Raw genomic sequence first — 144,179 nt, 5'->3', positions numbered from 1 at the left:
CTGAAAATTTGTGACGGAACTAAATACTTTTTGAATCACGAAAAATGATATTTCAGGCATTGCTGTGTTATGAAGCGTAGCTGTGATATATTGATCCGAGTTGGATAATTCTGCTGTAAGATCCGCATTGTGTCTTTCTATGGTTTGGCCGCGTGACAACGAAATTTGGCCGCAGCTCCGCTTCGAGTCTTAAAATTTCTTTTTACCCCGAAAAAGAGTTAAAGTTCCCTGCGAGGCGAAATTAGAAATGAAATAAGAGTATTGATCCTTAATAAACTTCTCGGATGTTATTATATCTATAGTTATTAAAAAATAAAAAATAACAATTGTATCATATTTTGTTAAGTAAAAAAATAGAACTTGTATATAAGAAATAAAATGGATTGTGCAATTATAGCTTTTTCTGATAATGCAAGCAATAACTGATATACCCAGTGTTATTCGGAATGAAAACATTTTTATGCTTAATATTTTTAAAGAAAAAAAAATAAAGTGTTTAATATAAAATATAATAACGAAATTAAAGCAAAATCAATAATTAATTAGATGTTTCCTTTAAATTGAATTTAAAAAATTCTTTTTCGCATCTTTCGGTGATTTTATGTAAAAACAATTTTTGCATAAAAAGTTATAGAAAACAAAATACTTTTATCGTCTGAAATATTTTTATAATTAAAATGAGAATTTCAATTCAACCAAACGATTTTTAAAAACCGCTGTCAGTTAATTTTTTCCATAAGTTGATAATATTTATTATAAAAGCACTTTAAATTTTGTTCACAAATACTGAAGTAAAAGAAAAGTTTTAAAGAGCGTTTTCAGACAATTAATTAAACAGTTAATTTTTCATTAATAAAAAACATAAAATAAACCGAATAATCAGATGGCCTTGATACAAAATGTTAATCGTTCTACTTTTAAACTTAATTATAGTGTTCTTCCAGAATTATTCAAATGTATTCTGGCAACAGTTTGTCTTATTCTTTAACAGTAAAAAAAAAAAAAAAAAAAAAAAAAAATACGTATTCTGTGTAGAACCGACATAAAAATTTAAAAAAAAAAAAAAAACCAGGAAAACAAATTAAGTGTAAATAAAATTTATGGCACTGAAAAGTCAGTTTTTGAAACTTTAATATGGTGTAAAAATATTTGTGAGACAGCATTTTCGGAATATATCACGTTAAATGCGAAATCTTGCTCAGATATTAATTAGCTAAAATTTTAGAATGACAAGAGATTTTAACGGCTATAATTTTTTAATCTAGTTGAACAAGTTTTAGAAAGTATTGAAAATAAATAAAAAATGCTGCCATAATAAATGAAAGAAAAAATATGGAAAATAAAGATTATATAATTCAAAATCTCACCACTAACTAGCAACGCAATACATATATAATTTTCTTCTTATTTACAGTGGCTCAAACAATTGAGAATACACCTTATTTTTACTTGATAAATTCGCCTTTCAATATGAATAAAACATTATCAAGAAATGTAAACTTTTTTATTTTTACACACAACAAATATTTTAATTTAAAGTAAGAATAAGGAACAAACAACGAAAGACTTCTAAATTGAAAAGCTTCAGAAGCATTTTAAATGAGCATATGCAGTTTTTTGCCTCAAAACATTGAGAATACGCCGATGAAATTTTTGTAATATTTCGCATACAAAGAAAGTGCCAGTATTTAGTTGCTTGTCCTTTGACTTTTATAATGGCCTCTAAACGCTGTGATACCGATTCGACCAACTTTTTGGTGGTGTCTGAAGATATTTTACCCCATTCTTCTTGCAACACTTATTTAAAAGTTTCATGAGTGGCTCACAGATTTTCAATGACGCTGATGTCGGGGGAATGTGGTGGTGCGTGTAAATGCTGTTTACAATGAAAAAGACACCATATTTGACGTTACACTACGTTTTGTGGGGTCGTTGTCCTGCTGGGAACAGAAATTTCCATTTAAACCCAAATTTTTAGCACTTTCCTTTAGATTGCTGCGAAGTAATCCAAGTAAACCATATAATTCATAATGCCATCTATAAGAACTAAATTTCCTACCCCAGATGAAGCTATAAAAACATCTATATGCCATCTATAAAAACTAAATTTCCTACCAAAGATGAAGCTATAAAACCCGAAATCATGACGGAACCACCACCGTGTTTAACTGTAGGAAGTATTTTTTTTTTTTTTGGATCCAAAGCAGTATTGGGCTTTCTCCATACGATGCAACGGCTGTCACTGCGAAAAATGTTGAATTTACTTTCAACACTAAACATAAATTTCTTCCAAAAATTACTGGTCTTCAATTGATGAGTTTTTGCAAACTCCAAACACTTTTAATTTTGCAAGCTGATCAACGGTTTCTCTCTAATAATTCAACTTTTATATCCAGCTTGACTAATTACATTTCAGAGTTTCAGCATTTCTGTCTATGATTTGAGAAATTTCTGCAGCAAGTTTGACTGCACTGACTTTAGGATCAATCTTGAATTCTTTCAAAATTTTCCTTTTCCAAAACTTTCCATCACTCAGAATACCTTTCCACCCTCTACCACATTTGTTTTCAATCAATCCATCATTTTAAAATTTTATAATGATTTTCTGGACACAAATGTGGCTTCTACCAACATTTCCAGCCATTTCAAGATAAGAATTTTATTTTTTAAATAATCTTAATATGAATTTTCTTACGTCAATACTGGTTTCTCTTCGAGGAGCCATTTTCCAACTAAAAGTTTGGTTTTAAGTTCAACTAACAAACTTAATCACACAAAAATGATCGTTGAAAAGGTTTAAGATAAGATTACGCAAAATTAAATCAAAGTAGCAGTCAAGTAAAAAATATTTACTGATAGTTAAAAATGTGCGAACACCATTTGTATTCTCAATTTTTTTGAGCCAAAAATATGCATTATTTAAAATGCTTCTGAAACTTTTCAATTTGAAGAAGTCTTTCATGGATTGTCTTTTATTTTTGTTTTAAATTAAAGCATTTGTTATGCATAAAAATAAAAACATATTTTCTCTTCTCTGTAATGTGTTATTTATATTGAAAGTCGGATTCAGCAAGTAAAAGTAAGGTGTACTCTCAATTGTTTGAGCCACTGTATATTCCGACAAGAAACGTGTTGGAATTTAATTGTTACAAATTACTTTTAAAATAAATTTTGAAAAGCTTATTAAAATTAAGAGAAAATTGGAGCCTAATGATGTTAGCATCATTAAAAAGATATTTTATTGTTCTTTAAAATGGCGTAAAGATAACTTTTGCCCGATAAATAATTCCGAAACTATTCCGAAAAATGCCGAAAACTATTTTGCTTTTCACTGTTTAATAAAATAAGAATTTAAGAACTTTGAAAGTTGAAATAGCAAAGGAATGTATCTCTGAATATCAAGAGAAAATTCAAAAAGGCTTCATGAGCAAATTTAAGATTCAGTGTTCAACAGAGTGTCGTATGACCAAAAAATATTCATATTTTATCTGTTTTATATTGTAGATGATACCACGTGACTCTAATCATGAATCAATTGATATTTTTAAACATTCAGAAGAGAAATATGGTTCTAATTGGAAAAATTCTCTAAATGCAATAAATATTTATATTTTGTTTTAGTCAACAGATGTACTGATGAAAAAAGTAATTTTTGCATAACTCATCAGCCCTTTTAGTTATATTTGGTAAAATATTAATGACATTTTAACATTTTAAACAAAAACAGATCCACTTTTTTGGATCAAATCGATCGAGTTATGGTGCTTTGAATATGGATTTTTTAAACTATTCAAGATTATTTATAATACATGCACCAAATTTGATTTGAATCCATACAGGAATGTGTGGAATTGTATGAAGTTGAAATATATAATCAAGCAAACAAACGGACATTCGCTTGTATGAGTCTTCAATGCTGAACGACTCCATTTACTGTATTCATAATTTTTTAACATGTTTGGTTTTAGCGCAAAAGTTTTTGTATTAGTTGAGGTTTAATCACTTACATTTAAAATTGAAGTTCCAATTTTAGAGGAGATAATCAGGGAAATGCGTCATACAATGAACAGAAAAGTGTAAGTCTTCTGAAATAGCCTGATTTATATGACTATCAAAAATATTTCACTGAGGCAGCCACTGAGGCAAATTAACAAAAATATTTAATTAAGAGTTTTGTTGTTGTTGTTGTTAATCTCCATGGTCTGACGTAGTCAGACCAAATCCAAAAATCCGTTGACAAGAAGAAAGTCAAAAACGAGGAAGGGAGAAGAATAAATTTCTCCCCAATGAAATCCTAGACAGTCCAGAATATGTTCAGCAGAGGCCTGATGCTGGCAGCATTTCGGGCAAAGAGGGTAAAACTTTTCACCCTGAGAAAAGAAAAGACATTTAAGGTGGCCACTGGCAAGGCGCGACAGGCAAGTGTTGGTTTTTCTATCACAAGGAAGATTTAAGGACTGACCCGGCTTATTGGCTCTATACCAATCATGAGTAGGGGGAACCATCCAATTCTTCTTATTTAGGAATTTCTCCTGAGAGAAGAGTTCTAAGTGTGTGAGCTCAGCAGAAGAGGAAGTCGCTAGGCTGCTTCCTTTCTTTGCAAGCCTGTCTGCTATTTCGTTACCAAGTAGATCCACATGAGATGGGATCCACTGGAAATGAATATCATGTTGAAGTGAAATCAGCTTCAACTTCTGAAGAATAGACAAACTTGCTTTATCTCCGACATAGGTCCAATTGTTAAGGTGTTCCATTGAGCTTCGGCTATCGGTAAGAATCCAAAGGTTCTTATAATTATTTTCGTGTAAAATTTTCTTAAGTCCCTCATCGATTGCTAAAAGTTCGCTTCTAAAAACGGAACAGAAGTCTGTATTTCGCTGACATAGAGAAAAACTAGACTGAGGAGTTACAATATAGATGCCACTACCTGCAGAATTGTCGATTTTGCTGCCGTCAGTATACAATTTAATGTCACATTTAGGGATTTTATTAATGACTTCCAAGGCCAATTTTTTAAGGTGTTCTGACGCATTTTCCTTTTTATTAATGGGAACAGGGAGGTTGAAATGAAAGTGAACCCTGGTAAGTTCTTCAGTAGGATTCATACAGGAGTGAAGAGAATGTGGCTCTACATTTTTAGGAATTATATTCTGAGACAAGACTTGACTAAAGGGACTATTTTTCTTGAGTCTCTGGAGGTTAGTCCAATTTCTTAGGTATTTTGAAGCGTTGTTTTGAATGCCATAACTGGAAAGTTTGTTGAAATATTTGATAAGGTTAGCATGCCTTCTAACATGGAGAGGTTTAAGGTCGGCTTCATAAAGGACAATATCTGAGGGGCAACTTCGTTTCAGACCAGTTATTATACGAGCTGCACTCAGCTGAACCTGTTCAAGTTTCTTCAAATTAAGAGTTTTAATGTCCATTAAGACGAACCAGCTGGTCGCCAAAAGTGACTAGTTACTTCAATAAAAATAATTAGAAGACAATGAAGAATGCACTAAGTAGATTTAATTTCTTTTCACTTTTTTTTTTTTTTTTTTTTTTTTTTGTACAAAAATGTTATAAGAAAGTACTTAGTTTCCCCGTTTCCAAAATTGGAGGAATTGAGTGTTAAAAGTTAGAGAACGATACACAATCAGACAAAAATTGAATCAAGAATAACAAAAATGTTTGTGGATCAGATATGTTTGCCAAAATATTTACAAAAGTTTTTATGTATAAAATTGCACCAGAGACCCATAATGTTAATTTTCCTGGGACACATTTCTCCTGATCTTATCCATAAGACAATCGATAAGCTCTGCAGTGACTTAACTCTCAGCTCAAATAGGGAATGTCCAATGTAAATTTCAAAATCGGGTATTTAGAAGTATAAAAGTAGAATGATTCAAAATTATTATAAAGTGACTATACGCAAACCCCCCAAAATAACCAGCATGAATGGTCTCCCTCAAATATTCTCGCATACTCTTTAATAAACGTGTTATTTGCTTAATCCCGAATAAAATTATTTATCTTGGATAAAGCTGCGAATGCTAAGCATGGCATTGGCGAACAATAGTTATAACGAAATATTATATGCTATTTGTATGCTTCTAGCATTTTAATTGATTCTATTGCTCGATCTTTGGCGATTTCTTACATTTTGGCGATAAATCTCTGGCTGGAATGACTCGAAAATCGATAATGTATTTTCGATTTTTCTTTTCAAACACTTTGAAACCAAAACATAGAAACTTTTATTATAGAAATACAATTGTAGTCGGAAGATCATAAATTAAATTTCATTTATTTAAGTTACTGCGTTTTTTTTTTTTTTTTTTTTTTTGAGTTATTGTATTTACATGCCTGAGAAAATATAAATGAACAGACGGTCAACCTTTGGACAGATTTGATTCAAAATTTTATAAGAATCCCCAGTTTAGATGTAAAACTTGTTATTATCGATATATTTTTTGTTTTGCAGTTATCGAGTTGATTTTTACTCGAACAACCGGACAGACAGGCCTCCTCTGAATGGATGGTGTTCAAAACATAATAGAAATCCATACAATCGAAGTAAAGGCTATATTCCAAATTTCATCCATCTAGCTTAAAGCATTTTGGACTTTTCGTGCTCCCAGACACATAAATATAATTTGGAAATTGTGTTTTTCGAATTTTGAGGGGGTCTGAAACGAGAATATCCGTTAAAATTTTGAGATCGAATTCTTTATCGATTATTGTACATCCTCTTTTCATGAATAAGAAAGTAAAAGTGAAAGTAAAATAAGTCCTTGATGCAATTCCAACGGTTAAAATTTTTAAATGGTTCAAACAAGATAAACTTATGGTTTTGTGATAAAGTAAACATAAGTAAATCTGAACAGAAAAAAACGGAGTATTATCAGTGGAACTATATTCGCGCAATATTATCTTGTGTGCGCAATGTTTCTCAACATTTATAAATATGTGCAAACACATAAAATAATTGAAAAAAAAACTATATTATATTAGATAACTTCTTCTACGCAAATCAATTGAGGGTTTCTGAGACATTCAACTACAGTAAAAATATTAATATTTTTATTTTTCAACATGAAATCAGCACTTAATAATGTTGAATAAAATTTAAGAAATTTTTTTCTCTTTACGTGTTGGAATTTTAGGAAAGTTAGCTCTCTGCCTTGGAAGAGAATTGAATACTTACAACTACTTAGAACTTGAGATTGATTTTGAGATTTTGACGAATTTTAGATCTCCCTCAGTTTGGAAAACATATTTTTGGAAACTGACCGTCTAATTGGCTCTGACAAAGATAACTCAAAAACCTTTTGAGCTAGACGGTTGAAATTTGGTATAAGGTCTTTACACCAAACTTGCAAATTTCTATTAAATTTTGAATAAAATTTGTTCAGAGGAAATTCATCTGTCCGAATATAAGTTAATATGACAAATGAAAAACAAAGAAAGCTAGATAGGTAAGATTCGATACGGTGTGTGTCTTCAAACCTGTCATAGTTTGAACCAAAACCCACAACGGGTTGACCACCTGTCAGTCTGTACTTTCAGAATCATGTAAAAGCGAAAATTCAAAAGCACAATGACTTAAATATATCAAATTTGGTACGTGATTTCATAACTTTGAATGTAGCTTTATGTTAAATTTTTGTTTCAATCGGTTGGGAAGAACATGTCTGAAACCCAAATTCGATTTTTGGATACTATTAACCATATGACAAGGATTAATCGCCAAATAATTCGCCAAGGATGACACGAAACATTGAGTAAAAATGTTTAATTAACGCCAAAAGTTAATATTTCGTAATTATTATACGCTATTGGCGTGTAAAGCATTCTCTGGGTTGATACGTGATGACAAGGATTAATCGCCAAATAATTCGCCAAGCGTGACACGAAACATTCAGTAAAATTGCTTAACTAAGGCCAAAAGTTAATATTTCGTAATTATTGTACGCTAATGGCGTGTAAAGCGTTCTCAGGGTTGATACGTTTATTAGAGAGTTTGAAAGGCAATTTTGAGGAAGCTATTCCGTCTGGTGCTTAAGTAAGTGATTCATTTAAGGAATTCATACATTTTAAATAGAAAGTTTAGATTTATTAAAATATGAACACTTGTATAAATTACAATAGTGTAAAAGAGGAAAATCATAGCTTGCAGAAATACTGAAATGAATAAAAATTTTGATACCGTCAAATATCTAAATACTTTACCCACCCATTTTACATTATTCTATAATCAAAGTATTCTTTCTTGTACGGAAAAATCTTGTCACAGCTCATTAAGATATATTTTTAACACGGGTAGATGTATATTTGCGTATTCATTCTTGGACAATAAAAGTTTTCTCAAAGGTTTTCATTCACATTCGTTTTAGACTTGGGCAAAGCAATTTATATTCACTTATTGGAACGTTTCTCCGTTTAAAACGGGTATGAATTGTTTTGTTTGAAATGTTATGCGTATTTGACATTATTTGGTACGCATAACATTCGGCAACAGAGAAAAACGTGTTTTCGCAAGTAGATATAGATTTGTCAACATCCCACATTCTTCTGCGAACAATTCCTCTAGGTATGCTTTAAATTCCACGTCTTTATTTTTAATTCATCGCATTTAAAGACATAAAAGAATGTCGTAGGATCATCCGACTTTGGAGATCAACGGGAATAATGATTGTGTTTAATCTATATATATTGAACGCTAACGTACGTCGCACTGAAATCGCTCTTATTACATACTAGCCGCCTTTGGCGACCAGCCGGTTCGCCAATCTTAATGTTCGTTTAAATTTTAATAATTAAATAGGTTGAACCGGCGTTTAACCCCCTTCTTCGCCAAGTTGCGATAACGCGCCAAAGCTGGCAATCTTTATTATGCACTATAATTGAACATCTGCTCCTTTGCTTTTGAACATTTCGCAAGGCCGTTGTTGGCGATTTTTAAAAATTGCTCCAAGCAGGGGGTTAAACTCCGGTCATACCATTAAATATTTTACGCAATTCCAACTTTAATAAATTCTTCAAAATATTTTAAAACTTCAAATTTTGATAGTCATATAATTCACTCATAATATTATAAAGGCCTTCAGTCATAACGTGATATGTATCTCTCTAATTTTCTGTTACCCCTCGTAGAAATTATGCTTTAAATTAAAGTGTAAAAGATTAATCTGCAATGAATATAATAATATTTTTTTACTGAAACAAAGCATTTTTTTTAATAATATGATTACTGATAATAGAGTCACTGAGCGTTTAAACTTTATGGGCACTAAAGAATATCTTTCTTAATTTATGTAATATCACAAGAATTTGTCAATAAAAATTTCTCAGATTCATCATGAACAGATCGATTCATTAACAATGTTTAATTTTAAATGCATCAAACACTAAGAAAATAAAATGAATCGTTTAAAATAATCGGTCGAAAACAGGTTTAAAAAAACTACTTAAAAAACGATGTACTTAAAACTATAAGCATATACAAAAAAAGTATATAACTAACATAAATACAATTTAATTACAAAAGCATGCAACTAACCTAAAAATAATTTAAATCATCCGTTGGTTGTCATGTCAACAGTCAGAAAACGTTATCATGTGAGATTATTATTATTATTTTTAAGTCATTGTTTATTTTAATTAATTTAAGTCATTAACCAGTTTAAACTGGTTTGAAACGATCACGAGATTTCTCTATCGGTCTCCATAGCCCCCCCCCCTCTCTCTTTATATATATATGATATGGAGTTCGATCGATTTTGAGATGAAATAACAGCTATGATGTCATAGTTCTACGTCGACCTTTTAAAAACGCTTCTGCTGTCAAAGAAGCATACGTAATAAAAGAGCAATACTGGTAAAAGCAGGTCAACCTTTTAAAAACGCATTTGCTTTCAAAGAAGCATATATAATAATAATGCAATACTGGTAAAAGCAGGTATATATATATATATATATATATATATATATATATATATATATATATATATATATATATATATATATATATATATATATATATATATATATATATATGCGATTAAAAGATGATGATTAAAACTGCTATTGATGCTTCATTCATTGCCTACGTGATTTCGAGCTTCAATATTCATTGCCTTTGTGATTTCGAGCTTCAAAACGTCCTAACCAAAATAACATCATGTCCTCACATGATAAAAAAAAACCCCTCTAATTTTGAAGTTTTTTACTTTTCAAAGATCGAAGTACCATTCGTAATGTTAATGCGAAAAACAAAGTGAAAACCAGCGGCAGTTGTTTCTCCCAAACTTTCTGGTATAAAATTGCGATATTAAAAATTCTCTCTCATTTCTCGAAACTCTCTCCAATGAAGGTCTCCGTATAAGATTTTCGATCTGGGGCAAAATGGCATATTTTAAATTCGCATACCGTTCATCATTTCATAACATCGATGCAGGATAGATACGAAAAATATATCGTGAATCTAGCATTTTTATAGAATTTATCAAGAGAATACGTATTTTCGAAATCTTCTTACTGACCGATTGACATCCTATTTTGACTCGAAACTTAAATGACAGTTGCAAGTTAATATACCGAATTTCATTGATTTAATTCATTGCGTTTACGAGTTATTGCATTTACATGGGTTGCGAATGCAGATACCTAAACTCTTGTATTTTGAAGTATAAATTTCCTTTGTACTCGAGAAGTCAGGCAAGCAGATTTCATCTAAATGGAGTTTGTTCAAAATTTCTCTCTACGAATTTACAAATTTGGTTTAAGTCAGTATACCAATTTCATCCGGGTGGCGCAAAGCATTTTTCAATTATCATGCTGATGATATGCATCATAATCATGAGAATTATCAGGTATATCATCAAAACTTACATTATTTGAACTATCATTTGTTGTTGTTTCTTAGGGCACTTGCCATGGACAAGCCCGCTGTTATGAAGACAGCAATTTAAGCCGGTGAGGGAGCGTCTCTTGTTTTTTAGTAGTGCCAACTAGGGCTAAGAGTACGACTTAGCTACTCACGCATCGCATTCGCTTGCACAATCCCTTACAGGGGGGCACATTCACACATCTCACAGATAGAACAGATGAAGAACAACCATGCCCGAACCGGGACTCGAATCCAGGACACCCGGATCACGGGGAAGACGCGCTACCCCTATGCCAGGACGCCGGCGAACTATCATTTGTATTATCATGTTGAATTATCATCATCTAGCATGTTTGAATATATCATCACAGAAAGACATTTTCTAAAAATGTTTTTTTGGGAAGTGGGGTGGGGGTGGGATGGAACTTCAGGGAGGTCTAAAATATAGAGATACGTCAACATCTCGAGTGCGAATTTTTTGACGTTTGAAATACTTTCTCTGTACTTCGAATACGAGAAAGTAAAAATTGGTTCCAATGTATGATCTAGATATTTTTCCACTCAAACATTTACATTAAAAGTTGTGAGATGTATTTTATCAAATCTGATCGTCTCTTTCAGTGCGACCGAAGAAACAAATGCTGGTTATTTTATCGATGCCAAAACAACTTATTATCTTAAGTGCTTAGAAAAAGCACGTGTATAGATAAAACTCTTGCTATTAGTTGAAATATTGTTCAAAAATATTTAACACTATAATTCTAACCGGCGGGAGTGGTCTCGACAAAACATTCTGGCATATTCTTTAATAAAGTTTATATCTCGGAGAACGCCTCACACGGTACTTGCGTTCAATAATGAAGAAATATTAATGTTTGGTGTGAATTTAAGCATTATTATTAAAATTATCTTATTATCCTTCGTGAGTTTTTTGGCGAGTCATCCTTGGCATGCGGTCAATGGTATCGAACTTTTGTTTTAGACTTTGGAAAAACTTTTGACTGAGAACTACATTTATAGTCTCAAAATCACACACCAAATTTGAAATATTTAAGTCTCAGCGTTTTTGAATTATCGCACTGACACCTTTCTAACAGCATAGACTGCTATTCTATCAATCTCTTGTTAAATTTGGCTCAAAATTTGAAAGATGTCTACACCATGGATGTTAAACCTGTGTAACCAATTTTACCTATCAAGTTATCTTCGTTTTGTAGTTATTTTGTTAACTTATATTCGAACAGCCAGATAGGCGGACTTCCTCTCAATGGACTTGTGGTGAAAGCTTATAAGCCAGTTAACATCTACGCCACCCGAGCAATTGTTTTTGTATCGTGGTCATGTTACTGAACTGCGAACCACAAGGTTCCAGGTTCTATCCTCGCTCAATCCCATTCGCCACAGAGTTCCCTCAAAATTTGATAGAAACCTACACAGTTGATGTTCAAAAAATCATATGCCAGATTTCATCCGTCAAGCTCAAAACGTTTTTGAATTGTCACAGCAGACATAATGCCAAAAATGTGGGTTTTGAACTCAGGGATTTTTTTAAATCTTCTGAGTTCAAAATCTAGAGTTCGAAATTTTGGAAATTGCAACACTTTTTTTATACTGCATATACGAGAAAGTAAATAGGACTTTTAATTATTGTTTAAAATATTTTTGTGTCACACTTAGTCCATGTATGAGGACAAAAGAACGACTGTTGATAAGGAAGGTAAGATTTAAAATGAGCGTCCAATTTCTCGCCAAATCATTCCAATTATCCAAAATCTTGCCAAATGTCCGCCATTTTGGGTGGTAACAAAATACGCCAAATAGTTTTTTAAACTGCAGTGAAATTATTAAAGATTACATATGGCGAAAAATCAGCTTTTCCTCTCGAAAGAAAATTAAACTTTGACGAAAGGGCATTCATTGGGTCATAAGGAAAACTGTATTTTAACATTTAAATGTATCGTATATCAATAGCTCATCTTTTGAAATCTAAAGAGAGAAAAAAAGTAGTCAGATTTGATTCCCCCCCCCTCCCGTTAGTTAAAATAGAATTATAATGATAGTAATAAAAGGAAGTTCACAATACATTGAGAAGAACAACAATTGTGAAAATATTCATGACTAATTAAAGACAATGTATCAATATGTTTTAGAAATAACCTTGAATATATGAACTGAGATGGAAAATATTTGAAGAAAATTTTATTTTAAACTAGAAGCCTTTGACGACCAGCTGGCTCGCCAAAGATATTGGTTATATTCAATTTCAGTAAATCGTTTAGACAAAACGTCATATCCATCAAATTGTCCATTAAAGCCATCATCAAATTGTCTGGCAATCATATCAAATGACTCCATCAAATTGTCAGACATTAAAGTTGTGTTAATTTAATAGTATCGCATTTGTTCTGTTTATTGTACACGTGAACTTTTCTAATGGAGACTAGTTTCATTACAGTGCTATTAATTCCGGTTCATCTCAAAATTTATTTAAAGATATCGTATCTTCACTGTTTTACTCGTTCTTTAAGCTACTAAGATATTAAACAGGATCCTTCATTAGCTTTCAACAACGGAAAAAGATGACACTATTTAGAACTTGATGGAACAATGAAAATGACTTCAGCTTCATTCACAAAAATGAAAATATTATTGTGAAATATACTTAAAATTATGTTTAAAATTTAATGAAATCTAGACTGAAGAATTTCACAAGTAACTGAATTGGCCTCATAGCACAGATAATTTTTTTTTCTTTCTTTAAAATGATGCAAAAAATAATCTTTGTGCGAGAATATTTTTGAAAGTTATAGATAAAAAAACCCATGAAAATCTAACTTATTTTTTAATTAATTAAAATTATAATTAATTTTTTTAAAGCACGCAGAGATGCATATTTCAACCTATCAAAGTATACCATGCGAAGTTTAGTAACAGTATGTGAAACGATCTACCTTTTTAGAACACCAACGCACGCACACACATTCATCTTTATTATTAGTATGGACGCCAGAATAATACGTTCTAGATAATGAAATCAAATCGCAAGGAAAACGGATCGCAGAATGAGCTAAGATTTTGCCAGGTAACGAACTGTCAGGTCAGCACTATGCTGGCTGACATTGATAGACAACAATTCCTGACCTTGACTCTAATGGATGGTAATACAAGAAACTATTTTCTTGTAACATGCTCCCTCGTGACACGGCACTTTTTTTTCGGTGTCTAACAACCAATTTATACCTAGTTATCTGTTTTTGTTTTTAGCAATGAAATTTCTTCATTGGTATATCAAAAAACAGATGCAATAATTCTAAGGCATTCAGCAGTTTTATTTTTTTTCTTTAATAGTTATGAAATTTCCAAAGACTTCGGTATCGGTTTATTGATTCATCTGAAAGCCATTCAAAGACTGATGATCTTGAAAATAAGCGAGTATAAAATGGGGTGAAATTTATCAGATACGAGGATATTAAATTTCCGCCGACAGACGGATTTCCGCAATTCTCGATTTCAGCTGTATCACTTAATATGGAAAATCCCTTTTTTTTCTGCTTATATTTCTAGAGAATTTTTGATTTTTTTCATCTTTTTTTCCCTTTTCTTGTCCTGCTTTCTACTTGTGCTACTAGCTAATTTTTATTTTTGAAATTTTACCTCCTATCGATTGGGATAAAGGTGACCAAAATAAATATTCGCTGGACAGATTCAGTAAAAATACCATGCAGAGCATTTGCGGTCTTATTCAAGATCCACAATTTTATGCACGGGAAAAGAGATAAGAACTTTATAGGTCACTAAGTGAGAATTTTTGGGAGATTACTACAGTTGGTTTAGTGTCAGTTGTATTGAAATACAGTACACTCCCGATTATCCGCGGAATTGGGTGGCGCAGCCGCCGCGGATAACAAAAATCGCGGATAATCCGAAAAAAACTAAAAACGGGTATAGCAAAAGAGAAAACAGTCATTCCAACTTTGAAAAATCGTTTTATGTACAATAAAACGTAAAATAAACAGCAGGAAATGTTTAACTAACGCTTAATATTTTAGTATATCACTCAAAACTAACCTAAAATGCATTTTGTTAATGAAAACAGAAAAGTGCTTTGTACTTACGAGAGGCGTCAAAGATACACAGAAAAATGAATACATATGTACTGTTTTAATACTGTAATGTATTATGTAATTACAAAAGCATAACTGTAAAACTACACCTTTTTGAAGAAATCAGTCATTTGTGTTTGCTTCTTGCTTTGGAAGCATTTTCTCTTTGCTTAGAAGGAAAAAAAAAAAAAAAAAAAAAAAACTTTGTGCGGCAGGCGCGGATAACCCGCCCGCGGATAATCGGGAGTCTACTGCATACGTAAGCTGATACTATCTGGTCTTAAATGCTTCTGATGCTCGCTCTCTAATTTGTCCTTAGATATTATCAATATATCATATCACATGCTATCACATTGTTTTTTAATTACTTACTGATTTATAATTAATTTAATAAAATATAAAGCATTATTGAAACTATTTCGATCTGATTTAATGTTAGTAAAGGATTTTAACTGTATTCGAAAGCCTCACACAGGTTTTATCCCAGGAAATTGGAGATTATGTAAGAAAGTTCAAAGAGACTATTTCTGCTGGTTTTTCATGTTTTCTTCCAATGGTTATTTGTAATTCTTAGATTTTTCCTTTTTCCCCTCCTTTTATACCTCTGCTCCCATTTCTTTCAATCTTATTAAAGTGTTTTTCGGTAATTTTCTTTAATGCTATTCATTACGTTACCTAGTATTGATTAAGCAACTTAATTACATTGATGATTCAATAATTTGTTTTCAACATGAAGTGTATAAATTCCCAGGTGGTGCACGGTTTGGCTGGGAGTACTATAACTAACAGTGAAATCATATTACGCGATTTTTTTTTTCATTTCTATATTTTATATATATTTACATTAAAATGTTTCTTTTTATAGTACATACAAATTACGAAATAATTCTTACCTTGTGAATAATAAAATATAAGATAAGTTTTTAAAGTTTATAAAAAAAGTTATCTATGAAATTAAGCATCTTTTCTTAAAAATATGGAGTTTCGTTACACATCATTTCGATAACGAGTGTTTGACACTGAATTCTGTTCAAATATATATTTATATAAAAATGGTTTTTTTAAAAAATAAAGTTGTATTCGTGTACAAAGCTGCAGAATTTTGTTCCAATCTATTTATTTTCCATTTCAATCTTGTGATCTACTTTTTTCTCGAACTTACCACCAGAAGGCACCAAGGATCCGGAATCAAAAATTAATTTAACTAATAGTTAACTGATCATTAGATTCTGAAAATATAAAAACAGTGTATTGTAATCCCGAATATCTTGAGAATATTAAAGCAATGTATTGCCACTCTTTAGAATATTAAGTAGCAAGTGAAAAAAACAGCTTCAGAATTCAACCTTAACAGTCATGATACAAATCACATGAAATAAAAAAGCTTAGTTATAATTTTTTAATACATGAGAATCCTATTCAGGATTTCTTAACAGGATGTTATGAAACAGTATATTTTTCACATCAATACAAATTCCAGTTGTAACTCATTAAAGGGTCCGAGACATTAAATTAGATTAAAAATTTCTATATTCTTTGTAGTAATGGTATGAACAGTGTGAATCCTAACCTATACCTTTTATTTTCAAAAACTTGGGGATTTATGAAGATATGGATATTAAATGTTTGAAGATTACAGTACTTCCTCTTTATAAGAGAAAATAAACTAAATTAGTTTTCATTCGAAAAGTTTCATCTTAATACAATTTATTCAAAATTACGGAAAGATAATTCGTATTTAAAATAAGTAATTTGTGAAAGGAATATGTACCAAAATTGGGACTCGTTTTCTGGCACCAAACATATGTTATTATACATATTCTCATTGCCCATATTAAAAGCGGGAGTAGTCATCTCGAAGTATATTGCCAACTCTCCAATAAAATTATCATTCTTGAGTGGACCTTGGGTAATGCTATGAACGCCACGAGTGCTCAGATTTGTATTTCAGCACATGAAAGTGTGTGCTTCGCGGTAAAGATAACTGGTACTTGTGTATTAACGGAAGGAAATTGGCGAACAATATTATGAAAGATCGCTCTTTGTCGTGAATGTAAAGCACGATCTTTGGGGATGAATCACTAGCTTATGATTAATAAATAAAATCGAATCGAGAAGTTGGATGTCTTTAGTCGGACCATAAAATTAGGAATTTGACATAAAACTTCAATTGTGGCCACAAGATAATATAGCAAATTCATTTTATTTATCTCCCTGCTTTTCAGAATTATCGCGTTTACAGGCATACGAAGGTACAGATAGACAACACTTAACTCCTTGATAGATATGATTCCAAATTTTTAGATGCTCAAACTGTGAAACTGTAGTGAATAGCTTATAAGCCAGTTAACAGCTACACTACCCGAGCAATTGCTTTTGTATCATGGTCATGTTACTGGACTGCGAACCACAAGGTCCCAGGTTCTATCCTCGCTCATCGTGCATCACAATCCTCACTTGCCTAAGTGGTTGCATTTTTGAATAACCTCGTTTGTCTATATACAAAAATGAAGGCGGACAATCCCCTGATGGAGTTGGTTCCTAGTTTAATATGGATCTATTTTAGATACTAAAACTACGTACCTAATTTCATCTTCTAACATAAGTATTGATGTGTTATATTTTGTGTAAATTGTATTCAGACAGCTAAACCGATAGACTTCCTCTGAAGGAATTTCATTCAAAATTTGATAGAGATCGGCAAATTTAATATAAAATTCATATACTATATTTCAAACATCTAATTCAAAGCGATTTTGAGTTATGTTGCTCACGTACTGACAGATAAACAGAATGGCGTATAGATATAATTCCAGAAGTGTGTTTTCGATCTTGGGAAGATTTCATCAAAATTCTGATTTCAAATTTTTTTGAGGCCGACAATATTTTCTTTTTGTACATACTTCTTACGCGATATAGTAAAAAATGAGTAAAGATACATAATTTCAACAGCAACAATAACAACAAAAACTGAAAAAATTCAATGTTGCCTATATTTCCAAAATAATTTTGTATAGACATTGGGATAAAACCAGCAGGAATGGCTCCCCTTTGACATTCTCGCATTTCTTTTCGGCTCGTACTTTTGTTTCAAAGCACAATAATAATAATAATAATAATTTAAACAAGAATATTGAATTTTTTTTTCATATCTTCGAAGGGATTCAAAATTTAATATAGATCTACAATGTTGGCGAAAATAAAATCATATACCAAATTTCATTTATTGCTGCATTTCTGATCGAGTTCACGTACTCAAATATATACAAAAAACAAGATGGTCAAACTTTCAATAGACTGGTTCCAAAATCTGATGCAGTTCTGTAACTCTAATGATAACTATATATTGCATCACTAGTTGCCTTTGGATGCCAGCACGTTTGTCGAGAATATTGGTTATTATTAATTAATGATAAATTGATTGATATCATTTTCATATTCATGATTCCGCCAAATAATCTAACACTAAAGTCGTGTTATTAAATTGTATTGCTTAAGTTCTGTTTATTGTAAACTTGCACCTTTCTAATGGAAACTGTCCCATACTATCATACCAGTATTAAAGATGTAATTATCCAGTTCATCTATCTTCCAAATTCCAAAAGTTACGAACGATTATTAAATTGATATAATTAAAACGATAATTTTTAAAATTTTGAAATGGTTTGAATAGCACAAAAAATTTATTTTTATGCAATAATATTTTCTGAAATTATTGCAAAGTAACACTGCCAAAATATAGCTTAATTTTCAGTAAATTACAATATTAATTTTTAAAAATTTCAAAAATTGCTCCGAAAGTATATATTTTTACCCTCTAATATATTTACTTTAGCTACATTAACGTCCCGTTTTAACTCTTTCTAGGGCCATGGCAAGTATGTTTCCCACCAAATTCATCAACCTTTGAATGAAGTTATGTAGGTTGGCATAAATTCTCACATTTTTTTCAAAAAGACAAAGTGCAAGAGACTTTTGTTTCTTATTTCACACAAAATGATCTGTCTTGATTTGTTAATTAGTTATTAATTAACCAAATTAATTAATTTAATTAAATTTATCTAATAAGCTAAATGAATCACTTTTCTTAAGTCAATCTCAATCCAAAAGGTATTTTAATATACCATGACTAGAAAAAAATGGCCTTTTAAAGGGTTAAAGCAACACTAGGGCTCTTTCGGGACAGACCTCGTAACCGCTATTGAACCACGGTTAGATGACGAGGACGGCATCTGAGCTGACACTCCCCTCTCCAATCTTCCACAGCACACCAGCGGTAGGACGTTTGGCTCCGACGGATTTAGCTTGCCTCAAAAAAGTTGGCCCGGCGGTTCTTCGGCAGTATCAGGTCTCGAACTTGAAACCCTCCGGTTCCGAAACCGTGACCTTACCACCAGGCCACTTCTGTCTCCATCTCTAAGATGTATATATGTGCCAAATTTAGTAGCTGTAGGTCAAACAATTCGCACGGTTGAGCGGCAACACACTCACACATTCATATTTATTATTAGTACAGATTTCATCCAAACAGAGTTTTTACTTGAGTTTCTGATATATTTACATAGACATGGACAGACGAACAAACAGATTTCCCACAATACAGAGTTTCCTCCAAATCTGACAGAATTCTGCAAATGTAAAGAAAAGATCACACACAAAATTCCACGCTTTATGTTTTTGAATTATCGCGTCCATATAAATAATTTTATCGCCTTTTTCGCGTCGAGAGAAATTTAAAAGGCAGATAATCACAAAAATCCCACTTTTTTTTTTTTTTTTTTGCTTACTTTGCTGTAAATTTTTTATTTAGTCTACTTCATATGCTTCATAATAAAAAGAATATCAATTATCTAACCCTACATTGCGAAGTTTTGCATAGTTATTTATCAGAATTTTTTGCAATTTTTCGATTAATTACGAACAATTTAATACTTAATAAAAAATGATACGTATTTTTTATTTTTGAAGAAAAATTGTTCAGTAGTAAAGATAATTTAATCAAAGAAATAAGATTTTAAAATAATTAAAAAGTTTTATTTTAATTAAAAGGTGTTTTTTTTAAAAAAATTTTTTATTTTAATATATTTTCTTTATCCTTTTTCTTATCAGTTTACAATTTTCTTTTTTCTTTTTTTTTTTTTTTTGAAAAATTTTCCTTGTAAGAGTAACGTGATTTTACGTTATAAAGAAATAACTCCTTAACTGCCATATGACTTTATATCATACCTTTGTAGTTCACGTAAGATCGGTTATTTGGTCTACAAAAGGTTAGAAGGCCAAAGTAATCGAACAACTTTGTGTGTATTTCGGAAACTCTTAAAAGGCTTTCAAATTCAACCAAATTTATTTCCTGTATTCTGAAGACTACACAAACAAATAAATAAAATATTTTGAAAAAGAAATAATAATAATCTGAAATTATCTGCATCAAAAAAATCAGTTCAGTCAGAGTTAGAATGAATTACATATAAAATGAAACAAGCATAACACAAGCATGGAAAATAAATAAATAAAAGCTGAATTTTATAAATAATGAACTGGATCAAACATAAACATCACGAAATAAAATATGTATGATTAAGTTAAGAACAAAATGAATAAATTTATACAAAAAGGCCTTGAGGTGATATGAGCATTATAGAACTATTATATAAAAAAATTTATCGATCACAATAATGATAAAATTCAATTCCGAAACCGCTGAAATCTGCGTTTTTTGGAAAATGTGCCATATCTGATGAAAGTATATAGTTTTCGGTTTAAGCTTGGAATATTAGAGTGTTTTTATTTATTTATATATTTATTTTTCAGCGCAGAAAGTAACAATATTTTAGGAAATATACAAAAATTTCCAGTTTCTAGAAAAACCAGAGGGAGTGGTATTCTAGAAACTTTATTTGCATGTAGGCTTAAGTTTTATTATATAAAATTTAGACAATCAATCCCTTGATAAAAGTCTACATTTTATATATTAAAAATTTAGTGCCAAATTTTATTTATTTAATTCTTTTCATTTTGCACTTTTCGTGTTCATTTGTTTTCAGATAAGGAATTCCTCGGAATGGATTTATTCCAAATTGGATCGAAATCTACTCATTTGGAAAGTTAAAGATCACGCATCAAATTTCATCAGTCTAGCTCAAAGCATTTTTGAGTTATCATGTTCACAGACAGACAGGCAGACATAATACCAAAAATGTGCTTTTCGGATTGAGTCATATCTGAAACGTGAGCATTTGCCAAAATTTGAAATTCGATTTTTTTTTTATTTTATTTTTTTGACGATTACAATGTCTTCTGGTATATAAAAACGTAAAAAAAAAAAAAAAAAAAAAATTGAATTAGAATTGAGCATTTAGTAGGAATCATAACAGCATAATAATGTTTAGGCTTGATTTGCTTGTACTTTTTCCGAAATTACCACGAAAAACAGTAAAATTTCCAATTTTTAGTTAAAAATTTAATTAAAATTATGAAATATTCTTTTATAGTGAGTACCTACTGTCCAAGAGTCAATTTTGTATAAGTCAATTTTGATAGCTATAGATTTACGATCATAAGCAAATAAAAAAAAATTATTATGTTAAAATAAATGCTAAGTTATAAATTTTATTATTGGTTGATGCTGTAGCAAACGCTCTCAACACGAAAAATTATGCGTTGTATAATTCCTTCATTTGGAATAGTCCAAATATGAATAATGTACTAAACGTGCATGCATTTTAAAATTTAAAATGTTATACATTTATTTAAACTCTTTTTTTTTCTTTGTGAGTCCTACTCTATATTTGTGACCTGGGTGTCAGAATCCAAACAGCAATGATGTAGAATCTAAAATCAAGTCATTCATGGATGTTATAAATCAGTACAAATATTACATGAAATGTTTCAACATCTCCAGTGTTTGGCAATCACTTTAAATGAAAAAATACGACTACACATTTCCATAACAAAAAGTCTCATAAAATTAAATAATAAATAAAACAAAACAGTAATTTAATTAAATGTATTTCACGACCTACTCAGAACTATGTACATAGAAATCAGACTTTTGTGTGCAGATTACTAATCTTAATTCTACGTATATCAGGCGAAAAATTGGAATTCTCATTTAACGCCAGATCGTCTGTCTATCCCACTCGCCCAATTTTCTATTCAAAAAGCGTTTGCAGTGTACCCGAACACTGCCGAAAACGGAACTTGTCTGTTACGTCACATTCCACCGAAAAACAGCCTTGAGGAACATCCCATTGCGAGAGTTCCGTGTTTCTTCACTGTGACCGCTTCCCTGAAAAATTCTACTAGTATTTCGCACAGAAATTGTTAATTCTTTTATTATGGTCATAACTCGGGTCTTTTCTGTATTTTTTAAGTATTAGTTCAAGTTATGAAAATTAATAGATTGATTAATTGTGATTCATAAGCTTTTAAGAATTTTTATATGGCTCCTCATTAATTAGCATTAATTTAAGAGAATCCTTCTTACTAAATACGCTACCGAACAAGCAATTTTTTAAAAAGTATTTTAAGTGTTGTTGTAACTTGTTTTCATACAAATACAAAAAAATAAAAAAATTAAAAAAAATAACTTACATAAAATTGTAACATTGCAGCAGTATAATATTATTATTGAAAAAAAAACCCCATTATTTTATCGTCTGCGTTTTTAGAATACTATTTGACATCATTTATAAACCAAGTTTAAAACTGAAACATTATTTTATCGTCTGTGATTTTAGAATACTATTTCGCATCATTTCTAAATCCAATTTCAAATTTGAAGCATTATTTTATCGTCTGCGTTTTTAGAATACTATTTCGCATCATTTCTAAACCAAACTCAAAAATTGATAACATGATATCACAATAATACAAAATATGAGATACTTTTAATGAATTTAAAACTTTGAAAGAAAAGTTCGAAAGAAAAAATTAAAAATTAATTATTTTTAAAATGTGAACTTATTAATTTTTGAATGAATAATTATATTCTGTGAAAGCCGACTCCAGCATTAAGCAAACAATAGCGAATGAATGGGAAAAGTTGAAGAATGCAATGAAGGCAAAAGTTGAAGAACAGTAGCATAATAAACTTCGAAAATATAAATTTTTAAATAATCCCAAGAAAGGAAAATAGATATCACATATTGAAAAATTCCTTTTCTTTTAATTTTAAAGTAATATAGAAGTGATTTTGGGGTAGAATATGCTTCGAAGTTATTGAAAAAGCTTTTTTTTTTTTTTTTTCAGTAGCAGCTACTAATTAATGAATAACTGAGCGTCAGATTTGTTTGCTGTAAGCTCAATGATTTGCCTTATACAGTGATAGATAATATACTAGCGTAGATAATATATCAGTAAAATAATAAAACAGACCAAAAAATTAACATATTAAGAAAAGCAATGGAAATATTCTTCTCTTGTCATTTGTATGCTTATAAAATACGGTTCATTTTATGTTTAGCCTCTTGTGAAAAGCTCCTTTTCTTAAAATGATTCGAGCAAAATTTGGTGCATATTTACAATTCAGAAATATATATCAAATTTCATTTTCCCTAACTTTCTGCATTTTCGAAATTTAACTTAAACAAGCACACGAATAGACAGACATACAGATAGTTAGGCAGTTGAAGGATTTATCTAAAATTTTAAGGATTGATTAGTTAATTTTTATGTAAAAAATCGAATCTTTTTATACAATATTTTGAATTACCAAACAGTTTTTTTTTATAAAAAGTTTATATTTAGTTTCTACGTTTATTATTTAGGAAGTTACATTATTTACTTTTTTTAAATCACACATATTTTAAGGCTATTTCACATCTTTTAAAAAAAAAGTTCATTTAAAAAAAGTTATTTTCTTAATTTCTAAATTCACTTAAAAAGTTATTTTCTCAAATTCTAAATTTTGGCAAATTTTTTATACGAAAAATCTGAGAAATTATAATCTAATGTATAAAATTTGGTATAATAACAATTCCTGAACTATAAAATATGCAATCTGTTCATTAAAAAATATTTTAAAGTTTTTTCTAATATTTCATAATTTGACAAAAACTGCAAATTTCACGACGGATTCAACTGGTAAAAAAAAAATATATATATATATTTATCAGTCGAAATATAATGTTAAAATATTGGATAGAAATACAATTTATATCTTAGCACTCGAATTAGTAAAAAAATTCTTATTTGCAAAATTTTGAACAAACTACACGATAAAATTTAAAAGAAGGTTTTTGCCTTTTAGCACCTAACAAATTTCATATATCTCTACATTTTCGAAACTGTTTTGGCTTTTAATTACTTTATTTTTGGTTCATAAATGTTTTACTCGTTTATTTTATTCAAAAATATACATATTTAAAAAAATTTCAAAACATCATTCCATTGCGTACTTTAAATACATCTACACTTTTAATGATGCAGTTGATGTGTTTAGTGATGCAGTTTAGCAAGTTACATTTTTGAATTATCGTTTTCACATCAGTCGGATGTGTAGAGAAAAAGATTTCCCACCAACGGGTTTTGTCCGATAGAAATCTACATTTTAGATGAAAAGGCCACAAGCTAAATTTCATTCATGCATTTATTCAAAATATTTAATTTGCCAGTCTCTTGATTATCATGATAATTTTTCAGTCATTTCCAGAATATTTAAAAAAAAAACTTTTAATAAATAACTAACACAAAAATAAGTTCATCAAATAATATCATTTGATGGAATCTTACGGAAAAAGTTGCAATTTCAAAAAATGCATTTAATATTATATATGTACTCGCAGTTTTTAAAAAATGGGGAAAATTTTAAAAATACAATTTAGTTTTAATACGTACTCAAAAGAACTTTGAATTCGAATATAACGGGACTGCTAAAAAAATAAATTTATACAAAGTTTGAAAAATTGGTCTAAAAATATGAATAAGCATTACAAGAGAAAACGATTTAAAAAAAAAGGGGGAGGGCATAAAAGGAAAAAAAGATTATTTTCACCATTTAACAGTTTTACATAAATAATTCATCTATATCTATATCTATATCTATACTTATAATAAAGCTCAATGTGTGTGTGTGTGTGTGTGTGTGTGTGTGTTGGCGCTCTACAGGCCAGACCATTTGACATACAGCTACCAAATTTGGTACATGTATACCTTGGAGGTTGGGAATGTGCACCTGGGGTTTCTTTTTGCGAATTTTTAATTAGAATTTTAATTATTAATTAAAAACTAACTTTCCCGCCAAAAAAATCTTCCATTTTCCCCACCGCCAACTTTTCCGCCAAAAAAAATCTTCCATTATCCCCAGCGCCAAACGAGAAAGGCTTCAGTTTTTTTTTCTCCTAACAGTAATGAGGCTAGGGTTAAAAATTTTCGGCGGATTATTTCAATCGGTTCTGTTTATTTTCTTAATGTTTGATGCATTTAAAATTAAACATTGTTAATGAATCAATCTTTCAGATTCATTCTGAAGTACTTTTGAATTAAAATAAAACAGAATAAAGGAAGTTAAAAATTTCTAATCCGCATAGCGTTACCCCAACTGGCGTAGAAAAAATCACGTATTTGCGTTACGCAACCGGCGAAGAAAATTCACGCATGCGCATTCTGTTCTGATTGTTGCCATGACAACGTTATCAATGGATGATTTAAATTATTTTTGGGTTAGTTGCATGCTTTTGTAAGTAAATTGTATTTATGTTAGTTATATATTTTTTGTATATGCTTATAGTTTTAAGTACATCGTTTTTTAAGTAGTTTTTTTAAAACCTGTTTTCAACCGTTTATTTTAAACGATTCGTTTTATTTTCTTAGTGTTTGATGCATTTAAATTTAAGCATTGTCAATAAATCGATCTGCTCATAATGAATCTAAGAAAATTTTGTTGACCAACTCTTGAGATATTACATAAATTAAAAAAGATATTCTTTAGTGCCCATAAAGTTTAAACGCTGAGTGACTCTATTTTCAGTAATCAGATTATAAAAAAATGCTTTGTTTCAGTAAAAAATATTATTATATTAATTGAAGATAAATTCTTTCCACTTTAATCTAAAGCATAAATTCTACGGGTGCTAACAGAAAATGAGAGAGATACATATTACGTTATGACTGAAGGCCTTTATAATATTATGAATGAATTATATGATAATCAAAATTTGAAGTTTTAAAATATTTTGATGAAGAAGCTATTAAAGTAGAAATTGCATAAAATATTTAATTATTAAAATTTTAACTAACATTAAGATTGGCGAACCGGCTGGTCGCCAAAGGCGGCTAGTAGTTAATAAATATTTAGCTGGTCAGTTACATATTTAAAGTGTTATATAATTTAATATTTTGTTTAATAATTTAATTTATACTTTAAATAATGTTCGTAAACAAAGCATTTTTGTAAATATTTTTATAATTTTAATAAAATGATAGCTTTACTAAATAATTTAATAATATTAATAAATAAACACTTTATAATATTTTGAACATAAGAGTCACACAAGGAAATTTTGAAATAAAATAGTATAATTTATATGTAAAGAGCAGAGTTTTTTAAAAAAATAAGTTTCTTTTTATTCTATAAATTGCATAACAATAAATTTGCCGCATGAATTAATAGCCTTAAAAATATTGATCGTTTAATTATTTAAATCAAACCAGTGAGTTCAGAAATAAAAGCAAAAATATTTCAGAAATAAAATCAATCTTTTTTTCATTTTTATTTTTGTTTTCGAACTAACCAAAATAAATTCGAATTAAATAGTGTATTTTTTAAATCATCTATTAACTGAATATTCAACAAATAAAGGAAAAATTCGAATTATCAAAGAATTTGTATAAGAAATGTTCTAATTATTCCAATTTAGGTATTTAGAATAACCGAATTTCATCATATATTATTTTGTTCTGCTAAGAACAAATCGATTTTGAAATAAATGCTCCAGACTGAAAAAAAAAATAGTATAAAGTAATAAATTATAAAGAAAAAAAGTCATAATGTAATTTTACATAAGTACATGAGACGGAGTAAAATAAATAATCCTGTATAAGCAACATGTTTAGCTATTTAGGTAAATCGCATATTTAAAGCTTTTGAATCCTGTTATGAGGATTGAGACATATATTTTGTTGTTCTTTTATAAACAGAAATACCGGCTTCCTTTAATAAAACCCATTGATGTTACCCAACGCAGCATCTCTAATCAGAGTAACAGATCAAAAACCTTTCTTGTTTTTGATGACACCGATTTTGCGAAACAGTTCTTGTTTCGGGACGACATTGCAATGATGACAGGACATTGTAACAAATATGCAGTCAAATCGTGCTCTTCCAACTAAACCTGTTTTAGTACGGACGATTAAATACAGCATTTATCGATGGGACAAATCTTACGATCGCCGAGGAAACGCTTCTTACAAATCGGAATGGAAAAAATAAAGAACGATCTTGTTAACTATGCTAAGCCTTTTTTCGTTATCTTCTTCTTTTTATTTTTTTGAAGTTAGATGCAGCTAAGCACGTAGCGCAGGATGAAGGATCACATGCACTAAGATCCAGGACAAGATATCCTTCTATCGTTGAAATTGAACTGTTTTGCATGTTTTTAATATGTTACATATCAACCCTTCTAACACCGTAACCCACAGGTTCTCACAAGAACACTTTGCAATCAATGTAAGTCAAGGTTCTGTAAAACACTTCGGTTCAAACAATTCTCCTCTACCTGAATTATAGGTAGAACATTTTTGTCATCCTAGATGCACATTGCTACGAAACAAAAGCACAAATGTAAAACCTACATCGGAGTTAATCTTTAAAATAATAATAATAAAAAAAAATAATGAAAGACTATTTTTTTCTTAATCTTAATTTTAGCGTTAGCAAGAGTGCACGATTGAAAGATTTGATGAATGAGCTTAAATTTTTTCAAAAGATTTACAATATTGTTTCAGAACATGCATCAAATTAAATTTAAAAAATAATTAAAATAAAGAAAAAGTTATAAGGAAATGAAAGTGATATTATTAAAAAGGTAATTTTTTTTAACTTTAAAATAATGCAAAAGTCGTATTTATGTGAAAATAATAAAAAAATATATGGATGTCAGTTTTATAGGCAATTCATAGTGATTACCTATTCAGCGCAAGTGTATTATAATTTCATGATAAAATTTTCAATATGACGCTTGTTTCCTTCGTCTACTTTTTTTTTTTTTTTTTTTTTTGACTGAATGGGTTCTTGGTGATCCTCTTCCAAGCATTTCTAATAATATTTAACGATCCATTAATTAGCGACACGAAGCTTTGAATTAAGTGGAATCACAAAAATGTTCATTTAAGCGGTATGAAACGTTCGTATGAGAATATGTTTACATTTGATTGTTACCATTTAACGATAAGTAATAAGAAAAATTTCTGTGCCACGAACGTTAGCGTTTTATATATAAAGAATTTTTTTTAAACCGTTTTGGCTGCTTTGTAACCTTAAAATAAGACAATTAATTGAAAAGCCTTCATTAATTGCTTTCTCCAGCTTTCACAGGTCTTGCCCTTAGGTGAAATTAGAGTTGATAATGATGGATAGAATGAAATTTTTTTTACCTAATATTCCTGGATAGAAAACACACCTTTCCTTTCCAGCTAACTAACAGAAGTTTTTAGGAATCAGTCTAACTGTTAATGAATAAGATCATTAAAAAATGCGACAAGCAAAAAGGATGGAATTTAGAATGCGGCGGTCACATGTGAATTGTAGACCTTTCATCACTTTTGTATTAAATCTGTCAGCAGAAAGTTTTCTTTTCTTTGCCAGACATCCATACTAATTGGAATGTAATAGCTGGAAAACGCAATATAAATGCTAGATAAATGAAATTTAACATATTTGCATCAAGTGTTTAATCACAGGAGTCAAAAGGTTGATCACCTATTGGTTTGTCTACATATGAAGGGATGAATCAAAACTCAAGAAACTATCTAACAAACAATTTCAAAATATAATTTTAAAATTAAATTTATGCATAGATGGTAATTTTTGTCTTTCTCAAAAAAGTAGACAGTCTGGTGTTTCTCACTTCACGTATATTTGAATATCCAAAATGTAACTAGTTAAATGAATAATGGAAACATAAACTATTAAAAATATTAGTTTAATGATTAAAATCAGTAATCTGTACGCCATGCCTACTAGAAGTTCACCGCCCCCCCCCACATAAAAAAAATTGTTTCAGCAATATTTCAAGGTTTGCTGCGTATTCTCCGTTGTTCTGATTTCTACAATGATTTCTTGCACTATGATTCCTAGATGGTTGAATTTGATTTATTTGCTTTTGATGCTTTAACTTAAATTAGCACAAAATAAAAATTTCTTGACCTTGAAAGGATCTTTTTATTCGATTTGAAAGCAATTATAAAACAAATTCAATATCCAAATGAAACTAACAATGAAAATTATCAATAAAAAATAAAATGATAAACACGAATTTCAAGATACATAAAGTCAATATTAAAAACAAATTATTTCGATTTATTAATAAATAATTTATGGTGTGATGCCCTCAGCACAATAATCATGAAGCAGACAATTTCATGGACTAATGACAGTTCAAATTTTATTTTCCTTTTATCTTTCACATTCATGAATTTCAATTCAGTTTACTCTGGAAAGGGCATTTCCTTATATTATTAAAAATCCTGAAGATAAATCCAACTGGCAAATGAAACAAATTAATAATGCTTCAAAAATGAAATTAGACAGATAAATACAAAAATTTAAACTGGATATCATGGTTGTGGTTATACAAATAATCAATACATAGATTCTCTAAGAATTATTTAAGGCATTTTTCAATACATATTAATAAAACTATCCACCTTTGGCGACCTGTTTGTTTGCCCAGATTATTATTTAAACTATTAATTAGTATGAAATATATTTAAAAGAACATTTGACTGTGCTATTTGATACGAATGAAAAACATGAGTTCAATTGAATTAGTTTGTTGCCAATAGAAAATTGTTTTTATAACGACATAAAAGCTTAAGTCCTATTAAGAGGTTAAAGAACGGCAAAAGCCCGTGATTTCATGTTTTGATGAATAAGTGTGAATTCCGTCAACATATTTTAGAACATTGTTACAGATAATGTATTAGATTGAATTTAAATTATTTGTAAGATTAAAAGAAAATTTGTATGGAAATGAAACTGTTATTATTAAGAAAGGTAAAGTTTATAGTCACAAGATAATACAAAGACAAATTTCGCATAATAATAGCTTTGGAATCCATTTCGATAAGCAAGACATAACAATTACTCATTAGGCAACTGTTAAGCCTAATTTTGCGCTCGATTAAACCTTCTATTTGAAACTTATTTCTTGATTTCTTTTATATCTTCTTTCTTCCGATTGAGTGGGTTTTTAAGAGACACGGCAAGTCCTACCAAAACATTTCTAATAATATTTTACAATTCCATTCATTAGCAAAGCAAAGTGGAGTTCAATGCAACTGTAAAAACTTTGAATGAAGTAGTTTGAAATTCTTAAGAGGTTTGTCTACATTTGACTGTTGCCATTCGACTAAAGGTAATAAGAGAGAATTTTGTGTTAGGTTTTATATATAGATTAAATATGTAATAGATTTTTGCGCTATGAAAAATTGATGATATTCTTTTTTTAGTTCTAAAGAATAAGAAAGAACGTTGTACCGTATGATTGAAATCTTTCCAGTCGTTTAGGAGGAAATGTGGTGCATATGTTACCGTTAAAGTATGAAATCGTTATTTTATAGAATACCTAGTTATTCCATGAAATAACTGTTAGTGTCCGTTAAAGTGTAAAACTCTCTTGTATTTCATGGTTTAACTAGTTATTTCATAGAATAACGATCTGCAGCCCGTTAATGTGTAAAATAATCTATATCATATATCTCGCACGACAAATACATTTACCTTCCACCCCTACTGCATTTATGTTTTTGTTTGTTTCAGAAATAAAAAATGTTTTTGTTTTAGAAATAATGTTCTTTGTAATTTCAAGTGTCATTTTAGTAATCCTTGTTGTAACAAATGATTTTATGGTACGTTTCCATAAATATCATTTATACGCTGCATAAATTAGATAAATGGCTTCTTTTTCATTTTAATTGTCCATCATTAGTTTAATTTCATTTTAGATAAATTGTTTATTTTACACTTTAACTGTCTCTCATTAGTTAATTTATAGAATACCTAGTTATTTCATAGAATAACTAGTTAAAGTGTCAAATTAATAACATATTACACACTTTAACGGGCACGATCAATTATTTCATGGAATAACTAAGTATTCTATGAAATAACTGCATTATATACTTTAACGGTAACATATACATACATATAAAACATGCTTTCACTGAACAGTCGTGGATTTTTTTTTAACCATTTTCATTCTTAACAGTGTAACGAAATAATCCAATTTTCATATAATTATAAAGATTCTTTGGCCAAGTCATGGTGGAGAGACAGTACAGAGTATCGAAAAGAAGGCAGAACGCAGGAAAGAAAAAAACGCACTAAATATCCTGAGTGTATATAGTTTTAAAAAAGAATCTGTTCAACGCAGTGTTTAGATTCTGTGAGAAAAATAATAGCCCACGCAGCTTAGAAGTTAAAAATACGAAGAAGTCGGAATTGAAATGATTAGAAAATTATTTTAAGAGCGGTAATTAATTAGAAAGTGTTACATACATACTCAACCATGTGACTCTTATTTATGATAAGATATAGATTGCGTTGATTCGCCAAAAATTATTTATTCGGTTTTTCTTTTTTATAGGGTTCTAAAGATGCTTGCAGTTTACCAAATTAAAAGAAATAAGATGTGTAGCCTTTATATCAAAATTTAGATAAATGTTAAACTTTGTACCAGCTTTACCACTACTTGGTACAACTTTGGATTCCAGAAATCAGCAGGTTGAGGCTCAAATGAATAGAGATTGTTTTCTATATATTACAATCAAACACAAAATAAGTCGCATTATGTGATTTTTCATGAAACTACGAAGGAAGCACTGCAACGGTTGGTTACAAATCAATCTTTACAGAATTCTCAAGACAGCACTTGGAGTTGGGTACTACATTTAGAAACTCTGGCAAAAACACATCTTCAACAGCAAATGTGTTTCTTAAATTATTTTTTATCATGCTACTAGAAGATGTATCCGTTTATTTGCCCTTTAAAACAACGTCTCAAATCTGATTATCCTAGATTAACTAACGAAAGTTGTAGTAGAAAATATCATGCATATTAGCAATATGTTTATGAAATTTAAAATATATATATATTATTTTTCCTAGTACACTCTAGATGTAAATATGTAATAACATTAGAAGTTTTGTTTCTTTACATTGAGATATTCTCTATCCTTGATGTTAAAGAATACTCATATCAAAATTAATATCTAAAATCGACTTGAAAACAATAGTGATCCACTAATAGCATGCAAGCAAAAATATATATATAAAAAATAAAAGATTGTAAACTTTAGCTCATTAACTTTTGCTATAATACAACATAAAAAATGTAAATAAAATGTGAATTTTACAATCCCATAGCTAACTTTTATTCGCCCACTGATAAATCTGCCAATTTAAACATAAAAAAGCATGTCTCAGTTACTAGACGTTAAAACAAAAATGGGATTTCACATCTGAAATGATGCAGACCAGAAACGGCGAGAATATGGGGGGGGGAGGGTATAATAATGAATTAAATAATTTCAATAAAACTATTATTTACTAAAAAAAAAAATCGAATCAACCTTCTATAAGGAAGTTCTTCAAGATAATTTTTCATTCTAAAATACAAATCTTTCAACGTCAAAAGAAGAACATTCTGATACGAAAACTATTGTTCAGAATTTGTCTTAATCAGACCGTACATTCGTAAAAAAGAAATAAAAAAGAAGATCATGTTTGACCTACGGTCATAAATTCCAACGCATTCTTTCTGTAAGAGGGTATGCAGAAAGCAAGCCTGTATTTCAAAGGTAGAGTTGACAGTAAAAGCGATGCTTTAAAAGAATATATACGTTGATCTGTTCAAACATTTCAGATGACAATTAAAATGAGCCCCCTCCTCTATTTTTTTTAATAAACTGAAGTTAACAGCTGAAAATTTTGTAAATTTTCAGCTGTTATTAATTCATAAATTAATTAGTCGCTGTTGGTAGATTCCTTACATTGTTATATGTTTTGAGAATTTTCTTTAGTGCTTTATTTGGCACCCTCTAAATTTAATTTTTTTCCCCTTATACAAAATACAAAAAGAGAAAGTACTATAATCGTTAAAAAAATAATTCGAACTTGAGATTTTAACTAATTTCCACATTTGAAACAGATTTTGGGAATTATAACTGTCTGTTCATTTATCTGTCTAGCTGTGAGAAAGATAACATAAAAACGCTTTAAGCTGGACCGATGAAATTTGGTATATAGTTTTTACATCAAGTCTGTTGATTTCTAGCAAATATTGTGAGAAATCCTTTCGGAGAAAGTCTGTCAGTCCGCTGTTCGAATTTAAGTTAACACGATAACTACAAAGTCAAGAGAGCTAAGTGGATAAAATTTGGCACTCAGACTTAACATCTAATCAGTAGATACTTATCAAATTTGGAATCAAATCATTCATGAGGTCGACTGTCTGTTGGGTTGTTTCAGAAACATGTAAATTCTATGACTTTTGTTGACAATGTTTGTCAAATTTTGATTTCAGCCAGTTGGCAATAACTCGTCTAAAAAACCAAATTCGATTTTTCTATACTAGGAATTAATCACCAAAAAAGTCGCCAATCATCACACAACAGATTCGGTAAAAACATTAAATTAAAACAAACCATGAATATTTCTAATTATTGTTCCATGCAAAGTCTTACTCAAAGTCCAAAAATTTATGAGGCGAGGGTATAATCCTTTGTCAGAGAGTATGCAAGAAAGTTTGATAAAACCGCATCCAGAATGTTTTCTGAATTTTTCACATGTTGACAATAACGACGTATATTCTGTTAATATCTAATGCTATTCGGTAAATATCATAATCTAAATCTGTTAATAGACATTTAGCAGACGATTCCTTTTCAGACATTTTATAACTGCTACTATTTTTATTTTGTTAAAATATTATTAAAAAGTAAAAGCAAACGATCTTTTCTTTGATAAACATATTTTATTAATATTATTTCGTTTGTTTCTTGTATAATAGCTGATGATCAATTGTAAACCTTCTGGAATCTGGCAATGCTTGTAAGATACGCTGTTATGTTGAAAGAATAAACAAGCCGATGGAATTCTAAATTGCTTGGAGTATTATTTTAGTTTTAAGAATTTAAGATGCTCTGCAAGCTATAGTTTGAAGCTTAAGAAAGCGGGTGGTTTTCTAGAAAGCATCAAAAATGCTATCAAACTTGAAACTAATAAAATGATAATTCGCCACATTTGGCAGTAGTAACATGATTAAGACCTAGTAGTTGGCGAAATTTTCGAGAACTTGGCGACGCGACTTTTTGTCGACGGTTTTTAAGTCTAATCGATAATTTCTGTGAATGCAGACATTTTTTTCTACCTCATTCACGCGAAAATAATAGATTTCTGTATTAAAATAACCCATATAGACATAAGAAATACAATAAATTGACGACTCGAAAGGAAATAAACATAATTTCTAATCTCTCCTCCAATCGAAAAAACTAGGCAGACGAGATCAGTCTTCTAGAACATGGAACTAAAATTTTCTTGAAAACAAATTGGAATTTCACCTAGCCTGAACTTTATTTCCGCAGGGGCCAAATTTTAAGAACATTTCCTTCCTGTAAAGAAGCTTAAAATGGACTATCTATTTCCTTCTTTGGAATTTCCTGGTAGTTTTATTACCTTGAAAGAAAATTCTGCAACTTTTTTACTATGCCCTTTCATCTGAAGTAATAGATTTTTTTCCCTTCTTTTCTTGGTAATTTTATCCTGCCAATAAATTAAACGCCGCCGATTTCTTCCAAACATTTAGGATGACTTTTTAGCGTAAATTTTCATGTTAGCCGCTTTAACCCTATGGGAAATGAAATCAAGTCTCACCGAAACATGTTTGCTTACTACTTAGTAAAAGACAACATTTTCCCTCTGTCAGATATAATAATTTTGAACTTTGTGACAAGACCGTGAAAGGCACGAATGCTCAGATTTTTCTTTTCAGAATCTCATTTATGAGCGTTTTGTGCTTCATAGTGAAAAAAAGTAAACGAATGTACATTTTGGGCACCTCTTTTGTGGTTGATTGAAACCAAAATTTAACACAGAATTACAATTTTAATAACAAAATCACAGACCGAATTTCAATTATCCAAATCCTTGCGTTTTTAAGTTATCAGGTTTGCATTATGCAAATAAACACAAACCGAAACGGGCAACCCTTTGATGGATTTGATTCAAAATTTGACACGGAATAACACTTTAGATGCTAAAACTGCTGCACTAATTTTTATCCATCCAGATCTTGGCGATTTCAATGATCGAGTTTCGTTGCCTCAGGACAGATAGACCTAAAAATTTTCTAAGAATGGATTTCTTTCAAAATTTAAAAGAAATTTACGAAATCGAAGTAAAGACCACATTCAAATTTCTTTTGTCTAGATCAAAGCGTTTTTTTTAATTATCTTGTTCACAGACTGATATAATTCCAAAAGTGTATTTCTCGGACTAAAGACATCGGAAATGTGGAAATTTGTCGAAATTTCATGTTTGAATTTTTGATAATTACAATATTATCTCTTTGCATACTTCCTTATATGAGAAAGTAAAAAGTAGAATTTGGTAATAGGAAATAAATGAAACAAATCGGTATACAATAGAACATTATCATCGCATTTATTTTTTATCACATTATTTGCAAGGAATATGTCGAGTATTTTAGGCTGCCAGTGATATGCAACACTCTTCATGCAACCAACAAATCAACTGGCAACATTCTGCGACAAAACAGGACACATACACACGCACATGCGCGACAATTCAAACCATCGCTTGAGTTGTTGTAAAAACTTGGCCTTTGGCATTGAAAAACGTGTTAGAATTAATACTTCAGACCTTGTACATTGAAGGTAAACAAATTAATCTTATTCATCGTATATCCAATAGAAAACATTAGAAATATTTTTGGAAAAGAAAGCATTTTGGGACAGGATAAAAAAAAAATATATAAAGAACGAAATCCAATCAGTTTGTTATTCTACAGATATGTCTTTAAAATAAAAACATAGTTATTTCAATATCCTTAAAACTAGAGGATATGTTCGTCTAGACGGGCAGCTATTCTGTTAATAATATCATATATTAACTAACGAAAGTTGTAGTAGAAAACCTCATGCCCATCGATAAAAAAAAATAAATATTAAAAAGTAATAAAATATATATATTATTTGTAGTATATTATAAATGTAAATATATACAGAAACATTGAAAATTTTGTTTCCTGACACTATGATTTTTTCTATTCATATTGCTCAGGAACACACAGATAAAAACTAATGACTAATATATGTTTTTAATCTTTCGTATAATTCAGTATTAAATAATACAAAATAAAATATGAATTTTCCGATGCTATGACTCTTATTCTTACTAAAATTTATTCAATTTATTCTCGCTCAATCGTATTGAAACAAATGAAGATCCATTTCGAGAAAACAAAATGCAATATTGAATACAAAATAAAACAAAACAAAAATAATTGCTAAAAGGAAAGATAGCAATAATTTTTAATTAATTCAGTAATTAATTAATTCAGTAATCAATTAATTTTAATAATCAGCATCAATATTATTTATTCATGCGCAAGTTCGTACATCAGAGTAGCAGTCACACACACACACACACACACACACACACACACACACACACACACACACACACACACACACACACACACACACACACACACACACACACACACACACACAGCGAGAGAGAGAGAGAGACTCTGAGTTGCTTTACGCCAATAATGAGTAATCCGATAATAAATTGAATCTGTGACTTGCGCATCCTATAATGACACAGATAAAAGAGGTGGGATGTTTTTAATCTCTGACCAGCATTATAGAAGGCGGTGGATAATAAAATATCCTGAACATTTGAAAAAATGAATTGAAAATGATTTCCTTTCTCCAAATATTTTATCTTATTATATCATACAGAATATTGCCTCCTATTTTAAACAAATTATCTATTAGTTATATCTCAAATATCGGAGAAAGGATGGGAGGGGCGTGTCTAGATTATATAATGGATTTTTAACTAAATTTTGAAAATTATCAATTATCAAAATATCACCCAAAATTTATATTTATTAAGAGATCTAGAATAGGGATCACCAAGATCCAACTTTGCTATGGATGAATTCATCAGCATTGTGAGATCAGATGAACGTGCACACTCTTACATTCACCTCTTTGAAAAAAAAGCGTTTCACATTAAACAAAGGAAACTCGAAACGTTTCTCAGCCGTTTGATTTAGATTTTAAACATTAATTGTTCGCCATAAAACGGATGCAAATGGGTTGGAAATTTTCGACGTTTAACTTCAGGAAATGGGGAAAAAAAGACTGCAGTAGTTCAAAAATCACGAAAGGGAAGGTGAAATCTCTTGCAAAAGGCGTATATAATTTTTTTTAAAAATTGAAGAAAAATCGTAGAATTGGAAGGGTAGCATCAAACCCAAACCAAAAATATTACAATAAAAACATATAAATGATGCTTAACAAAAGATCAATTAAAATTCCTTTGTGCCTAAAAAAATAGTGCAGTATTTCAGCTTAAAATTTTTTCAAAGTAGCAAGCTAATTAAGTTTTAAAGCAAATTTATATATATATATATATAAAGAAAAAGTGGCACTCACCAATAGAAAAGCAATAAAAGAAGGAGATTAAAACGAAAAATCTGCAGGGGAATTTCTCTATAGTAGCCAATACCATATGGCAACGATGTTTAAGAACTAAAAACAGCACTAGAACTACATGAAACATTAATCAAACTTACATTAAATGAATATTTTTTCAGGCATATCTAATCTTTTTTATCATCTTCAACAATCGGGAAAAGTAACTGCACCCTATTAGGTATCATGTGCGTCAATACCTATTATGCATTAGATGTAGGGCGTGTCATTAAGTTTATCATATGGCTCACAATCAAAATGTGTCGCGCCAATTTTGACTCGTGATAATCCAGAGTTTTCAAGGAGTACTGCATTAATCCAAGGTGTTTTAAGCATCTTGAGAATTACCCCACCCCCCTTCTTCAAAGAGTCTGTACGTACCCTGCGAACCTTTAATTCGGAACATCGCAGCATAATACCATTTAAAATTTGATTTGGCTGGCCTGATTGCATCACCCGTTGCATTTTGTGCACAACGATTTTTACATCACCCAATTTACAGAAAGAGGGCTAACCTAAAAGCATAAGCATCATCATAATATTAATAAAACTGAAAACTGTGCTTCCAAGTTTATATTCAAATAAAGCAGTTTTTTTAAATCATAACGCGAGTAAAAGATTTGATAAAATAATGAAATTAGTTTCGAATTCCGTTGTAACAATAAAACAGCTTGTTCGAAACCACAAATAAAATTATTTTGAAATATTTATTAAAATAAAAATGAAAATTAACATCATCACAAAAACAAAATTTAGTATCGCTGAAAAGTTATTTTATGAAATTTTAAATTCTTATAATACTGTTTTAGTACGAGAATATATTCCGATATTATTAAAGGAAAACATTAAAAATGTTTATTCATTTTGACTAAATAAAAATTTTACTAAAATTTTTCAAAATTCTTTCTTATTGAGTGCCTATTAATCAAGACGTAATTTCAATTAATTTAGTGGAGCTTGTATCAATGATTCACCTATAAAAGGTTACGTTCAGTACGTTATACATGACATTCCATTCAGTCAGTATGATTTTTGCCAAATTAGAATTATTTGCATGTTGAAAATCGCTACTATGAAAATGTCCTAAATGCATACCGAAATGAAGCATGCATTGCAAAAATGACCATGAATTCCAAAACATAAAACGACCTTCAAGCTTCAGTGTCGATAGCCGGATGAAATCATTTCAAACGTAGTCTGAAAAAAAAAAGTACCCGAACTGTGCTCGTTATTACGGCAATTTATAATTAAAAGTGCCTGTTATCATCATCATCGAAAGAATGTCGTCTAAAGTTTCTGTCATTTTTATTAATGCTGAAATCACCTTCATCTTCAAATTCCTAATAATACACTTTTTATTTTCTCGCATACGAATTATAGAGAAAGAAAAGTATTGCAACTATCAAAAATTCGAACTCGACATATAGTGATGAATCTTCACCTTTCAGACCCCCCCCCCCCCTGAATTCGAAAAACATTTTGTCATAATACCTGTCTGTTTGTGAACACGCTTACTCGAAATCGCTTTGGCATAGACCAATAAAATTTGGTATGTGGACTTCAGATCGTACCTCAAAAGACCAAATTTGTAGATTTCTGTCACATTTTGGACGAAATCTATTCACAGGAGCACTGTTCTGTCTGTTTACGTTTGATTTCCCTGAGTCGAAAAACGAGTTTTTGGCACTAAGTCTGTGAACATGATAATTTAAAAATGCTTTGAACTAGACGGATAAAATTAGATATGTGAACACACGACCAAATTTGTAGATTTGTGTCAAATTTTGAAAGCAACGCGTTCACACCAAGTCTGTCTGTCTCTTTAGCTCTCGATAACAAGAGAACTCGATAAATCTAAAACGCACAAAACTAAGTAGATTGAATTTGGTATACCAGTTTAGAATCTAAAATATAGATTATTCTCACATTTTGAACATCTGTCAAAAGGCTGACTAGTTGCCGTTCTGTACTTTCACCTGCATATAAACACAATAACCCATTAACGGAATATCAGTGAAATTCGGTATGTCATCTTGTAACTAACTATAAATGCAGTTCCGTGCCAAATGTTGGTTTTACTTAATCTGCAAAGAAGGCGTCCAAATACATATTCGCACGGTATATTTAGTAAAATGGTGGATTCAAGCCAAAGATCCGTATTTCGTAACTATTGTTCTCCAATGTCATAAAGAGATTTGCAGCCCAACTCAAGGTCCGTCATTTCATGTGGGGTGAGAGGAATAAAAACGTAATTAAAACCATAATTCAAGAGCATCAGAGAAAGTTTCGGGCAGACCCTTATCCGCTATTGAATAAAAGTTACAGAAATCTAAACTCTTCAGACTGAATTATCTCGGATTTAAACAAACGCATATCATTTCGAAAATATGCAGTTATTAAACCAGAGGGAGTAGTCTCCCCGAAACTTTCTCACATACTCTCTATTAAATTTGCACTGCCAGAAAACGCCTTACAGTATTGGCGTACAATAGATACGAAATAATTTTTGGTGTATATTTAACAATTTTACTAAATCCACCGTGTCCTCCTCGGCGAGTTTTTTGGTAATAAATCTCTGGCATGCATAGCAGCTGAAAATCGAATTTCTGCTTTAGACACATTTTTCTCAATCGATTGAATGACTTGACGCAAAACTGCACTTGTAGTCATAAAATCCCACACCAAATTTGATATATTTAAGTCATTGCGTTTTTGAATGATTGTGTTTACATGTTTCTGAACGCACAGATCGATAGAAAATCAATCCTTTGTTGGATTGGGCTCAAAATTTGGAAGGTATCCGCACTATAGATGTTGCATCTGTGTATCGAATCTTACCTATCTAGTTCTCTTCGTTTTTTATTTATATTTTTAGCTTCGTTTTTTAGTTATTCGAACAGACGGACTTCCTCTGAACAAATTTTACTCAAAATCTGATAGAAATCTGAAAATTTGGTAATCTATCTCAAATCGTTTTTGAGTTACTTTGTCACAGACAAACGATTTCCAAAAAATTTGTTTTTTTGAACTCAGAGAGATCTAAAACGTCAAGACTCGTCAAAATCTCGAGTTCGAATTTTTTGGTGATTACTATACTTTCGCTATATTATGCACACGAGAAAGTAAAAAAGGGAGCAAATTTAAAATATTTAATAAAACTCTTTTTTTTTTTTTTTTTTTTCATTTCGATAAACTTAGTAAAAGCGTCTGTGTGGTTTGTTTATCAAAAAATGCCGTATACGTTTTGGAAAGAAGCTTTTTGTGCAATAATATGTAAAGAGTGAATCCATTATTGCAACGTGCATTTCGTTTAAATTCAACAAACAGCTGCGTCATCGTAAACAGATTTTCAACTGCTACAAGAAATTCATAGAAAATAGTTACATGTGCAAAGGAGAAAGCGCTAGTCTTCTTGTATGCCAGATGAAAATAGTGAGCGTAACAGTTTTTTTTCGAAGGCAGCCAAAGGAAAACTATCAGCAAAAGAAGCAGACAGCTTGAAGTTCAACCAACGGTATGGCACGCACTTCACACCTACGCCTGTTACACTCCAAAATCGAATTGTTAAGCAATGAGTTCAATAAAAAGTCGCCTCTTCAAATAAGTTATAGATAGAGTAAAGAACTAGCAATATTGACGTGTGGCATGAAATGAACTTCTATTTCGAAGTTTGGAAGTCATATTAAATACATAAAATAAAACTTTGAATTTTCCTCTACCCAGATATCTATTTATAGAATGTTTCCATCTATTATAAAGGGTACATCAAAATTAACGCAAGATTTGAATTTGCCACCATTCGTGCAGTAAAGTGTTTGCAATCCTATTAGAAAAACCATTTGACAGATGACAATTTAGAATGAGTTAAAATGGAGCTTTACAAGACAGAAAAACATTGTTGAACAATATTTCAAAAATAATGAAAGTCTGGTGGCCACAGTTCGGAAAACTGAAAATTGGCCTCCTAGATCGTGTGATTTAATACCAATGGATTTCTTTTTTTGGGTTATTTGATGTCAAAGGCCTATGCCAACAAGCATGCGTGCATTGAAGGAAGAGATTCAACGCTTCATTAACGAAATTTAGCCACATTTATGCAAAATGGTCATGGAAAACTTCGATAAAAGAGTGAGTATGTACAGCAAAGCCATGGAGGCCGTATATGTGTTATTCCATATAGTTTATAATCCTATCCTGTGTACTTTACCATTCATTAAAAATAAAACAATAAAAAAACGTTTCATTTAGTTCAAATCTTTCGTTAACAAGTTGTTCTGTTGTGTAACGCTCCATTTTTACTAACCCTAAACTATTAGCTGTCATTTTTTTTCTTTTTTCAATTAGGTTGCCAACATTTTACTGCACGAATGGTGGCAAACTCAAATCTTGCGTTCATTTCGGGGCACCCACCCTTTAGTTCATTGGAAATAAATATTTGAAATCTGCTTCGTTTTGAATAACGTTGTGTGCATATTTCTAATAGGTATATAACATATTTTTACAGATATCACGTCGGCAAAAAAACAATTTTAGATTTAACTCAAACTTATTTTTCTCCAAAAGGACGTGACTTATACTAGGGGATAAAGAGAAAAGGTATGTGAAGTTTTCCCCAACAGAACTTCTTACTGAGGGATTCTTAAAAGGATTTTTTTGACAAGTGTCGATTCAGGAAAGGAAATCTTGGTATCTTTGGAAGGAATGCTGTTTACATTAGGGATTTTTCATACCTGTGCTTGCATCTGAGAATTACATAGTCATCAACTTTTTTGAGTGCGTCTTAGAAATAATAAACTAATTAAAAAAAGACTAGGAAATAAGAGTCAAATTTTAGAATAAGGTAATATGAGCTAATATAAAATATAAAATGGGATATTAATTAGGATTTAAATTAGATTAAGAGATATTACTGCACAGATACATAGAGTATACATAACTAAATAAAATGCTTTATAAAATCTGAACTATCAAAATTCGTGATCTTAATAGTCAATGAAGGCTAACTTTAACACGATATTTTTAGGCTAAAATACTTCAAAAATATTGCATAATATGAAAACTATTCGTTGACGAGTTGAGGAAGAAATTATGCATATTAGTCACTCTACAATCCGACCCTCCAAAAGGAGCAAATGCACAACATGAAATCGACCATTCGAAATAAGTACACATGCTTTCGTATTTTGTTAATTCACCCCATTACGGTCAGTAATTTCGAAGATATATAAAGACATTAAAAAAAATATTCACAATACCGCCCTTTTTATTATTTTATAGGTCATTCAACTCAGCACACTTATTAGTTGAGAAGAAATCACAAACATGAAACAGAATATAAAGCATGTTTTTGGATGTAATTTTAGATTATTTCAATAGGAAATTTTTATTTGAAAAGACTTCTTATAACGAGGAGAGAATAAACGAACAACTGATTCAGCAAACCAAATTGATTTAAATAGTATACCAGCCCAAATATTTTTTAAGCAAATATATAAGAAAAGATGAGAGTTCATTAGAATTGCAGGTTATGCAGAATTCTTGATTCATTAAATAAAACAAAATTAATTTTAAAAGAAAAATGATTCAACAAATTACGACTGAATGTATACTTAAAAGTATGAATGCATACAAATTACGAACGAATAATTTATACAAGGACAAATATTTCTACAGTTAAATTAAATAATAAAATTATAATTTTAAACCACAATCCACTTTCGATTTTGAGTTGTTTTGTAGTATCAATACATATAATCGTCTCTGTCATTATCGGATGCAAAAATCTCGACTTTTGTTTCAGTCTAACAAATGAGTTTTTTTAAAATTGATTGATTTATTAGTGTGCGAATTTAATTAAGCATGAATAAAAATTATAACGTATTTTATTACTATAACATATATCAATAAATTATAGTGTATTATTTAATTTTATATTTATGCTGATTCATAATATACTCATTTCATTTTTCAATGCGTCGCCATTTGTTTCAAACCGACTTTAGAGAGTAGTTTTGATTTGGGTGCTCCTCGAACACTATGAATAGAGATGTCATTGCAAGGAAACTAAACTTCTATTGTTACTATATATCTGCATAGCAACATATTTCTACAAATAATAATATATATTTTTCTTATTTCTTAAGTACTCCATCAATGTCTTTATCTTTTTATCAAGATATCTTTCCACAACAACTTCCGTTAATTAATCTGTGGCAATTACATCCGAGATATTGTTAACAGAACAATAGCCCGTCCAGACTAACATATCATCTAGTAGTAAAAAGAGTAGTTTATGTAATTACAGCTCCCTCCTTTTTCCAATTGTATAAAACAATTAGGATATAGATATACACTTTTGATGTTATAACTACACCATATAGATTATGTTTCTGAATTCTAGATTCTTACACTAACGAATATGGTTACTTTTTGAAGATTTCGACGCCACATTCGATACAGATATTTAATAATGGTAATAAAGAATGCGCCAAATTTCATTCACTTTACTCATTGGTCAAGTGCACGGAGATGAACGGACAGAGATAATTTTTCCAAATTTGCAAATGGAAGAACGACAGTCTAAATTGCATTCTTCTAGATCTCAGTGTTTTGTTTCTAGCATTCAGAAATACATATTTGAAAAGAAAAATAGCTATTCATATTTCTAAGCATTTATTAATTTTGAAGAATGCAACTTTGAGCTGCTGCTATAAACAATGTTCTGATGAAATTTTTTTTAATCGTGTTTTAACATGTCACTTCTATCAATACAAAAGGTTTTTTTTTTGTCCCCCTTTCTTTTTTTAACTTTACTAATTCTCTATGTTTATCTTGATTTTAGAATTATTTTGTAAATAATGACCAATAGGAAAGGATAGTTTACTCTTTCGAGATGGTGTATTGAGGGCGAATAACACAAGGAAATGATTTTTTTTTAACCTTTCACCATATCTGGTTTTATAAAAATGAAATAAAATAGTAATTAGTCTCCACGACGCTCCAGAGGACTAGACTGAATTGTTGTATTTCGATATAGGAAACAGTTAAGCTGTTTTACAGCTTTAGGATGCCCCAGCCCACGTTGGTTTTGTTTGTTTGTTTTCTGCTGCCTTTTCAAAGCTGTTCAATTTTGCGCTTTCATTTAAATATCGTTGAATAAGCCACGGAATCAAGAAATTAAACTCACGTATTGTTTTATACTTCCGAACCTTATTCTCATATTTCAGTTATTAGGATAATGTTTACCATTCGGTTACTGTTTGGAAGTTTCAGACTATTTTACAAGAAAAAAAATTGAAAAAAATCTGATTTTATACATCAAATATTTAGATTTTGTTAAGTTTTTTTTTAACTACTTGTTTGAAATTAATTTTAAATTTTAATCCTACATCCCTTATACGCAATACATCGAAGCTAATTCTCTCGGAAACTATTCTGCAATTATATGTTTTATTTGAATTTGTCACTTCAAAAATTCTTAAGCAAAGATTAATTTAAAACCGATAAAAATACTTAGTTTTAAAAGTTGGGGAGAAAGAAAAGGTCACCGAAACGTATTGCTTACAGAGTTTAATTCGGCTGTGCAATGACTGATGCGCAGGTCATCTATACAGCCGCCAACCTTAACGACATGCCACTGCTTATATAAACCTTTTTTGTTATTGTCGCCGATTCTCGGAACTTTTTAACATACCTACGTAGATATACTAAGTTAACCGATGTTGCAAAACGAACTTCAAAGATTATTAGTTGTTTTGCGCTAAGACTTCTTTTAGAAGAATAATTTTAGTTATGAAATCATAGATTCTTATCCTAGATCTAATTCCCAAAAGAAGTGGAGCGGGGGCGTAATGTTAGGCAGAAGCCCCATAGAAAATGGTTGTTGCTGATCAATACCACTTGATCAAGAGCAGGAATGTCAGCGCGGGTGAAGTAAAGAAGGCATAAACCTATGTGGGCAGCAAAAAACAACGTAGGTTTGTTTCGAAAATATAAACAAAAACAGCAAGGATAGCGATAAAGTAGTTGTTCTCTCTTTATCTACATTTATGTTAACATCTTTCCTGCTACCGTTTTTTCCTACTTTTCGATATTTTATTAGCAAACTATTCCAAAATGAATATCAGAGTTTCTGAATCTGGCAGATGACTAAGAAGAACCGTAAAAAGATTCTTAAGAAAAAACAATTGTTCGCATCGTAAAAACTTTTCATATGCCACGTTTCAAGTTTTCACAAATTTGGCTGGCAAATATTTTTAAAGTTCAAGGCTTTTCAATTCGCTGAATTTTGTACAAATCTGAACAGTGCTGGATTAAGATAAACTCCAATTGCATATAGTTAGGTACTATTCCATGACGAAAATATATGAATTAATCATTTAATTTCAATTTTTCAAACGCTTTCCCCCCCCCCCCAAAAAAACAGCTTTTAACTTAATCCTGAAATAATCAGATCTACATACTGTTGTATTTGCTAGCCCGATAAGATATCCGTTATAATTCGCAAATTTGACAACTTTGCACTTTTATAGGAAACAGATCGTATTCATTCAAGGAGGATTTTACACACTTGTGGGACAACTATCAGCAATCAGAGAGATCAATTAATACCCTGCTGGGAAAAAAAAAAAAAAAGGCTTGAATTTTACAAAACTAAATTGAATTACTCACTCACTTCAGTAATGATTGCCTTGGAATGCGAAGGAATGTCTTCAGACATGCAAATCTTTAATTGACTGATGGAAATGATGACTCTTATATGAAAAGTCACGATATTGTTTCGACTTTGAGATCTTTTTTCCACTGTTTTTTCGAATTGGGGTGGGGATGGATATTGGGCTATTAGTTTATGATTGCGACTGAAATGAATTTAAATGGACAAATGAAAAACCACAAATTATTTTTTGAAAATATTTATTCATTTTGAAGATTTTAGGCATGTTGCAAAGAGTTTCACAAAATACAATCCTATTGTTAATGTTCCAAGCCCAGTTAGCAAAAATCGAAGACACAAATGAGATTTACATAAAATGCTCTTAGAAAATCTGAAACAATCACAAATAAGCATGTTGTGCTTGAAACAAAGCAAAAGATGCATAGGTGCTTGTTAATGGTACAGAAGAAGTATCCTTTCGCAGAAAAACGAAATAAATGAACAAATTATTGATGTTTTTAAAAATTCACTAAAAAGTTTAATGATTGCCATGGTTCACGTACAAAACTGGATTGGAAGGCATGCAAAGAAAAATCATATTTTTTAAGGATTTGGTTTAATTAAATTATTTCTATATAAAAGATTACAAATAAACATTAACTATATCAACAATGGTAATAAAAATAATAACAGATTCCTTCATTAATTAATAAATGATGAAATTTTCAAAACATGACATGGTTTTCTTCTCATCTCTTAAAGAGAAAATAAGATAAGGAAAATTTACAGATGATATGTGTATTTCTTAAAAATTTTATGAAATATATGTAATAAATAGATCAAAATGCTTTTTAAAAAGAAGAGTTCTAATATGGGAGAGCTGCAGATTTAATGTTCATGGTGTGACTAGCTGCAGCAATTTAACACCTTATTCATGTTATATTTCAACCCTCCAGTCAACACAGATGTTACAGTTCTTCTTAATAAATGTCATTAATTCCTTAATAAATAACAGTAATTAGAAAATAAATATTAAGTTAAATAATCTGAGTAATATCAAGGAATTAATATCAGTTATTTTTCAATTACATCACAATTTATTTATTTATATAAGATATCTGAATTTCATTATTTACTAAAAGCGTAAAGCAAAGACATTGAGAAATAAAAATGTTATTGCTTGAATTTTAATTATGGCATTATCTATTTAATGCTACGATTCTATTAATAGGGCCCCAGACAAAAACCTTTCAAATCTGAGATATCATTCATTGTTAACTCTCAGTGCTGAAAGTTGGTTTTAACGGAAACGGTACCAAGCCTTGAAAATGGCTAGGGTTCCACAAATAGAGTAGTACATGATTAAATATTAACTGGAGGATGAAATTAATTTTACAACAAACTCAAGTACAATGGAATCTGCAATAGTATGGCTCATGAGGTATGAAATAATGGATGCTAAGTATGAATTCAATTCATTTGAAAGTATGCAATTGATGATCAGAGAATGCATTGCAAAAAATCCAACAAAAGGCAAGTTACAAATAGCGAGGGCTGAATTCCTTATTAAATTACAGATACTTTTAATGAGCTTGGAAGTTGGATTTATGCATATAAAAAATTCAGAATTAAGCAATGGCTCTTTTTTTTTTTTTAATAATCTGGTTATGAAGTTTAAGCACTAACATATTTATTTAACAAATATAATTTAACTTAAAAAATTATAAATAAGAAAAACCAAAAAAAAAAAAAAAAAAAAATCATTTGATTTAAAGATTAACACAAATATTTAGAATAAATCAAATCTTAATAAATATAAATAAACAAACAAGGTCAGAAAGCTAACACTTATCAAACTTCCATTCTATTTCTTTTCTTTGTACTCAAGGGATGATCTACAGGTGTTCACGGAGCACAGGATATTGCCCTTCTCCACAATAGATTGAGATAGGCTCACATATCTTTTACAGGAACAATAGAAACATTAATAACAAGAACAAAACAATGTGTTAGTAAAAGCAATCATCTGTGAATCTTGTTAAATAACAGTGTGAACACCTTCGAGTCCCACCATGCATCCAGTTCACATTAGCTTAAGAAGGAAGATCGCACATTTCTCATTCAAAATAACTTCACCAACAAAGTTCAACATCCACCCAAAGCAAAAAGCAGAAGTAATAAAATAAAGAGAAAAATGACTTAGTCAAACATCAACATAAAACAGATTTATCAAAGCACTTTTTTTTTTTCCATGGCAAAGGGCAAAATATGAGGTAACAAATCTGATAAACTTTCAAAAAGCTAAATAATCAATCTTTCATCTCACCACAAAAAAGTAGTGGATCAGTCAAAGTTACTTCGCCAAATATGCTTTGGACATCAATATTCCAGTTTCCTTTCCAATTGCAAAAATCCTTGAGCAGCTATAACACTGGTGCAAATAAATCTATATTTCAATACTTCCTAAATGATAAGCTTTCAGTGTCTGTTTTTATATATGTATATATTAATGTATGATCACAAGATAATTAGGCAATTTATTCACTCAAAATGTTGAAAAGATGGCTTGGGTTCTAAACACCACACAGCTCAGCACCATACGGCACTTGCAGGTTTACAGAAGAGAGAATAAAAACCATAGGACAAAGAAGTATGATGATGACAAAGTAATACTAGGAGAAATCCTTGTTAATGCAGACCCATGGTATTTTGATGAGCTCTTTCAGCTTCTTCAGCAGCAACCTGACGCTCAATGAGGTAATGAGCAGTGTCAACAGCCTTGGGATGTCCAGTGATGGTGACAATACGATTCCGGGTACCAGGAGTGTAGATTCCTTTCTTAGAGATCTGAATATTAGCTCCACTGCATCTCTGGATTTCCACAAGAGACTTGCCACATGGGCCCAGTATTGCTCCAACTATGTTTTCAGCAACTCCAATCTCAGTCTTTTTGGAAACTTCTAAACTACTTGGCCTGTCAGTTGATGAGCTTTTTCTAAAAGTAGGGGTGCCAGAACTCATACCAGTTCCTAGTCCGAAAGAATTATTATTAACAGGTAAGGCAGCTGCACTTGGTGAAGCAAGGGTAGGAGAGGTTCGCTGGAATGGCTCAAAGACAGCGGTTCCATCTTGGACAAAGAAGCGATCATTCGAACGAGATGAAGTAGGAGAGGTAAAGCCCTGTCCCAGACCCAATCCAGGCATTCCATTTCCATAATTTCCAACAGGATTAAACATGCTTGAACCTGCTGCCATGGAACCAGATGTGGCAACAGAATTGGAAACTGCTTCCATACCAGTGACAGCAGATGTGGATGTGTACATACCCATACTAGTCATGCCAGTTGGTGGCATGGAGCAACTAGCTATTGCAGAATTAGGCATTCTCATACCACTAACGACTGGTTCATTCACCCCATTTATATCAAGTCCTAAAATTCCATAACTAGCTAATGTGCTCATTGCTGCACTGATATCTGCTACTGCCTGTTCTGAGTAACCATTTCCTCGGAGCACGAGTTTAATTGATTCAATAGCTTGAGCAGCATCATTCGGATGGATGTTAGGAACATTTATTCCCATTTCAGAAAAAGGTGCAACTCCTGGCATATTATTAGTATCAGTTCGAGGACTTTGGAAACTATTAGTTACAGTAGGACTAAGGCTATTTAAGCTGCTATTAGAACTGTAACTAGTATTGCTATTTTTGACAGCACCATTAGGAACACTATCTGGATTGGCAAAAGGTGAGCCTGTAGGATTGAAATTTGGTACTGGACCAGTAACATCAGCATAACTAACATTTAAACAACTACCACTTTGAGGATCTTCCATAATCTTCATTAGAATCATATGACAAGCTTTTCTGTTACAATCCATCTCTCCAATCACAGTAATGCAACGTTCTGCTAAGGCATAATCCTTTGATTTCTGAGATATTTGTACATAGGCACCGCTTTCCTCTTTAATTTGTTTAATATAACTACCACCTTTACCCATAATCATTCCAGCTGTACTATTAGGCACAAGAATTTTAACTTGCTTCTCTCTCTCTGCCGGCTGCTTATGATCAAAATCTATAGCCATTTTTGCATTGGGATCCGGCCGTTCTTTGATTTTCTCCATAATGAAATCATGTATATGTTCAATACCTTCAATGCTTCCAGTAATCAAACAAACCCGTTCAGTTGTTCCTGGATAAAAATCTGTGGCTTTAGACATCTTGACTCTAGCACCTGCTTCTTTCTGCAATTGAGCAATAGTTTCACCTCCTTTTCCTATTATAGCCCCTGCAGCAACTGAAGGAATTAAAATTTTGAAATGATACGTTCCATTAGCACTGCCCTGGTGTGACCGTTTAGTGGAATCTTTATCCAATTCTGAATCCAATGGCCTCTTCCTAGAGTCATCGAATTCAGATTCTGAATTATCACCATCTAATGCAGTAACCATCTTCAGTACCTATAAAATTATATCCAATTATTTAACTTAGATCTAAAACTATTGACAGTTATGAACAAAGGCATTACATAATTGCAAGTTTTTTTCAAATGATTCATATAACTAAAAATTCAGTTTTATAAGCTCATGATACTTAATTTATAGAATGTTAACCTCCATTAGCACTAATCATTCATGCTAATGCAAAACAGATAAAAGTTGGCTATATAACAATTGCAATACAAAAAATTTTAAAACTCAACATAATACAAATTTGCAGAGGGAATATAGTAGTAAATAATCTATATTTATACAAAAATTTTATAAATTAGAATAAAATATATCCAAGATTTTATGGCAATTAACTTTTAATTCTGAGAGGAAAACTGTGAGAAATATAAATAGCAGGCATTTTTTTTATTGAGTCTTAGTTCTTGCAATCAAACAATCTTTCTATAATTTATAATATAAGGATGCAAAAAACCTTATGACCAACAGGATGATGTATGCAATGATCCAATTTAGAAAGTATTAAATTTAACAAAAGACCACATTTGATTTGTTCCAAAACATATTTTATTCAGTGCTATTACAACACTAGTTGAAATCCACAGTATACATTATAACCAAAACAAGCCTATTTTTAGTTCTTACCTCAAAAGTATACACAAAATTAAGATCATTACATTCGATTCCTAATAATAATTTTATCAAAATTGGAAAGTCTAGTAAATTAAAAGGAATAACAAAACTTATATCCAAATAAAGAATGATTTCTGTAGGTACATATAAAACTCCTTCCGAATTTCATTTAAAAGAAAAAAAAAAAAAAAAAAAAGGATTATTTCATTAAAAAAAGAGAGTAAGGACACAAATTTAGAATGATATAAGTACAAAATTAAATAAATTTCTAAAATAAAAAATTACTTTCATATATAATATTTAAAAGAGAGAGAGAGAACTCATTAGACAAACAGTTCCACAGATTAGAAGTGAAATTATTGATTTGCTGTTTTAGAAACAATAACATGAATGGAAGAAAATACAACATGAATATTTCAACTGTAATGCATTGAAAAAAAATCTCAGAATATTGCAAGAAGCTTGCTGAAGAACAAATTTATTCTCAGACACAGTAATTTTCAGCATCTGGTACAATAAAAAGGTGACGCATTAAAAATTTTTTAAAGACATTTGTTAGTTTTTCCCAAAAAGCCAATTTTCCTCCCACTCCTTTTAACTTTCTTAGTTTGAAAATATTTTCCTTCATAATGATTTTTGATTTTTCTAAACACTTGTTATGGGAAACACCTAAATTACAGAATTTTATAGCTCATATTTTTATTTAAATCTACAAAAAGTGAATTTTTTTATATGAAAAGGTGATAAATAATTTCTAATGTCTTTAATTCACTCATAGTGACTTACAATAGAAGCAAAGATTTAATGAATCCCAAATTCCTTGTTCCCTTTCAATAAGGAACAAAGCTTGAATAAGCGAGAAAGAATGAAAGTTAACATTAAAAAAAATCAGATCTAGTTAAGAATTTGGGGGGGGGGGAGAGAAAAAATGGAGATAAGTCAAAAATACTAATGATCATAATGTCACATTTAATGTCAAATAGCTCATAACAAATTTCCAAAATAACTAAAATTAGCTTGAAAGCATAAATAGCCCAAACTTTGATCAAGACATTCCAAAAATTATCCTCTCTATTCAATATCTATATAAATGAAATTACAGACAATTTAATTGGATTGAAACAAACCAATGAATATTTCCAAGCATTTACAAATATAAACGAGTGGAATAATTAAATATTATTAATTCACCTTTCTGATGTAATTTATTTTCATCTATATAACATTTCTCACGGACGCAATAGATATTAGGATGTTAGTAAATTAAGGTTAAATAATCATATTTCTGATAGAGACATTATTATAATCAAAATAAAGTTTCAGTTTAAATAATAAAAACATTTTTCATTGATTTTCTTTATCTGTAGCCAGAAATAAATTGATACAACTTCTAAATAAATATTTCTAATTAGTTAAATGAAGCAGCAGTTACTTACCGAAAGAGTTACACAAAAACATAGGTTAACAAGAATAATACATCCATACCACAGTTGCTAATTATTATTCAAGAGTGTTCAAAAGTTTAAGTAGCTTTTAATAGTTAATAAAAGCACAACTTTATAAAATTTTTTTCTTATTTCCCAATACACATAGAGAAATCTAATAAATTACAAAAATAATAATAATTCAGAAGAGGGGAAAAAACTTATTAAAAATAGTGTCTGCTATATATAATTACTATAATGTGAATATTATCACATATTTGATGTCTACAAATGTTTAATTTATTTTTAAGAAATTTCTTTTAAATAATATAAATACTTGATACTTGTAATATACAATTTTCCAAATTTCATTTTCATACTTTCCAAACATTAACAATCTAAACTACTCAAATATCTAGAAATTTAAAAATGAAAAATTATTAAATTATTTTAAACAAATGATATTAATTAAGGGTTTAAATTTTTAAAAATTATAATTTAAATTATTTCATAACCTTCATATAAAATTTAATTCAAGGTTCTATTTCAAAATAAAAAAAAAGAAGACATCAAAAATAAAATATTAAATTATTTAAACTTATTTTACATAACTGAGAAAAAAAAAAGAATAAATCATCATTACATTCAAAAACAGTAAAAAACTCTTGCCTTCAATTGTTATTGAGAATATCACAGCAAAGAGTTAAGCCTATTTTTTTATTCTTACTATTAAATAAGCCTACTTTTAAAATAAAATTTAATTCCCTGTTTTGAATGACAAATCTTTTGAAAAGTTATTAAAAACTTAAAAGTGCTGATAATTAATACTTAAAAAATTAAAACTTTATAATATAGCCTGCAAGCATAATGAATTTTAAATATGTAAAGTGAATTTTATAAGGATACAAAATATCAAAATGAATATTGTATTGGCTATTTTATAATTTATATTATCTATATATTATAAGATATAATAGTCTATATATATTATAGAATAGCCATGCAATATCTACAAGTCATTTTTCTTTTTTTTTTTTAAACATATCTTTAGAAGCAATGTTGTAATATTAAAATTGAAAAATTAATTAGAAATGAATTACACTAATAATTGCAAATGAATTGTAATAGGTTATTAAAAATTTCAATGAAACTGATTCTTTGAAAATAACTAATTATGAAAAGAATCAAGATTAATACAAACAATGAATAGAACAGGAATATTAAAAAGTTTATAGACTATTAAAACTAGAATAAATATTTCAAAATGTGATTAAACTCAGAACAAGAAAAAGTTTCTAATATTAAAAATGTATAACTTTTTACTTGTACAACTTAACTTTGAAAGTAATCTCATGATCATTAAAAGCCAATCAAGGCAAATTTTATGATTGCTGCTAAGTCCTAAATACAGTTCATTTGTTGAAGGCAATTTCTCTCCACCAAATGAAATAGAATTTATATAATTGAAAAAGTTTTATATTTTATTATGATTTAAGTTTAATTATTAGTAATCAAATGAATTTTCTTGAACTCTAGAAATTCCACACATGATATCTAAAGAGTTAATCTATTTTACAAAATCTTATCCAAAAAATGATTAATTATTTTTCAGATGCCAGCTAACAAAAACACATAGCCAAATAATTCAAGATATATAACATTTCTAATGTTTTGCTTTTAGCTAAATGATTAAGAAAGCAATGCAAATAAACAATATCTATAATTATATTTGATTTATAATTAAATCTTTAATTATTATTATACTATTAATATGCATAAACAATATTTAAGAGCGTTTGATAGGCCAAAGTATGATATAATAATTACATTTACTTTGAGTACATAACCAATTAATGTTCTCAAATTAAACTGATCAAATCTAAAAATTGTATTGAAAAAAAAATGCAGAACAGTAATGAGCTTATAATGCAAATATAAACAAGAATTCTTCTGAAGTTATAAATAAAAAACTTCTAAAATCTTAGGGGAAAAAAAAAAGCTTTAATGAATTGAAATTAAAATAATTTTCTTTTACTTCAAAATGTACCTTTTTATTTATTAAAATGTTGAACATTAATAAAGAATTCTTTTTCAAATTCTGTCATTCAAATCTATGAAAAAAAATCAGTTGTGTTACTAAGCTTAATAGTTACAGAAGTTTTAGACTTTCAACCTGAAATTATCTTAAATGATAAGAGGAAAAACCTATAACTCCAAAGATAAATTCCATAAATATCCAAGATCTGCAGATACAGCCTTTACTGAAATTTGATTTAATTTTGAAATGAATACAAGAGTTTACATACATTTTCATATTATATCAGTAATTTTTTTTTATTGAAACTATAGATATTTATGAAACAAAGCACTAACAAAAATTATTCAATTAAATGAAATAGAAATTTATAAGTAATGTTAAATAAAAGTGTATAATTTAAAAAACTATATTAAGCAAAAGATGAAATATACAGGCAACTATCTGAATATTCTTATGCTGAAATTTAAATAAAAATTTCTTTTGATACAGTATACTGCTGCATTGATAAGAATTGGACATAATCTTATCAGTTATCAGCTGTTTCCAAGAAACTTGTATTCATTAAAATTTGCAGAAATTTAAACAGAAAATAGCTATTATTTTAAGCTAAGTAAGGTATGCAAATATTTTTTCAATAACAACTTTTTTTTTTTTGCACATTTTAAATACAAAGATAAGTTAATTTTATAACCATAGTGTTGATATGAAAATATATCTAAAAACTGTAGGCACATACATTACTAGGATTTTTTTCTTCCCTCAAAATTTTTTGAGAATATATTAATTCTGATTTTAGATTTATCAGATGATTTTTTTATAAATATATTTTCAGTAAGTTCTGTTAATCTAAAGAATCAATTTAAATATGAATACAATATATTATATATATGCACACACATATACAGGTATATATATATATTTTTTTTTACCTAGCTTATTTTTTTATAGGCTAGATTTAATTCTATGAGTCATAGCTTTTTTTTAATAATGATCACAAATAAATTTCCACAGATTTTATATGACTACATTAGGTTTTTAAAAATACTATAAAGTATTCAAATGAAATTAGATGCTAGTACCTTTTATAATTTATTACATGCCAATAAAATAAATTTTACACTTGCATATATTTTACATAGTTCCAATCAAAGATTACTTTATAAAAGCTAAAAGAACTTTGCAATTTTTACATTTATAAATGCAATATTTCTTTCAACACTTTTTAAAGCAATAGCAATAAAAATCAAAAATTTTTTAAAGATTTACAAATATAGAATAGTTGAACGTCGACTGCGGATCGCTTTTAGGGTTCGATTTCTCGGACATTCTTCACAAAAGAAGTTGGTCACACATGCCAGTCAAAAATCATAGAAATCTAATTCTGATGTAAAACTGTAAATACGAAAATATGTTCAAGAATTTCATGAATTGGCGGAATTTAAAACGATTACAAACTAAGCTGCACAACGAAAAAATTTTTATGTAAATTAAATTAACTCAACATCAATCGCTGGAAAAAAGTTTATTTTCCTTTATATTTCGAATTTTCTGAAAATAAAAACTTCTTTATGAAATATGAGGACGAGGAAACTTCCTTGAAATACGAAATTTGAGATAACTTTGAAATATTTTTATCTATTGCGCAATGAACATATGCTAAGACACGGGTTACTGTACTTAAAAGTAAACACGTAAGCAGTCTTAAAATTAAAATAAACGAATAAAATTTTACCAATACAATTTTATCAAATAATAGATATTCAAATATTTAATAAAAAAATATATAAAAACATAAAAAGTCGTCAGATGATAAAATAAAAGTTATAAAATTTTCTACCAGTGCATAACTTCCTGCTTACCGAAAAAAGCTTGCTATTTTTATGGGATATAGCCAACTTTTATTTGGCGATAGTACATTTTTGGCGTATAATCAACTTTGGAAGAAATGAGTACATTTCTTGATATATTTTATTAAATTATTCTATCCTATATGCTCGTAAATAGAAATAAAATTAAATATTAAAATGAATTTTTATAATTTATTTGAATATTATACCTTCAGATCATTATCAGGTAAATAGCTGCAATCCTTCGTTATGTCGCCCCACTTATCGATGTCTGACATAATTGATAAATTTATTAAATATCGGTAGGCATTAGATTGGAATGTCGACTCACCACCCTACCACATGAGCCGACACATTTCCGCAAAACACTACCGTCAAAAATAAAATAAAAGAAAATGCATGCATTGTTCTCTTCACTTCAATTCTATCCTCTATCCCAAAAGCGCACCAGTTCTTCAGATTTTTCGGTTGGATCTATTAAACACCTTAAAAGGTAATATAAAATCGTTAAATCATTATATTAAAGATGCAATAGTAAACTATCTGGTATAAAGGTTGTATAATTCTGTGAAAGAAGAAGGGGAAATTTTGTATTTCTCTTGAAATGAAGTTTGTTCGGTGTAAAGATTGCAAATTCATATGAAATAAAAATACATTTTTATCACATGATTTGAAAAAAAAGTTCATTAAATTTATTTTTCAAGTTTTATAAACTAGATTAGTCTATTTTATGATCCTGGAAAAGTTTTATTTGAAAAATATTCCTTTTGGAGAAAGATATTTGACACTTCCGTCAGTTAGAATTGAAGTGAGATGAAGTTCATTCAAGCACATAAACAAAATAGCGAAAAGTCAAAGTGGTACTTAATTTTGTAAATTAATTGTATTGATGTAAAAATTTAAGAATAAAATAAATCCTTTAAGTATGAATGATATTGATAAATGGGTAGATATTGCGAAGGACTGCAAATACTTACCTGAAAACGATTTGAAGGTATTAAATATTCTGATAATTTTTTGAGGTGTTACCGTTAGATTTTACGATATCATTATACATTGTTTATTCATGAACCCATTCAAAAGTTATCTTGATTTTATTTCTTTGTTTTAAACTTAGAAATTTTGCGAAATAAATAGAGTTTTGTATGAATTCTCTTACTTTATTTTGGGGAAAAGCGTGACATAATCGCGAGGCTTTGGTTTTGTCAACAGGTGATTTTTGATTTTGTATATGATATTTTCCTTATTTATATTTTTGAAATCTAACGAATTTTGGATTTCCTGTATTTTTTGGTTTTGAACCATATCACTGAATATCAAATTTGTAAAACCATAAATAATTCACTGTGCTCGACTGAAACTCCCGCCAATTAAAAAATCTCTCGTTTAAAGAGGTTACAAAAAGAAGTTAAATATCATTAACAAAATAGAATGTGCTTATAGTAAAATCGCTATGGAAAATGTTTTAATTATTTCTTTTATCCGCATAAGTTTTCGTTTTGATCCCTGCACAAAATTTAGATTATGCAAGTTATGGATTTCAAAAAATACATTATTGTTGCTACTCCTCGAATTATTAGCAAATAAAATAATAATTGTTTGGAAATAGAATAATACTGATTGAAAAGCAGGCATAAATTTCAAAAGGAAAGTGAGATTCATCTTGTCTTAGTTTTCAAAGCAGATTACCTGTATATGTTTATATTTGTATTATAAAGAGTTTTGGATTGTAAAACTGTTGCATTCTTTGAAACATTCATCTTGTTCGTATCAAAAATAAAGACTTCAAATTTAAGAATTAAAACTGGAATAAGTTATCATATGTTTATTAAAGTTATTGATCCTTTTATTTTATTTTGAAAAAAAAAAAAAGATTAATTTTTGAATTATATTTTTTAAGATGTAGTACAGAACTATAAAAGCTTCAAAATCCTTTTTTCTAAGATTTAATTTTGCTTAAGAATTTAAATAGTATTTGAATTTGATTCAGTACTATATAATATTACCTCCTTACTAACATACTCCTAATACAAAATTTCCTTACTATATTGATTAATTTGGCAAAAAAATATATCGATGTTTATATTAGAATTCACATACTGTCGTAATAAATTCATTTTGTTTTGTTTATTGTACTTACATTGGTATTAAATTTCAATCAATTAATAATAGAATATAAGTTTACTGAAATTTTTGATGCTTCCATAATGGGATTTTTGAGAAGTAATATATATTAAATATATTTTAAAGTCTTTTTGTCTTTTGTTTATGTGAACAATGAAAGAAAAAATAGTTCTAACTAATCTTTATATGTGATATATATAATAATTTAATAGTTATATTGTGATGTTAATGATTATATATGCACAATATAACATTGCAGCATTTTCTACGAATTTTTATGATAATTAAGATGTAGAATATATTCTTATATATGTATCAGGTATATATTCTCAATTTACTAAATATTTATAACATTTTTTTTTACTTAAATTTATACTTGAATTTTCCCCCACCTTATTGTTTTGTACCAGTTTAATTATGCAAATTTTTATCATTTTGATAATGTTATTAACACTTGTATGGTATTATAATGTAAACTTTTTCATATATTTAATTAATACTCATGGTTTTGTTTCTATAATTTTTAAAAATAGTTTGATTTTCTTTGTATCACTTCTGCACAGTTGTCCCCCCCCCCCCCACAGACACTTAAAAAACATGCAATATTTGTGTTATGAATTATATCATTACCTGAATTATTGTATATTTTTATTTAAGATACTTGAAGACTTTTTAATTGGGTACAAAAATAATATATAGATAATTTAGTAAATCAGTATTAATTCAGTGAGCATTCTCTCCATGTTCTCTTTAAAGTGTCCTAGTTTTTTTTATCGGAAAAAAGTTTCCATTAGTCAAAAGTATATTGATATTTGAATCAAAAACTACCAATGAAAGTTTAAGAAATATTTTTTCTTCATTTAACATGCTTTGAATTTCTATTAGAAATTTCAATATATATCCTCAATTCTTGAGTAATTTTTTAGAGTGGAACATAATTAATTAAATGCGATAAAATTCCATGATTCAATGCTTTTTATTATTAAATCTGAATAGAAAATAATATTCAGTATGTAATGCATGCATTAATATTTCATTTTGTTTTTAACCATACCTTAGTGAGTACAATTTTCATACATTTTGATAATTATTAAGATAAGTAAAAGTTTACATACTTTAGAAAGGATGTGTAATTCTATCATTAATTGAAATTTGTGTCTTCCTATTTTACATAATTTTTAGCTATCAAACATGGGCATGTCATTGATTTCTGAATTGAATCAATGATTTTTTCCCATTATAATATATGTTTAGTGGGAAATGTTAAAATATTTTCTTTGTAAGTTATTTTTTTAAAATCCTATATAGTTTGAAAAATGCTATCAAATATTTATCTTGCATAATGTTTTTAAATATTATCAAAGCATATTTTTAAACATCATTGATATTTATTTGTATTTCAACAATGAATTAAATTTTTATCTTACTGAGATATTTAATTTCAAAACATTATTGTTTTATTTTATGTAAAGCTAGAGAGTGAGAGTGCCGAATTTTATGTTCTTCATAGAGCATTGTCAGATTGCAAACTGGCTGGACATTAGAAGATTCAGTTCATTCTCTTGGAATTTTTTCTTTCTAGCATCTTTTACTTTGTTCTGAGAAAATCATTATGCAACACATATATAGATGCTGCAACTCAATAAAGCAAATTTGAATAAATTTTTAATTTTCTTTCTGTTGAACAGCTAAAAGAATTTGTTTGTGATAATTTATTTTTTTAACTAAACACAACATTTGAAAAAATAAATGATATTATCCCATTTGTGAAATTCAATGTGTTATCAAGCATGAATTTTGATTTTGTTTTTGTAGCACCAACTTTCATATTCAAGATTTGTTAATGGAAATTATTGCTAATATTTGGTAGGTTTTTTCTTTGTAATTTTAATAATTCAATAGTACCCATAAAATTAATTTAAAAGTTAGTCTCTACCTTTTAAATATAAATTCCTATACCAAAGGTGGGCAGATTTTTCTAGTGTACAGTCTACTTTTAAATTTTTCAAAGTGTTGTGGTCTACCCAGTGGTGTAGGTGTGGTGTGCTAGAAAAAATGGTTTACAATATTTATTACAATTTAATAATAAATGTGGAATATGTATTTACCTGCATCACTACAAATATAACAATAATAGCAAGATACAAACTTAATAATAATAGTCACAAATTTAATAATATCAAATGATGTATTTAATATCAGACAATTCAAAATAGATTTAAACAATCATTTTCATCTATAGTTAGTAAAAGACTTAGTCTGCATACTGTCTCCAATCTTGAATATATCATTATATAATTACTAACTGCTAATCTTGTTGTGGATTCTAAGTGGTCATATGTGAGACATGAACGATATGTTGCTTTAATTATATTCATGGTTGAAAATGCAGATTCACTTGGTAGAGCCATAGAATAATGTTAAATGACATGAAGCTTTTTTAAAATTAAGATACTTTACTCTGTCCATTAGATTCCAAAAGTTATTCTTAGGTTCTGAAGTAGGGGCTTTTAAAATTATGTCATTTTGAAGGAGAAAAATTTCATTTTCTTCAACAGTAAATATAATTCGGAATATATTTAGGAAATATAATTTATATTTCCAGTTATTTTTTCTGCATCAGCATTGCTAAATAGGTAACACATGAATGTAACAATTGATTTATTTTAGTATAGGCGTCTTAGTAACCCTAAAATGTCCTATTTAGCCGCCAGTTGATCGCAATAGACTTAATGCCATCCCTGTCCTATATATATACCAAATGAAAGTTGTAAATCTGAGTAAAATGTATCATCATTTTGAGAACTTCAAATCTGCTCTTTATTTGATCTAAAAATTATTCTGATCTAATGACAACTTTCTTCCTTTTCACTCTGGATTTCGTTAGTAAAGGATAGTTTGATTTAGACCGATGAAAGGATCAAATTTTTGATCTGTTTGAAAAAAGCAATTATAAAAAGTTTATTATGATTAAATTTCACTCTTGACAATATCTTTTATAATTATATAAAGCAGAGGAACTTCCATTTTTGTGCAATATCATATGTATCTAATTAGAGATGAAAAAATTTTTTGTTTTATAATTTTGATAATCTTGAGTTTTTAACTTTTTTAGTGAATGTGCGACATAAATAATAATGAAAAATATATGTATCAATATAAGATCATTGTATTCTAAATAGAGGTATTTATAATCAAAGAATAAGATATTTTAAATTTATATTATCAGGTTATACTCATAAACGGAACTTTTTCATGATAATACAATTTAATAATATGAAATTTTTTTCAAATAATGAATAAAAATACATAGCAACAAATATTAAGATTTATTATTGATAAGGATTAATACGATGAATGAGCCTCTTTCATTGTGACCAATTTCAACATATCTGACTTTATAGGTATCAAATCAAGCGTAAGGTTACAAATGTGCCCTATTTTTTATTATAAAATAATAGCATGTCTGAAAGTAGAATTTTATAAAGATAAGATATTCTTCTGAACTATTATAAAGAATTTTTCTTTGTAATTTTAATCAGAAATTGCTTAAGATGTTTTTTAATCTCGTAATTTTATTTTGTCACATGAAGTTATCTGAATTTCTGCCACATAAATTATCTGAAAACTATTTTGTTTCTGAAACTGAAACATTATAACTTCAACCAGTTTTAGTAAAATACCAAAATTTGAAAGAATTTTTTTTTTTTCATTAAATTTTTTACTGTTTCACAGAGCAAAAGAAAAAAAAGGGGGGGATGCTAATTTGTTTCTTATTGGCTTGTATATATTCTATTCTTTAAAATAAATAGATTGGATATGAAGAGATATTAAAATTAATCACATAAAAAGAATTTTTTTATGGTTCTATTAGCATAACAACTTAAGAATAAGACATTAAATTATTAATAATCGAAAAATAATAAATTAATATTTATTTCCTCAATGTTAAGGAAAATCTTGTCTCTTTTTTTATGTTTCTGTCATTTTTTCCCCCTTCCCAACTTATATATTCAATTTTATGTAAGTATTACACTTTTGTTTTCAAAATTCTCATCATATTTATTGAAAAATGCTATGTTTTATGGAAATAATTTATAATCTTATATTTTATTTGTAGAAATTATGTGACATAGTATGTGATTTGCTTCTGGAAGAATCAAATATTCAACCTGTTTTCACTCCAGTTACTGTATGTGGTGACATTCATGGTCAAGTAAGTTACTCATATAGGTTTTATTGTTATTTCATACATAAAATAGATAATGGTATCATGATTATCCTAATTAAATTTTGCTCTGTTTTTCATATTTGTGATAGCTTTCAGCCTCTCACTCTCTCTTTCTTTGAAGTTCCTATTTTTCTACAGCTTTATTATGCTTCAAAATTCAATATAAATTAGAAAATGGATAAATGAAAATATTTATAATATACAAGAATCCAGAAATTTTTTCTGATGTGCAATTCATTTAATTAATAATTTCAAGGAAGAAAAAGTAAATTATTTTATATACAAAAATAAATTTTATTGCATTTCTGTAGTTGAATTAACAAAAAAAAAAAAAAAAAATTATAAACCTACTGTGAAAGGCTGTCCAAGAATGCTAGAAAATCTTTGCAAATTTTCTATCCTTATGCTAAATTAAATAATCCCAGTTATGTTACTGATGTATTTAAGCAATTTATGTATTTAAACAGAATTGAGTTTCAAGCACCAATAATATATATATTTTTTGTGTAATAAAACTACATATTTGAAATAAACTTATCAGAAACAAATTTTTAAGCTCAATTATTAATATACTGAAATATTAGTTTTATCTTAACTGCATTTTCCTATTGCTATACTACAATTTATTATTGGCATCATCATTATTAGATTGCACCATAAATATTGTTTTAAAATTTCATTATAATAATTGATTAACTGATAAATAAATTCTGACAATGTTACAATTGTGTATCATCATTCAGAAACACAAGTGTTAAAAGTATATTTGAAACAAAACAATTATAGCAGATTAAGAAAAGTGAGAAATCTATTCTAAAATTTCATTTATACAGACATGTAACAAGTACTTTTAAGATTTGTAATGAAAGGCATTCATATGAAACTTAGTGTCATTTCTCTTTATGATGTTGTTTCATGAGGACAAAAAACGGATTAAGTAGTTTCTTTCAATTGCGATGTTTCTTATTTTGCAAATAGGAAATTTCCTTCATAAGCGTTATTGTTATTAGACATTGGTTTTAAGATACAAACAAATTTATTTTATGAAAGTTTTTTTTTAATCGATAAGGACATTTTGTTAAACTTTAAATACTATTATTTTAATCCCAAATAAATTACATTTTTATTTGATGTCCAAATTGATGTAGATATGCATATTTCTATTTTTTAGTTTTATGATTTGGAAGAATTATTCAGGACTGGTGGACAATTACCTGATACAAATTATATATTTCTTGTAAGTACTGTGGATTTTTACTTTCTCATACATGAAATATATGAAGAGAACGTACTTTATCCATTCAAAAATTTTACCTCAAGTTTTTGATTAATCTCAGTATTTCAGAGCATCCTCTATTCAAAAAGCATATTATGGAAGCTATGTCTATTTGGGTGTGAATCTTATTACTCAAAAACACATTGAGCTACTACCATGAAATTTGATATACATCAAATTTCTGTATTTCTCAAAATTTTAGTGAAGATTGTTTATTTTACCTTTTTCTATGCACGTGAACTTAATAATTCAAAACTGCCAAGAGCTATATGAATGAAATTTGATTTACAGATTTATCATCAAAATTATAAATATTTATTAAATTTTATAATCTTACAAAGAGAAACCATTTATTACTCTATGTATCTGCCTGTTTGTGAACGTGATAACTCAAAAATGCATAGACGAATAAATAAAATATTGTATGCAGTCCTGTAGACATTATAGGTCCAAGTGAAATTTTGGACTCGATAAATAGAGGGGGGGAAACAACCAAATATGCAGTATTTTCTCTATTAAAATAAAAGTTCCCATACTGCCTAACTACACAGAGAGATTAAAGGAAAAGGGTACATGCATTTGCAAATACTGCTGTGCTCTTCAAGGATTTGCTGGCACCTCCTTTATATTACTCCAACTTCACTATATATTTAGAGAATAGAGTGATAGAAGAATAGGAAAGGTGGTGCTAGATTATCAAATTATATGAGAAAGTCAAGAGAAGAAAACTCACTCATTTATATTGTTACAGAAAAATCATATCTGATTGTTGAGCAGTGCAACAACCTCAATATCAATTATTGATGCTTTTTCACTTCAACACAGTAGCAAAAGGCAGCTAATGTGTGCACAAAATAGCACTTCCAGTATGCATTGGCACATAAATAGTAAAACGCTGTTAACAATCTCAACAGCACAAAGTGCTCAGAGTGAATTCTCTGGAGGTCAGTACTCCAAAGTAAGACTTCACTTGATTTTTCTCTTGACTCAATTCAGATTACAGATTTTCTTGTTTTTATAATCTCTTTAAATGAATAAAGATGTTTCTAGAAGGATATCAGATCTATACTTTTAATCAAGATATCACCAAAAATCGAATAGTTTCAAAGTTCTCTCCAAAACGTTACTGATGGCGTTATAGAAAATGTCTTGTTTGTGAACAATACAACAACATCAATAATAATTCCATCGCTTTTTTCTACTAGAAAACAAATATCAAAATACAGCCAGTTTATGCATAAAAATAGCACTACCAGTATGCAATAGCACATAAATAGAAAAATGCTGTTAAACAATCTCAACAGCACATCACATTCAGGGTGAATTTGCTGTAGAACAAACATTCCACAGAAAGACCTGACTTGACTTCTGTCTTAACTTGGTTCAGACTACAGATTCTCTTATTTTTATAATCTCTATGACAGGTAAATAAGTTCCTAGAAATATATCATATCTATACTTTTAATTGGAATATGCCAAAAATTGAATAGTTTCAAAATTTTTCTTTTTTCTCCCCAAAGACACAGGATATAAGGAGAGGGGAGAGAGCACTAATTTAGTATTCATTCAGTATACATGAGAACTATTTGTAAAGCTCTCTTTCTTACCATAAAACTAAAAATGGAGGGAAGCAATATTATAAATTCATAACAATGTATATTTTTTATAGTGATTTTATCCCTGTTGCCTCTGGTAAATTTTTTTTAATTGTGATATTAAAAATAAAAATGTTATAGCTTTTTATGTTATTTTCAGATTAAAATTTGTTTGTTTATTGAATGTTTTCATCTTGATAATGATATTGAGTGAAATGTTTTTCTATTATATTAACACCTGATTGCCATGACCGATGCACCCATATAAAGTACATTGTAATCAATGTGTTAAGTATTTTTTTTAGCTATTTAATCAATAATTATGTAAATTCATTAATTTTATATGTTAGCAGCTTAAACATTTATTGATGAAATTTGTCTTAACATATTTGAAAATATGTATTGATAAAAAGCAAATTTCAAAATTATGCATTTTTCTTGAAAGATGAAACATAAAAAAGTAAGTTTATGAATTGTTAATATTGCTGTTCTTGCTTAAGTTATGGCATGTATTGGAGGAATGTATTTGAAAAAATGTACCTGAAAATGATCAAAACTTATTAATTTTTTTTATAAAGTAAATTTTTTTTTTAATGTTTCAGGGTGATTTTGTTGATAGAGGATATTACAGTCTTGAGACTTTCACTCGATTATTAACTTTAAAAGCAAAGTAAGTACCTCTTTTCTTTTTTTTAGCAGTTGAATTCAGCATCAATTAAAAAAATTAAATATTATTTAAATGAATCTGCAAATCAGCTTAAAATCTCCCACCCTGTCTTTTTTTCTCATCTATTCTAAATATTGTTACTAAAAATAGTGTGAACAATTTTTATAACTTGAAAATAAAATAATTCAAGCTATATATAATAATTTCAATTGTAAAATATTGTGATATATACACAAGTTTGCCTTAAAAAAACTTTTTTTACAGTATTGGAAAGCTCCTACAGTCTTTAAAAATTTAACTGAATTGATCTTGAATTGTATTACTTTTGCAGATGGCCTGATAAAATAACTTTGTTGCGTGGAAATCATGAAAGTCGACAGATAACTCAAGTTTATGGGTTTTATGGTAATGTTCTATTTTTATTCCTTTTTTTTTTTTTTTAATTTCCTTTCTCTCACACATATATATAATATGTGACAACTGCATCTTTAAAGTTTTTCATTCATTTTGTATGCTGAAAAATCTCTTACATTAGATCTTTTTATCTTGTATGATATGTAGTTGTAACTATTCTTGGATTCTAATGAGAAGTACATTCATTGAAATTTCTGTACTTATATATTATTATTGTACAGGCAGACATTAAAAAGTGTTTCTCTGATAAAGCATAAATTTTTATCACAGATACATTTGTAGCTGAGAGTTAAAATATCTTTCCAAATATACTCTCTTTTAGAGAAAAGAAATGAAATTGAATGTAAAAGGCAATTTTTTCAAATTATTACTTCAGCAATTTTGCTTTTTTACTATGTTAATACTATGCCTGTTACTATGTTGTTAATGTGTGATATTATTCTTAAGCTTAAAACAAGAATTAAATTTCCTTGGGTTCAACTGGTTCATCCTTTGAGAACAAGACACTTTTTCCTGTTTCTTGTTAATTTTTTTAAATCACTTATATGTGTTTCTAATTAGCTGAAAAACCAGGAAATAATTTTGTCTATGATATTAATTGGGCTGTTCAGTTCTTTTAGAGGAAATAATGTAATTTAAATGGATCTGGAAACAGTGTATCAAATCATTACATAAACAATTAAGTTTGCTTAATTATATTAATGAATGACAGTTGTGTTTACAATAGTCGAATTCTTATTCCTAATTTACTCATAAACTGATTTTTTTTATTCCTTATATCAAAGATTAATTTTTTAGTTTTTCTAAATTGGTATCTCATCTCAAAGCAAAAGGAGTAAATTATTCTTTTCATGCTTTGAAGACTTGTAAGTTTGTCACACAGCTCCTAATAAATCTTATTTCTAAACTGTACTTCTCACTTCATCCATATTTTTTTAGAGAGAAATCGCTATTAACAATCATCATTTCATTTATTTATTAATCTTAAAAACAAAGTAAATTTTTTTGACAGTTAAATTTTACAGCAAATTAAAAAAAAATATCATTGTAAAACTAAATAAAATGAATTCTTTAAATAAAATAATAATCAAAGGCAAAAAAAAAAAAAAAAAAAAATCACTAATATACTACACATACACATTGCAAACCAACTTATTTAGTAGTCAGTGTTTTAAGTTTTTTTTATTTGATTTAAAATGTCTTTTATCACATTTTTTTACTTTCCTTAGAATTTTAAAATGTTTCAGATAAGATGGGTGGAAATGAAATTATAATAATAAAGGAGATGCCTTTATAGAAATTGTGACTATCATTGAATATTTGGTCTTAATCTAGAAATGATTTCTTGTCAGATAAATCATCATAATAATAGTTAACAAAGAATTTGTCTATTGATAATTATATGCAAACATTTAAATTTGAGGATTTGTAATTTTTTACTTTGTATTACTTATTATCTTCAAGTAGGTACATGAAGTAATTGCTTGATTAATGAAGTTATTTAATGTTTGAATTAAATAAAAAAATTTCACTCTCATATAAATAGCAGACTTCTTCCATGTACATGCATTATATGAAAATCCTTTGCATTGTTCAAAATAAAGTTTTTTTCCCCAGGATTTGTAATTTTTTCTTCATATCTGAAACATGAATGGCTAAATAAAATGATACAAATAAATTTTTTGAGCTAAATAAAATATTTGTGGCAATTTAAAATCTTTTTTATAAATGCTTTAAATGGCAGTTTACAGAATTTTTAAATTTAAAATGAGTTTTTATAATATTTGGCCTATTAAGTATTTTGTATGCTTGAAATATCATAAAGAAAAAGGAATTAGGGATCCTGTTGCATCTGTCTGCTCACAGGTGGCAGGAGTGAATCTGCTCTCTGTCAATCAGCTGTGGGATTCTTGTGAGTTTATTTATCTCAAGACACATAAATGCTTGTATTATACACAATGTGTTGTTCTTCAGGTAAGTTCCAAGGTATTAAAAAAATGGTTGCAAAACTTAAAAGCTTAAATGCTATTGTTTTAAAATTTACTGCCTGAATGAAGAATGCTGCAACCTTTACAGATTGTCTGATGATGTTCATTAAACTGAATTTGTATTATAGTGTTCTGCTGAACTTATCTTAATTTACCATCATTATATATCATCTCACTTTTCCAACTACAGATATGTCTTAAGAAAATAGAATCATGTAAACCATTGGATGACAAGCTGAATTAGTAAATGGTAATTTCTGAATTTCACAGGTATCTCAGTTTAAAGCATATGTTATTCAAAGGTTAACTTTCCAATAATTGATTCAAAATCGTTTGCCACTTAGAAAAACTGTGTGAAGATTTAGGTTTTTTTTTTTTTTTTTAAATCTATTCTACTACTAACATCATTTAAGCAATGGTGATTTTATTTTGATTTCCCCCCAGTTTGTTTGAAATGAAAATTAATAATAGAATTGAGTGATTCAGACGATTACAGTCAAATAACATAAGGTGAATTTATCTGAAAGGTTTTTTGAAATTCTTTTATTTATTATTATGATCAATTGTCATGGAATTATTGCATCTTCAAAGTCTAGAAACCAAATTTGAGTAAAATGGCATTCTTTACTACTATTATAATGTAGTGATGCAAATTAATGGCTAACTTGTCCCTGAACAACAAAATTTCTTGCCCTTCATTTATATATATATAATATATATGGGTGGCATATAGTGTGTTAATTGTCAAATTAGTAAGCACATAAAGAAGATTTTCTGTTTATTTATATCAGCTGATAAAAATTTGATTTGCAATGCTTATCTATACTTTAGCTTGCAATGATTATTTAGCATTTGCTTGTCTATAATAAGTTTGCTATAGTAGTTTTAGCAATGCTTTTCTCAAAAGCTATTAATTTAGAAATTTAAACCTGATCTGATGTATAACTTATTGTATCCAAAACAATTTATGGCATAAGTCATTATCTAGTGAATTAAATAATGTCAAAATCATCCCCTATAGGGATCAAGAAGTTGAACAGAGCAGAATTTGCTGGGCTGTTTTTAAAACATTAAATTAGATTTTTTAATAGAAAATTTGTAGTTCCCGATTTTCTATAAGATAAATTAATTGTTATACTGAACAACTTTATGAAAAATCTGTGAAATATATTTGTTTTTGTCTTTTTTTCTCCCATTCTAGATGAATGTCAAACAAAATATGGAAATGCTAATGCTTGGCGTTATTGTTGTAAAGTGTTTGATCTTCTAACCATTGCTGCAGTAAGTACTTTTATTTATTTTCTGTTATTGTAACCAATAAATAAAAATGTTATTACATCTGTTTCTAATTCCTTGTAGATTATAGATGATCAAGTGTTATGTGTTCATGGTGGTCTTTCTCCTCTCATACGAACTCTGGACCAAATCAGGACAATCGAAAGAAATCAAGAAATCCCTCACAAAGGAGCATTTTGTGATATCCTTTCCCTGAAATTTCTTGTATTACTTATATGAACAATCATTCATCAAATCATATTATCGTTGATTACATAATTGATCAAAACTGATCAAAATGTTGATGTATTATTTGTAAGTGCGAAAATATGTTAAATTAAAAAGCTCTGGAAAGGAACTTGCCTATTACTGCATATGAAAGCATTTCATCCTTCATGGAAATTTTTTGTATAGTATATAGGTAATGATATCTTTCTATTTAATTTAAATCCTCATTAATTTCCTAATTTTTATTTGAAATTAACCGATCGTTCTAAAAATTTTTCTTATTTTCTGATCAAAATTCCCATTTATTTTTTAAAATTATTTTTGAAGATACTCTTAAAAAAATTGCTGAATATTGAATTTTGAATACCATGAGTGAAGGGATAAAAATTCCGAATGTCTATGGCATTCTTTTGAAGATCCCTAATATTTTCTTTCCTACGTGACATGCATCAAAGAAATCATATCCGAAATTCTTAGTAAAATCACTGAAGGGAAAATATACTGTCAATTTGTTCTTATGTTGTGATATAAAGAGACACGTCTTCTGATCGTTCTTTCTTCTTCCCCATGTACAACAATTACCTCCCATTATAAAATAGATTGAATTTGCCCTAAAAGCTTCTTCTTTTGAGCCACACATCTACAAAATTATATTTACAATATTATCTATATACTTATAATAAAGCTCAATGTGCGTGCGTGTGTGTGTGTGTGTGTGTGTTGGCGCTCTACAGGCCAGGTCATTTGACATACAGCTACCAAATTTGGTACATGTATGCCTTAGAGGTCGGAAATGTGCACCTGGGGTCCCTTTTTTTGAAATTTTAATTATTAATTAAAAACTGACTTTCCCAGCAAAAAAATCTTCCATTTTCCCCACCGCCAAATGAGTAAGGCTTCAGTTTTTTTTTTTCTCCCGACAGTAATGAGGCTAGGGTTAAAATTTTTCGGCGGATTATTTCAAACGATTCTGTTTATTTTCTTAATGTTTTATGCATTTAAAATTAAACATTGTTAATTAATCCATGTTTCAAATTCATTCTGAAGTATTTTTGAATTAAAATAACACAGAACAAAGGAAATTAAAAATGTATAATCTGCATAGCGTTACCCCAACTGGCGTAGAAAAATTCACGCATTTGCGTTACCGTAACTGGCGAAGAAAATTCACGCATGCGCATTGTGTTCTCATTGTTGACATGACAACCATTATCAACGGATGATTTAAATTATTTTTAGGTTAGTTGCATGCTTTTGTAAGTAAATTGTATTTGTGTTAGTTATATATTTTTTTGTATATGCTTATAGTTTTAAGTACATCGTTTTTTAAGTAGTTTTTTTAACCTGTTTTCAATGATTTAAATTATTTTTAGGTTAGTTGCATGCTTTTGTAATTAAATTGTATTTATGTTAGTTATATATTTTTTTGTATATGCTTATAGTTTTTACATCGTTTTTTAAGTAGTTTTTTTAAACCTGTTTTCGACCGATTATTTTAAACGATTCATTTTATTTTCTTAGTGTTTGATGCATTTAAAATTAAACATTGTTAATGAATCGATCTGTTCATGATGAATCTGAGAAAATTTTGTTGACAAATTCTTGAGATATTACATAAATTAAGAAAGATATTCTTTAGTGCCCATAAAGTTTAAACGCTCAGTGACTCTATTATCAGTAATCATATTATTAAAAAAAATGCTTTGCTTCAGTAAAAAATATTATATTAATTGCCGATTAATCATTTACACTTTAATTTAAAGCATAAATTCTACTGGAGCTAACAGAAAATGAGAGAGATACATATTACGTTATGACTGAAGGCCTTTATAATATTATGAGTGAATTATATGACTATCAAAATTTGAAGTTTTAAAATATTTTGCTGAAGAATCTATTAAAGTTGGAATTGCGTAAAATATTTAATGGTACGACCGAAGTTTAACCCGTTGCTTGGCGCAATTTTTAAAAATCGCCAACAACGGCCTTGCGAAAAGTTCAAAAGCAAAGGAGCAGATGTTCAATTATAGTGCATAATAAAGATTGCCAGCTTTGGCGCGTTATCGCAACTTGGGGAAGAAGGGGGTTAAACTCCGGTTCAACCTATTTAATTATTAAAATTTAAACGAACATTAGGATCGGCGAACCGGCTGGACACCAAAGGCGGCTAGTATATAATAAAAATAATTTTTATGTATACGCATTTATTATTTTTAAAAAGTATTTTTTGTTTTAATTATTTCTACATTTTGGAATTTTATTATTATTATAACATTTTGAAATAAACCATTTCTTTAAAATCGCTACCAGGTGGTGCCAATTGCTTGGTATCAATATTTAATTAAATTGACCAATTGTGTCTTAATTCAGTTTTCAAAATAATTAGAATAATATGTTATTTTTGAGTGCACACAAATGTGAAGAATTTTTAAACTCACGCTCACCAGGAAATGCGTAAAAAATCTGTTTTGAAATTTTATTGTTAAAAGCATAAAATAAGTCATGTAAAATAAAATTATGTAATAAATTTATGATAATTTTATCAAATTGTATCTGTAAGAAATATATTTTTTTAGATTTAATGATTATGAATATTGATCAATTAAGAGAAAAAAAGCATATTGATTAAATCCCAGTAATCAGTGAATTTGACTTCATTGAGAATCTGGAATCTTTAATCCTTTTCTGTAGGATAGTGATTGTAATCTTTGAATATATTTACCAAGACATTTAAGAGTAGATGAAATATAGTGAAATTTTAGCCTTTTAATTAAAATTTATGCTTTGCTCATTATCAGAACTTTTATTATGAGTAAAAAGCAACTATGCTTTCTGTGATCTTAGTAGATGGGATACTTTGAATTACATTATCCAGTCTCACTCATAATTAGATTATAATTTTTGGGTTTGCAGGTATTTCATTACTTAGATTTAAAAAAAAATTGCAATAGCCTTTAATTGCAGTAAAAATTGCATTGTTTTATAAATATTGAACTTTTATTATAAAATATTTATTGAATAATGCACTTAAAAATTACCAGTTTCTTTCCCAATTATAAAAGTTGATCTTACTTTAAAAAATCATACCATGACTCATCATTGCATTATAAATTATATATCAATAAGTTTTTATAATAAATGTTTATTTCATAAATATTGTCATCAATTGCTTGAAAATTAATCATTGCCTGTATTCTGTTCAAATGATCTACGTTTATAGTTTTTTTAAAAATAACACTGGTACTTTATTATTATTGATATGATATAACAAAACCAAAATTCTCTTCTACAGAGAAAATTTACCAATTATATTATTATTGAAATGGTATCTTAATTAATTTTTTTTTGGGGGGGGGGCAACATTATCAGTTTTTACTTTGTCTCTATTTTATTTACAATTGTGAATGTTTTGTGTTTTTCTTATCTTATTCAACATTTGGTATGGTCTGATCCTGAGGATGTAGATACATGGTCTGTGAGCCCCAGAGGTGCTGGTTGGCTTTTTGGAGCTAAAGTTACCCATGAGGTAAATGTAAATCTGCAACATTTTTGTTATTACATTCTTCTTTTGGTATTTAATTTTTAATTCAATAAAATAAAGAAAATTATTGTGTGCAGCCACATATTTTGAGAAAATAACTGTTACATTAATATAATAATTGGTTGGTGTAAGGTCTGGAAGCTGCAATACTAATTTTTTCATAGACTCTACTATTGTGTTGCTTTCTGTTATTTCTGCATCTTTGAATATTTTAAGAATTTTTAAAACCAGTGAACAATATAGATGACGACAATTAGTTGTTCTAAGTTAAATTTAGTTTTATATTAAATTATATCTTTATTTCTTCGTATTTTTCCGGGAATTCAAATAGTCTAGTTATGAAATTGAGTAAATTTTAATATTGTATTTGTAGAATAAAAGTTGATATTTATTTATTTATTTCAGCATTGTAATTTGACATGTTTTATGAGATGCACTTTTAACATCAAATAGAAATTATTTTTTAAGAAATATAATGATACAAAAATTAGTCATATTTATTAAATACAATTATTAGTATGCCGTTGTATAATAGCACGCCAATTATTACTGAGAAGCCTTTTAAAGTAAGTAATAAACTTACTGCTTAAAATAATTGTATGAAAAAAATGTAGAAATGCTTGTATAATATTTATTTATTTATTTTATTAAAAACTGGTTAATGTGTTTAACATGTTTTTCTTTCTTTCTTTTTTAGTTCATGCACTTAAATGACTTAAAGCTGATTTGTAGAGCACATCAACTTGTTCATGAAGGTAAGTGTGTTGTGCATTATGAAAGATATATATATATATAAAGAGAAAGATGAAATTATCATAAAAATTGCAATTCTTTCTATTTTAAAAGAAAAATCGTTTTATACATAATACTTCTAACTTTATTCCTTTATAATTCACTTCAAACTGTTGCACCAGTATTGAAAACATTAAATAGAATTTAGACATGAATTATGCTTTTAATTAAAAGTTTAATATATGAATAGCAACTGTAAGTATTATTACTTATTAGGCTGTTCTGTACATTGTACTATGTGATTCTGATTTTCTGTCAGCTTCCATAAAATGTGATATATATATATATATATATATATATATATATATATATATATATATATATGGGAAAAGGCAACGACCAGCATTAATATTTGAAATATATTTATTAAGATTAAATTAGAAAGGATAAAACATTACTACATAGAACATAAAAGATACATGATTGTGAGCTGCACGTCTTGCAGTCTCACTGCCCAACTCTCGTCTGCCAATAATGGAGGGAAAGCATCGCGTGATTAATGACGTGACGCAACATGGCGCCATACGTGATACGAGATCTGTCAGCGCTTCCCACACACACACACACACATATATATATATATATGTTTGTGTGTGTGTACAGAAAACAAAATTTTTTGGCTTTTCTTATTTATATTACAAATTAATTTTTTAAGTATTTCAAAGAATTATCCAGTAAATATTTCTCTGATTCATCATAAAATACAGTTTTTAGTTTTACTTTCAAAAGGGTTTGAATACATAAATAATTATATCTTATTTTATTTCGATTCATTAATATATTTCAAGAAAATTATGAAATCCTTTGGTCCTGAGGAATCATATTCTGTCAAATATTCTTGAAACCTCAGGTTCTGAATTAAATAAATTAATTAATAATACATTTTTCTGTGATTAAATTAAAAAATTATTTATTTTCTAACTGAATTATAAAATTTTGAATCTTACAATTTTAGAACAATCAATATTTTCTGAAAACTCCAGGTATTGAATGGCATAGCTTCTTTGAGATAGTGGATGGAGTGGTCTAAAATCATATTTTTTTATCTTAATATATATAAATTATGTGTCACGTTGTTTGTCCGCGATGGACTCCTAAACTACTTAACCGATTTTAATCAAATTTGCACACCATGTGCAGTTTGAACTAACTTAAAAGATAATATAGCCTTTTTTTAAAATTTTTAATTAGAATTTTAATTATTAATTAAAAACTAACTTTCCCGCCAAAAAATCTTTTTATTTTCCCCACCGCCAAATGAATACGGCTTCAGTTTCCCCCCCCCCCAACAGTCATGAGGCTAGGCTTAAGATTTTTCGGCTGATTATTTGAAACGATTCTATTTATTTTCTTAATGTTTGATGCATTTAAAATTAAACATTGTTAATGAATCGATCTTTCAGATTCATTCTTAAGTACTTTTGAATTAAATTAAAACAGAATAAAGGAAATTAGAAATTTGTAATCTGCATAGCGCTACCCCAACTGGCGTAGAAAAACTCACGCATTTGCGTTACCGTAACTGGCGTTGAAAATTCACGAATGCGCATTGTATTCTGATTGTTGACATGACAACCATTATCAACGGATGATTTAAATTATTTTTTGGTTAGTTGCATGTTTTTGTAATTAAATTGTATTTATGTTAGTTATATATTTTTTGTATACGCTTATAGTTTTAAGTACAACGTTTTTTTAGTTTTTTTTAACCTGTTTTCAACCGATTATTTTAAACGATTCGTTTTATTTTCTTAGTGTTTGATGCATTTAAAATTAAACATTGTTAACTAATCGTTCTGGTCATGATGAATCTGAGAATATTTTGTTGACAAATTCTTGAAATATTACATAAATTAGGAAAGATATTCTTTAGTGCCCATAAAGTTTAAACGCTCAGTGACTGTTTTCAGTAATCATATTACAAAAAAATACTTTGTTTCAGTAAAAAATATTATTATATTAATTGCAGATTAATCCTTTCCACTTTAATTTATAGTATAAATTCTACGGGAACTAACAGAAAATTAGGGAGATAGATATTACGTTATGATTGAAGGTGTTTATAATATTATGAATGAATTATATGACTATCAAAATTTGAAGTTTTAAAATATTTTGATGAAGAAGCTATTAAAGTAGGAAATGTATAAAATATTTAATTATTAAAATTTTAACGAACATTAAGATTGGCGAACCGGCTGGTCGCCAAAGGCGTCTAGTAAAATAGTAATATTAAAAACTTTATAGCTCTCTCAGTTTTAATCGCAATATCAAAGACCTTTTTTTTTTAAAAAAAAAAATAAGATAAAACATTCACCTTTAGTGACCAGCTGAGTCTGGGAATTTTGGTTACATTTAATTTTGTTTAAATTGTGTAGATATAACTTCATGTGCATGATTCCACCAAATAATCAGTTTTTAAAACCGTGTTATTTTGGCTGTTACATATGTTCCATTTATATATCCCAGACCTGATAACATGAAATCACCGCACTACTAAAAATTTAAATATATGGCTCATCTATCTTCTAAAATTTGTGATATTGTAATTTCATTTTTAAAAATACATCTCGTAAATTACACAGACACTAAACAGAAACCTGTTTTCAACAACTATAAAAAAATAAATAAGAAATAAAAAAAGCTAATCAAGTGGATGATGAAACAATGAAAATGGTCTGAACTTTAGGGCAGCAATGTAATCTATTGTTGGAAATTAGGCAAATAAATAAATAAATAAAAAATTGTCAAAATTCAACAAAAGTTCACTTAATTATTAAATTATTTTGTTAAAAAGATAATTTTTAAAATTTTGAAACAGTGTAAAATTTATATTTGTGCAATAATATTTTTGAAAATTAATATGAAAATACACTGAAATTTCACTTAATTTTAATTATTTAAACTTTTAAAGAAAATTTTCTATTTGCACATTCTTGTCTGCAAGGTTATATTTGTGCCAAATTTGGTAGCTGTAAGTCAAATGATCTGGCCTGTAGATTGCCAACACACTCACATATTCATTTTTATTATTAGTATAGATGTAACAAAATGTGTTGTTTTCTGGGTGATCATTATTCATCATGAAATAAATTGATTTCTTCTCATCATCTTTTCAGGTTACAAATACATGTTTGATGAGAAGCTGGTTACCGTTTGGTCTGCTCCAAATTATTGTTACAGATGTGGCAACGTTGCAGCAGTACTAGCATTCACAGATGTCGATACACGTCAACCACAACTTTTTAGCGCAGTGCCTGATTCAGAACGGGTCATTCCAGCTAGAATTACAACTCCATATTTTTTGTAACGAATGTTATAAGTTATTTTTAAATATGTTTCCATGTTGCAAAAGAAAATTAAAATTGTATATAGTATAAATACATATATAAATGAACAGAATTTTTTTTTTTTTTGTTAAAAAATGGTGTGAGTGGTTGGAATTCTTTTTATTATTTGGAACATTTCTTTCATATATGGTATAACCTGTTGATGTAAATATTCTCTATAACATCCAACTCTGGTGAATGTAGAAGTGAAAGGCAGCAATGGCTATTCTATATCCTATATTCTTAGTATTAAATGTATGTTAGAAATGACAATAATATTCTTCTGTAAGTATGAGATTGATTGAACTCCTGAAGAATCAACTAATTGACATAAAACCGTTTTTGTCATCTATTGTCAATTTCAAAGTACACACCAACTGATTAATACCCCATGTCCGAGTTACAGGATAGTTAGTTTCACTTATATACCAACTAGTTTTTCTTTTTTGTTTTGACTAAAAGGTCAAAATGTATTTGCAAATTCCTAAACAATTTTTCACTGGCTTATACCATCCTTTAACACGTTGACTGCCATGGGGGGTGACCATTGACTGACAGGGCTATATAAATTACATTCTGAGACATTTAGTGCAGCAGTCAATGTTTTAACCAGATTTTGAAATTTTTTCTTGTAAAAAATCTTTTTAAGATTTAATTACCTAAATATTGAAGTTTTTAACTTAATTTAAAATGGATTCACTAAAACTTATGTTTTTAATTTTATTGGTCAATAATAGAAAACATTTTTGACTCATACAACTTAGAAATTATTTAGCCTCATTCATTGGTGGAGTGAAGGTCAATTGGAATATTGTTGCTGTCAATTTACTTTTTCTTGATAATTGAAATATCGTTGCTGTCAATTTACTTTTTCTTGATAATTGGAATGTTGTTGCTGTCAATTTACTTTTTCTTGATAATTGGAATGTTGTTGCTGTCAATTTACTTTTTCTTGATCAATACACTGGTATCCAAAAGTTACAAGCATGAAACATATATCTCAAACAATAATTTATTTTTGAGATATATGTTTCAAAGATAGCGAAAAAGATATGGACAAGATAAGAAATGTTTTTATTTACGTCTTGTATACAGCCCGTAACGGATTTGCACATTAGAAGGTTCCTCTTTTAATAAGATGGTCAATTTAGTTTAACATTTCAGCGCATTTTTAACGATTTATTTTAGATTTTTTTTGTTTATTTCATTAACTTTATGAATATGTATTTTTTATTTATCTATTCTAACTCTAGACTGCCTGGTATCTACTTTTGTTTAAAATATTATTGAAAATGTTCGGTTTTATAAAAATTATAACTAAATAAATGCAATGAAACATAAAGGAATTTGAGCCAATTATACTTGATAATATTATCAAGTATAATTGGACAAATAATTTATGTCAATATTATTGTAATATTTTATGATTCACAGAACCTATATTTTTTACAAACTTATTTATTTGGCATCTAAAAAAGGCCTTGAAACCTAGCAGACCTAGGTAGCTTCCTAGTTGAAACTCTGAATCTGAGTAACATTCAAAAGTATGTTTTGTATTGGTGAATGAGATGAATATAATATCAGCAAGATCAGAATATTCCATTCAAAGAGTTAATGAAGTTTCTGTACAAAATTCAGGTATGTTATTACGGTCTTTCGTATCCAAGTCTCCTACAAAATGTTCTTGTGGCTGCATTTTTCTTTGATTTGAAAAGAAAAGCCATGCCCGTTCGAGTTCTAAATTTGGACAGTAATCTCAAGATTGTATACATATCAGCTGTTCCGTTCAGTGGTGGCTGGTTGGTCAGCTGTACACAAGAAGTAGGATATGTCACCCCCCCCCCCCCTCCCAAGAAATCCCGAATCACAACATCTCCCGGTATCTTGGAATATCTTGAAGGATTTAATGAAGAACACAAAAACAGTAGTATGTGAATCACTTAAAGAATATTGAATAATTTTCTACCTGTGATACTGATGGTGGCTGTTGTCATGTGATACAACATAACATTAATATAGGTGACCATCCACCAATCAAGTAACAATGAAAACAGTGGAATAATCGTGAGATATGCTTGATCTTTTTAAGATGGATCAACTCGATTCTGTGTTCGCTACAGAAAATTAAGTGAAGTGGCAGTCATCCTTTGCCATGAATGGATAGCATCCTGGATGTTAGCTATTGATTCTCGTCTCTAGATTTAAAAACCAAGTACTAGAAAATCGAATTCAGCTCCAAAAATAGAGAAAAACTCTGATACTAGACAAGGTTTTTAGTAATTTAAGATAATGCTTTTTGGACTGTGTAATCCATATTTAAACATGTTGACTGTCTCGCTGAATTTCTTACAATGTAATTCATATGGGCCTGCGGGTCACCGGTGACTCCCACGGCAATCAGCATGTTAAAGAATAATAGAGGCATTATAATGTGACTCTTGTCTGAAACTTGTTTAATATATCTAGATAACTTTATAACATATATTGTTTGTAAAGTATTTCAAAAACTATCAAAAATTAATTTTGTTAAGTCCAAGAAATTCAGATTCTTCTAAATGGAGGTTATTGGATACATTATAACAACTGAATGAATCAAAATATATCCAAGGAAATTTAGGCAGTAGTTGATTGGCCTCTCCAAAGACACAATCTCAGTGGATTATGCACCTATTACTACCTTTTGTTTAAAAAAAAAAAAAAACTTATGAATTGCAAGACTTCTGCATAAATTAACGGGACCTATTTCAAATTGTAACCGGACAGAAGAATGCTGTATATTTTTTAATAATTGAAAGCAGTCTTTGAAATTTCTCTTGTTTTGACCCATCCCCAATATACGACAAAAACTTCATCTTCTCGTTATAGAAGCCGGGCATTCCATTCCTATCTGAATTGGAAACAAAGTACATGTCATATTTTATTTTACAAGAACTTGGTCTAGTTAGTCTAAAAGAAATTATCTTGTCACAATCTAAAAATTTCAGTAATAAGATTTCAAAATTCAGTACCACAAGACAATTTCATGGAATGCCCTCTATCAAAAAAGTCCTTTGAGAGCTGCTAACATTGCTCGATTAACAACAAAAAAACGGAACGTATATCGTTTAATGGAGTTTTAACTGTGACTGTTGTAAACCTGTCTTCAAATGAGATTCATTCTAGAGTCTTACAACAAAGCGATATTAGGACTGCTTATATTTTAAGCTTGGTGTTTTACATCGTAAATAGAGTGATCATGGAAACTCTAGTCGATGGCAATTAATTCTTTAGAAGAGCATAATTTATGTTCTGCGAGAGGCTCATACCAGCGCAAGTGGAGGGCATTCTGGAGTCAGAAAACTTCGGGAGTGACTTAATTGAGTTCAATTTCGTAATAATGTTGAAAAAATGGTTTAGACAACGCCACATTTGTGGAGATAAAAATAATCCAAATAAGAGCTACGGGTTGTTCGTAGCATTATAATAGGTGAGCATCATTCGTAAGAATGATTTTAGATATTCTAAGACTTTTTCTATTATTTCAATTGGTGTATCCCAGTATTGATGGACTGCTTTACCTAATAGTTTGAGTTGATTCACTTTCACAAAGCCTTGACTATACAGGGGGTTTCAAAATCATAGGCAAAAATTTTAGGGGTAATAGAAAACATTTAAACAAGCAATTTTCACCATGCAACGCTGAACAGCTAGATGGCGCTGTAATAGAAAGTATAAAGCGCGAGTTTTCTTACACATCGTCATTTCTACCGTGGATTTCAGAAGGTATTAGGAAAACGTAGAACGTATCAGGAAAAGGCGGGCATGCATTTTATGTATAGTCTGGTGAATGAGATTGCTTTGGAAGCCGCAAGATTGTACAGGCAACGTTTCCCGAGAAGACACGTCCCAGACCGAAAAATATTCGAGTAATTGCATCGGTGCTTGTGTGAAACGGGATCCTTTGTCACCGACATGCATGATACAGGGCGTGGCAGAAGTGTGCGGACGCCACAAATTGTAGAGGCATTCTATAAAGAGTGGAAGATCGTCCGAATATTAGCACGCGGGAGATTTCCCGTACCGTAAATGTGCTTCACTCGATTGGCAAGTACTACAGAACGAAGGAGTACGCCCCTACTATGCATATGGAGGTTTAATCGAATGAATTTAAGTGATCTGTGTTTATCTATTTCTAAGATTCAAATGGATTGGGATACACACTTGCCATATTTTCTTCTGGTCTATAGCAGCTTAGTTCATGAAATGAATGGATGAAATCCTTGACAGGTGATTTCTGGTCTAACGCCGTCAATATCTTTTAATATTTTCTTTGGAAAACTAAGTGCCTTCCTCGCCGAATGAATACATTAATAACGTAGAGACGAGGCAGGTTTGGAAAGCTTACATGGAGAAATTGAACTGAATATATCCAATGAAGGAATAAATTTTGATTACACCAGAGCTTTCATTACCATGTTAATCTTATTGTATGAAAGAGGGACTTACAGCTATTTTTAATTATTGCTAAGTCAATGATCTTAGATTTTGATGGTGACAAAAACGAAGCTTTTGGATGCACTTCCGCTGTGTTTTACTATATGTGTTTTATATTTTCTTGTGGAATAAAGCGTTGTTTTCCATTGCTCAGCATGATGGACTTCTTTCACCATAATCCCTCTCTTCTATTCTCGTAAAAATTTGATATTTAATGGCACTATATATATGGTATATAAATACCAATAAACAAATTTTGATGCATCCAAAAAGGGGAAAGTTTAATCCACGGATGTATTCTAGAGTGCTGAAGGCAAAAGGCACAGAAAATTTCATCATGAGTTCATTTATTACAAACTTCTAAGCAATACAAAGCAATTTTGTAAATACTTTTTCCAGGCCTCCAAATATGTTGTTTTAAATAAAATGTTGTAAAAGGTGTTCAAAAGAATTTGTCCTGGAAGTTGTAGTTTTTCTTCCAAGATCTTAAGGATTTGAAAAATATTTACCAAATATAACAAAACCGAGAAAAACAGCTACAAAAAAAATCATAGAAAAGATGCCTCATCTCATTTTGCGTATTATTTTGCCCTTATCTTCGACCGACAGCAATCCGTGCAATCGGAAAATCTCTTCCTGCTGCTCTTGAATGAGAGTGAGCCGCTGCTCGATTTGCTTGTCCTCTTCCTCCTTCAGGCTGCTCAGCTTCTCGGCCGTCTCCAAGAGTCGTCGCTGTGTCTCAGCAGGATTTTTGCCGAATTCTTCCACCTTCAGCCCCAAACCTTCCTCCAAACAACGGATCCGGCTCTGCTTCAACCGAATGTCTGCCCGCAGTGCCTCTGCGAAAGAACTCCAATCCGAGTTTTCCTATTGGAAATGTTAAGATGTTGTGAGATATTGTTAAGAGTTGCTTTGAATATTTGTGTGATATTAAACATACACCGATAAGCCTTTATCGTATTTTTCGCCATGATCAAACCTCAAAGTAAATAAGGTTCGCTGTAAAATATATATAAAAAAATATCCTGTCACAATTGAGACTTTTTTTTTTTATCATTATTATTAATATTTTGTCATTTGCCAGTTTCACAAAATACAAGATCGGATTTTAAGTCGTGGAATTGCCTCCAATAATTAAGTTGATCGTCAGCATAAACTAAAACAGATGTACAGAAATGCTATAATACATTATCTTCGGTGTCAACACGCTCGCACGCACTTTCATGATATACAATAAGAACATCAAATTACATTTGCATAGTTAAAAGAAATGAGATAATTTCTCATAATTAGAAAAATGAGATAATGATCATTTAGTTTGACTTTACATTCTTATTCGAGGAGTTCACTGCAACCGTGATTGCGTTGGAAAAGATTTTGAATAGACTTCATGGATGGTACATCATATGCATTGATTCCCTGAGCGTCTTCAATCACTGAAATATCCATCCCTATCATCCATTGATTTTTGCAATTTTATGATATATATTTTATAGTTTTACCACGTTATTCTGCTGTATATCAGTACATATTGGCATAGATGGCAACGCACAGGCTGATAGAGTTGCTGAAAGACCTCCTATACGTTGTAACGAAACAATACCAGCAAACGATCTTAAAAAAAAAAAAAAAAAAAAAAAAAAAAACAGATTTCTCGACTTGCATTCTTTCTTTACTCTAACTAGCAGATGGAGTGGAGTTTCGAGAATTACAACAAACTTCGTGCTGTTAAACATATAGAATTGTGGTCTTTTTATTAATAAGAAAAGCATGTTCTAACATGTCTGTTTGTATACATCATTCTAGGTTCTATTGGTCATGCATTATACATTCATCGGCATTTATTATTAGGATGACAAATCCTATATGACTCTTCTGTGATTGTGTTGTCTCCTTTTTTTCATATTCTGATACAGTGCCTATTATTCAATTAACAGTAGCTTTTTTTTTTTTTAGAAAATTTTTAAACATACTATCTTTATTAATTGGTAATGTACCACAAGTCCACCTTTTCAAATTTTTAAAAGCAATTGGATTTTATAATCTGAGTTAATCGGTTTTACTTTTTATAACATGTTCTTAGCTTAATATTGATTTTACAATCATTCCAAGGCCATTGACAATTTTTTAAACTTTCGAATTATTTGGCTGATAATAGTTTAGACATTTTACATAGGTAGAAATATAGCATCTAGTCTGGCGCAGTATGGTAAATGAATGGCTCTTATCTCCTCAAAAAACTGCTTTAGAAGTAAATATATTGAGTTTAAAAAATTAAAAAAAACTTTAGACAATTTTGTAAGGAAGACAAACTGACAAAACGAGATAATATCCTTATATTTCTGGATAGTAATTTTAGGAACTTGTAAAAAAACTCATTTCAGAAAAAATTGGTTATGTTCACTCTTGATAAAATATTCCTCATGTCGCATTTTGAAATTCATTGTCGAAAGTCCGTCATCCATGATTGAAGAAGTATATTGTAAGCTCTGTTTTTTTCATGTAACTTTTGTCGCCCTCTGTAGGCGAAAAAATGAAATATCATTTCGCCACCGAATATGAAAAAAGGATTCATTTGTCTTGTTTTTAACTTGAAAATCAATTTTTTTTGCAGTTAAAATATTCCTAAATATAGTCTTATAGACGATATCCTTATCAATTTTATGAACCAGAAAGTGCTATAAGAAAGAATGCTAATTTTTAGACTGAATCATGTAGTCGTGTATGCATAGGTATTGTCAGATGGCGTAGTGATTTTACCTTGGCAAGTTTTATGAAGTTCTCTCTAAAAGTGGCTTTTATTTGAGAGGTTCTGCTTCTCACCACATTGATGAGGTTTTCATAGTGGTCTCTTTGTTTACAGAAGCGGACGTAGGGGTCTGTTTCTGTAAAGAACAGTGATTCTTCCTGGAATAACAAAAGAAAACCTAGAATTTAAGAATTCTTTATTTTACAAATATAGATGCTTTGTCTTGTCAAATATAGATATTTTATTTAGACAAATATAGATATATTGCTTACTTTGTTTAAATAGATATTTCGTTTGATCATTTACTAAAGAACAGTTTATAAGAATTACAGGTTCTTTTTTCTTATTATGCTATAAATTTTTACCCGTTAACGCTCAACTTAAAGTAAGGCATACAATTCAATAAAATTCGTTTAAATTATATTAAAGACATAGATATTAAGATAACTAAGAAGTAAAATTTCATTTCTAAGAAAACTTTCTCTCGTTCTTTTTTTTTTTTTTTTTTTTTTTTTTCAGAAAAATAATAGAAAAGGGAGAAAATTATTCGCTAGAAGCTTAGGAAAAGATTTGCTCCACGTCCACCATATGAGATGGACGATTCTGCAGATAGCACCAGTAAGAATTGGTGGGGATGAAATGAAGAATTAATTCAAGTATTAGGAAAGAAATTAAGTTTGAACTTCAAATATCGAGATGATCGGCTTCTTGGTAACAGGGTGACTGATGTTGGTGTATATTTTGGCGATATCTGTTGAAGATTAGCCACACTTTTGGCTGAGGGTCAAAGCATCCTGCACAAATAAAAGTGATGCATGGAGAATTATGACAATCGGTGTTGGACTGTTTTGAACGTACCGTGTCTCTCGAATAAGAAGGAAGGTCCTACATCGCCAAGAAACAGTCAAGCTGAAGAACTGACACATGGCGCTGTTGGTTAGTGGAACGGTAGGCAAATGCACACTTGTCGATGATATGCATCTCAGCGGTGATAGGGTGTTTTATTACATATTCTATACAAGCTCATCATAAATTGGATGCACAACTACATTTCCCAACTATATTTTCCGATGTCAGCACAAGGTTACTTTATCTTTTTAATAAAAGTCTCAAACATCGCTGTGAATTCAGAAACCAAGAGCAAGCATCGGCCATTACACTAAAATTAAAGGAAGACCCCCCCCCCCGGCTCATCCCCGCTGATATTACAAAAATCGATTTTAGCGAAAGAAAGCAAATCGCTATTGTTACTTACCTTGACGGCTGTCTTGGCCACTCTCTTCTCATATAGCCTCAGCATGGCCCATCTGAGGGCCATGGCGTTCGGGCATTCGGATGTATAGTTCACAAATTCCATCCTGTACCTTTCTAAAAGTAACTCAGCGGCCACCAGCTGAAATGGAATTAGATTTGCTGTGAATACAATTAAAAGAAAATCTTTAAAATATTTGGAAACATTCATTTTAAATATTTTCGGTGTCCTATCTTGAATTTTACTCTGTTGGTGACGATTTAATGCAATGCATTAATATCCCGAAATTACCCAAGGGTTAGAAATGAGAACACTAAACAACGGTTTATTTAAGAGGGATTAATGGGTAATCCCTAATATGGAATCTCCTCAGTGGAGCAACCTCAAAAGTCCTTTGTGAGTTGTTGAATTCACGCTGGATTGCGTAAAAGGTATAGGTCGCAATATTTTTCAGGAGATTTTTCATTTTCATTATTCAACATTTGTATAAAAATAGTTACGAAATAATATTAATTCATAAGACTTCGCTAAAATTTAATTGATGACTATCCTTATTGAACTTTTTTATTATTGATTCATTTTCTTATTTAATTTCCACTTTCTTTTCTGTAGCGGCAAAATTTTACCTACAGAAACGAAATAACGAAACGTTTTCCACTTACAAATAAGTAGCGAAACTTGTATAAGCTCGAAGATTTGACTGTAATAAGGTATATTTAATGAGCATCGTAGACACCAATGTTGTAACACTTGAAAGTTAATTATTAAAGTTTGTGGAACTTGAGGTAGAGTTAGACGGCCTAACTGTTATGAAATATCAGCATATAATCCCATTCGTGCTACAAACAACATCAGGTTCGTGAACATTGTACAGTCACGGCCAAAATGCATCCTTTCCGGCAGAAAGGATTTACACATAGATTAGATAGATAATGAAAGCTTTGTTGTCATAGTTTCCAAATATGCATCGATTTCTTTCCCTTAAATTCAGATTCAATGTTCTGATAAGGACTCATAGTTTTTAAAATGGAATAGCAAGCGAAATCTATCGTTAGTAACTTTTTCTTGTGAGAGCTTAATAGATGATATTAAAAATTTTTAGTTGATAGCATTACCTTTGTTAATACCTCCTGCCAATAGCATTTATCTTTGTATTTAGTAAATCCTATTAAAAGGTGGAGCTGTTTAATTTTGGAAATAATTGTGATGAATCTGAAGAGTTTATCTGGAAGAGATTTGCTTTTACAAAATGTCCATTAGATTCTTTCTACCTCATATTAATTTGAAAACGGCGACAACTTGCCACAAACTTGGTATCTAGATAAAGTAGAGTTATCATGCGCTAAGTTGGGAGATAGATTACAGCGCGGCCTAGTGGCAAACAATGGAGTTATCCTTCTTATCTCGAAAATGGTACAAGATATGGGAAAATGGAAAAGATAAGGGACTGGTGTGTATAAGGTAATGATATAAAATTTCATCATTTCTTTCTCATCTGAACGGAATAGTTTGTTAACTGCATCCTTCAATTAATTGACCACTTGTATTATATTTTCTCCACTGTGGTTTCCACAACTTTATACACATGATTTCTTTGTTTGGAGGCCGTGAAAGAAAATAACCATGAAATCATCGACATGATTCAATGATGCTTGGTGGAAGAACCATCAGCCACAAATATACCCCAAGTTTGGAAAATGGTGCAGTAAATAACAATTTTAATATGCGCCTTGTTATTTCTGGTGTTACTTGAAGATTGTTCTTTTCTGTGTGATTTCCAACGGTTTCCCATCAGCTGACAACTTTTCGAAGCTGGAAAATAGTCATAGGTAACATCTAATATAAATGGTACTAAAAATTACTTCTCTCATTCGTCAATTTCCTGTAAGCATAAATTAAATAAAAATTCACTAGTTTTTATTACCATTTTGTTATAAAAAAACTTTTCTTCTCTGAAAGCCTGTATCTTAATACTTTTTTTTTTAAGATTGAGGTTAAAGTTATTATAAGACTATTGTCTTGTCTTTTGTTATCCATATTTAAATTAAGTTATTAAGATTAAGGTTAAGATAAGATTATTTTCTTATTTTACTTGTATTATGCATATTAAAGTTAAGGTTATTAGGATTGCAGTTAAGTTGTGATAAGATTATTTTCTTATTTTCTTCTGTTATCCATCTTATGGTTAAGGATATTAAGATTGAGGTTAAGGTTTAAATAAGGTTATTTTCTTTCTTTTCTTGTGTTATCCATCTTAAGATTAAGGTTATTAGGATGAAGGTTAAGGTAAAGATAAGGTTATTTTCTTACTTGTCTGGTGTTATCCATAACGCTGTTTTCTGTTGCTTTCAAGCGCTCATTCAGCACAGTCTCTTCTCTTCTTTTTATTTTCAACAAATCACAGAGTTTCTTGTGAGATTCTTTACACTAATAAAAAAACTCAGAAAATCATTACGGATCACTCATTGTATTTTAAGCTAATTTACAAAGCAAAATTTGCCTAATTGAATCTTTGAATTACTGTGTGTGTGTGTGTGTCTGTTATTATTTGAATTGTTTGTGTGTATATGTTACGGCCAAAGTCCGAAACCGGCCAGATCGCGATCTGGCCAACGTTGCTGTAAACTTACCGGCCAATGTCCGATCTTTTCTTGATTTCGGGCTTTGGCCGGCCAATTCGCGAAATGGCTGGGGACGATCGGCCAAAGTAGAAAGAAAGGAATCAAGAGCACATTGTTTTACACCCTGTTAAAAATGAAATATTTAAAAATGAGTACTTCTGTGTACTGTTTTTTTTAAGTACAATTGTTTCAGAAACGAGTTCAAATATAAGTGACACCTCTGAGTTAAAAATAAGCTTGTAATATATAAAAATATGATCTCGTGTTATTCTGTTCTCATATTAAAGCCATAATAGAAATTATTCAGTGAACGTATATACTTTAACAACGTGATAGCGTGAAGATTAGATTTGTGCCCTTCAAAATGGAAGAATTATATCTTGAGCAAAGGCGTTGCGTATCGTGTATGAATACAAAGGCAAATTTAGTATTTCAGTTTTCAATTACCTTTAAGGGTGATCCTTACTCTTTTTCTGCTCCATAGACCTAATGTTAAAGATCCCAGATCACATTGTCTCCCGAAATGTCGCTTCAAAAAATATGAAATTTTTTGCAAAGGCAAATAACAAAAATAAGGGCTAATTAAAACAAATATGTAGGACAAATAGTTTTGTTATTAATATCATTTAAAGACATTTCTTTGTTGGCACCATCTGTCTAATTTCACCTACAACATGTCCTTATATTTATTTACCACTAGTCGTAATTGGCGACCAGCCGGTTCACCAGTATTAATGATCGCTAAAATTTTCAATTAATGCAAATTGCTCTCTTAGTAGCTTTTTCTGCAAAATATTTTTGAGATTCATATTTTGGTAGTTATATGATTCAGTCGTACTTTTATGTAGGCCTTAAACAGTTCTGTTTCATTGTACTACTTTCCCTAATGTTCTGTCAGTATCCATAAAATTTCTACTTTAAACTTAAGTGGAAATGTTAAACTGCAATCAATATAAAAGCTTTTTATATTAAAGCTAACCATATCTTTTTTTTAAATATGAAAATTGAAATCAGAGTCGTTCAGCAGTGAAATCTGACCGATTTATGAAGTTTTTATGCATAAGTTTTAGAACTATCAACATTTTTATACTCACAGGCCAATCACTGTCTAGAAACCCTGCAGAGGATTAGCGTATCTTCATTGAGACAGTCGGTGAAGTGGTCTAAAATCGCCAGTTTTTATAGAAGAGTGATATTGAAATTTCATAAATCAGTCAGTTTTAGTGATTGATTTAGTTGGTTGGAGTTCAACAATTTTTATTAAAAATATTGGTGTCTCAAGAATATTTTGTTAAATATGATTCAAAGGGTAGAGGATCTAAGTAAAAATTTAAAATTCCTGATTCATCGGAGCATTTATTGACTAAAGTTATATTAAATATAATTATTTAGCTAATTTAGACCATTTTGTTAGCAAATGTATGCTCCAAATTAGCTGATGGTAGCTGATTAGAATGATTATCCTAAGCATATTAAACTATGTTTGCCTTAAATTAAATTGTTTTATTGAATTAATAATATAGGTATTGTCAAAGCTAATAGAAAACTTTTCCTCCTTTTACTTTTCAGAAAATATCTTATTTTGCTATTTTTTTTTCATTTTATACAGACACCTGCCGAAAATTACAATTTTGTTTATTAAATTTGCAATAATAGTTGATTTATTTTTTAATTTAAACTTCTATCAATGTGATGGCAACACGTTGATAAAAGCTATTTTTTTTAATTTGACGTGCTCGTGCAGATTAAATTTTAGCATAATTTAATCTAACCATAATTTATAAATTAAATTTTAAGCTTTAATTAAAAAAAGCTTTAATTTGATGCAAAAATCGATTTTGAGCTGTAATATTTTCTGGTTATAGCGACAAAACGCCGAAATTAGGCTTAATTTTTAATTAAAATTCTAATTAAAAATTTTAAAAAATCGCTCCACGGTGCACATTTTCGACCTCCAAGGTATATATATGCCAAATTCGATAGCTGTTTGTCAAACGGTTTGGACTGTAGAGCGCCAACACACACACACACACAAACACGCGCGCGCGCACACACACAAACATACATTGAGCTTTATTTATAAGTATAGATTATCACATCGGGCTTTGGCCAAGGATTCCCGGCCACTTCGCGAAATGGCCGTATTTCGGGCTTTGGCCGTAACATATATAAAATATAACGTTACACAAATTTTGAATTACATATATATTGTACATATAACGAAATAAAAACGGAAATGATAATTCTACTATGGAATTAATAGATGGTAAAAACACGAGATTGAATGTTTTGTTGGATTTTTAATAGTGACAACATTTTTTATATATAATGTATCAAATTGAATTAAAATATCATTAATATTAAGGGAAAAATTTTATTGAAATGAAATTGATGTCATTAAAAAAGTAATTTTTTTTTAGTCTTAAGATAATACAAAAACTATTCTTGTAAGATAATTGTTTTGAAAAACCTAAATATCAATTTTAACAGGCAAGTCATAACTATTATCCATTTGGCAACAGTCAAATCTATTTTTGTGCTCGATTAAGCTCTCTGTGTGAAATCTTGATTTCGTTTACACTTTTCTTCCTCTGACTGAAAATAGTTTTTGATGACACGGTGAGCACTCTCCAGAACATTTCTAATAATATTATTAGCTAAGAGATGTATTGAATTGAATGTAGCTGTAAAAATGTTCAATAAAGCATTCATGCGATGGTTTGTTTACATTTGAATTTTGCGAATCGACAATAAGTAATAAGTGCGATTTCTGTGCCGAGTACGTTAGCGTTTTATATAGTATATAGGTATCTAAAGCCACATACCTTTTGAAGCTGATTTTTTATTTCCTGTAGTTTGGCGCCCTTTCGCCGAATTTCTTCCTCACACTCTTCGATTTTCTGATTTCCTTCTGTCGAAAGCTCTGTGGCGGCCCCTTCCAGATGGTTGGTGAACTCACTCTAAAAAAATCGAGTCAATATTAGTTGAAAAAATAAACCAGCGGGAGTGGTCTTTCCAAAACTTTCTCGCTTACTCTCTAATAAACTTGTGAAGCGAGAGAAGCTTTACATGGCATTGGCGTACAATAGTTGCTAAATATTAACCTTTTATGATGATGATGATGTCGTGTCCGCGTTACCACGGAAAGGGGGTGCAGTAGCTTCTGAGGGTAAAGACCCCTGAGCACCGGAGGGCAGAAGTCTGACTTCTAGCTCATATGAAGATGACACACACACATTCGCTTGCACAAACCCTTTTTACAGGGGAGCACATTCACACACCTCACAGATAGAACACAGATGAAGAACAACCATGCCTGAACTGGGATTCGAACCCGGGACGCCCATATCACGGGGAAGATGCCCCCCAGGGCGCCGGCAAATATTAACCTTTGACGTGAACTTAACATTTTTACTGAATCGATCGTGTCAACCTTGGCGATTAATCCCTGGCGTGAGATTAATAGTATTCGAAAATCGAATTTGTGTTTTAAAGAGGTTTTGCTCACGCGATTGAAACAAAATTTTGGCACAAAAATGTACTTGCAGCTTCAAAATCCCACACCCATACCAATATATTTAAGTCACCCCTTTTTTGAGTTATCACATTTATACAGTGGTGGCCAAAAGTGTGGACATTTTTTGAAAGTTTCATGTTTTTCAACTTTGCATGCTTGTAGAATATATTAATTTTCACTTAAATACAAATGTTTATATATCAAATTAAAGGTAATTTCATGTAGAATTTAATAACAAAAACAGTATTACAAAAAAAGTTATGTTCATTTTAGTAAGATCTATCTTAGATTTGGATTTTTTTAAAGTGATACTTACACAATCAATACTTAGTAGGATAACCCTTATTTTTTTAAGACAGCTTCACAGCGTCTTTTCATTGAGTGAACGAGTGTTTGGAGTTCATTTTTCGTAATCACATGGTGCCAAGAATCAATTATAGATTCAATAATTTGTCTTTTATTGGATGGACGTTTTTTTCGTACAATAATTTTCAAACGCCGCCACAAATTTTAAATTGGATTGAGATCAGGGCTGTTTCCTGGCCATGGTAATACATCTATGCCTTTATTTTGAAACCATGCTTTGCATACTTTTGCTGTGTGGCATGGAGCTGAATCCTGCTGAAAAATAAATAGTGCTTTGTTGGGGAAGAAATCCCTGATGGAAGGTAACAATTTTGGTTCCAGGACAGTTTCGATGTATTTTTTGGCATTCAGGATGCCATCAATCACTTGAATTCGGCCCACACCATCTGCAGACATACATGCCCAAATCATGGCATTTGTTGTTGTTTTTATAGTTGCTTCAATGCAATAAGGATGAAGCGCTTCACCTACTCTACGTCTCACGTATTTTCTACCATCACTACTAAAGAGCGATATTTTAGTCTCATCGCTCCAGATTACTTACTTCCATTGATTTTCTGACCTTTTGCCCACTTAATTCGTTTTTCGCGTTGCTTTTGATTTAAATATGTTTTTTTCCTTGGAATTCTAGCTTTTAGTCCAAATCCTGATAACCTTCTTCTTATTGTTCTTGAACTTACTGCAATACCCGCTGCATTCATTTCACATCTAATGGCATCTGATGAAATTTTTCTCTCTTGAAGGCATTGCCATTTAATTTTTCTATCGGTAGTAGCACTTGTGTATTTTTTTTTTTGGCCTGATTTGGCCTTATTTTCCACTGATTTCGTTTTTTCATAACGTAAACAGAACTTGCGTACACCAGATCAAGTCACTGAACCACTAACTTGTCTTGCAATTTCAGCATAAGAGAGGCCATTTTCTCTCAATATGACAATTCGGCTTCTATTTGTAGATGTCCAATCAGTTCTTCTTGTTGGTGACATTGTTTAAAATTAGTTTAATTTTAAAAAAAGGACTTAAAATATTCAAAAACAGCAATACTCTATTTAATTGTACTAGTATGCATCATTCCGCAAAATATTTCCACAACAATAACTCTTTTACCATCCAAATAACCTGAACTATAGTTACAGGCATTTAATGGGTCCGCAGAACAGTGTTTGTGATTGGCTAGTATGCTTTTATTACAAAACACGTCATTCTTCAAAACGATTTGTGTTTGTTTGTTCTACTAAAATGAGCGTAACTTTTTATGTAATATAGATATTGTAATACTGTTTTTGTTATTAAATTTTACATTAAATTACCTTTAATTTGATATATAAACATTTGTATTTAAGTGAAAATTAATATATTCTACAAGCATGCAAAGTTGAAAAACATGAAACTTTCAAAAAATGTCCACACTTTTGGCCACCACTGTATATTTCTCAAAATACAGACCGACAGACAGTCAGCTCGTATTTGGATTTGGCTCAAAATTTGACAGGCATCTACGTTATAGATGCTAAATCTATGTATCCAGTTTTATCTATCAACCTCTCTACATTTTGTAATTATTGAATTAAGTTCTATGAGCAGCCGGACAGACGGACTTCCACTGAACAGATTTTACTCAAAATTTGATAGAAATCTGCAAATTTTGGTGTAAAGACCGTATACCAAATTTCAACCGTCTAGCAAAAAAGTTTTTTTGAGTTATCTTTGTCTCAGACAGACAGAGGGACATATATTTTCTAAAAATGTGTTTGGGAACTCAGAGGAGTCTAAAAGGTAAAGATTCGTCAAAATCTCAAGTTCAAATTTTTTGACGATTATATTACTTCCCTGATACGATAAAATATTAAATGATGAATTTTTTTTAAAATCCTTATTGCTTTTTGATTGATTTCAAAAATGATATTGTTTAATTTTCTAAAAAAAACATGAATGATCCACCAATAGGCAGAAATGGATAATAATCTTAGAAAGACATCTTGTGACGCATGCTAATGTCGATTATAAGGTAAAAAATTTCAATAACGAATTAAAGTAACAGTTTTAAGATAGGTGACGGCAATTTTTATCAAAAATATCAATTTTTAAAAAATTAATATTCTTAATGTTTAAACAGTGTTCTTTATAAAGGGCTATGAATTTTGTTTCACAGATCAATTTTTGGGAAGTTAGAATGATTTTTATATTTGTATTTATATACTTTTGAATACTATTTTGCATCTTTAAATGTTATTTTCTTAAATTCTAACTTTTGATAGATTTTTTTTACGAAAAATCTTATAAACTAAAATCTAGTGCGTATTTTTTGTTCAAGTTGGGATAAAAAAAATTTATCATTGCATTTCGGCATTTCCTGATAAATTGTTTTAATACTTCACAATGCGAAAAAAAAAAATTGAGAAATTTCATTTATTTATCAATTGAACCTCAATATTTAAAGAATGGATAGAAATACAGTCTAAATTTTAGTTCAGGAGCTAAAGAAAATATTTCTTAAGCTATCTGCAAAATCTTAAGCAAATCACTTTATAAACCTTTATATTAGAAGATTATTGCTTTATCTGATTCTCTTTTACCCCCCCTCCCAAAGCCCTTTTTACCAATTTTTTAAAAAATCTTTTGCCACTTAACGGATATATTTTGATTTCTTTCCTGCTTTTTAATTTTTTTATGCAACAATTCAAATATAACTATTTTAGAGCTTTTTAAAAAAATCTCTCTCCCAAAGCATTCACATACCTTACTGGAAAGTAATATCAATGGCAAATTAGTATCTTGCTGTTGTATAACAGGAGTATGAGTGGTAACTACTGGAGTAGTCTATAGTTCTTAAAAGGCGGAAATAGTGCCTTCTTGTTTAACTGCTTAGTCAGTACATGATACTTTTTGAGGTTGGTTGCCTTGGTGATTATTTGTTTTAAATGATTGCTGTTCAACAGAATTCAACAGGATTAGTAAGGAACAAAGCATCTGCTTGTGGTGTGGTAAACAAATAAATTTTCTGAAAAGTTACTGTTAGTAATTGCTTTGTCACTTGATGTTCAGATAGGAGGTGGGGTTTGTAACAACTTAGAGTGTGGAAATAGTAGGTGTGGAATTGGTTCTGGTCGGTAGTTAGGGCACGAGACAGAAGTAAATACAGAAATGGGAGAAAAAGCAATATCTGAATAGAGAGAAAAATCGGAATGGCTACAAGCCATCCACATGCCTTCAAAGCCCCAAAATCGATGGGGATGGTATTTTTCTCACTTGAGAGTGGATTGAGATTTATCGGTGGTATTCTTGGCGTGTATTTCCAGCTGCATGCTGTGCACATGGCAAGTGATAGCGAGTGTCGGCGAGTTTCTAAATCCTGCAAGTGGGCAGTTAAGGGAGAAGTTATTTAATTTAGTTTGGTGGGAGTTCTGAATTAATTTTTGATAACATTTATATGAGAGTTTGTTTCATGGGAACTATGTGGAGATGTGGGACGGTATGTAGGTGTAATTAGGTAGGTGCCTGGGATTTTTTCCAGGATTAGGTAGGTGCCTGGGATTTTTTCCAATTGGTGATGATGAGGTGATCGGGTTTAGGCTGATGCTTGTAGCCAACCGCCGTGATCAAGAAAGTCGCTAACAAAGAATGATGACTGAACACATGACTGTTTTCAATATAGTGTGATTATGGAGAATGGGCATAGGTCGAACCTCTCCAAAGAGGTTGTTCGGGCGAGGAAAATGGGTTGCTGTCATAGCTGGATAAAAACATCTATCATTCACAACAAATCCTGTCGATACTATTTAGTTCAGTGGTGGAGGGGTGGTCAGCTGCACACAACCACTACATAGAAATGAATGAACTAAAGAATTCGCAGTAATACTTTTAGCAAACGAATAGATATTTTCACGCAACTTTTGAGGGTAACGTAGAACTTTATAAAAATATTTTATATTCAAAAAGGAAAACTGATGGAAGTTTCAATGTATTTTTATCTACAAATCAACAACTTCCTTCTATTTTTTTCTTCAGAGAATGAGCTGTTTCTTTAAAATAGAATATGTTATTTATTCCCAGCCACAACAGCTTCTACAGTTTTATAAAGATTCTATCTTACCTTTGTTGTGAGCACATCTTCTATCCTAGAAATGTCCGCTTGAACTTGATTCACCCTACCTTTCAGTTCTTCTGCCAAGTCGTGAAGACGTCGGAAGAGACGGTGTTTGGTTTTGAAGGCATCTTCTATCGATTTACAGCATTCCTTGTGATAAACGAACTATAGGGAAAAAGTCACTATTAATTAGCAATCACAGATTAGTTATCTCATCAATTACCCTGAGTGATCTGAATGATTAACGTCGCGGGTGTTCGAGATGAAAAACTGAGGATGAAATTCTAAGAGCCAAGGCTGAAACAACCGCATTCACTGCTAAGCCTAATAGGAGGTACTTTTCGGGATTGGACTGGAAGCAATTTGACAAAACAGCATTATTTTACTCTTCAAGGATAATGATAGCATGCTTACTTATATGGTAACTTTTTATTAAAATATTTAGGGTAGTAGTCGTTGGAAATAAGTATTAATTAGTAAAAAGCTGTTATAGCTTTTGCTAATCTTATGTATACAAATATCTTTGCAAGCAGTGATGGTGATCAACTCAGAAAAGAAATTTAACTAAAGATGGTAAAAGTTTTGGAAAAATTTTCCTCCACTTACTTGTACATTTACATAGTCAGTTTGACTCTTTGTTTTAGTTTTGTTATTATAGAGAAGATATGGAGTATGCATTTTGTACCTCTTCTTTCTGATGAATTGGGCATAAGGTATATTTATACCGATAACAAGTTAAGTGGCAAGAACACACACATATTACATTTATATAGGTTGTTATGGTTTTGAGTAACTACTTTTATATGGTCGCGGATAAATGGATCGAAAAAAAAAATCCGATATATACCTACAATTCCAATGTTAAAACTATTTACCGAATTTCACAAATCTACCTCGTTGTTTTTCATAATCTCTTTTACATGGAGTCGTGAAACAAATAGTCTTTTTGTTTTGAATTTCCTCCAAAGTATGACAGAAATCAAATATTTTGGTGTAAAAATGCCATAGAAAATGTCCCTTATTTATTTGATACGTTTAATTGTTACGTAATCACAGACAAATAAGCATACATATAACCTGTGGGAGGGGTCACCCTTAAACTTTCTAGTAAACTTTCTAATAAGGGAGTTATCCAAGAGAATGCCCTGCATGGCATTGGCGTAGAAGATCTACGAAATATTAACCGTTGGCGCGAATTTTTACTAATCTGTCGTATCATTCTTGGAAAGTGTTTTGGCAATTAATCCTTAGCATGCGTTAATAGTATCCGAAAATCGAATTTATATATTACACGCGCGTTCATCACACCCAGATTCGACACAGAACTACACTTGTACTCAGACAATCTAATACCAAATCTGATGTCTTTAAATCATTGCGTCTTTGAATTATCATGTTTACATGCTTCTGAAAGTACAGACCGACAGAAAATCAAACCCTTGTTGGATTTGGCTCAAGATTTGAAAGGTGTCTAGACTATAGACATTAATTTTTGGATTGAATTTGATCTATCCAGCTTTCTTCGTTTTGTAGTTATCGTGTTAAATTATATTCGGCAGGACAGACAATCTTCTGAGGACATTTTGCTCAAAATTCGACAGAAATCTGCACATTTGGTGTGAAGACCGTATACCAAAATTCATCCGTCTAGAAAAGCGATTTTCAGTTATCTTTGTCACCGATAGACGGACATTTTCTGAAAACTGTGTTTTTCGAACTCAGGAAGGTCTAAAACGTAGAAATTCGTCAAAATGTCGAGTTCCAATTTTTTGACGATTACAATGCTTTCTCTATACTACGTATACAAGAGAGTAAAAATGAGTTATCTCGTTCGGGGGGGGGGGCGGCGGGTCTGAAGTGTAGAGATTCATTAAAATCTCGAGCTCTTTTTATGTTAATTTTTCACTAACGAGAGAGTGAACAAAAGAATTCTTTAACTTTTATCTAATATAAACTGCTACTCCAAATGTCAAATGCTAATTTATATTTGTTTTACGGTATAAATAAGATAAGTAAGTAATAATCTCAGTTTATATTGTTCTTTCTGGTAGAAAATTCTTCTTCTAAATATTTCTATTTTCTTTCTTCGAAGAGATTCGTCTTTAACTGAATAGCTGAATAATAACAAAGGCCACAAAATGAACTGATGTGAATAAGCTTTAGTAATTTCTATGTATTATTAAATTTAACAACGCACATCCATCTTGCTATGTAATCCCAAGCAGCAAGAGAAGTCGTCAAACGGTTGGCCAACCATCGCATAGGTCGCCCGTTTTTTTGCCAATGTCACCTTTGCATTGGCGTGACATCGGATTCTGATCATACATATTTCCGTCGCCTCTGAAGATCGCTTTTTCATCGGGGCGAACTCCTACGGCGACTTAGTGAAAAAGACCGGCTCAAAGCAATCGGCCCATAGTCGCCTCGATGTCTGGAAAGTTGCTTTTCCTAGACCTTTTAAATATTATGACACTATTTTCTAGAGTTTAAGAAAATTAAATAACCACTAAACTAATATTTCAGTTTGACACCAACAAGTGTTCAGAAATAAATCGCCTAATGATTGGTATTTGGTTGCCCATTGCTAAATACATGGGGAAATGATTGGTATTGGGTCGCCCATTGCTAAAACACATGGGGAAATGATTGGTATTGGGTAGCCCATTGATAAAACAGGTCGCGAAATGCTTGGTATTGGGTAGCCCATTGATAAAACAGGTCGCGAAATGCTTGGTATAACGTCACCCGTGATAATAACACGTCGCCAAACGATCGGCAAATTAGTCGAAAACAAGTCGGGGCGACCATCGCGTGGCGAACCGCCGGGGGACATGATCAATGTCGGCGCGAGATCGCCTCCGATCTCGCTCGTTCCGTGGGGCGATGCTTGGCCAATGGTTGGCCAACGATCTTTTGCTGCTTGGGATGTCATTATTGAGACACTTTACTTCCATCCAACTGCCATGTTCCGAGGTTCAGAAATTTGAGTTCAAGCATTCCGCTCGCCTTCCCTCAAACTGACACAATATACTGCAGAAATTTCTAGAATGACTGCGATTCTTTGCACACATGATAGCGGGCGCGTGTGGATACAATTTTGAACATTTTTGAACTCTTGGTATACCACAAACTCGATTATTATTTCCAATAAAACATATAATTTTTTTATATTTGAATTTATTATTATTATTATTTTGCGTTCTTCCCATAGAACTGGTGATGAGGTGATGATACTTCTTTATTCAGTGGCGTCGGGTTGTTCGACTGCATACAAGAAGGAGGATTGGTGATGGCATTTTTGACTTTCTGTTCTTATTCGCTTACCTGAAATATTTATTAATTTTACTTTTTAAATATTGAGTATTTTGGTAGTGCTGTATTTAGAAATTTAACAATGCAAGGTAAAACATTCACTATAAAAGAATAAAAACTGTAGTGTAGATAATGTTTCCGTCCCTAAATATCTATAAGATTACAATTTGTCTTTGAACAAACCACCTTCCCTATAATTTAATATATATGGTAGCTATACACCCTGTGCATAAGCAGATTGTAATGTATAACGGACAAAAAAATAAACAAAAACTCACTTGTGAATCCAGTTCTTCCATTTCAGAAATATGTCGCTCCTTTTCCTTCTTGAATTTCATGTCGGAGTAGGTTTCGTTGCCGACGACCAGAGTTTGAGGCACGTCCTGCTCTTCCTTCTCGTTTGATCGATTGAAATTCTCGCATTCTTTTTTAACCTCAGACGTGATTGCTTTCTCCTATATAGCGGGGAAAAAAAGTATTTATCGAATATTCTTTTATTTAAATTTCTTAACCATTGGAACGAGATCGTTATTATGATATTACTTCCGAATTTTGAGAAAACTAGAAACTAATGACCCATTAAACCAATGACCAATGGTCCATATCGATTAATTAAAACTGGATTTTGAATGGGTCAATACGGTTTTTTTAAACGAAATAGGTTTCTAACTAACTTATTCTGTTTTTGTCTCAAACATAAATCAAGCATTGTCAGACTGTTTCAGACATTGTAATGGCTGTTTATGAAGTGAGAGTCTCTATATCCCGATGACCTTCTTTTTTTGTCTTTATCTAGTTTATCTTCTATTGACATTATCGGGGTGTAATGTCTGTCATATCCTGAAAGGTCTCTTAAAACTTTTAAGGTGATTTGAGGCATAAAAAAGCAATCTTTGACCCAATCAGTTAAGAAAAAAAAGTGCACCAGATAAGTCAAACAAAATTGCAACCAGATAAAGGCAATAAAAGAGAGAATTAATAATAATTTAACAATCCAGTTAGATCAGATTTCATGAAAAACAAAATGCGAAGAGTGTATAGCTTCGATCGGCAAATCTTTTGAACGCTTACTGAAATGACTCCAAAGACGCTAAACATGTTATTATTGTGCCATGGTGTATTTTCTGTGCACCAAAGTCATTTTATTGACCAAAGTTCGGCTTTTCAGTGTGGCACAGAAGAAGGATCTGCAAATCAAGAGATCAAAGTTTGTGAACTATGGCAAGGACACAGACTAAGATGACCAAGAAATTCAAGGTCTTTTGAAGTCTAAAAATCATAAAAATTCTAATCATTAAATCTTCTATTAGGGACATTTTATCAAAACTTTTGTATTTTGCTCTCTCCGAATGTAAAAAGTTAACGCTCATTTAGAGTATTTTATGCATTTTTAATGTTTCACAACCTACTATGTAATGTAAAATATAATGTTTTTCTATTCTTTTTCTGTACCAATATGCGTTTTCTCTAGAGGATTTTTTTATTGTTTGCAAGGGCTCAATGTCGTCAAGTATAGTTTGTTCCTTCGTGCTAGGTAGGGTTGCTCTTTAACGGCCCCATCAAGTTCCCCGCATGACCTCTGGCTAGGTCTGGGTATCGTACAGTATCTATGTTATTATTGCGCATGAAGATCATGTTATAGTAGCCTTCTACATGGAAACAGACTAACTGACAGACAAATTGAAAAATAACTTAAGGCATATTGGGTCCAAAATTTAATACAAATCAATAATTCTAATGATTTATCTACATTTCTAATTTCATCCATCTGGTTAGATAAAAAGACAGCTCACGAACAGACTTTCTGTGACAGAACATCATTCAAATTTCGATATAAATTTATAAATTTGTGATAAAGACCATATACTAAATTTTATCTATCTAGCTTAGTGTGTTTTTGGATTACGGTGCTCACGGATAAACAACTATATAAAAAAGATAGTTTTTTTTTTTTTTTTTTTTGATTCTGAGATATTTGAAAGGTAGAGATTCATTCATCAAAATCTAGAGATGGAACTTTTCACCAGTTACAGTATCTTTTATTTCTATACTTCATACACCAGAGAGTGAAGAAAACGGGCATGGAGACAAACAGCATACCAGAAGCCTCTCTCTGGCTCCAATCAAAGCTCAAGTCAACTTTTGGACATTAGGCTTCAAAAAATGAGGCGTGAATGGAGACCTCAAGAATGCGCATTCATCATCAATGAATGTTCCCTAACAGACTAAAAAAAAAAAAAAAGGCGATTGTAAATGAATGGTTGCCTACCTTATCCAGTAGATCCTTTAGCACCTGAAGCTGCTCCATATGGCGAGAGTACTTGGTCTGGAAGTCCTCGAGGACCATTTTCTTCTCTTTTATCCTCTGGGATACGGTGTCCTCGAACTCTTGTTCAATGCGGGCTCTTTCTTCCTTCTCCCGCTGCAGGTTCATTGCCTCCTCCGACATTTTCTTATGGAAGTCCTTTTCTAGTCGTTAAATTCAGTCGTTAAATATAGTCGTTAAATTCAGACACATCCTCTCTTGATGACGGCAGAACTCACACACACGTGCGCGCACGCACGCACGCACACACACACACACACACACACACACACACACACACACACACACACACACACACACACACAGTGCCAGTTCAGGACTCGTCCTCGTGATCTGACCGCGATTCAAAATTACGAGGCCCGTCCCAAAATAGCTCTAGTGTTGATTTAAAACGGGACGTTAATATAATTAAAGTAAACTAAATGAGTTTCAGGTTTAAAAGGTATAACTTTAACACTTTAAAACATCTGCGCAAGCAATTCTGTTATTCAGATTTAATTTTCGGAACTGAAACCTCCCGTAAAACCTTCCTTAAATTTTCACCGGTAAGTTCGCATCGTATTCCTTTCAAGTAATAAAAAAAATCCATCTTTAATCTAATAAGAAACTGTGCTTCAAGACTAAAAGTAACTTACTGCTACTTCTATTTTAAAATGACTTTGCATTAGAGAATCCTTTTTCTTTGAATGTATATACTAGCCAGTTTTGGCGACCAGCTGTTTTGCACACCCTTCATATTTTTTAAAAATTGGAAAAATAAAAGACTCATGCCCCCAGCTATAAGCCCTGTACCAATTTCGTCAATTTTTATTGCATATTAAATGAATACTACCACTGGGCGCATTCATTTCATATCAAATCAGTGAAGTCAACCACCGACCATTTCCAAGAGAAATTTCAAAAGCATTACTTGAATGTTTATTCTCTACTTGGTTTTTTACTAGATTAAAGATGAAGGGTTCTGTTTACATTTATTAAATAAAATATCTAATGTACCAATTTTACAAATTTTTATTTCTTGTGAAAATCTTGATTTATGAAGGATCATTTATTTCTTCGACACCCATCTTCGAGATATATTATAAAATTTGACTTCGGCAGAGCTCACAAACTCAACAACTAGACCGTTTTCGCCAATCAATTTCGTTCTTTTGCAAGCATAGCTAATGAATCAGAATGCTCTATCATTATTATGCTGTCGTAATTTAAAACGATTAATTCTTTTACTTTGAAGAAATATATTTTCTCAAAAATCATTCACATGATTATCTTAAATAGAGTCGTCAAAAATGGTAGATTAATAAGGTTAATTTAATCGCATCAAACATCCTTGAAAAACAACATCTTGTCACAAAAAAGTATGATAAAAAATAGACTTGATATTGTAGATAAAAGTTGCACAACATTGATTCAGCATTCAGTATTTCTAGTAGAGATTCAAAAAAGCGAAATCGTCAAGTCAGTGGTGAAAACTGAAGAAATCATTCCAGTTGTGGAAGCTGAGAGCTGTGCCAAAGTTCTGCTTTGCAAAATATTCCGAAATTCTGAGGGAGGGTGTAGATGCGATTTCCTTTAGCAAAAAGCTTCTGGGGGATTCCCTCTACGATCCAGCTTGTAAGTTGTGCGCATAGATACCGTCAGTTGGGGCAACTTTGCCAGTTTTTTTTTAATGACGTTTGATTCCCTAAGTTCTTAAACCAATCAACAAAGGTGCAAAGGATTTCATGGCACAGAAAAGATATTTAATAATAAACATTTTGCAATTTTAAATCTTATTGTTTACAAGTTTTAATCAGCGTTTTCGTTTTTAACTTGTTCAACAAGTAGTGGTTATTCAGATTCAGTGATTCGAAGAGCACATTCATTAAAACTACTACTACTAAAAGCTACTTGTTTTAAATAAATCAGCATATTATTCCATTTGAAATTAATTTTTAGACTTAAACTTACATTATATTTTGGTTTAATAAAATTTTTCAAAGTTGCAACAGAAATCAATTTAAAAATGGAACAGCTTTGCAAGACCATATTTTTTCTCTCTCAAATTTTTGTATACTTTTTCAATTCGAGTGTTTTCCATGTTTACTTTATAAATACACTGACGGGGAAAAAAATCCCAACACCAAGAAAAAATTATTATAGAGTAATGAAATTTGGACAATGTATTTGTCTAGTTAACATGTTTAATTGATTAAATTTTCAAGATCACAGGTTAATTTAAGCTCAAGAAAATGCAGTTCAAATGTGAAATGTTGTTACATAAATAACCGGTGTATTCTCCAGAATTTTGAATGAAAGTCTGCAAAAGTTCATGTGTCATATGGTCACTTTATGATGTGGAATTCTATGCTTGTTGTACTTGTTCTGTCAATACTGGGACGGTCAGTGCTGGCTGTGGATGATGCTGGAGTTGTCGTCGGATGATATCCCATAAGTGCTCAATTGGAGACAGATCTGGTGATCTTGCAAGCCAAAGTAACACGTAGACAATCTGTAGAGCACATTGCATTACAACAGCGGTATGAGGGTGAGCGTTATCCTATTGGAAAACTCCCCCTTGAATGCTGTTCATGAATGGCAGCTCAACAGGTTGAATTACCAGACTGATGTACAAATTTGTAGTCAGTGTGTTTGGGATAACCACGAGAGTGCTATCCCAAATAGGAAATTGCTCTCCAGACCATGATTCCAGGTGTAGGTCCAGTGTGTCTAGGCCGCAGATAGTTTGGTTGCTGGCGTTCCCCTGGCCTCCTTCTGACCAACACACGGCCATCACTGGCACCTAGGCAGAACATGCTTTGACAAGAAAACATAACAGATCTCCCCTCCATCCCCCAATGAGCTCTGGCTTGACACCACTAGCGGCGCAAAAAACAATGGCTTGGAATCAGTGGAATGCATGCCACAGGGCAGCTGGCTCGGAGCTGTCCTTGAAGTAACCGATTTCTAACAATTCTATATGTCACTACTACTGTAGCTCGAATGTCTGCCGCAGACTCAGTATGATGCTCCACAGCCGTACGCCGAATATGACCGTCTTCCCTCTCAGTAGTGCCACTTGGCCGCCCAGAACCCGGTGTTCTTGAGACAGTACCATCCCTTGATCACTGCTCACAACAATCATTCACAATGGATACATTCCGGCCAAGTCTTTCTGCAATATCGCGGGAAGAAAATCCATCTTCTCGTGGCCCTATTACACGACCACGTTCAAGCTCGGAGAGCTGTTGATAATGGCTTCTTCGTCTTCTTAAATGCATTCTTGGCTAACATCAACTCAGTACGTCAGTTTTCAGAGATAAATAACGCTCACGAACTTTACAGCACGCATTTAAAGCAAACCTGATATGTAAATTCTGAGTGACGCCATTAGCGCCACACTTATGCGGAAGCTCGAAATTTGAATCGATGTCATCTCTGTGATGTATAAACATCACATAGATCTTTGTGATGTATAAACATGCCTACCAAATTTTGTTTATCTAGCATAAATCCTTCTTGGGATTTTATTCCAATGAGTGTATTTGAGATGAAAAGATGCTCAGCATGAAGTCGAGAAGCATATATTAAACTTATGATAATACTATATTGCAATGAACTATCTCTACCGTGGATTATAGGAAATGACCAATATTAAGATATTTGAAAGTAATTATATCCATCAAGTAATCATTGCAAAAAAATTTAATTGCCCTGATTCGAAGAAAACCCCCCCTTCAAACTTTACTGATCATTGATAAGGAATATGGGATCCTCGAATATATCTTTGATGCACAGAATAGAGAGTGCTTTTTGATGTTCTTGCTTTACATCTCACAATGAAAGAATTTTGAAATTTTCTAGTCATCAGATTTCCCAGTTAAAGTTGCTGGGGGAAAAAGTTAATACCTTTTAAATATTTCAACAGACCGGGATAGCCTGGTTGGTAGAGCGTCGGATTCGCGTCCCTTAGGTTGCGAGTTCGAACCCCGCCGGCCGAAGATTCCCCGCGTGCTTGGTGGCTGACGCGCGTTAAATCTGCCGTGGTCACAAAGTCCTCCATGTCGAGAGTAATACCACTGGGGGTACTGGATCAGGGGTGATCGTTCTCTGATTCAGGTCTAAATTACGATCTGTGGTTGAGTGAATGAAATGCGTGAATGAAGTCCACCTCGTAAAAAGGGTTGTGACGTGTGTGTAGCTAAGTCGTACTCTTGGCCCTAGATGGCGCTACTAGTGAAACAAGAGACGTTCCTCTTGAGGCTTAAATCGGCTGTCTTCGACAGCGGGCTTGTCCATGGCAAGTGCCATTAGAAACAACAACAACAAAATATTTCAACAGCAAAATGAAATGGTGGGGATGTAAAGGACTCGTAAATGGAACAGAAACCAGACGAATAACCCTAAGAGCAGAGATGGATCTAACTGTACAATTTATTTAGATGACACATCTGACGAACATAAAATGAAGATCAACTTGATCCAAGTGGTTGATGGTACAGTTCTTCAAAACTAAGGTTTGGATGTTCCTTGTGATATAGCTCTTGAGGAAAAAGAGTGCCAAGCATTTTAGTGGCAAATTCAATTTATAAAGTTAGATAGTCTGAGATGTTATCATACGAATGACAAAGAAACTATTTTTCACATCTCAAATGTGCATAATAGAACTTTACTGACAATACAAAATATCGTACGGATAACTGACCCTTTTTGCAATGAAAATCGTGAAAAATTTGTCTTTTCAGGCAAATTTGTAAAACTTTCTTTTAAACATTAAGGTTTGTGAAATTAAAAAGCTCAGTTTTTATATTTTAAAATTTTTATTAATATTTATTTGTATAAAAGATTTGATAATGTGTAAAGTGTTTTTATAGTTTAAAAAACATATTTTTTCTTATTCTTTTGAGGGGGATTTCGACTGGTTTTAAAACAGTTGGCAAAATTGCCCCTTTTTCGGAATAACTTTGCCACGCTATTTTTTTAAGCTATAAATATTTACCTAAATTGTCATGTTTCTATAGAATGTAAATATAGCAACCGATATGAATGGTTTACGATGATTTTGAAATATTTTTATACATTGCTAGTTTACAAGGTAGTTGGGAGAAAAAAATAGAAAATTACCCCAGCTTACGCTAATCATTTACTTTTGGAAATTTGTGAAAAAATTAATTTGGAATTTGGATAGAAAAATTAATTAAAATAAATAAACGCGTTCATTTACTTACTATTGTCTTCTATTTCCGATTCAATGCTCCGTTTCATATTCAAGTAATTCTCTTCTAAAGATCTTCTGATTTCTTCTAACTCTTCTTTAAGTTTCTGTATACATAGTTAAAAAATGGAAATGAATATTTTTCGTTTGTCTATGAAAAAACATTTTTATATTTAATCTCAGTAAAGATTAAAAAGAATTTGTTTTAATTTCACTCTTTTATGATGCTTTGGATTTCAGAAGACATCTACCGAATATATATATTAGAAAATATTAAAGAATATATATGATACAAATATTATTTCACACACACACACACACACACACACACACACACACACACACACACACACACACACACACACACACACACACACACACACACACACACACACACACATTCATATATACAGCCGAATCCAAATAATACGAACATATTTGTAAAATACAGCCGCAGTGTATTACAACAAATACGTAGTAAATAACGGTAACAGCACCAAGCACTCTGAGGGAACTCTGCAGGAAATGAGACTTCATACAATTATTCCCTTCCCTCAAACGTCAGCTATTTTCTCTACTCGGTTTAGCTGAATTTGACTGCTGATTCATTTCGACTATATATGGTTTTTCAGTACGCGACTCGATACTGTCTCAGTGCTTATTCATAAAACTCAGCACTCTCGTCTGACGACTAATCACTTGAGCTCAGCTCAATTAACTTCTGTTTTGTGTCTTGACTTTTTAATTTCCATTACCTTTAAATTATGTCCTGTTCCAAACTGCACCTATTTCCAAAATTTCTAGAGATTCTGGAACCTTCCATTTTTTCTCCAAATTTGTCCCAAAGGCTGGGGAGTCATTGATCCGGCATCCGTTTTAAATCCATGAAATTTATCTATGAAACTGTATTCATTGTGTTGGAGTTATGCGCACTAGGAAGCAGCGTAACAAATTTGTAGCAATATATATATATATATATATATATATATATATATATATATATATATATATATATATATATATATATATATATATATATATATAGTTACGAATCTGCGATGCGGCTTCCCAGCATAGTGGGTTCCATAGGAGGTCCCAGAGCTTGGAGACAAACTTGGCGACCATTTGGCGACTTTGGCGCCAAAATGGATTATACCCGAAACATCGAGAATTTTCCCGATCCGTCCAGTAGGAACGGAGATACGCCTCGAACGTTCCTGATTGGTTGAGAAGCTACTAGCCCCGCCTCCTGATGCCTATAAAAGGAAGCTTTCCTGCCGCTACCGAGTAGTCTTGAACCAGTGGTGAATTGAGTCGTGGACCAGTGGAGTCGGAATCGACAATAAAAAACTGGCCTTCCAGAGATAAGTGGAGCAGTGACGGAGTGAAGCTAGTGCTGAACTAAGCTGTGCGCTACTGTCTGTCTGTCTTGTTGTATGCTGTTGTTGCTGCACGTCTCGGCTGAAGATAATCGTCTTCTGTGCTGTATATAGTTGTCGTCTTTGTGCTGTCCTGTGTGTCTTCGTGTAAATAAACGTCATTGTTTTATTTTCTACTGCCGCCTGGTGATTGAGCGTTCTCCACACCATATAACTCCCACTATCCAAACGAACCCAGAAATTTCGTAACAATATATATAATATAATTGAATGAAACTGGCAATTGTATAAAAACATTAGTTATAAAAAAATCAAAAGTTTATATTGCTCCATAGCGTAAAAGTGTCAAATCAATAAACCTCACTCACTTGCAAATAATCAAATTTTCTGAACAACCCATTCTTAGCAGCATTAGGTCCGAAATTTGATACTTTTCTACCATTTCAATGATAGATCTTTTAAATTTATTTTACCTTTGTTATTATTATGTTTTTGAGTTGTCTTTTTACTATGAACTTAGATGAATAAACAGAGGGATTTAGCATAAGCGGATTTCGCCCAAACTTTAATTAAAAAAAAATCTGCTAATTTAGATGCTTATGTGTTTGAGTGATTGTGTTTAGAGACTGGTGGATATACAGAAAAATGATACAGACACTAAACATATATTTACTATACTCAAGGACTTCTAAAATGCGGTGATTCATTAAGGTTTCGAGTCCAAAGTTATTGACCATTGCATTATTTCTGCACATGAGTATTTAAAATAGTAGGAACAAAAATGAAAAAGTAAAGAGACCTTTTACGTGATAATTATATTAGGAGAAAAAAAAGGAAGATTTTGGCTAATATTAAAAAAAGGTAATTTACTTCAGCAGTAACTCTTAGTGAGTCTTCAATTCTTCTGTACTTTTCTGACGCCTCCACTTGCACCTCCTCCAGTTTCTTTCTCTGCTGCTCTCGGCTGGCGTCCGTCCTTTGGGTGCAGCGCATGAGCTCTTCCTCCAAATTTTCCACGCACTGAATCTGCCAGAGAGGAAACGGGTTAAACCTCTTTATAACATAACGATTATTTTTTATGCGATAAATGAGGTGAATGATGCATTTTTAATCACTGTTTAAAAATACAAATGAGGGATTTAGTTAAAACAAAATGACCGGAATATTAGATAAATTCAATAACTGGAACCAAACTGATTCCATTCAAGGTAATATATTTATATAGGCTGGCATATATATCGCATTAGGCGATATGCAAACTGGCGGGAGTGGTCTCTTCAAAACTTTCTCGCATACTCTCTAATAAACTTGTCATGCTAGAGAATATCTTGCATGTCATTGGTGTACAATAATTATGAAATATTAGCTTACAACGTGATTTTAGCATTTTTGCTGAATCTATCGGTTCACTCGTGGCGAGTTATTTGGCGATTCATCCCTGACATGCGTTAATAGTATCCGAAAATCGAATTTGTGCTTTAGACACGTTTTTCTTAACCAATTGAATTAAAAAAAAATATTGGAAAACTGCACTGTTACCAAATACTGTATCAAATTTGATATATTTCAGTCATTCCGTTTTTGAATTATCACATTTACATGTTTCTGAAAGTACCGACTGAGAGACAGTCAACCCTTAGTTGGATTTAGTTCAAAATTTGAAACATGTCACCACTATAGATGCTAAATACGTACACCGAATTTTATCAATCTAATTCTTTTTATTTTGTAATTATCGTATTTGTTATATTCGGCAGCCAGATAGACGGATTTCCTCTGAACAGATTATGTTCAAAAATTGGCACAAATCTTCAAAATTGGTGTAAAGACCGTATACCAAATTTCAACCATCCAGCTCAAAACGTTTTTGAGTCCTTATCACAAACAGATGGACAATTTCCAAAAAAAGTGTTTTTCGAACTCAGGGGGAACAGAAACGAAGATACGTTAAAATCTCGAGTTCGAATTTGTTGACGAATATTGTACTTTCTCTATATTACGTATACGAAAAAGTTACTAAAAAATCTGCTAAAAATAACTAAAAACCCTATGCTTGGAGATCATTGAACACATAGTATCAAATTTGATATATATTTACTCTTTAGGTAAAAAAAAAAAAGAAAAAAAAAAAGAACGGAATTTCAAAACATCAAATTTATTTTTAAAAAATTAAGTTCACTTCGCTTTCAAATCTAAGACAAATTTCATTCGTCTTAATCGTAATATTTTTGAGAACACATTCTTATACAAGCGAAAATGCAGATAGGCAGCTAAGCAGTCTTTTGACGGATTGAGTAGAAAGAAAAAATTACAGATCTATGGTATTAAAAATAAAATTATATACTAAATTTTATTTATCTGCATATTAGTGATATTGAGATACAATGTGCACGTGGGTATGAATAAGTGAACAAACAGAATTCCTGCTGATGGATTTAGTACAAAAAACATAATGATCATGACATAAGTGTCAAATTTTATGTCTGTAGCTGGTACAGCCTTTGGGTCACAAATCTCTAGACGTCTCTCCAAAAATAGTTAGAAAAGTCAAAAACATAAAGATTCATAAATATCACGATTTCGGATATTTTGACGATTAAAATACTTTCCGTTTGTATACTTCGTAAACAAGAAAGAAAGAAAGAAAAGAAATCTGCTATTGCAAATTTCAAGTTATCATGTGAGAACATATTTTTTTTTTTTTCTAATCTAATTGAGTTCTAAAATCTTTTCTCGAGGCCAGATTTTTTTTCATAAAAAACCAATTTAAACCGGTGAGAAACAAGCATGTGACTATCAGATTACGCATGCTTAGGTATTTTGAAAAATTATGGTGCTTTTTTTACATCTAAAAATCATTTGAGCTCCTAAACTTTTTCTCAAGGGTAGATTTTTTTCCTTCGAAAATTTGTTTTAAACTGGTTGGAAATGATCACATGATTGCTGTATTGCGTAGTCGTCAACTTTTAGAAAAACGATGTTTTTTTGCATCTCAAAATCGTTTGAGCTCCAAACTTTTTTGCCAGTTAGAAAAATTGTAAAAGAAAATTATATATATACCTTTCCAAACATCTCCTCGCTGTTTCGTGTTGATTTTCATTTTCTTCTCTGTGCTTCTGGCGATAACTTCTCACGACCTTGCGCTTTATCGGCCAGACAGGAGAATCGGGTACATGGCGGACATTCGCGTTAAGTTGTAACTTTTTGTTGGCAATAAGTCGCCAAATGTGACATTATCGTTTTCTAATAATCCTAAAAACGAAAAATTAATGCCTCAAAAGCAATAAATCGCCAATTTTCTACCCGTGCATTTCAAACCTCAAACCAAAACAACATCATATTCTCACATGATAAAAAAGGGAGGAAATTACAAATGTACACAAGGAAAATTTATGTCTTATTTTTCAACTTACGTATTCTTTTTGCTTGTCTAGATCAATCAAAACTTCCGCTCGAGAAGGAAGGGATTCTCTTCTTTTCTCGTTTTGGAAACTCCACGTGCTCGCGATGCCGTGCTCGTCGACTGCCATGATTGATTTGATATCGGGTAGAACAGCAAACTAAAGAAAACAGTTACAGTGCAAGAAAAGTAAATCTAATGTAGACTATATACAGTGTATCCTAAAAAGTGTTAAATAAGCTTTACATACAGGAAAAAGTCATTTTTACAATAAAACTCAGGGTGGGTTATACATAGGAAAGTCCCTCGGAAAATTAACTAATTACAGAGCATTTAATTACTTAATTATTAATTTTAATAAATCGGAATTTTATTAAATAATTTTTAAATAACTGTCCCCCGAAATTTAGTTAGTTAATTTTTTTCTGTTTAATTAATTAAACAGATTTTTTTTTACATAATTTATTGAACAAGCGGAAGAGGTCTCTTCAAAATTTTCTCGAAAATTCTCTAATAAAATTGTCATGGAAGAGAACGCTTTGAATGGTACTGACATACAATTGTCACGAATGAATTTTCGTATGAATTTAGCATTTTTACAGAATCTACCGTATAACCCTTGGCGAGTTATTTGGCGATTAAACCCGGCAGACGGTGAATAGTATCCAAAAATCTAATTTGTGCTTTAGACACGTTTTCCTCAAACGATTGAAACAAAAATTTGACACTAAATTGCATTTGTAGTCATAATATCCCAAAACAAATTTGATATATTTAAATCAACGCGTTTTGAATTATCGCGCTTACATGTTTCTGAAAGTACAGGCGGACAGACGGTCAACCCGTTGTTGATTTTGGCTCAAAATCAGATAGATGTCTACACTATATATGTTAAATCTATGTACCAAATCTTACCTATCTAGCTCTCTTCGTTTTGTAGTTATCATGTTAATTTATATTAAAACAGCCGGACTGAACGGATTGTCCTCAAAATGTGACAGAAATCTACAAATTTAGTGTAAAGAACGAATACCAAATTTCAACGGTCTAGCTCAAAGTGTTTTTGAGTTATCTTTTTCATAGACAGACGGACATTTTCCAAAAATGAGTTTATGGAACTCCTGGAGATCTAGATCGTGGACAGTTGTTAATATTTTGAGTTCGATTTTTTTGGTTTTTGCTATATTTACTCTTTACTATATACGCGACAATAAAAAAAAAGACTTTTATAAACAACGTTTTGGTTACAAGTACTTTTTGTATAAATATCATGACTGAAAATTATTAATTTCCAAATGTGGTCTGAAGAATGTTTGTTAACTACCTAAAACCTTGTCACTATTTAGTAACTCATCAATAACTTTTATCATTTAGTAAGAAGTTATTATTTAAAAGAAAGTAATTCGCTAGGAAATTAGAACGAATTTGATTCATCTGATCGTTGATTACAATGATGTTTGATTTCACAATTCTTACAAATTTTGCCTAACTTGAAGAATGTATTTATTATCTAAAGATTACATTGTTTCTTCTCCATAAAACTTTATCACTTTTTTTTATGTTATCTTTACGTTTTCCATATTTTTGTTTGTCAATAAGGGAAATTTGTGGTTTAACTCGAAAAGAATTCTTCTGCAAATATGAATGTAGTTAATAATAGCCACTTTTTAGCAATACTTTTTGATTAAATTAAAACGGAAAGGGTGAACTATATTCAATTATTACAAAAATATATTTTGCCACTGCGAGTGGCCAACCAATTAATAACTTTTAATATTAGTTAGATGCTCCTTGAATTTAGATGAATTAATAATAAATCATAACTAGAACTATAATATACATATCAGGACATTCAAGGTGATTCATATCTGATTATGAGACAGACGAATTGATATCAAACTTTGAATTTGTGCAACTCAGTAGAAACTCTTCAAATAAAAATGCCACAATGTTAATAATTCCTTCAAAATTTCAGTGCTAATTTCATATTTATTGAAAACTACCATTCTTAAATTCATGTGTCTCAATGAAATGGAATTTGATCACATCATTTTAGATTTTTGATTTCATGCATTTCGTTTGTTGATTGGTTTGGTTTGGTTATATTATTGTCCCGTTTGAAGTAACACTAGGGCTATTTTGGGACGGACCTCGTAATTTTAAACCGCGGTCAGATGTAGAGGACGACACCTGAGCTGGCACCCCCTCTCCACACCACACCACACCAGCGGGAGGACGTTTGATCATGACGGATTTAACGTGCAACAGACCCCCTTACACGACGGTTCTTCGGAGGAATCGGGTCACGAACCTGAAACCCTCCGGTTCCGAAGCCGAGACCTTACCACCAGACCACCGCGGCCCCATTTCGTTTGCTGAAGAGACTTAACTAATGATAATTAATCCTCAGGGTGATTTGAAACGTAAAAGAATACCCCCTTGTAACAGTACATAGTTATAAATTTAGTAGTAATTGATGCAATTATTTTTCACAGTAATGTCTATTTTCTATAAGCATCTTGATGGCACGAAGAATGCGATAATGTAATCACACTAATTTGCATACACAATAAAGTTTTCCTAAATAAAAGTATTTAGAATTATGGGAATTTTTATTCAAATTGTTAAGTTTTGATAGAAATAGCCAAATATATCTCAGAAATATCATGTTGACACTTTCGTAGCCATGTCGTAGCCGTTTATGTCGATATTGATAATTCATATGATTTTAAAACAGTGACTGCCGCTTTATTTTTCACCTTTTGATGAAAGAAGATCTTAATGAAAGAAATACTAGATGTGGCATTTGTCAGAACATTTCAGTTTAATTTATAATCCTAAGTTAATATTCAAATATGAATAAACACAAATGTATATCCTTACATGAATGATGCGCCCAGTTTGACACTGTAATTGAAAATTGGTTGCACTCAAAGAGAGGTTCACTCCCAAGATTTTTCCATCTTCAGTTCCCACTAGAAGCCAATGCTCAATCGCTGACATCGCCGATATTCCAGTAACATTTAGTGAGTAGCTGTTGAGCTGAAAAGAAGCATTAACGTGCAATGAAATTCAGAACAATACTAACGAATACAAATAACTAAAACTTACATGTAAAGAATGAAATAGAAAAAAAAAATTGATTACAAGACAAAATGAAATTTAAAGTTTTGCTTTGAGTACGTGATAAATGATCCTTCCCTTGTCAGTCAAATGACATCCATGAGCCGTTCATTTCATTTCAAATGCATATTTATAGACAGACGTTTGATAACCAAATGCATGTTCTGCATGCTGCTATTTTTATATTCTGAAATCATTTTTTGTCCCTCTATTTTATTGGGATATGACGCATCTAAATGCCTTCTTTGGATGCATCAATGCATTGAAAGTATATGCATTGAGAATGCGTCACATGATAGTGAAATGTAAGACCATTTGGATGCTGCCTATTTGATCAAGGATAGTCTCAAAGACCAATGATTGTTTTCTCAAATAAACTTCAGTTTTCTTTCCGAATCGTGCTCATTTTTTTTCCAATTTGTTGCTTGCAAGGAAGTCATAGTCATTCCTAATTGGTGTATTTGTTTTATTTTCCTTGCATAAGAAACCTTTGATAATGAAATGGTATGTAGTATTTCTGAAAATTTTGTCCAATGAGTATATGGTGAAAAATCGAACAGACTCAGTACCAGATAAAAGACCTTTTATACCACACGAAATTATGATAAAAATCTCAGTTAACAAAGGACGAAGCATACACAAAATAGTATTTATAGACATTAATAAAATACAAACAATAAATTGTTATTAAATAACCGCAAAAGCTGATAGCATTCATAGTTAATTTCCTAGAAATCTTCAAAAAAGAATCTTTGTTCATCTACTCGCTTCTCTCAACTCGACTACGTTGCCTTTATAGTTTCTATATCGGGATACTGAATATTCTAGAACAAATGCTGGAACTCGAGTCCTAAAGATAATATCGCCACGATTCTCGAATATTCGGGATCAGGCGTTTGTGTTTCCAAAGTCATTTATTCGTCTCTAAGGCTAAGACTTACTTACTCGGCACCCATTCAGAATCCATTTGAGCTATCTGTAACATTCTTTTCCTTACCATAAGTCTAGATTTACAGAAGAGAAATATTACAGTCTAATGCACTAATTCATTCTCATATATCAAGGTAATATGGCTCAATAAATGCTTTTTAATAGATAAAACTATGCAAGATTTTTAGGTCCCCCCCTTTTTATTGATTAGGTCTAAAATTTGGTACAGACATGACGTTTGCATTACATGGCGTCATACCCAATTTTCTTTGTCTAAATCATTGCGTCTCATCATACGTGCAAGCATTCAAACCAACTTATGGTTGATGGGCTTCAAACAGTTTTAGATTTATAACGTTAAAACTCATGAGTTAAATTTCATTCAGCCAGCCAAAGTGTCTGAGTTAGCATATTTACAGGCCATGGAAGGGTTAACAGTGAAACTTCATACAGTAGAATTTCATAAGTCATTGCGTTTTGCGTTTCGAAGTTCATAGCTTCAAGAAAATATTCCAATTTAAACCTTTTATCATTTTTTTTTCTGTTAAAGTCATAGCGAGCACGAGTCACTTACTATATAAGAAAGCAGAAAGGAGGAAAATGTGATCATGACAAAGTAATCAGAGCTTATATAATTTAGGAAAAGAATTTGTCGACTTAGCGTTTCGATTCCAATTGAAAAATAATGGTGCATGCAGCTTATATGTTGATGTTACAATTAAGGAGGATGCGAGTAAATTATTTTTGGAACCTAAATTAAGTAGAAAAATTCAGAAACGTGAAAATTCATCCGCATTTCAAAGTCAAATTTTTTAATGATTAAAATATTTATTAAATAATGATTAGTCAATCATTAAATATATATTAATGAATAAATAATTTTGAATACGTGGAAGTAAAAATGTATTCATGCGCCTGTTAGAAATTTTCTTCCTCTATATTGTACTACTGCATTGCGCTTATTAAAAGAGTAGTTTTATTGTTATACTTTATTAAAAAATTCGAATTATGAAAATAAATATCTTTTATGCTCTTTAAAAATAATAATAAAGAAAGAAAATCTTTTGAATTATGTTCCAAACTTCAACGTATTTAAAAATATCTAAATGGCACTCACCACAGCTCCAACTTTAATACGCCTTATTGTGCTATCGCCACCTGCTGCGTATAGATCTTCACCTTTGAGAGGAGAGGTGATGCACGTGTGAATGACATCTGGGACTGACAAGCTCCACAAAGACTGCTTACGAGGGATGTTCCATTCATAGATAGTCCCTTCTTCATCTGAGGACAGCAAGTGGTTGTTATTTCTCCATAGAAGAATGTGCACCTACAATACAAGATGAATGCTTCTTTCTCTGCCTGTCCTTGGTAAATGTACCTAATCGAACGTCTTTCCAGCAATTGAGAATTGTCACTGATACATGCCACTTTCTGTGATGCATGTCAAACTCTGAATTTATTGGAGAATGACCATCACTGATATGTGTGTATTAATGATGCCTGCAATACGATACATAAAAATCAAATTCATGCATTATTTGCAACCCTATCGATAACCTGATCTTCTTCATCTCCAACAAAGTTTGATTGTGAAATATAAATTGTTGTTGTTACTTATGGCACTTGCTATTGACAAGCCCCGCTGACGAAGTTAGCGATTTAAGCCGAATTTGTGCAGTAGCTTCTGAGGGTAAAGGCCCCTGAGCACCCGAGGGCAGAAGTCTGACTTCTGAAGAATGACACTCCTTTTCCTTTCCTCCTTTCAGAACTCCTTTTTATAGCGGGGCTCTTTCAAACACCTCACAGATAGAACACAGGGTGATGAACAACCATGCTTTAATCGGGGCACGAACCAGGGATGCCCAGATCGCGGGGAAGACGCGTACCTCTAGGTCAGGACGTCGGTATATAAACTGCACATGGTTGAAGTTATTTTCAATCGAATATTCAAGAGAAATTGAAACTTGGACATGGATTTTATAGCCGAGATCTATTACGATGCGTTGATAATAATTGAAGAATTGTGCTTATATATATATATATATATATATATATATATATATAAAGTGAAGAACATAAAAGCAATTGAAATTCAGAAGCAAATTTGTGAAATTTACTTACAAAATGCTATGAGTGATTCAATGATAAGGAAGTCGGTGCGAAAATGAAGGACATGAAAATGTTCTTAATGAAGAAAAAATGACGGTGTTCCCTCTTTGATGAAGATTTGCTTACAAAAGTTGAGGAGGAGATAAAAGAAAATCGAAGATTCACTATTACGACGCTATTGAGGCATTTTCTTTAAATTTCCCGTTCATTTCTTCGTCCTCGCCAGTGGTATCTTTTTATGACGAAGGTATACAAAAACTCGTGCCTTGCTATGATAAAAGTTTTAACATTGGTGACAATTATATTGAAAAATAACCTAAGAATTGTAGTTCATTACGTCATATAAAGGTTTTCGAATAACCTTTTCTTTTTTTAAAATTTCTTAACAGAATTTAGCTGCTAAATGAAACCCTAGTACAATATTTACTGTTCTAATGAATATTAAATATACAATGTTTCTGAATTACTATAAATGTGCTAAAAACCATGTAACAAGCAGTTGCTTCATAAACGAATCGACTTGTTAGTGATTTATTTCAACCCCTCTAGAGAGAATTGCATTGTCATATAAAAATATCTTGTATTATCAAACGAGGGCAGGTAACTTAATTTGTAAGTAAGTGGAAAAAAAATTGAAATATTCAAATTTCCCATAATACTTTTACATTTGAAATATTTTTTGAAATATAGTGAGAAGAAATTCAATGATTCAATTCTGCTAGCAAATTTTTTTGGGTTATAAAAATATTTGAAATCTAATTTTCGCTAGCAGAAAACCTTTGATCAGACCCAATCACATATGCGCTTTGGAAACGTAATCTGAGACTGAGAAAGATGAAAAGACTCTTGCTGTATTTGAAAGAGTCTGGAGTTAAAGGGGATATTTATTGGAAAAGAAGAACCAATGTGGAAATCTACAGGCTGTTTAAAGAATCAAATATTATTACATTTATAGCAATACAGATGATTAAATTGGTAGGATGCTTAATAAGATGACAATGAGCTACTATAAGGATCTTTTTGGCTGAACTATCTGGTACCCGAAAAAGATGGAGACCAAAACTGAGGTAGATAGACTGACTGAAAAAAAAACTTAAAAACTATTAAGGTGACAAACTGGAAAACTTTATCCATGAATAGAATGGTATGGAATTAAATTTTGAAGAAGGCCAAGGTCCATCGGGGGTTATCGAACCAGTGAAGAAGAAGACAAAGAAATTCAATGATTATTTTAAGGTCATTTTTTTACTTAAGTTTATAAAATCCCACGAAATGACTAAGATATTACTTTGCCGACGTGCGTATGAAGCGTCGTTAATTCCTTGAACCCTATGTTGTAGCAGAGATGGATGATGTTGCCATCCGTGTAAGCAAGGAGATGGCCTCCAGGAGCAAAGGACACCTGAAAGACACGAAAAGTTCGACACAATTAGGGAAGAAGAAATGAAACAAAGAATATTTGTCAGACTTTAGAATTGTCGTTCCAGGGATTTTTCTCAGTAGAATCAGTACAAGTAACTTACTTTTTCGGTAGAAATTGTAGTTGAGACTGACATTTACAGTCGAACAATATTTATGATCTGGATGTGCATGAATTTTTATGTTATACTGTTGGAATGAAAAAACCATCACCAAGCCATGTACAGGAATGGCTGAAAAGAGTCGCCGGCAACTTCCTTTCCAGGCAAAAAATCCACAGTATAATCAAATTTATAAGTGGAAATAGAGACCTATTCTTGCCTCCCTAGTACTCAACATCAAGTCTCATACCAAAAAAGACTAAGGGAAAAAACAAGCACTGCAGTCTCCTGCCACGCATTACAATCAAACAGAGATTATCTTCATTTCCATTTCTCAAATTATTTTCCATCTGATTTTTTTTAACTGCATCCTGATCTACTATATCATAAAAAATAAGTGAACACAGATTATATGTATGTTTTTACAAATTTTATCTCTCAATCTGCATTATATTTCTAAGTTTATTACTACAAATTATATTTCTAAGTTGAAAAATTATGTAAACGGTCTCATCATAATATAATTTCTTATATAATTGTAAATTCTGTAAATAGTTATTTTTGTTTCGTTTTCCTACTGTAAATATTTTGTCAATTAAATAAAACTCCCGTAACATGCCTACCAAACCGTTCAGTGACCAGAATGGTCACGGATACGGGGGTATGAGACGGCGTTCTGTTCTGTTATACTGTTGGAATGTCTTGATCTGATAGGTCAGAAATAATTAAAATAACTAAATAATGCAATGAAACATTTATTTTTTCTTTCTATTGTAAATAATGGTTCCTCTTACAGCTACTGCAAGCAGAAATTGAAATATTGCATTCTGTAGCCTATTTGGAAAAAAGTTTGATGAAAAAGACAAAGCTAGTAAGAAGAAATTGAAGATAATGGAAATCAGTCGAATGTTAGAAGCTATTTTATTTGAAGTTATATTAAATAACAAAGAATAATTTTTTAGTACTATATAGGAGCTATGACAAATTTATTTGGTAATAGTCTTAGTAAATTTTAATTTCTTCATTCTTAAATTTAGTGTAAAGAGATAAATGATATTTTAATATGCCTGTATTTTAATTACCATAAAATCATCTATACGAATTGCAATTAATAAATGTCATTTTAAATTTCTGAAATTTCAGCCAAGATTTATGTAGAGAATATTACAAAGTAACAGCATCAAACATCCTGTTTAGTGGACATCATGTCCTTGCTAAGTTATTCCCTTCTTAGCATTTGTTTTCTGAATGAAGCCGTGTTCTGACAAGTGTTCCTTTATTTATGAGAAAAGAAGAGATAATCACCAGGAGCCAAATCAGAGCTCTATGGGTATTTTCATTGTTTTTTTCATTTTGCATGAAATCTAGATAACTGTGTGGGATTTGAAGCTGCCATTTAAAAGGATAACAGTTTTTCTCAATGTACTTAGCTATTTTCATGTAACGTCGTTGAAGTAGCACTGTAGCAATCCACAATAAAAATCAGTCATTTAAACAAGAGACCAATTTGCAATGAATCTCCATATTCTGAATGCTGCAATTTATCTGAACTACATTATATTGAGATAACTAACGTCATTTGTTGCCTTTCTAAAAGGGAAGAATTTCGCTACAAAATTATTTGTTTCAGTATAATGTTTGCTGGTAATCATTTTCTTCATCGTCCTTCGTACTTATATATATTTAAAAAAATAATTTACTCATTAAAAAAATTACTTGAGAAGGAGCTGTCACATCGAAACGTTTCGTTTCGACCAAAACATCGAGAACTATATTGAAGACTTTGACAGCGCTTTCGTATCCAATTGCAAGGCAAGTTGACAGAGGACACACACTTAAGCTGTAAGGAGTTGCAGATAGTTCTTCACGGAGAAATACCTTCCTTTAAAAATAAATATTTAGTCTGTAGAAATTTTGCATAATGAGACTGAAAAAAAAGAGAGACGTTTACTGAATTATTTTATAAACTCTTATTGTACTCGATTTGGCTCATATTTGCAATAATGGAATTTTACAATCGATTTTTCATCTGTTATGTGTTGGGGGAGAATTTTGAAATTTTGTACATTTGTATGTTCCCGATGACAATACATCATTTCACTAATTTCAGAGTTTTGCATTTAATTCCATTGTAGATTTTTTATTTAATGAATTATTATATACATGTGTATGTAATAATTTCATTAAATACCAAAATTTATTCTGATGTATGATATCGTGAAATTTGTTTCTGTTAATTTCAGATTCATTATTTTGTGCATTAAACGTAAACTTTTGTTTTCATATTTTGCAAATAAGAAAATGGAATACATGTATATGTTTAACGGTCTCACCTGTAGGTACTTGAAATATGAGGACCAGAAGCCTTTGGTGCAATGGTTGGTTTTCGCACTCATGGTGATTACAGAAATGGTGTACGATTGGCTACCCCTGCCGATGATGAAATGTGGCTCCTACAAGGGAGATTGTACCGTTACCGGTGATGTTCCTTAGAACTCAGCTATAGTTCCCACCAATGTTATCACTGCGTCCAGACTCTATATCCAGTTATCTCATATGCCCTCGGGTAATTGGTTTCAGCATCTTTTAGTGTTCTATAGGGTAGACCGTTTGATCTAGTCTCACTAAATTTCGTTGGAAGGTTTAAATATGCACCTTGTTGAGAGTCGTTTAGCGCACGTAATGATAATGATAAACAAATTGACGGTGAAGATAAACAAAAGTAAAATAAAAAAAAATGAAATCTGCTATCTTAAATTTCAAGTTCTTACGCGGGAACATTATTTTTTTAAGTCACATGGTATTAATCCGACAGAAAAACATCATATTCTCACATTACTCATATTTCGCAATCGCCAACGTTTAGAAAAACGATGGTTTTTTATCATCTTAAAATCATTCAAGTTCTAAAATTTTTTTTTTCTCGTGGCCATAATTTTTTCCCGCGAATATATATAGATATAGATAGATTGACACACACACACACACGCGCGCACACGCACACGCACACGCACGCACACGCACACACACACACACACACACACACACGCACACACACGCACACGCACACGCACACACACGCACACGCACACACACGCACACGCACACGCACACATATATATTTATATATATGTAAGCATATTTTGGTTGAAGCAGACTGCAGGTTCGAAGACATAGAAGAGACATTTTACATTTTTAAATTCATTTTAATCCATCACGGGAAGGCAATTTATTTACAAGCCGGCGCGGACAGAACACGTCCACCACAGCGCGGAACAAAAGTAAAAAGTAGAAGTAAGGAAGGGACGAAACAAATGATCACTATACTCTGTTTCACCCTAACTTGGCAGTATTGTAAAAGGTAGAAAATGTGACGCTCCGCGTTGGGAAAGAGTTCCCCATCTATTCCGACTTTAAAATAGTTAAAATGCGCAGAAATTTATCAAATAATATCATAAATTACAGAAATCCTTTTTTTATCAATATGTATTTAAAATTATTCTCAAGTTAGAAGTGCTTATATGTTAAGTATTTTGTAAATAAAGCGAACGAATAAAACTAAAAGATTGACATAATGAATTCCACTTTGGCTAGAACCGGTCTTCAAGGTCAAATATTTGGCGCGCTTTTCTTTTACATCTCCGCCAAACATTCAGGTCTTGTAAAATATGATGATTTTACATTATCCTGTATTTGACGAAAAATCCATGCATATTTTCGTAGAAATGAGATCCCAACACTAGATAAAGTTTTAAAAGATGTGAACGATGATACGGATATCTTTTCGAAAAACATTAGCCGAACTACACTTTACAGAATATTGAAAGATACATTGTTTTCTTTTGAGAAACGATGAAACGAAATGAAATAACATTAATGATTTATTAAAATAATGTATCAATAATATTAAAAAAATAATGAAAATAAGGAAACAATTAATTCTCCGAAAAAGTGATAATATAATAAAGTAAATAAATATTTACTATTTGGCGAAAAATTTGGGAGATAAAGTTTCGCCAGTGATTTGCATTTCTAGTAACTTTGTACTTTAAAGTAACCCAGTTCCCCTGATAACGACTGCGATTCGGCATCCCTAGAATATACACTACTGCCAAGTTAGGGTGAAACAGAGTATAGTCTTATATAACATGGGATTTCCGGCCACGTGTCAGTTCGATACTCGTGTTGACCTTGGATAAGGGCACCAAAGAGATCATTTTTACTTGACACGTGGAACTGATGGCGTATCATTTTTACAAAGTTTCAACAGTGGAATGGGATCAAGAAACAAAAGAGCACTTTAGAATGACCCCGACATGGGCCGAATTAGACAAAAATTTAGGAAATTAATTTGGAGTAAATTAGATATTAAAATATCATTACACACACGCACACATATATAGATACATAACTTCCTCCCCTCGTTCATGTTCGTTCCCATTTTCTTCTCTGTGCTTCTTCGGGCGATAACTTCTTACGATTCTGCTCTTTATTGGTCAGACAGGAGAATCGGGTGCATCATGGACATTCACGCCAAGTTGTAACTTTTTTTGTTGGAGATAATTTACCCAATGTGACCTTCTTTATCATTTTCTTATAACCCTAAAAGCAAAAAATTGAGGCCTCAAAAGCGATAAATTGCCAATTCTTTGCAGGTGCATTCGAGGCTTCAAAAATCCAAACCAAAATAGCATCATGTTCTCAAATGATGAAAAAATAGATCTACATTTCCATTTCTAAGTTTGACATTAAACTTTACTATTTCTGAAATTTAAATTATGCAAATCCAGGAAGATAAAATTAGATGATAAATTTTCTCTTCTCTCAATATAAAAGCTTACTAAAACAAACTTTTAAAAGTTGAGTCCTTATAAGACATTAAACTATACTATTATTTAAGAAGATTTGATGGCAATGCTTGTGTGATCGATGAGTGCATTCATAGAATCATAAGCTAATCTACAAATATAAAAGGCGATGTTCGTTTGTATGTGTCCTCTATAGACTAAATAACTACAGGACAGAAATTATTCAAATTTCCCATAGAGATGTGTCGAGACCTACAGATGTATCCGTAGAAGTTTTGCGATAATTAACCAAATGGTTATTTTTTTTCATTAATTAAAAACTATTTTTTCGCGTCTTTGTACGAATCTTTTACTTCTTTTCCTAAGCCGATGGAGAAAGGCTGTTGATTCTTTTCCCACGCCAATGAGGCAAGGCCTCTGATGGCGCAGAAAATTATTCGCGCATGCGCAGTGTGATAAAATATTTTTTCCACCTATAGAATTTTAGAAGCTAATGTTTAATGGTTTTTTTCCCCCCTCATTTCAATGAGATATGGCTTAAAAAGTGTTTCGCCTATTGTTTCAAAGGAAAGTATTTATGGATTGGAAACTAAACATTGTTACTTAATCGATATTTCAAATTTATTCGGATGTGCTTTTGAATTAAATTAAAAAAATAAAGAAGATAGTCTAATTTTCATGGATTCTAAAAAAGTGGGAAAATAAAATCTATTTTCACGCAAGCACAGCGTGTTATTAGCATTCTGACATATGATAGGAACATTAAATTTTATGAAATTTCGTAATGTGTATTTATTTAAAGTCTTGACAATTTCTTAATGTTCAGTACAAATCATGGTGATTTTGACGCCATATCTGTTTCTGTTCAAAAGTTATTAATTATTATTTTTTAAATTTATTGAAATAAAGGATGTCCCAAAATTAACGCAAGATTTGAATTTTTCTTGCATCAGTATGCAGGGATAGTATTGGCAACTCTATTAAAAAAACCATTCGATAGTTTAGGGTTAGTAAAAAGGGAGCGTTACATGATGGAACAACATGTTTTAATTGTTGAACAATATTTAAAAATAATGAAAGCCTGGCGGCCACCTTCGAAAATTTGAGAATTGGCTCCCTTGATCGTCTGATTTAACACCAACGGATTTCTTTATATGGGTTTATTTGAAGTCAAAGGTCAATGCCAACAAACCCACAAGCAAGCGTGCATTGTAAGAGAAAATGCAAAGTTGCATCAACGAAATTCAGCCACATTTATGCAAAATGGTCAGGGAAAATTTCGACAAAAGAGTGTGTATGCGCCAGCAAAACCGTGGAGGCCATGTGCCCTATGCGTTATTCCGTACATAACTCTACCCTGTGTACTTCACGATTAATAAAAATATAACAATTAAAGAAAAAAAATATGTTTTTTATTTAATTTAAATCTTGTTTTAACTCTTTGTTCTGTCATGTAAGGCTCCATTTTTTTTACTAATCCTAAACTATCAGTTGTCAAATGTTTTTAATAGGATTACCAACATTTTACTGCACGAATGCTGGGAAATTCAAATCTTGCGTCAATTTTGGTACAACCATTATATCCGAGGGATCAGTAGTTCTAATTTCCCAGTGTTCCAAGCATAATACCGTATGTCAATAAAATACCAAAACTACCAAAGATAAGAGACCTATCCAAGGCGTAGATCTTCCATAGTGTCAAAATATTCTGTGGAAAATCAATCTCCAGTTTAGAATTCTTGAAGTTCTTATTATAATGCTTTTTCAAAACATTCGAGGCATCGTTGGCAGCTTCATTTGTGATGGAACCGAATATCATTAGCAGCAGCTGAAATAATATATGTAAAAGCAGAGAAGAAATCAAATAAGCATTTAGAGATGAGACATTTTCTTTCATGAAAGCGACACTGTAACCGCAGCGAAATATGAATATCATAGAGAGCGAAATTGTAATGAAAGAAGGAAACGAAAAATTCTTGTCAAAGTATTGCAGAATATCCAAAATTTTCTCATTCAAGTTGATGAATTGCTGAAAATTTTGCAGAGTGTGTACATGACGGAGACTGACGCGTATGTGCCGGAAAAAAATTCGACTGACACTGCAAACTAGAACATAAAACATGATGAACAAGGAAATGATAGTATTTCCCACAAAGTCAAAAACTGCATTCATAATTACAGTAAAATAATAATAGAAAGGTTCTGCTAGAAAAGTTTTGGACAAAAATTTCTGACCATTGCTTTTGCTATATCTAAAGAGAAAACCCATTGTAATAAAAAATATAATGAATAAGTAGTGAAAGTGAAAAAAGCGATGAGTGAACATTTTTCCTTTCTTAAGTTACACTTGCCAAATGTTTTTAGTTCTTGGTTGAAGTCTTTCATTATTTTCAAAATGTGTAGACGCTTTCTGAACATTGAAATATACAACATCACTCTCAAAAGTGTGAGAATGAAGATAGGGAATAGATTTTTGATATCTTCTCCAATTATCACATAATAAGCTTTTATAAGTAATTTTACAGCAAATGTAATGAAGATAAAATTTATCAGGCAATTTCGGACAATTTGCTTAACACTGGTCTTTTTGAATAATCTGCAATTATATCCGGCAGAGACGTTCTTTTGTATTTTGTGATCTATTCCAATTACTTTGCAATTATCTCTGACAAAATCGCATTCTTCGACTTTCTGAACTTCGATTCCAATTAAGTAAAACAATATAAACAGGAACTTAAAATCCTCTATGAATGAATAAGATCGAAATTGCTCAATATTTACTGCAGATTCGACAAGAATTTCGACACTTTCATTCTTCGACAAATTATTCTTCGTCTTTTTAAACATATTGAATAATTGTGATTACTATTCAATAATAATATAGATATTTTCTTAACAACTCAGATTAAGCTATCGGTGTTAATAACGTGCAATCCTTTCAGCAATCTTCAATTTCGTGTATACTTTCGTAAAATGATATAAATATGGGCTTAGAGTCATCGATGAAAGAGTACAATTCAGTATTCACAGATTATTGAATAAGGATTTTGACAACTTCACACTTTGGTGAACTTATTGTCTCATTTTTTAAACAATTCTCAACAATTCAGATTTGGCTATGGACGTTAGCAATGTACAATCCTTTCAGCAATTTTCAATTTAGTGTATACTTTCGTAAACTGATATAAATATGGGCTTAGAGTCATCGATGAAAGAGTACAATTCAGTATTCACAGATTATTGAATAAGGATTTTGACAACTTCACACTTTGGTGAACTTATTGTCTCATTTTTTAAACAATTCTCAACAATTCAGATTTGGCTATGGACGTTAGCAATGTACAATCCTTTCAGCAATTTTCAATTTAGTGTATACTTTCGTAAACTGATATAAATATGGGCTTAGAGTCATCGATGAAAGAGTACAATTCAGTATTCACAGATTATTGAATAAGGATTTTGACAACTTCACACTTTGGTGAACTTATTGTCTCATTTTTTAAACAATTCTCAACAATTCAGATTTGGCTATGGACGTTAGCAATGTACAATCCTTTCAGCAATTTTCAATTTAGTGTATACTTTCGTAAACTGATATAAATATGGGCTTAGAGTCATCGATGAAAGAGTACAATTCAGTATTCACAGATTATGGAATAAGGATTTTGACAACTTCACACTTTGGTGAACTTATTGTCTCATTTTTTAAACAATTCTCAACAATTCAGATTTGGCTATGGACGTTAGCAATGTACAATCCTTTCAGCAATTTTCAATTTAGTGTATACTTTCGTAAACTGATATAAATATGGGCTTAGAGTCATCGATGAAAGAGTACAATTCAGTATTCACAGATTATGGAATAAGGATTTTGACAACTTCACACTTTGGTGAACTATTGCCTGATTTTTCAAACAATTCTAGACAATTTTGACTATAACTCAAAATGAAACTAGCACATTTCTCAAACAATTATGAACAATTTTGACTATAACTCAAACTGAATCTGGCATATATCCCAAATATTTACAAGCTGTTTATTTGAAGCATATTTCTCAAGCATTTAGAAGCATTACAGCTGTTTAATTTTAATTCACTTGCACCGAAAAAGTGAATTGATTCTATTAGAAAAGGAGGACAGACTCTAAAAGCTATTTTACAATTTAATTTTCGTAATAGATAGCACAGTAAAAGTCAGCAAATATACTTTATGGAGATTGATCGATAAAATATTACCATAACATGGGCGGAGATAAGAATATCTCCACCCATTTTGTATCAAGCAGACATTTTCTTTGCTTTCGATACTTGAAATCCATATTTAACTTCAGTTCAGTTAGCAGTTTGCCATCTTAATATCATTGATGGAGTTACTTTAGAAAATAATCTGTATGTAAATAATTTCCTTTTCAAAGTTGTAATAAAAAAGTTTCAAGAATCCTTGTATAATAAAGTGACTCTTTTCAAAAAGTAAAATTGTTCAATAACATCTTTTAAAATTTAAGAGATATTTTGCTTAAAGTTTCCATGGAAATTTTGAAAAACATTGCTTTTTAAGTTTTGTTTTTTGTTCTAATCTGAGTCTAGCTTCCAATTAGGGACATCTCTGATTTTCTATACAAATGCTTATCACAATATTTAACTCACAACATTGTAAAAATTGTTATCATTTGAAAGCTTATCGTCTTTTAAAATTAGTACCTATTAAATATATACAGCTAATTCTTTACATATTTATTATGAAGAAAATTTTTCGCAATTTAAGAGAAATGATAAGATTTTTAAATAATATACTTAATAAAATAAGTAATTTTTGCAATGAATTGGCGATAGGATTAGACTGCAAATATAGACAAATTTTAAACAAATTAAATTTAAAGTTTTATAACGCTTTATTAAATTTATTTTAGTTAGCAGTTATAAAGATTTCTAATTAATTCAAGTGCTTCTTTATAATTTAAAAGATGTAAACGAAATGAAAACTGTAATTTAATTAGGCAAATAACTTGCGTTTTAGAAATGGTCTCTGATCCGATTTTTTAAAATTCTTTGCACTAAGAATATATGGATAATTACGTTATGTGGTGGAATAACTTAAATATCTAAAGCTTAAAGAAAAGTAACATAACTAGCATCTTCCAACACATATATCAACGTAATTGTGATATACATACTGGAAGATACTAGTTATGCATGGTTAAGTACAGTTCAGCTTAATGCTAATTATGCATGGTTAAGTACAGTTCAGCTTAATGCTAATTATGCATGGTTAAGTACAGTTCAGCTTAATGCTAGTTATGCATGGTTAAGTACAGTTCAGCTTATTGCTAGTTATGCATGGTTAAGTACAGTTCAGCTTAATGCTAGTTATGCATGGTTAAGTACAGTTCAGCTTATTGCTAGTTATGCATGGTTAAGTACAGTTCAGCTTAATGCTAGTTATGCATGGTTAAGTACAGTTTAGCTTAATGCTAGTTATGCATGGTTAAGTACAGTTCAGCTTAATGCTAGTTATGCATGGTTAAGTACAGTTCAGCTTATTGCTAGTTATGCATGGTTAAGTACAGTTCAGCTTAATGCTAGTTATGCATGGTTAAGTACAGTTCAGCTTATTGCTAGTTATGCATGGTTAAGTACAGTTCAGCTTAATGCTAGTTATGCATGGTTAAGTACAGTTCAGCTTAATGCTAGTTATGCATGGTTAAGTACAGTTCAGCTTAATGCTAGTTATGCATGGTTAAGTACAGTTCAGCTTATTGCTAGTTATGCATGGTTAAGTACAGTTCAGCTTATTGCTAGTTATGCATGGTTAAGTACAGTTCAGCTTATTGCTAGTTATGCATGGTTAAGTACAGTTCAGCTCAATGCTAGTTATGCATGGTTAGGTACAGTTCAGCTCAATGCTAGTTATGCATGGTTAGGTACAGTTCAGCTCAATGCTAGTTATGCATGGTTAAGTACAGTTCAGCTTATTGCTAGTTATGCATGGTTAAGTACAGTTCAGCTTAATGCTAGTTATGCATGGTTAAGTACAGTTCAGCTTAATGCTAGTTATGCATGGTTAAGTACAGTTCAGCTTAATGCTAGTTATGCATGGTTAAGTACAGTTCAGCTTAATGCTAGTTATGCATGGTTAAGTACAGTTCAGCTTATTGCTAGTTATGCATGGTTAAGTACAGTTCAGCTTAATGCTAGTTATGCATGGTTAAGTACAGTTCAGCTTATTGCTAGTTATGCATGGTTAGGTACAGTTCAGCTCAATGCTAGTTATGCATGGTTAGGTACAGTTCAGCTCAATGCTAGTTATGCATGGTTAAGTACAGTTCAGCTTATTGCTAGTTATGCATGGTTAAGTACAGTTCAGCTCAATGCTAGTTATGCATGGTTAGGTACAGTTCAGCTCAATGCTAGTTATGCATGGTTAGGTACAGTTCAGCTGAATGCTAGTTATGCATGGTTAGGTGCAGTTCCGCTGAATGCTAGTTATGCATGGTTAAGTACAGATCAGCTTAATGCTAGTTATGCATGGTTAAGTACAGTTCAGCTTAATGCTAGTTATGAATGGTTAAGTACAGTTCAGCTTAATGCTAGTTATGCATGGTTAAGTACAGTTCAGCTTAATGCTAGTTATGCATGGTTAAGTACAGTTCAGCTTATTGCTAGTTATGCATGGTTAAGTACAGTTCAGCTTATTGCTAGTTATGCATGGTTACGTACAGTTCAGCTCAATGCAAGTTATGCATGGTTAGGTACAGTTCAGCTGAATGCTAGTTATGCATGGTTAGGTACAGTTCATCTGAATGCTAGTTATGCATGGTTAAGTACAGATCAGCTTAATGCTAGTTATGCATGGTTAAGTACAGTTCAGCTTAATGCTAGTTATGAATGGTTAAGTACAGTTCAGCTTAATGCTAGTTATGCATGGTTAAGTACAGTTCAGCTTAATGCTAGTTATGCATGGTTAAGTACAGTTCAGCTTAATGCTAGTTATGCATGGTTAAGTACAGTTCAGCTTATTGCTAGTTATGCATGGTTAAGTACAGTTCAGCTTAATGCTACTTATGCATGGTTAAGTACAGTTCAGCTTAATGCTAGTTATGCACCCTTTATTTTGGAACACCCTTTATTATTATAATTGTAATTCTTTATCATTTGCTTTTATTTCACGAATTCGGTTGATTGGTTGGTTGTTTCGATTTTTTTTTTTTTTTTTTTTTTTGGCGTAAGAGTTTTTTGGCCATACTGCACCAATCAGATGGTCTCACTGTTTGGGATATCGAGTTAGTTTGAATGATTTAGAATTATAAATCGATATTCTCATTCCAATTAACCCTTAACTGGGGACGTGTGGTCTGTGAGACCACAGCGATGGATTTTCTGTTACCCCTATTCTATTTTTAGCTCAATTGAATGGATTGACCCTGTAGCTTCCTGTTTTATGACCTTGAATACACGTGCACTTTTTCAACCGATTTCAGCAGATGCTTTTTAAAATAATTCAGTTATTTATTCGAGTGCGGTTTCTAAGACCGCATCTCCCTGTGAGTCTCCCAGTGATAAAAAAAGGCTTAGCAGATGGCGCTAAAACTTGGCCCCGAATTATCATCCAGTTTACTGATCCTATTATGAAGCAGTGCTCCAGACACTTTTAAATGAAGAATAAAGTGATTTTAGTGATAAGGATAATTGTACAGAAGAGTTTTTCGATGAATGTTCGCATTCAACTGATTTTGATATGTATGTTCAAACATAATTAATTTTTCTAGTGATAATGTATTTTGAAAAATTTATAAAATATATTAATATACCAAGAGATATATATACATAATTTATAGGTTGATTTTTATACTAGTTCTTAACTTGTATATTTAAAATGCCCAAGAAAACCGTGCTATGAAAGTCGCACAGGCCGATAAAAAAAGGGCCAATTTCACCCATTGTGAATTTTTTTTCTTCATATAATTGTTGAATTTTACATTATATTGTCTTCTATATACCTTCACATACTGTAAAAATAAATCTGATTTAAAAAGTAAAAAGTAATATGCTTTTTCAATAATATTATTTATTGTAACATGTCATTTGAGAAGAAAATGTATGCTCCAACGCATTTACTTTATTCAATGACAATATATTTTGGAAAATTTATGAAACATATCTATATATCAAGAAAAATATCGGCAAAATTTATTGGCAGTTTTTCATACTAATACATTCATTAGAAAATTTAATTTGAGTGTAAATGAAATGCGGTCTCGTAGACCGCACCTCCCCTGTTTAGTCCTAAAATTTCACCTCCCAGTTAAGGGTTAAAAGTTCAAAGATTAAGAATATTTAAAAAAAATACACATCCATTAGTACTGACAACGAGCAAAACCGAGTATATCATCTAATCAAAGATAAATTCTTAATTTCTTGAAACTCACTCTGTACTCAAGTCTCTCAGAGTAATTCGGGAATTCGAACAGGAAGCTTGCATTGAAACCGAGGGTAAAGTGTCGGCGTGAAGCACCTTGTGAGTATGCTGAAAATCCTGAATAAGACGGAAAACATCTTCGCCACCTTGATCCTGCGATAAGATTAAAATAATAATAAAAATAAAGAAAAACAGCATGAACTTAAATCGTTTTCCAGCGATCTTATTTATAGACGGACAGACATAATTCCAACCAGCCTCCCCAACATTTTCTCGTATACTATCTAATAAATTGCATGGCATTGGCATACAATAGTTACGAAATACTAACCTTTGGCATTTATTCAGCATTTTTATTGATTCTGTCATGCTATCCGCAGCGACAGACTTTTTTCTTAACTGATTGAAATAAAAAAATGACACAGAATTGTACTCGTAGTTACAAAATTTGATATACTTAATGCACTTCATTTTTGAATTATAGCTTTTACATGTTTCTGAAACTACAAACCGCCAGACGGTTAACCAGTTTGTTGGATTTGGCTCAAAATGTGACAGGTGTCTACATTATAGACGTTAAATATGTGCATCGAATTATATCCATATAACTCTCTTCATTTTGTAGTTATCGTGTTAACTTACAATCGAACAGCTGGACAGACAGACTTTCTCTGAACGGATTTTGCTCAACATTTGATAGAAATTTATAAATTTGGTGCAAAGATCTTAAACCAAATTTCATCGGTCTAGTTCAAATCGTTTTTGAGTTATTTTTGCCACAAACAGAAAGACAGACTGGCGGTTAGACAGACAAACATTTTCCAAAAATGTATACTTCTAACTCTTGGGGGGGGGGTTGTTTGAAAAGTGAGGATTTTTCAAAATCTAGAGTTCGAACTCTTTTTGACGATTACAATACTTTTAATTTGTATACTTCCTTTGTATATTTTTGCATACTAAAAAATGATAAAAGAAATATTTAGTCCTTAGTCTAGGCCACCACTGAAATCTTTCATTTTTATGTAATATTTACAAAAATCCTTACTATTGTTGCTATGAAATTTAAAGTTTTTAATTGTTTCCAGAAATGTTTTTCTTTTATTGTACAAAAATAAGAAATAACAATTTTGAGAATGTTTCTTGAAGATGTTTCTTTGATAATGTTGCAATGAATTTTTATTTCCTTATTTTATTATTTTTTTTACATATACTATAGATAATTTTTCTTTGCACAATACCATCTTTTATATTAAATATCTTTACTGAGTATTTTGAGTGACTATACTTGTTATTCTTTAATACTTTTGTAATTATTTCTCCAATCACCAGGTTCACATAAAGACGAATTTTTTGTCCCGATGAAATTTGGCACATGGACTTTTCCAGACGAGATGAAGAGCACAGTCAACTTTTCAAAGTTCAAAGTTTTCCTAAACTCTTCCATGGCCGTCTCGCTCCCCCGACTTGTCCCTTATAGATATGTGTGGGACCAGATGGAATGCCAGATGGCGCCGTCTCATTCATTACATGATTTGGAAATAGCTGTTCACAATTTATGTGTCCATTTAACATCAAGACATCAGACATCTAAAGAATATAATGCTGGATCGTGTTGTGGCAGGTATTACAGGAGGCGATCCGACGTATTGTATTGAAATTGTATTGTATTTATCTAATTTTGTACACTGAATTTGTTTAATTGTCCTCATTTTGGGATCAAGTGGATCTCTCATTTATATCTTATATGTATTTCATTTCATTTCAATTCAATACTCCCTTCTTGGTTCTCTATTCTCAATGTACCAGTGTATAATTTAATAGCCAAAAGAGACATTAGTCCAGAGGAACAAAAATATCTCCAAAGAAAATCAGTTACAGATTGTTACTTTCTCATATAAGTAGTATTGAGGAAGCATTGTAAAAGTCAAAAAATGTCGAATTTGAGATTTTGACGAACATCCACGTTTTGGACCTCCCAGAATTACAAAAACTCTTTTTTTTGGAAAATGTCAGTTTGTCTGTCTATTTGTGTCTCTGTGACAAAGATAATTCAAAATCGCTTTGAGCTAGACGAATGAAATTTAGTATATGGTCTTTGCACCAAATTTGTAGATTTCTTTGAAATTCAGAGTAAAATCCGTTTATAGGAAGTCTATCTGTCCTGTTGTTCGAATGCAAATTAATTCTATAGCTATAAAACGAATATTGCTGGATGAATAATATTCTATTCACAGATGTCTATACAGATTTAACGTCTATAGTATAGACATCTATACAAATTTGAGCCGAATCCAGCAAGGAATTGACTGTCAGCTGGTCTGTACTTTCTGAAAATGTTAACGCGGTAACTGAAAAACGCAATGACTTAAATATATCAAATTCGGTATGTAATTTTATGACTATGAATGTAATTTTGCATCACATTTCTGTTGCAATCGGTTGGAAAAAATACATCTGAAGCCCAAATTCGATTTTCGGATACTGTTACCAGGGCGTTTATCGACTTGTAGCGATTTGATATCAGAGGGGAAAGAACCTGGGACCTTGCGGTTTACAGCCCAGTAACAAGACCACGATACAAAAGCAATTGCTCGGGTAGCGTAGCTGTTAACTGGTTTATAAGCTATTCATTACAGAATAAAAACTCGACGAGATTGGCAGGATAAATTCTGTAAAAATGTTCAATTCACGCCAATGGTTTATATTTCGTGGCTATCATACGCCAATGCCATGCAAGGTGTTCTCTGAGATGAAACTTTTATAAAAGAGTATACGTGAAAGTTTTAAGGAGACCACTCCCATTGGTTTTTAATGTTTGGGATTTTCTGCTCATTTTTATATAAGTAGAAAGAAGGTTAAATATAAGCACCTTGTAAGACAGCTGAAAGATAGATGGCAGTAACAGTTCCATCTGACATTGGCAGGATAAATTCTGTAAAAATGTTCAATTCACGCCAATGGTTTATATTTCGTGGCTATCATACGCCAATGCCATGCAAGGTGTTCTCTGAGATGAAACTTTTATAAAAGAGTATACGTGAAAGTTTTAAGGAGACCACTCCCATTGGTTTTTAATGTTTGGGATTTTCTGCTCATTTTTATATAAGTAGAAAGAAGGTTAAATATAAGCACCTTGTAAGACAGCTGAAAGATAGATGGCAGTAACAGTTCCATCTGACATTTTCAACGGAATTGTGGTATCAAATGGCTAAATTTCATTACATAGATATGTGCACAAGAAATGATCGTCTCAAGCCACGAAAATAAGACGATTTAAATGTTTAACTCCAATTGAAAACTCAATTATTTTAGCGAAAGAGACATTATACAGTAGAGATTTATGCGCATTATACAGTAGAGATTTAACAGAAATCTAATACATCCAGTATTCCCTTCGATCTAGCTGTCGATTGAGATGAATAAAAACAGCAACAACAACATAGGCAACATCGAATTGGTCATACATTTTAAGTGAATATACGATAAAAGAGGGATGAAAACACAACTATTTTCTTTCCTGGGAGCAAATTATAGAAAAAATAAAATTTGAAATTTACTTGAGTTCGGTCAGCAAAGCTGTATGTTAAAATTCTACCATCTTTTGTAGCAATACCAACTGTGTCCTCTTGAGGATTCAATGTCATCTGGAGAACTCTTGATCTTTCTGAGGAGTTTGGTATCTAATAGGGCCAGAGGAAATGATACTTAGATAAAGAAAATTCTTCTTTATGAAAAGAAAAAAGAATGAGACAAAAGATTATGTAGACTATGAAATCTACTTTTTTCACTCATTCTACTTCATGTTTAGATTCCCATGAATGAACAAAGCTTATAGGACTATCACCACATTTTCTTTTGTTTAGAAACCCGTGGGATTTCTTTATTATCGATTTTAGTAAACACGGAACAGAAGCAAATCAAAATTTCATTAAAGTATGGCAGATATTAAAGAATTAAAATAGTTACAGACAACGTTATTTTACACTATATTATTCTCACAATAATTTTCAGTCATTCTCAGATAATTTATTTACTTCATTTAGGCCATTTTTCAAACTAGAAATATATGCTTATCTCTAACAGTTTCGAAATGTGCAAATGCTTCACGAATAGAGTGGATATTTTGTGTATTACAATGAAATCCTTACATTTAATATTTTGTTCAGTCTGAAGTCTGCTTTGAAATACAAAACTGAAGTACATCCGTAGCTACATATAAAGCCGTCGGCAGTCGCAATGATGCACGTCACATTTTGATCATCCATTTTTATGCTCCTGTGGAAAAGAAAAATAATATATTATCAACGATAATTTTGTTTCATTTAAATTGAAGTATTATGCTAATTTTACTTCCATTCTTTATATTTTACTTTTGTTTTCTATCATTGATTCATAATGTGTGATGTAATAAATATTGTTATGAATCTGTAATATTTCTTTCATGTGCAATAGTCTAGGGGTACGGAAAAGAGTTTTACAGATATATTTGATGGCTGATGAGTGGATGCAAGATACACGATCTGCGTATAGTGCTCTGAAATTTTGTAGCATAAATGCATAGATATGGCATATGTTTAATAATACACAAGTGCATTTGCTAGGGAATATGCAAAAAAAGTTTTGGAAGACCCATTTCCAGTTTTATTTTTATTTGTGGTACTTTTCATTTTCGTTTAGAACTCTCGTTGTGACTTTATAATCTTGTTGGCACTTCCTTGTCAGATCTGAAACGACAATTAAAATGCGAAGGCTAACTAATACTGTTTTTTTAAAGTTTAATCCAGTCGATTATATTATCCACTGTAATTGCAATAGTGATTTGAAATATGGAACACAAGTTTCTAATTAGAGTAGTGGCGTCATGGAGCAAGAAATGTACTGACGCCTCCTACTCCATGTTTAAGGGTCACAATGGAGATAAAACGTTTATTGCATTTAGTTTTCTTTTCGAAGTCAAACATGTTGAGGAAAGCATAAAAAATAAATCTGAACACGGGTGCCATTTATATCTGCAAACCCAGTGATTACATTGATGTGTTTCTTTCGCAGATCAGAGCTTTAACCCCCCCCCCCCCTTTTGTTTTTTGTTTTCCTTTGATCTTCTCGCCTCGTTCTTCTTTTTAACCAAAAGAAAAGAATAATCTGCAGTTTTTCACACATAAAAAAAGTGTCTTTCCCATGAAATCTGTATTTGTAGGGATGGGATGTTAAAAGTCTTTCTATTTCAGCCCCTAAGTCAAGATTGGATGCATTTTTGGACTTCCTCATCTTTGCCATTTGGTCAATTACAGGAATGTGATTGAACATCACAGTGATTTTGAATGGGAGCGTGAATTTCATAATACAATGTCTCAAGCGCTACTTATTCCCGCTACGCCACTAAATCAGAATATATAAACTGAATATTTCAATTAACAGATGTTTTTTTATTTTTTGAAAGCTAACAAACCTGCATATGTTTTAACATATGCAATTTATATGTTCTTGCATATATTTTAACGGTTTTCCACGCATTTAAGTGCTTCTTTAAACGAATATTGCTTTGTTTGCCTCAATAAGTTATAAAGATTATTTAATAATCATATACATTCTACTTTTGAATGCGCTCCAGTTCTTGGGCGACTTTCACTTGCTGCACCAAGTGCATGTTCTGGAAAACCAAAACCATTCCATCAGAAGTTCCTATGATAACAAGAGAAGAATCCTTCATCCAACCGATGCAGTGGAAAGATTTTTTAGATCGTTCGAATCCGTGCAGGGCATTCTCGTGTATTTTCTGGTTCTCTTTGCAGTGATAAGCTCTCAAAAAAGAGTGCCCGACAGCAACTAGATGCTTTGAATCAGACGGACAGAAAGCGAACTGAAATGAAAAAACAAAAACATTTGTATTTTATAAGCAGAAGATTTAAAAAAAAATTAAGGATTTCAGGAAGATAAAGGATAGATTATCACAAAAATTAGCGAAAGTAAAATTCAGGAAACATTATAACAAATTCGAGCCTTTTATTTACTTTATATATTCTTGCTCTAGGTTCTAAGCGAAAAGGATGAAACACTGTTTCTAGACGTCTCTTTTCTAAATTCCACAAGACGAATGCCCAGTCCGGAGGTCCCCCTTGGGCCCCTAAACGTTCACCATCCTCAGCAAAGCTTACCCACACATAGGCATTACTGAAAAAGTAAAGAAAAACAAATAGAAATAAAATGTTATTATTAAAGGCCCATTTTATCGGCTTGTGAAATTTTTTTGTACAGTACTTAACTAAAGATGCAACGGGAAAATATATACACCACACTAATAATAAAGATGAATGTGTGTGAGCGTGTGTTGTCGCTTTACAATTCAGATAATTTGACCTTTAGCTATCTAATTTGAAGGGCAGTAATGCGCATATCGAAGTAATTTAGTGAATTTTTAAGTATAATTTTAATTCATTGGAAATTAAGCAGAATTTTGGAGTTTTGCCGAGATAATTTCCGATAATATCACAGCTAATTTTTACGTTAACTTAAAATTCAAAAAATTATCTTTTCAATGATACCAATGTTTTAACTTATGAATTAAGTTTCTATTTTTCATGAATTTTTAAAAAAATATTTTTAACCATATTTTTTAACAACTTATTTCGCTCAAAATAAAAATAAAATTTAACCTGCAGGAGTGAGTGGAGGTTAAAGCGAGTTCGCAAATTGTACAGACTAAGTCTATGACAAAGGATACCGACGTGCTCTGATTGGTTTAAGCCTTGGCATCTTTTTGGCAATGTTTCGCCAAAAAGATGCCATATCGAAATATATTTTTATAAAAATAAATAAAATTTGTGAATTTATCCCCGCCCCTTATTTTTTACGGTTTACATGTAATATTAATCTGGAACACATATACAGCAGAAAGGATCAAATCCTGAAACCTAAATTCAGGAAATATAAAAATTGCAATTTATTAAAAATATTTTTGTGTGTGTTTCTTCTTAATATTATTTCGATATAATTAAAAAAAATAGCTACGGAATCATATATTCCGTTAAAGCTTACATATTTATATGTTTTGGGCATTAAGTAATCATCTTCCCATATGTAGTTGATGGGAAAATAACAAACGTTTAGCAACAAGTTTCAATGACTGCATAAACTATCGAATAAAGGTACGAAAATCATAGAAAAATAAGAATTATTTATTTGCTGCATTATATGTTGAGTAATTACTTTCATTTAGATTTTATACTTCTGTGCATAAACAACATTAGTTACTTGTATTACTAGTATTATTAGTAATATTTATTATTATTATTATTAATAATTACTATTAGCAGTATTACTAGTAATATTTAGAGAAAACAATTATATTAATAAAAATTAGATCGTGTTGATATTCACTCGTATCTTCTATAAAACTAATGAAAGGTACAATGTTTGAGCCAAATAAGCGAAAACTACATTATTATGAGTGCAAAACATTGCCAAAAAGATGCCAAGGCTTAAACCAATCAGAGCACGTCGGTATCCTTTGCCATAGACTTAGTCTGTACAATTTGCGAACTCGCGAGGTTAAATGCGTGCATGGGAAAAAATTTACTTTTTTCAACGTGTTGCCATCACATTGACTAAAGCCCAATTAAAAAATAAATAAACTATTAATGCAAATTAAAACTAGAAAAGTATAATTTTCAGCACGTCTCTGGGTGAAATGAAATGAATATGAAATAAGGTATTTTCAGAAAAATTAATGCAAGAAAAAGTTATCTGTGACCTTTAAACTTTCACATATACGTAATATAGAGAAGGTATAGTTATCCTCGAAAAATGCAAACTCGAAAAAACGAAACTCTTCATTTCAGACCTCCCTAAGTTCAAAAAATATATATTTGAAAAATGCCCGTCTGTCTGTTTGTTTGTGACAAAGACACTCAAAAAACGCTTTGAGTTAGAATTGATCTAATTTGATATACAGTCCTAACACCAAATTTGCAGATTTCAATCAAATTTTGAGAAAAATCTGTCCTGAGAAAGCTCATTTGTCCGTCTGTTTGAATATAATTTAACGGAATTATTAGAACAAATCGGTGCATTGATTTAACATCTATAGTGTAGACATCTATCAAAGTTTGAGGCAAAAACAGACAGTTCACTGTCTGTTGGTCTTTATTGGCAGAAACATATTAACGCGTTAATTCAAAAATGCAATGGCTTAAATGTATCAAATTAGATATGGGATTTTGTGCGTACAAATGAAGTTTTGTATTAAATTTTTGTTTAAATCGATTTAGAAAACGTGTCTAAAACACAAATTTGATTTTCAGAATTAAAAATTTATCGCCAAAAAAAAACTCGCCAAGGATGACCTGATAGATTCAGTAAAAATACTAAATTCACTCCAGAAGTTAATTTCGTAACTATTGTACGCCAATGTCATGCAAAGCGTTCTATGGCGTAACAACTTTATTAGAGAGTAGTTTTGAGAAGAATCCCTCCCGTTGTATTTTTAATTCAATAATTCAGTTTTATTTAAGGCAAACATAGTTAAATGTAAAAGATACGTCTTCTCTAATGGCGGCATAACTGTTCATTTCCAAAACGTTAATAAGCATTACATATAATAAAAAAATGGGTCTTAATGATTTGAATAATCAAATTTTATGCAGTTTAAATCAATAAACTTTCTGAAGAATTACGATTTTTGTATTTTTATACAGATCCTCTGTCCCGCGAGTCATGTTAAATAAAATATTCTTGAGACACCAATATTTTTTAAAGAAAAAACGTTCCAACCTTGGGACTAAAACCAATTGAGTTATGGAAATTCAATTATTATTATTCTATAAAAATGCTCAATTTCAAATCTGCATATCGACCATCTTGAAAAAAATACGCCAAGAGCGCCCAGAGTTCCCCCCAAGTCTGACTGGCCTAAAATAATGAAATTTTGAGCTTTATAATTCTGTCAGATTTGATTGCAGAAGAATGAAATATTAGAGTATCAAGATTATTTTATTGAATATGATTTATAGGGTAAAAGAACTGCATAAAATTTAGTCTTCATAATAGCTTTCAGAAATATATTTATGGGCTAAAATAAAACAAAATTATCGCATGAGCTAAGTAATAAAATAATTACTTACCACATTTAAATGTTTTTAAAAATAAATCTGAAAATTTGACTTTATGATTAATTAAGAGATTTTTTTTTGTTTAATGATTCTTTGAGATATTATATAAATTATAAAAATAATTTTCCTAACATGATTTTTTTATATATATTACTCATATGGAGTGTGGCATCATATTTTATTCCTGGAAGATGGGTTATCTTGTTAATGATTCGCTACTTATTAATTAACGGTGAAAGAGCCAAAACTCGCCAAATGTAGCACACCAAAATCAGTCAATCTGTGAGGGCGTTTTTAACTTACTAGAAGAAAACATCTGTTGATGCTGTTTATATAAAAATGACAGGATGAAAATCGCATTTTTGCCAACGAATCGCCAATTCATCTCCGTTAATTAATAAGTACCAATGATTCAGCTGCTAATAGTATGAAGTATATCTTATATAAAAATAACTTATATTAGGTCATTTTAATCTAAATATGCTTTTTAAAAAACTATTAATTAAATTTATGTATTATTATTGTAATTGAATTTATTTATATGTTTGAGATCTACTTTAAAGTAAGCTTGAGTTTGTTGTCAATAATGCAACAATCCATCACATTTATTTCTCTAAAAACAACATTGTTAATATTGATTGTTTTACACCCACTATGCCAATTTTTAGAGAATTGAAGATTAAGCATAATTAACAAATAATCTATGAAAAATGAAAATATAAATCTGACTTTTTTTTAAACAAGAAAAACAATAAGAATGATTTAGAGTTGTTTTTAAAATGAATTTTTAAATATTATTTCTTTTTCTCTTAGTGAACGATTTTTTACTTAATTATTTAAGGAAAAGTCACCAGCTTTCGAGATATTTGAAATAGTTTTACTTTATTTCATAATTCTTTATTTTAATATAAAGTTAGCAGGTCTTAAGATTATTATCCGATTTCACACGAAAAACGACAAAATCGCGTCAACCGTCTAAAAGTTCTCCAAATTTCTTTCATCTTCGATGGTTAAAAAATGGTAAAAGATAGCTTTTGGGTTTGCCATTGTTTTG

The 144,179-nt window shown here is 30.8% G+C and overlaps 3 protein-coding genes across 3 annotated transcripts; 1 reads left to right on the top strand and 2 right to left on the bottom strand.

Annotated features, from left to right (window-relative positions):
- Positions 1 to 46,825: 46,825 nt before the first annotated feature.
- LOC129980574 (RNA-binding protein Pasilla-like) lies at positions 46,826 to 57,361 on the bottom strand. Its single transcript, XM_056090943.1, has 2 exons — positions 57,183 to 57,361; positions 46,826 to 51,043 (listed from the first exon to the last, which is right to left on the bottom strand). Exons 1-2 carry the CDS (start codon positions 57,249 to 57,251, stop codon positions 49,271 to 49,273), a joined length of 1,842 nt encoding a protein of 613 aa, XP_055946918.1. The 5' UTR covers positions 57,252 to 57,361; the 3' UTR covers positions 46,826 to 49,270.
- Positions 57,362 to 57,797: 436 nt separating this feature from the next.
- On the top strand, positions 57,798 to 78,519 carry LOC129980575 (serine/threonine-protein phosphatase 6 catalytic subunit). The gene is made up of 10 exons (XM_056090944.1): positions 57,798 to 57,967; positions 63,218 to 63,313; positions 64,500 to 64,565; positions 66,802 to 66,869; positions 67,198 to 67,271; positions 70,470 to 70,549; positions 70,628 to 70,747; positions 74,208 to 74,297; positions 75,010 to 75,067; positions 78,224 to 78,519. Exons 1-10 carry the CDS (start codon positions 57,899 to 57,901, stop codon positions 78,412 to 78,414), a joined length of 912 nt encoding a protein of 303 aa, XP_055946919.1. The 5' UTR covers positions 57,798 to 57,898; the 3' UTR covers positions 78,415 to 78,519.
- A 4,951-nt stretch (positions 78,520 to 83,470) lies between these two features.
- LOC129980740 (cilia- and flagella-associated protein 57-like) lies at positions 83,471 to 123,190 on the bottom strand. The gene is made up of 16 exons (XM_056091120.1): positions 123,128 to 123,190; positions 122,511 to 122,672; positions 120,563 to 120,676; positions 118,280 to 118,492; positions 115,993 to 116,151; positions 113,123 to 113,269; positions 110,580 to 110,735; positions 108,344 to 108,437; positions 103,080 to 103,279; positions 101,089 to 101,265; positions 97,505 to 97,663; positions 92,354 to 92,488; positions 89,218 to 89,334; positions 86,911 to 87,048; positions 85,667 to 85,813; positions 83,471 to 83,773 (listed from the first exon to the last, which is right to left on the bottom strand). The coding sequence occupies exons 1-16, from the start codon at positions 123,188 to 123,190 to the stop codon at positions 83,471 to 83,473; spliced, it is 2,484 nt and encodes an 827-aa protein (XP_055947095.1).
- Between the last annotated feature and the right edge of the window lie 20,989 nt (positions 123,191 to 144,179).

Source organism: Argiope bruennichi, chromosome 8 (assembly GCF_947563725.1).
Source record: "Argiope bruennichi chromosome 8, qqArgBrue1.1, whole genome shotgun sequence".
Taxonomy (NCBI): domain Eukaryota; kingdom Metazoa; phylum Arthropoda; class Arachnida; order Araneae; family Araneidae; genus Argiope; species Argiope bruennichi.
This window is presented reverse-complemented; position numbering and strand designations above follow the sequence as displayed.

What these genes read in the sequence shown, in the direction of transcription:
- LOC129980574 (XM_056090943.1), bottom strand. Translation starts at nt 57,251, where the DNA reads ATGTCAGACATCGATAAGTGGGGCGACATAACGAAGGATTGCAGCTAT. An exon ending in TACCTGATAATGATCTGAAG is followed by an intron (nt 51,044 to 57,182) that starts GTATAATATTCA and finishes ATAATTTTATAG; the next exon opens with GTACTGAAGATGGTTACTGC.
- LOC129980575 (XM_056090944.1), top strand. Translation starts at nt 57,899, where the DNA reads ATGAATGATATTGATAAATGGGTAGATATTGCGAAGGACTGCAAATAC. An exon ending in GTGGTGACATTCATGGTCAA is followed by an intron (nt 63,314 to 64,499) that starts GTAAGTTACTCA and finishes TCTATTTTTTAG; the next exon opens with TTTTATGATTTGGAAGAATT. An exon ending in ACAAAGGAGCATTTTGTGAT is followed by an intron (nt 70,748 to 74,207) that starts ATCCTTTCCCTG and finishes CTTATTCAACAT; the next exon opens with TTGGTATGGTCTGATCCTGA.
- LOC129980740 (XM_056091120.1), bottom strand. Translation starts at nt 123,190, where the DNA reads ATGAGTGCGAAAACCAACCATTGCACCAAAGGCTTCTGGTCCTCATAT. An exon ending in CACTAAGAGTTACTGCTGAA is followed by an intron (nt 108,438 to 110,579) that starts GTAAATTACCTT and finishes CTATGTATACAG; the next exon opens with AAACTTAAAGAAGAGTTAGA. An exon ending in TGGAAGAACTGGATTCACAA is followed by an intron (nt 97,664 to 101,088) that starts GTGAGTTTTTGT and finishes TTTTCCCTATAG; the next exon opens with TTCGTTTATCACAAGGAATG.